Source organism: Phocoena phocoena, chromosome 1, assembly GCF_963924675.1.
Source record: "Phocoena phocoena chromosome 1, mPhoPho1.1, whole genome shotgun sequence".
Taxonomy (NCBI): domain Eukaryota; kingdom Metazoa; phylum Chordata; class Mammalia; order Artiodactyla; family Phocoenidae; genus Phocoena; species Phocoena phocoena.
The window spans coordinates 16,504,431-16,646,990 of record NC_089219.1 but is presented as its reverse complement, the minus strand read 5'-3'; the positions used below and the strand labels follow the sequence as shown (position 1 = coordinate 16,646,990).

The following is a 142,560-nucleotide window of genomic DNA, read 5'->3' as shown; positions in this document are numbered from 1 at the left end:
CAGGGCCCCCTCCTCTGTGAAATCTGTCCCCCTTAATGTCCCCCAACTCTGAGAGTGACTCTCCCTCCCAAAGTTCACAACTCTCCCAACTTGGGGCCCTCCCTGACCTCAGACTCTTTTTCTCTTCCAGGAGGAGTGATGGGCAGAACCTGCGCTTCCCTCAGGCACTAGACCTGCCACGAGTGGACTTAGCTCCCTCCCAGACTGCTTCACTCCACCCTAAGGTAAGTGCCCACCTCCCCACGGCCCCTGGTCTGGAGAGGCCCCCCCACCCCGACCCAGGGCCAAGAGATACCTAGGAATGACTGCTGTGCAGAAGTAAAATGTTTGGGTAGATGCTGCTTGGGGTTTAGCGCCCCCGCCCAAGGGTATACAACTCCTCACCCCTGGGTGGGCCTGGTACAGTCTCAGAAGTTGAACCAGGGTCTGTAGAACTGTTGGGGGCAAAACAACTGGGAATAAACTGGCCAAACAGCTATTCTTCCTTATATTCGTTATCAACATCACCATCAGTTTCCTCACCTGTAAATCAGGTGTAATGATAATACCCCACTTCCCAGGGCTGCTGTGAGAGGCAGCCCTCTGAAGTGGGGTAAAGTGTGAAAAGTGATGATAGAACACTCTGTGCACAATATCTGGCACAGAGTAAGAGCACTATACATGAGGCTATTCTTGTTGTTATCATCAAAATCAAATGTTTGCCCAGCACCTGACCTGTGTCAACTTTGTGTTGGGCACTGAGGTGCCAGAAGTCAATCTGACACAGACCCTGCCCTCAGGGAGCCATAGTCCAGTTAGGAGATAAATAACTAAACAACTTATACAGGGTGTCAAATACCAGTAATAACCACTAGCATTTATTGAGATTTCCTATGTGCCAGGTGGGTACTTAATGCTTTACGTGCAGTATCTCATTTCATTCTCAAACTCTAACTACTATGTACTTATATTAGTACTCTTATTAGTCCCATTTTGCAGATGAGAAATCGAGGCTCAGAGAGGTTAGGTTACTTGCTCAAAGACACATAGGTAGGATGTGATGGGTCTAGGACCAGAACTCATGTTATCTGACCAGAGTGCCTAGTCTGGTGGCATCTCTAATGCAGAGGGTAATAAGCTCTCACTTTCGTAGTACACTTTTCAGTTTCTAAAGCATGTCCACAGATATCATGCCTCTTGGTCCTTCCATCAAACCTTGGTGGTAGGCATTCTCCAGATGAGGATCCAGATGCTCAGAGAGGGGAAGTGGTTTTCCCAAGGTCACACAGCCAGGAAATAGCAGAGGCAGGATCTGCCAAGCTCCTTTCCCAGTGCTCTGACCTGGAACAAGGGCCATATACTTCTTCTAGGCCAGGAGGGCACATGTCCAAGGAATGGTGTACTTTTGGATCACCACCTCCAAAGGGGTCCAAGTGCAGCGGGTCCTAGGGATCGTATCAAGGGGTTCTTGAGATCCTCTCCTGTTGTCTGTGCCTGGGCGACAGCCCAAGACTGGGCCATATGGATCCTGGGACCTGGCAGGTAGGGAGCGACTCCATGGCAGCTGGGCTCAGAAGTGAGTCTCCCAGTCCCTCTCCCCATAAGCATCCAGTAGGAGGCCTGGGTTCACTTCCCCTTGCTGGGCCTCAGTGTTCCTGTTGGAAAAATGAGGGTTAGAAGAGCCCATCTCCCTGAGTCCTGCCTGCTTGGCCAGCCTGGGGCTGGCCTTCTCAGGTTAGCTCTGAGCTACCTCCCCTCTGCCCAGTTTGGCTAGAAGCCTCCATTTGTGCCAATACAGTCCAGCCGGCTGCGGGCTCCAAACTGCCCCATCCCAACAGCCCGCCCCCACCCCAGAATCAAGACACACTCTGTACATCGTACTCCTTTGACAGCAAAGGAAACCAGGGCCCAGAGAGACTGGGTCCCCAGCAAACCAGTGGTGGGGCTGAGGGGTCCCAGGTCTGTGACACATTCTCCACTCCCCCTCTCCCAGCTCTGCACACATTTATAGTGTTGATGGTGGAGCCAGTGTGAGGGGCAGTTGACCTCCCTGTGCCAGTGGGCAAATCCCTGCCCCTCTGTGGGCCTCAGTTTCTGATCTGGAATATAGAGGTGGCAGTTTCTTTTCTACCCACCTTGCCAGCTTGCAATTGGGGGATGACTGTGAAGGTAATTTTGGAAAGTTCAAATTAGGAAGCTGAACTATTATCAGGATCGTTACGTTCCCAGGGCAGGACAGACACCCAGAAAGGACATCCCCCTCTCACTGGGAAGCCGCATTTGTATAGACACTGAGTTATCCAAGACCCTCCTACCCTGCCCTGCTGTAGGATTTTTTTCTGCTTGAGGATTTAGAAATCTGCACACATGTACATACACAGCCTACCCACACCTACATACACGGGTGCATTCACATGTCTGCAGACGTATTCAGAGACTCGCACGTGTACGCATGCATGTATATACAGATACACATGTACAAACACACAAATATGCACACCCAGGATGTCCCCATCTGATCTCAGTCACACACATCTACACAGCTGCAAGCACACATGTGCACACCCTCCACTCCTGGCACGCAGATGTCTCCGGTGATGCGAGCAGCTCTTGCCTCCTCCCAGTGTGGGAATGAATGTTTCTCTGGCTGCATTTCGATGGGTGCCCGGAAGCGCTCAGGCCTGGAAGTGCCTGCGTGAATCAATATTTGCTGCTGTTAATTATTAAAAACAAAGCTACACTGTGTCTGGAATACACATCTCCAGAGTTCCCACCGGCTTCCTGGGCTCCAGCTTGACCCAGGGCCAGGTCTGGGGGAAAGGAAGGTGCGGTGCTTTCCTTCCAGGAGGCCTTGGCCCTGGAGATGGAGAGTGGTGGGTAGCTGCCAACAGCTCCTTCAGGAAGCTGAAGAGAGGTTGGGTACTGAGCTGGTGGGCAGCCCTGCCCCGCAGGGTCTAAAGCAGCTGGTGTTGACTTGGCCACAGCTCAGGAAGCAATTGCTGCTTTCCCAGCATCTGTCTGGGGAGGGGATGCTGAGGCCCTGCCCCCCACTGTACAGTGGCAGACACAGTGCAGGATCAGCTGGAAGGGCTTTCAGAGGCCTTATATTTTACAGATGGGGAACCTGAGGCCTACAGAGGTGGCAGGGACTCACTCAGGTCTACTCAGCAAGTTGTAGCAAGGCCAGAGCTAGAACCTACATATGCTTAAGTCTTCTCCATGTGTGGGTCCTTGGCAGGCCCTGTTCCCTCCCTCTCCCAGGATCGGGGGCAGTTAGGGACAGGTATGGGCATGGGGCCTGGGGAAGGGAGGGTACAGGTCAGCCACTGGCAGGCATTAGAGGGGGGTGGAGGTGAGGAGGTGGGAGGGGAGAGAGCTCCAAGCCTTTCCCTGGATTCCTAGTTCTGCCTTTTCCAAGCTGTGTGATCTTCAGCATGATATTTTCTCTCTTGGAATCAGTTTTCTCTTCTGTAAAATGGGGATGACACTCGTACCTCTTGAGTTGTGGGGCGAGGATAAGACTTGCAAAGGGTCCAACATTAAGTAGATGCTCAAGAAAAGCCCTCTGTCTCCAAGGTAACCGCCCTCAACCCCCGCCACTTCCTCCCCGACTTCAAAGCCCAGCCCAAGAAGCCCATCCCTGAGGCCCTAAGGCGTGGTACCCAGAGTTTGGGAAGGTAGAGGACGCACGCTATGGGTGCGCTGAAGAGCCTTGGGGCCCAAGGGCCCGCGCCGAAAGCTCCCAACGCGCTAGCAAGAGCGCGCAGGCGCAGTGTCCGGGGCGGGGCCTCCTGTGTCCCCGCCCCGGATCCCCGAAGCCCCGCCCCGGTCCCCGCGCTGCCCGTACCTGGCGCCCCGCCCCCTCAGGGCCCGGCAGCCTGGCGAGCCCAGCGCAGGCAGCGCGCCGCGGGAGCCCGAAGCCGGGAGCGCGGAGCTCGGCGCTGCGGGGCCCGGGCCGGGGCTCGCGCGGGCCGGAGCCGGCTGGGTCAGCTAAAGCGCTGCCGGGGTGGGGGCCGGGGCCGGGCCGAGCTCAGGATGGCGCAGCCGCGGCCCCTGGAGCCCCCGGGCCGTCCTCGGAGGGGATCACTGCCCTCTGGGGCCGGCTGGCAGGTGAGGACCAGGGCGAAGGCGGCCTGGCCGAGGGGGTCTGCGGGAGACGAATCAACCCAACTTCTCCGGAGCCCGGCAGGCTCTGCCCCAGTCAGGGCGGGTGTGCGAGGCTCCGTCATGGAGGGTGTGTTAGCTTCTGGGCTGACACACGGCCATCGAGGCCACAGGGCACACCCCTGCCCTGGGGTCCCAGGCCTTGAGCTCTTTCTGCAGCTGCCTACGGAACAGAGTGCTCGTGGTTGCACTGTGGCTCTGGGCTACGGGGGCACTCTGTGTGTGTGTGGATGTGTGTGTGCGTGTGTGTGGATGTGTGTGTGTGGGCGCTAGCCTTGGGACCACTTCATCCATCCCCTTCCCCCTTTAGGAAGGGTCTGAATGTCACAATGTAGCTTTGCTTGGTGCCCTGGGGCACTTCACTCACAGCCTTCCATGTGTCAGAGCGTCTGATGCACTAGTGAGGCTGTATCTGTGGGTATCACTTGTTGCTGTGTGTGCGCTCTGGGTGACAGTACCATGTGTCAGTGTTTATGTGGCTGTGACTTCCAGTGCGTTGTTTCTGGCCATGTAATGCCATGTTACCCTGAGTGGGGTATTCTGGGGGACATCAGTGCACCTGTATCACTGGTGCTGGGACTGTGCTGGGCTGAGGTTACGTGGCTCACCCAGGCACAGATGCTGGGGGACATCGGTGCACCTGTATCACTGGTGCTGGGACTGTGCTGGGCTGAGGTTACGTGGCTCACCCAGGCACAGATGCTGGGGGACATCGGTGCACCTGTATCACTGGTGCTGGGACTGTGCTGGGCTGAGGTTACGTGGCTCACCCAGGCACAGATGCTGGGGGACATCGGTGCACCTGTATCACTGGTGCTGGGACTGTGCTGGGCTGAGGTTACGTGACTCACCCAGGCACAGATGCTGGGGGACATCGGTGCACCTGTATCACTGGTGCTGGGACTGTGCTGGGCTGAGGTTACGTGGCTCACCCAGGCACAGATGCTGGGGGACATCGGTGCACCTGTATCACTGGTGCTGGGACTGTGCTGGGCTGAGGTTACGTGGCTCACCCAGGCACAGATGCTGGGGGACATCGGTGCACCTGTATCACTGGTGCTGGGGCTGTGCTGGGCTGAGGTTACGTGGCTCACCCAGGCACAGATGCTGGGGGACATCGGTGCACCTGTATCACTGGTGCTGGGACTGTGCTGGGCTGAGGTTACGTGGCTCACCCAGGCACAGATGCTGGGGGACATCGGTGCACCTGTATCACTGGTGCTGGGGCTGTGCTGGGCTGAGGTTACGTGGCTCACCCAGGCACAGATGCTGGGGGACATCGGTGCACCTGTATCACTGGTGCTGGGACTGTGCTGGGCTGAGGTTACGTGGCTCACCCAGGCACAGATGCTGATGTTGTGCAAGGTGTTGGCTGACAGGCGTGTTTGTCTACCTGGACTGCAGATGTGTGTCTGTGGTCTCTGCTCTAATTGCCTGTGGAATTGTCTCTTCCAAGCTCAGAAGTGTGGGGTGTGGCCACCGGGGCTGTGGGTCACCATCTCCTGTGGACTCCTGTCGTGCATTTTACAGGGTGGGTTTTGCCTCTGTGGACAGGCCTCACAGTATGCACATGGGATGTCTGTGTCTTGTGATCTTTAACAGACAGCTCCGTGTAGTGTGTGTGTGTGTGTGTGTGTGTGTGGCTCAGACCAATGCCCCTCATCCTTGGCGATTAACCACTTCCATAGTTGCTGCATGCTTTTTCTTTTTCTCAAAACTCATTTAATGTTATGGGATCAAGTCTGTCATGTCTGTTATGCAGGGAGTGTGACTGATGGGGAAGGGTGAACTTGTGCATGGCAGTGGGGCTCTGTGGCTCAGTTTCCGTGAACGTACCTGCCTGTGTCTGCGAGCGCACGTTGTTTTGTCTCTCGGCACGTGGATGTGAGAGTAGTTTTGTGGCGTTCGTGTAGCTTCGTGTGCAATTACTGGCGCAGTTGCGCAGATCTGCCTGGGGGTGGGTTTGCATTTGTGTGTGCGGCTCTTACGGGACATAGACCTGTATGTGTGTGAGGGAGTGTGCTGTTGTGTAACGTAGGACACTGACACGTGTATTTGTATGTGAGCATGTAGCTGTAAGGATTGATGTACACAGACCCGGTGGGTTTGTGCGTGTGGGTTTCTGTGTGTTTGCTTTCTTTGGTACAGTGAGACTGTGTTTAAATATTGGTGTGCAGGCCTGTGTGTGTTTGAGCAAGAGAGAAAGAGAGAGAGAGGGAGTGTGTGTTCCCTGGTGTACAACCCCATAGCACATGTGCGTGTGAGCTCAGGCAGTGCCCCCACTGGACAGCAGGAGCGACTGAATTGAGGCCTTGGAGGTGCTGGGGGAGGGGCGCTCTCCTAGAGACTCTGGGGGCTTCCCAGGCCCAGCCCCCAGCTCCGCCAGCCGGCAAGGATGCCGCCTTCCAGGAAGGCTCGTAGGGAGCTGGCGCTGGAGAGGCTGAAGCTGCCAAGCACAGCTGGCAGATGCCCGGATTAACCCTGTGTGTGCCCTGGCTAGCCTCAGGAGAGGCTGGCTGGAGTGTGAGGAGGGAGGAGGGAGGAGCGGGAATGTGTGGACTCAGACACAGGTATTGGGCCCATGGGACATCCCAGCATTCTCTCCCACAACAGACGCCCAGCCCACACTGCTTGGGGGGGAGGATGGGGCCCTCCTTCCAGAGGTGAGTGGAACCACAGACCCTCCTGAGGATCCCAGCTGGGCTCGTCTCTGGACCTGGGACCTGGGACCTGGGGCTCTTCTGAGGGGTCCGTGGGCCGATCCGGGCGCTGCCAGTCTTGCAGTGACATGGGGGAGATGTGTCTCTCCCCAAAGGTCAAGCACCCTTCTTTGTCTGAGGCAACAGCCTCCTCCTTTGGGGAAGGGGACTGAGTGGGGTGGGCTGCCTGGGGAGGGTGCTGGACTCTGGGCAGACTTCTCCGGGCAGTTGGTCAAACTCTGCCAGTCAGTGGCACAGAGCCCCATCCTATGATGTCCCTTCCACTCCCTCTTGCTGCTTGGACAGGTCCACGGTGTTTGGTCCCTTCCACTCCCTCTTGCTACTTGGACAGGTCCACGGTATTTGGTCAGAGTTGGGGCACCAGGAGGGCTGGGGCAGGTGGAGACTTCTCGGAGACTTGCAGGATCAGCTGGGTTACCCCGGTGCTGACCTGCTCTCTCCATCTCTGTTGCAGAACACAGATCTGTTTGAGATGATTGAAAAGATGCAGGTGAGGTGGGCTCTGGAGCCCGTTCTGGGGAGCCACAGAGGGGGCTGGACTGGGGGCGGGGGGCCCTTGCTGTATCTGCAGCCCTACATCTCTCTGAGGACGGGCCGGGAGCTCTTGCAGACCGTGCCAGGAGGAGATGTTGGCAGTGTGCTGTCCAGAGCCCTTTGTCTGGGGATGGGGACTGATGGTGCCCAACTGCCTGACTGACCCAGGGCGCAGGCCCCGCTTGCATCTCTCCAGCTCCCATCCCTGTGTAGGTTGCTCAACCTACCCCGCATACACATACCATCCCCCATCTCCCAAGAGGCATCACAGGCTCTGCAGGACCCTGTGTGGAATGGGGGGAGGGACAGATGCCAGGGCACAGGGCAACCAGAGGCTGGGCTGCAGGTCCGGGGAGGTGTTAAGGAACCGGGCAGCCCCCGCCCCTCTGCCTGACCCCTGCCCATACTCCACTCCCCAGCCCTGGTCTTCCAGGCCCTCGTCTGTGTTTTTCTCTTGGGTATGTGTTGGGAGGTGGCCGGGGGACTTGAACCAACCTCAGGAGCTTTCCTGATATCGGGTCACCCTCCAAACCCCGTCTCCTGCCATCTTCCTGTTTCCCTGCCTCTCTTAGTCTTTCCATCTCCACCTCTCCCCCTCCTTCTCTCTCTCCCCCTCTCTCTCCCCCTCTCCCTCTTCCTTTCTCTCTCCCTCTCCCTCTTGCTCTCAACAACACGTATCTGTGTAGATGCAGCAGCCTCCCTCCCCAGCTCACACACAAGCGTGCACACTGGCCCTGCCCCCACTCCCAGCAGTGACCAGAGCCCCGAGCCCTCCCTGCTGCTGCCAGTCTCCCGCAGCCCCCGTTCCCTCCAGGAGGGCCAGCCCTGCAGAGGCCTGAGTAACCCGGCGGCCAGCGCCCTGCCCTGGGAGCACCTCCACAGCACCATCTACCTGGAAGGGGTGCTGCTTCCAGCAGCATGGGAAGGGTGTGACGGGATGTGCTGCCTTCTCTTTGCAGGGAAGCAGGATGGATGAACAGCGATGCTCCTTCCCACCACCCCTCAAAGTAGGTCTGAATCTGGAACCACTCCACCCTTCTGGGGGCCTTTGGCTTCCTGAGCAGTGCTCTCCAAAGGGCTTGGGGATGGGAGGGGACGGGAAGGGGGAGGCAGACTCCCTCTCTAGGGGTGGGGGAAGTGCTGCCCCAGCCGAGCAGCCAGCCCAGGAGAATCTGCGCCCCCCTTTCGTGAAGTAGCCTTACTGCGGGCTGGTGCCGGGGGCCAAGGGGGAAGCAGGGTATACCCAGCCCCTCCCCTCGAGGAGGCTAAGGTGTGGAGAACCCCTCCCTGCCTGTAGGCCTTCATTCCAGCTCCTCCTCACCCCATCTGCACCACTGTAAACTCACCCCGCCTCTCCAGGCTTCCCCATTGCAAAATCGAAGCCCCATCCCTCACGATAGCCTGCGTAAAAGGTTTTCCTTGAAGCCACTTATGGTCAGCAGTTGCAGAAAGACTCATACCCAGGACCCAGGAGGCTTACGCTCCCCCTCTCCATGTAGCTCCTGCCTGGGACGGCTGAGGGGGAGGGGGAGAGACGGAGAGATGGGGAGGGGTAGCCTCGTTACCCCCCAACCTTCATGAAGAGACTAACAGGAAGCCTGGGACCAAAGGAGGCGTGAGGAGGCTCTTTAGACTCAGAATTTTCTTGGGGTGGGAGCTGCATAGCCCCTCCAGGTACGTATATGGTACCATGGTTGGTGATTTGGGACCCCAATAATCCAAGAATATCAGTGACTGGGCTTAGGGGAGTGGACCCAGGGCTACAAGGATGAGGGTTAAAGTGGGGTTCATGGGCACAAGGCTGATGCTTTGTCTGGAACAGGGCTTCTCAAAGTGTGGTCCTCAGACCAGAAGCATCGGCATCACCTGGGAGCTTGTTGGCATATAAATTCTTGGGCTCCACCCAGATGCACTGCATAAGAAACTCCGAGGGTGGGGCAAAGCAATCAGTTTAATGAGCCCTCCAGGCCATTCTGATGCATGGGAGAACCACTGGTCCAGAGGTTTCTTCTGGGGATGCAGTGAGCCTCCTTTTCCCCAGGCAGCAGACCCAGAAGAGGCTGCCAGCGCTCAGTGAGCTAAGCCTGCCTCAGTCCCTGCCTCGTGGGGTCAGCCCACATGGGGTGGGGAGATGAGGAAGCAGCCCCATCCGCAACCCCAGCCCGGGGGTGCTGCCTGAACAGCAGGTGTTCTGGGGAGGCTGGAAGTAAAGGGTAAGGACCCCACCCCAGCTGGGCCTCTGCCCTGATTTGTTTTGCAGACGGAGGAGGACTACATTCCCTACCCGAGCGTCCACGAGGTAACCCACCGGATCCCACTGAGCCCATCTCCCTCCCGAGCCCAGGAGGCACTCCCTCAGGGAGTCTGGACAGCCGGGTCCTCCTCCTTGTCAAGAGCCTGACCACAGGCCTTGCTCTGGGTGTTGGAGACTCAGTTTACAAGCCCAAGACTTCAGAGCCCATGTGAACCCTTAGGCCTCTGTGCCAAATATGCCAGCCTCTCGGCCAACATCATGCTCTCAGCTTTACCTGTCCCCACACTCCCATCCTTTGAGACTGGGACATGGGGCTCTGTGCATCTGGGTCTGTGCCTGCAGTGGGAAGAGAAGGGCTGGAGCAAGTGCCTTGAAGGAGGTGGATTTGATCCCTGGGACCCACATAGGCTCTGGGCTGTCCCCTAGTACTCCTTAGCTATGGCAGAAGTGGCTCCAGGTCTGAAATGGGGGGTGTCTTGGGGCCCCCAGTGGTGTGCAGTGTGGGTGGCTCTCAGCTGAGTCCTCCTTCAGGTCCTGGGGCGAGAAGGGCCCTTCCCCCTTATCCTGCTGCCCCAGTTTGGGGGCTACTGGATTGAAGGCACCAATCACGAAATCACCAGCATCCCGGAGACAGAGCCGCTGCAGTCACCCACGGCCAAGGTGAAGCTGGAATGCAACCCCACCGCCCGCATCTACCGCAAGCACTTTCTTGGCAAGGTGTGTGGCCCGCTGGTGTTGGGGGGCTGGGCTGGCTGGGGAGTGGGTCACAGCCCAGCCCTGGGGGACGCTGGGCCTGGGAGGGAGCGGTACCGTGGGCTGGGCTGTCTGTTTGTCGCAGAGTCCAGGGAGCATGCGTAGTGGATTCACTCATTCAGTCAACAAACATTTATTGCAAAAGGCAGTGTTACGGCATAGTGGTTAACAGAGACTCTACCAGGGCTTGAATCCTGGCTCTGTCACTACATGGGACATCAGGCAAGTCACTTACCCTCTCTGTGCCTCTGTTTCTTTCTCTCTTTCTTTTTTTTAAGATGGGGAGACTGTTTTTTTGTTTTTAATAAATTTATTTATTTTATTTACTTTTGGCTGCGTTGGGTCTTCGTTGCTGCGTGTGGGCTTTCTCTAGTTGCAGCAAACGGAGGCTGCTCTTCGTTGCAATGCACGGGCTTCTCATTGCGGTGGCTTCTCTTGTGGAGCATGGGCTCTAGGTGCATGGACTTCAGTAGCTGCAGCACATGGGCTCAGTAGTTGTGGCTTGTGAGCTCTAGAGCGCAGGCTCAGTAGTTGTGGCACACGGGCTTAGTTGCTCTGTGGCATGTGGGATCTTCCCGGACCAGGGCTCGAACCCGTGTCCCCTGCATTGGCACGCAGATTCTTAACCACTGCGCCACCAGGGAAGCCCCTGCCTCTGGTTCTTCATCTGTAAAAACGGAGATGGTGATGATACCCACCTCATGCCTTTAATGCGACGATGTTTGTGAGGCATTTAGAATGGTGTCCGGCCCAAAGTGTCCAGCACAAAGGGCTCAGTCAGGGTGAACAAATAATGAGCACCAGCTGTGTGCCTGGTCCTGTTCTGGGCACCAGGTATACAGCAGCAAACAAAACAGCCCCAGGCCCTGCCCTCAGGCAGCTTGAGGTGGGGAAGACTAATTCCGTGGTGTGACCTGGATTGGTACAACCCCTGCCCCACCACCTGCCCCAGAGCCGGGGCCCTGCCCAGTAACGACCTGTCCTCATGTCACCCGATGACGACGGCAGCGTTCCAGGCAGGAGCTGTTGGGCGAGGCTGTGGGAGCTGGAGGGGAGGTCACACGCTGGGACCTTGTAGGTGCCACGTTCCATGCCGAGTGCGGTCTCTGTGTCAGTTTACAAACGAGGTGGTGGCATGTAGCGTGGGCTCTGGAGTCTCGTGGCCTGGGGACGCCTATTGACTCTTCTGTTTATTGATGGTGTGACCTCGGGCAAATCAGTTAACCTTCCTGAGCCTGTTTCCTCGTCTGTAAAAATGAGGATGATAAAAGCATCGAGAACCATGTTTGGCACATAGTAAGTGCTCAGTAAACGTTAGCTGTTATTATTACATCTTCATAATTACTCTGTGAGATCAGGATCGTCCTAATTTTTACAGAAAAGGAAACTGAGGCTCAGAGAGATAAAACGACTTAGTTAAGTTCACACAGTTACTGAGCTAGGAACTGGACATAGCTCTGGCTGACCTTCCATTAAGACACACTAAGGGAGGGGTCATGTTTCTAGCGTGTGTGCGTGCACTCGTGGGTGCTGGGAGGAGGGGTGACTCCTTGGGGTGTTGGGAAGCTGTGTGGGCTCAGTCTGAGCCCAGGGCATTAGCCTGATGCTGGTGGGTGTTGGTGCTAAGGTAGGGGGACAGGTTGACTGAGACTAAGCCAGCAGGCCCAGATGCAGGAGCCATTGCCAGGGGACAAACTCAGAACAGGGCAGGGGATTTCACCTGTGGGTGGAGAGAGAACTGCATGCCCGGAAGCCACTGTCCAGAGGCTCTTAATTGGGTCTGGCAGGTGGTGGGGCCTGGGTGACTATGTGGGCCTAGTTTATAGCTGGTGCACAGAAAAGTTTGCTGAAGAAGTGGTGAGTGATAGAATGAAGGTGGTGCCTTGGGCACTGGAGGATTGGAAGAGGCACAGGTTGGGGGGGTCTTAGAGGAGGCATGATGGCCAGGGTCAGGCTGGCAGCACAGAGAGGAGGGGCCCCAGGGGCTGGCAGAGAGGCCGGGCCATTCCCGGCTCCAGGTGGGGTGCTGGGGAAGCAGTGGGCCGTGTTCTGGCAGAGGGAGGAAGTTAGGGTGACTTTGGCATTGACCCACTGGGCCCCTGAGCCCACTCTCCTTGGGCTTCTCTGGGCCCAGCCAGGGGGGTCTGGGGAAACTCCACACCCCGAGGACTTCGGTGCAGACCTCCTTGCCAAGAGCCTGCCACTCCCTCTGCACAGATAGTGCCAAGCCTTTGGGGGTTTCCATCACTCTGCCCCAGGTCCCCGCAGACTGCCCCTGAGCTGTGGATTTGTGGCGCACGTCCCCTGGCCCCTGCATCTTTTTCCTCCCATCCTTTGAGCACAGCTGTTTGTATTTAAACAGGGCTTCCTTCTACCATGACTCCTGGGGTGGGTGTGGCTGAGGAGCCGGGCTGGCAGGGGAACCCAGGGCCAGGTGGGGTGAAATCTTCTGGCACTTCCAGCTCTTGGCTTTGGGGCTTCCCCACCTGGAGGTGCCAGACTGCCAGCTCCTCTCTGGGGATGCCATCCCCGCTGCAGTTCCCCTGGGCCCTCGGGAGCATTTCTTCCCCACCCTGTGTCTTCCCCAGGTGAGGCGGGAGGGCAGGAACCGGCTCGGTCAGCCATCCAGTGTGTTCATGAGATGTTTCATTTCCTGATTCTCATGGGCCCTGGCTTCAGGGGCCACAGAACAGTCAGTTAAACAATCAGTCAATTGACATATTTTTATTGAGCACCTACTGTGTGCCCAGCTCTGAGAGGGGCGGGGGCTGGGAGACAGCCATGCAGGTGCAGATGTGGTCCTGACTTTGCTGAAGAGGACACCTACTCTGCGGCCGACACTCTCTCTTTCAGTGCCTGCCACCCTCCCACAAGGTAGTGGGCCTCACCCCCATCTGATAGACTAGGAAACTGAGGCACAGGAAGGTGAGGTGACCTTCTCAGGTTACCCAGCTGGCAAGTGGCAGAGCTGGGATTTGAATGCAGGTCTCTCTGAGGCAGACAGTGCTGTTAGCCCGGACACCTGCTGCTTGGTGAAGGACCCCCATCCGGGGGTGAGTTGGCTTTCTCGTCTGGTTCCTGGAAGCCTCAGGCTCAGCCTCACCCTCTCCCCTGGCTCCCGCCTCCCACCACAGGAGCATTTTAATTACTACTCACTGGACACCGCCCTGGGCCACCTTGTCTTCTCACTCAAGTATGATGTCATCGGGGACCAGGAACACCTGCGTCTGCTGCTCAGGTGAGGGTGGGGTGAGGGGACCTGTGACTCTCAAAACCTGAGAGCCCATCTTATTTTACCCACTCGAGAGGGCCAGGGATTTGCCTGAGGTTGCCCTGCAAGTTAGTGCCCAAGCCAGGCCTGACCGCCTCATCACCTCTGGACCTCCCTGGGGTCTGCCCTCTCTGGTCTTACTTGGTGTGGAGGGGCTCCCATCTCCCTTTCGCGCTGCTTCACCCCTCAGCATGGGTCTTCTCCTCCCAGGACCAAGTGCCGGACATACCATGACGTCATCCCCATCTCCTGCCTCACTGAGTTCCCCAACGTGGTCCAGATGGCAAAGGTGAGGCCTCTGATCCTTCATGCTGAGCCCCCCGTGGATATCTCAGGTGGGCACAGAGCTGGGCTGCAGCCTCGCCTTTGCACACCCTCATCTTTAGCCCCAGATCCTGGCCTGCCTGCTGTGGCCTGTCTCCAGGGTCCTGCCGCTCACGTGTTCCCATGATGCCCACGTGCTGGCTGTGTGCTTTGGGCACTCTTTAGAACACAGCACCTTTTGGAGACAGGGGCTCCAGTTCTCTGTACCCCATTCTGAGTGACAGTGAGCCTCCTTCAGCCTTGATTGTCCCCTCTTTGTCCTCCACTGTCCTCCCCCCAGACCTTGGCCAGGGAGGCCCAGAGGCCCCACCCTCAGGCCCTCCCTTATCTGCTCCCGCAGCTGGTGTGTGAAGACGTGAATGTGGATCGATTCTATCCTGTGCTCTACCCCAAGGTATGGCTGGATCTGGGCCCTGCTCACTAGGAGTGGGTGGGTAACTAGGGGGCCAAGCATTTATTGGGCACCTGCTGTGTGCAGGGCATTTTTCCTAAGTTCTCTCATTTAAACCTCACAATAACCCTGCAAAGTCCCCAGTTTGTGGAAGAGGAACCAGAGGCCCAGAAAGGGTTGGTGCCTTACCCAAGGATGCACAGCAGATAAGGAAGCCTGCATTTGAACCTAGTGCTTTCCTCCTTGGAGGCGAGCCTTCCTTACCTCTGGAAACTCTCAGTGCCATTTGGGGACCCTCCTAAGGGGTAATCTGTGCTCCTGAGCCAAGGCTCCACTGGTCTTGCCTTCTGACCCCAGAGGGGACCTGGGGAGAGAGAATAACACAGGCACCTCCATAGGTGCCACCCCACAGACGGCAGTGGCACTTCCAGCTCTGGTGCTGGGTGCTGGGTTTGAGGCACTGTGACGATGTGGGATAAAGGGGAGGGACTTCTGTCTTCAGTGAGCCAGGGGGTTTCTGGAAAGAGGTGGGCCCTGAAAGACACGTACAGCCTGTGGCTCTGACTGAATTCCAGAGTGAGGTGAGGTCGCTGAAGGGCGGGTGGTCCAGGAAAGGTCCCCTGAAGGAAGGGGCCTCAGAAATCAGGCCCTGCTTCTCAGTTACCGAAAGCCCAAGGTGAGGAGGGGAACTTGCTCAAGGCTCCACAGCACACTGGTGGGACTCGGCCTGTTCTAGAATGATGAGGTGGCTTTACAGAAGAGCCAGGGAACAAGTTGGGTGTTAGAGCAGAGTAGGGGCGGGAGCTTATGAGCAGAACTCAGGAGCAGTGCGCTTAGCCTTTGGAATCCAACAGACCTGAGTTCAAGTCCCAGCTCTGCCATTTGCCAGCTGTTGACCTTAGCTAGTCAGTTCCTTAAGGTCTCGGAATGTCAGCGTCTTCATCCGTGAGATGCAGTCCGCGGGAGTGCCTCCCTCACGGGCTTGTTCTGAGGAGGAAATGAGTGGATGCATGTGGAGTGCCTGGCACAGTGCTTGGCACATAGAGCAATAAACGGCAACTTGAAAAAGCAGTGTGTTTCACCCATCGTCCTGTCCCCGCAGGCCTCCCGCCTCATCGTCACCTTCGACGAGCATGTCATCAGCAATAACTTCAAGTTCGGAGTCATTTATCAGAAGCTTGGGCAGGTGTGCTCACCTCCTCCTCCCTGCCCCCCACACATCTGGCCATGTACCTGGGACCTCAGACCTTTGCCAGGGAGAGCACCTGCCGAGGGACTCAGTTTCCCAGGAGCTCAGAGGCTGCCAGAGGTCCCCTTTCCAGCCTTCCTGGGTGTGAATGGGGGTAGGAGGCCCAGCTCGATGACCTCTGCCCTCTGTGCATCCCTAGACCTCCGAGGAAGAACTCTTCAGCACCAACGAGGAGAGCCCTGCCTTCGTGGAGTTCCTCGAATTCCTTGGCCAGAAGGTCAAACTGCAGGACTTTAAGGGGTGAGCATTGGGGTGGGACAAGCAGAGGATAATACGACCCATGCCCTTGGGCAGGGAGGGAGGCCCCGTCCTGGCCCCGTGGAGGCCTGGCTGGGGCTGGAGACTGAGCCGTGGCCTGGGGGGCCTGGGGCAGGTTCCGAGGAGGCCTGGACGTGACCCACGGGCAGACGGGAACCGAGTCTGTGTACTGCAACTTCCGCAACAAGGAGATCATGTTTCACGTGTCCACCAAGCTGCCCTACACAGAAGGGGACGCCCAGCAGGTAGCCTGGGCACCCACCCACCTGCTTCCCACCTGCCCTCCTGTCCCCCATTTACCTACCCATTCAGTGTCCACCACACCAGACTCAGTGGGCCCTGGGATAGAGAGATGGAAATGATCTAGTCCCCCAACTTGTGGCCTCTAGTTGGGGCAGGGTGACAAGCTACTACGATGTTGTGAAAGCCTCAGTTTCCACATCTGTGAAATGGGGATCATGCACCAACCTTATAGGTGAGCATAAACGAGGGTATGCACCCAGAGTGGCTAGAACAGTATCTGGAACATAGCAGGAGCTCAGTAAATGCGAGTATTTTTACAGGAAATGAAGGGTATTGTCAGGTCACATGGGGGCACTTAGACTGGGCGAGGTGGGAGTCAGGCAAAGCTTTCAAGATAAAGTGACTTTTGGGTGGCAAAGGAGAGGGAGGAGGAGCATTCTGGGGGAAAGAATGGCTTCCATCTTCTGCAAAGGGCTGGTGATGAGGAAGTGCAAGGCACGTTCCTGGAGCTGAACTTGGAAATTTGTCACCTTGTCCTAAGCTTCCTGCAGGGCTGTCCTCCTTATTTCCCCATGCCCCCACTCCAGGGGTACAGGGGGATACAGGGGTCATGTGAGAAAAATGGAAATGTTTATTCCTTATTTTTAATGTCTTTTACTTTTCTTTTAATAGATTCTCTGTTCATTTTAACAACAAAGATATATTGAGCGGAACTTATTTGTTCAAGAGGGGCCCATGTTTGGGGTATTTAGACAGGAGGAGGGTGAGAGGTAGGGCCTGGGGACCAAGAGCCCCGGGTTCAAGTCCCCTAATTCACTGTAGGGCCTTGCAAGTCACTTCTGTCTTGGCCTCAGTTTTCTCATCTGTCACAGGATTCCAAGAAAACGAGAATAATTTTAAGACAAGCTTCTCACCACATAGTTTTGGGGGAAGCAACTCCTTAGACATGGCCTCTGCCTACCCCGAGCCCCCCGCACCTCTGCGGGCACCCTCCCCACACTCCGCGGGCCCCCGGCCAGGTGGTGAAGGCTGTGGCCCTGTGCTCAGTTACAGCGGAAGCGTCACATCGGGAACGACATCGTGGCTGTGGTCTTCCAGGACGAGAACACGCCCTTTGTGCCGGACATGATTGCGTCCAACTTTCTGCATGCCTATGTGGTGGTGCAGGCCGAGAGTGGGGGCCCCGATGGCCCCCTGTACAAGGTGGGTGATCTCGGAGCTTCCCAAGGGCATCAGCCACCATCCCAGCCCCACCCTCACTCACTGTGAGGCCTCTCTGAGCCTCAGTTTTCCTAACTGTAAGTAGGGGGACTGTCCGGAGGGCTCTGAGCCCCCCTCTTGCTCTGATGATGGAGGAGTCCCATCCCGCCCTCTCTGCCCCCTGAAATCCCTCCCCTCAGAGAGGCTGGTTACCCTCCTCCGCCCTTTAGCCTCCTCCTCCCTCTCCATCCTCATGACTCCTGAGACCCTCCACCCCTTCCCACCACTCAAATTCAGGACCAAGGATGGAGGAGCTGAAATCCTGGGGTTCATGCATCCAATCGGCAGTCACTGAACCTCCCCCGCCAAGGGGCAGCCCTGTGCCCAGCACGGGGCAGGATAGGGAGGCGAATCAGTGGTTTCTGGCTGGTGTGGGGACTCCATGGGGACAGCTGCCCTCCCTTCCAGGTCTCCGTCACTGCGAGAGACGACGTGCCCTTCTTTGGGCCACCCCTCCCGGACCCTGCTGTGTTCAGGAAGGTGAGGAGCAGCCCCCAGCCCCCCCCCCCCCCATCATGGGCAGAGCAGGACTAAATGGGTGGTGGCTGAGAGGGTGCACATTCTACTGTACGAGGACCTGAAGCCCCACTGTGTGCCAGGGCAGCCGGGCTCCCCTAACTGAGCAGCTGGGGCCTGGCTTTTCTGTTCTTGATAAAAACTGTGACTTTATTTTACAACGTCCCAGAACAGACTATATCATTGTTTTACATTTTGTATAGCAGACTCTGTGGCCTTTCCTCACTTCTGTTGTCTTCTTGACAATTTCAACCTTCTTCTAAAATGTTTGGGGAGAGGGGCACACATCTCTCTCACATCTCAGGAGCCCTCACTTTGAGCCTTGGCTTCAGCGCCCCCCAATCCCCCAGACTGAGGCAGTGGGAGACCCCAACCCAGCTCTCCCGAGGGGTGGGCAGCCATGAAGGGCATAGGGCTCACAGGTGCCTGGGCTGGGGAGCTGAGCCCAAGGAGATGCCCTTCTGGGAGTGAAGAGGGCAGCGCCCAGGCCCCAGCAGAGCATGGCTCAGGAGCCCCAGCCCCTTGTCTCTGTGTTCGCCTGACCCCCCTTTCTCTTCTCCACGCTGGGGGCTCCCAGGGGCCCGAGTTCCAGGAATTTTTGCTGACAAAACTGATCAATGCTGAATATGCTTGCTACAAGGCAGAGAAGTTTGCCAAACTGGAGGTGAGTATGGGTTCTTGGGGGTGAATCCCCCCACCCCGTAGAATTTCAGCCCCTGGGGAGAGAAGAGCTGTGTTCAGACCTTGGCCTTAGGGAAGGCTGCCTGGGGGAGGACAGATTTACAGATGAGCAGCGCCAGGGTCAGGGGAGAGGAAGTAAGTGTTCATAAGGAATGCTCAGGAGGGCCTTGGAGGTAGGCGGGCTGCCACAGAGGACGCAGTGGAGGAGGGGCGTGGGGACATGAAGTCAGATCTTTGAGGGGCCACGTCGAGCCCTGGGGGCTGCCTGTGCTGCGGAGGGGCCTGAGGGAAGCCGTCTAGGCTTCTGGAGCCCAGGCCCACTTCCCACTCAGAGAAGGTGGCCACGATTGCAAATGTGGGAAGAAGGGCTGACCCCTGGGGTCTCTCCTAACGGCCCGGCCTGGCCCTCAGGAGCGGACACGGGCCGCCCTCCTGGAGACGCTCTATGAGGAGCTGCACATCCACAGCCAGTCCATGATGGGCCTGGGTGGAGACGAGGACAAGATGGAGAACGGCGGCGGGGGCGGCGGCTTCTTCGAATCCTTCAAGGTGAAGAGCAGGGGTCTACCTGGGTGCAGAGGGGGACGGATGTGGTTGGCTTGGATGGAATCTGGGCACGTGGTTGGGCTAGAGTAGGGGGATGCCGTTAGCTACAAGGTGTGGGGGTGTGGCTAGAGGTGAGCTCACATTGGAGGGTGAGTCGGGTGGAGGCGTGGCTCGGGGTGGAGTCACGGGTGGAGTTAATAGGCGTGAGCTCGGACTAGGTGGGCACGCACCTGGGGTAGAGTCTGGGTGATGGTGAGCCTCTGGGTGGACCTGGGCTTTAGGGTGGGCTTAGACTTGTGGGGGGGTGTGGTCTTGGCCTGGGGTAGAGCTGCGGTTGGGAGTTGTAAGGTGGGCTCTGGCTGGGGGAGGAGTTGGTGGTTGGAGGCGGGGCTAAGCTTGGGGGCGGAGTCTGCCTGGGAGCTGTGCTGAAGGTTGGAGCCCTCTGGTGCCAAGGGTGGTGGCTCCCAGGTCAGCAGGCAAAGAAGAGAGGAGGAAGCCTCTGTCCTGACCGAGAGAAAGAAACAGAGGTCAGGGAAGGGAGGTGAACGAGGGGCTATAGGAGAGGGACCTGGTCTGCATGACCTTAGGCCGTGTGACCCACCCTGGCTATCTGTGGTTTAGCTTAGTGGTAAGAGCATAGACACCCTGGGTTCAAATCCCAGCTCTGCCACTTACCGCCAGCTTGAGCATTCTCTGAGCCTCAGGTTTTTTAATCTGTTGTTTAGGGTAATGGCAACTTACCTCATACAACTGTTGAGAATTGTTTGTGAAGCAGTTAGATCAGTGTAATCTAAGTTAAGAAGCACAATGCAAAGCCCTGCCCGTCTACCTCAGCAACTACCATCCCAAGTGAGAGGCAGAGGAGGAGAGAGCTCCTCTTCCCCCCACAGGGCCTGGACTCCCCCAGACTGCAGGTCCCCAGGCGGTGGCCTCTTTGCCACTGTGTCCTCCACCCACAGGAGGAGGACTGCCCATCCTCCAGGTGCCCAGCAGGCTGGCAGGGCCTCACCTTTACCCCAGGGCAGGCCACAAAGTTGGAGGTGTGGGTTTGCATAAGAGGATTAGCCCAGCTGCCCAGGCCTGCCTTGGGCTGAGGCGAACAGAACGTCTTTGAGAAAGAGGCTTGAAGAGAGCCCTGCCTCTGCTCACTGGAGACAGGGAGTGGGTGGGAGGAACACGGACCTGGGGTGTCTTCTCTGAGGGGGCCTCCAGTGATCCCACATCTGGTGAGTGCTGGATGGTGGACCGGGCTTAAGTTACAGACCTTCTTCGAGGCAGCGGAGCCCACGGTCAAGGGTTTGGGTTTGGCATCTGGGTTCCAGACCCACCTCTGCTTCAGTTTCATCACGTGTAAAATGGGCTTGGTGGCAGTGCCTGCTTCCTGGGGCGGACTGAGTGAGAGCAAATGTAAAGTACCCGGCCCTGAAGTGAGCGTTCAGTGCAGATTGACTGAAAAAAGTAAGGAACGGAGGGAGGGAGGGAGGGAAGAAAAGCAAGGAAGAAACAAGTCCTAAGAGACGCTAAAAGGAGGGAATTGGGGTTTCTGGAGGTCTCTCTGTGCACGCTTTTGCTCATGACCCAGCGTCTTCTGCGGTCTTTACAACAACTGCACGACCGGTCATGAGGCTCAGAGGCTCAGAGGTGTGGAGTGGCTTGCCCAAGGTGACCCAGCAAGTTGGTGGCAGAGTCAAGGCCCACACTACCCTTGGCACATGTGGACCTGACTCTTGTGTGGTCTCATGGGAAGGGACTTCCTGGGGTCACCGAGATTGGCATCGGTGGCTCCTGGGTTTCCCTGAGGGGGTGGGGCCTTAGGAAACCCCTACCGCCACCTTCGCAGCGGGTCATCCGGAGCCGCAGCCAGTCCATGGATGCCATGGGGCTGAGCAACAAGAAGCCCAACACCGTGTCCACCAGCCACAGCGGGAGCTTTGCGCCCAACAACCCGGACCTGGCCAAGGCGGCTGGAATAGTGAGTGCCCTCCCCCAGGGGCCCCGCCTCCCCCCGCTGCCCTGCTGTCCGAGGGCTCATCCTGGGCTCTAGGCTAGGTCTAGCCACTGCCCTCCACGGGGTCAGGTGCCCAGGTTGTGACACTGGGATGCTGAGAGCCTGCAGCCCCCTCCCCAGCTCCTCGGCCCACCCCACCTCCTGGCCCCTTATTCAGCTGTGTCTGTTCTGGGGCAGCTTCTGTGTCACATTCCTTATGAAGCACCTACTGTCTGTCATATGCTGGGGATTGGGCTGCTGTATGGACACCTCCTGTCAAGCCTTGAGTTTCTGGGAGCACCTATTGTGTGTCAGGCTGTGGGCACGCACTGTGTGTCAGGACCTGGATTTCTGTGTGAGCATCTGCTGTATGCCTGGCTCTGAGATGCTGGTGGGTACCGCTGTGTGTCCAGACTTGGGCTGCTGTGTGAGCACCTACTGTGCGTTAGGACCTGGGCTGCTGTGTGGACATGTACTTTGTGAGCACCTACTGTGGGCCTGGCCCTGAGATTCTGTGAGCACCTATTGTATGTCAGATCCTGGTCTACTGCGTGGACCTAACTCTGTAAGTGTCTGCTGTGTGCCCAGCCCTGAGCTGCTGTATGAGAATCCACCATGTGTCGGGAAATGGACTGCTGTGATAAGCCCTGGGTATCAGTGAATACCTTCTCTGTGTCAGGAGATGAGCTGCGTGAGCACCCATTATGTGCCAGGGCCTCTGTGGTTGTGCCCACCTACTGTGTGTCAGGACCTGGGCTTCTGTGTGAGCCTCTCCTGAGTGAGCACCTACTGTGTGATTACTTACTGTCTGCCAGGCTCTGTGGGATTCTGCTACTAATACTCAGGGGGTGTGCTGGGCACAAAGGCTGAATAAGGCCCTCAATTGTGGGCCAGTCTGCTTTCCACTGCCCAGTGGTCACCCCCAGCACTGCACCTACTGCTCTGCTGCCCCTTCCCCATCCATCTTTCCTTCCTTCCTTCCATCCACCCGTCCTTCCATCCATCCGTCTGTCCATCCATCCACCCACCCACCCATCATTTACTGACTGACTGCTGCATGCCAAGCAAGCCCTGTGCTCAGTGCTGTGAGGCTGTGTCATGTGGCAGGAGGGACCCCCTCCACCCCACCCCTGCCCCATGGGCTGACCTGGCCAGGGAGGCAGGGCGAGTCCTCTGTGTTCCAGCAGTCACCAAGCCCACTGTCACTGGAGAAGCAGGCCCACCCTCCTCCAACCCCAATTCACTAGCTACTCCCTTCCTTCCCCGCCAGAGTGGCCCAGCCTCCTGTGGGTGGCTGTAGAGGGGCCCCAGGGACAGGGCCAGACCAGCAGCACCCACCGTGGCAGTAACCAGACCCATTTCTGTTTTTGTTTTTGCACAACTGTCCCCTCTCTTCATGTTGCTTCCTTTTCCTTCCACTCTCTCCTCGTTCCTTGTTTTCCCTTCCCTTTTTCTCTTCCCCTCCTCCACCCCCTGCCTCCCTCCACCTTCTTGCACTTGTGTATTCTGTCCTCTTGCACCTGTCTTTTTACTCCCTCTCCTCTTTCAAACTGTTTTCGCCCTTGATTTTTCCTTTGTGCCTGCCCCTCCCTCTCCATCTCTGTCCGTCTTGCTCCCCGGGTCCATCTCTGTGTCTGTCTCTCCGTGTTTCACTCTGCACCCCTTCTCATGTGACTGTCAATCTCTCTCCTCTGTTCTCTCTGTGTCTCCTCCCACCTATTCTCTCCCTCCCTTCCCCGGCCTTGTCTCTCTCAATCCCCTGCCCCACTCTCTTCTTTGTCCCTGTCTGTCTGTGTCTGTCTGTCTTTCCCTCCTTTCCCTGTCTCATTTCTCTGTGCCTCCCCCTCCTGCCGTCTCTGTCTCTCTGACTCTCTCTATGCCTGTCTCTCTCTCTCTGCTCCCACCCTTTGCTGCTTGCCAGTCATTGCTTATTCCTGGGAAAAGTGCGAGTAGATTCGGACGCCGGGGCAGTGCCATAGGCATAGGAACCGTGGAAGAGGTTGTCGTCCGCGGGGCCGCCGTCTCTGGAGGCTGCCTGCACGCGCTGTTCTCTGCTCGCCCTCAGGACGGAGGCCATATTGGGGACGTTGCCCCCCTCCCCCCTGGACAGGCCCGAGGGCTGGCAGGATGGAGTGCCAGCAGCTCTGATGGCACTCAGCACCTGCTTTGGGGCCTGGCACCTGTGCCAGTGCCAGTGCCCCCCCCCCCCCACCAGGGGCTCTGGCCCTGCCCTGACCCCTGGGACTCTGGCCCAGTCCCTGCCTTTAGGATCTGGTACCTAAAGACCCTCTGTCCAGCTGCACGTCCCCCAATATCGCCAGTTCTGCATGGAGCGCCACCGCCCTCCTCTGCCCTAACTCCCTGTCCCAACCATGAACTGGCCTGGGGGTTTCTGCCCATCTGTGCCTCCATGGGGCCCACCTTCCCGCCTCCCCAGAGAAATGGGGGACATGCTTCTGGTGCCTGGGGCATCCCACCATTGTATATGTGTAACCTGGGCTCGGGGGCATCTTTCAACTGCTGGGCCGGAACCTCCCCCAGCCAGTTTGGAGATTCCGAGGTGTAGCAGGGGGCAGGGGCTTGGGTTGCCTCACCCACTCTCTCCCCACTGCCCATAGGCTGCAGGTCCCATGAAGTCCTAGGGGCAAAGAGGCAGCAGTCATTCTGAGGACTTGGCCTCCTCCAGTCCCAGCCCAGAGTGGCTGTCCAACTCCCTTAGGCTTCTGCTCTTCTCCTGGACTAAGATGCTGGGTCCAGACCTGCTGTGTGACCTCAGGGGGGCCTTTGCCCTCTCTGGGCCTGTTTCCTTATCTGTAAATTAGGACAGCCCTCTCTGGAGATGGACAGTTCTCTCATTTTTCTTGCTCATTGTCTCTGCTTCAGGGCCTGGGCAGCAGGGCCCCAGGGTGGCATGTGGGGGGCACAGGGGCTCCTGGAGCAGGTGGGTACTGAGTTGGGACCTCTCCCCGCAGTCCCTGATTGTCCCTGGAAAGAGCCCCACCAGGAAGAAGTCGGGCCCGTTCGGCTCACGCCGCAGCAGTGCCATCGGCATTGAGAACATACAGGAGGTGCAGGAGAAAAGGTGGGTACAGCAGAGAGGGTAGGATGGTGTCCTGCGTCTCCTCTGGCTCCCCCTGACCCCCATTCAGTGGCAAAGCACAGCAGGCAAGAGGGAGCTCCCACCCTTCTCCCCCTCTGTCCCCACCGGTGACAGCTACAAGGTCAAGTCCCTGCTCTGCGTCAGGCACCACGGCCAGCTCGTCACCTAACATGAAGCCCTATCATCCAGTCCCAGCTCTGCCGGCTCCCAGGGGGTCATATCTTGCACATCAAGGAGCCACAGGTCAAGGGGTCAGGGGCCTGCCCAGGTCACACAGCTGGTGAGGGACAGAGCTGGGATTTGAGGCCTGGTCCATAGAGGTCCGTAAGTGCATCTGTGTGGGTGGGGTGTGGACAGCACACCATAGTACCAGCAGAGAGCCTCCGGGAAGCAGAGGATAGTTCCTGGGTGTGAGTCCTGTCTCCACCACACTGGGGCTGTGTGACCTTGGGAAAGTCACTGTACCTCTCTGAGCCTCACTGTCACAATCTGAGAAATGGGGATAAGAACACAACCAACGGCATGGCGCTGCTGTGGGGGTGTGTGCAGTGCATGTGAAGCAGGGAGCAGGTGCACTGAGGCCTCAGGAGTGGAGCTGGCACTGTCCTCAAAGGCAAGAGAGCCCAGAATCCCATGAACCCAGGGTTCGAGTCTTGGCTTCTCCATGTCCTAGCTGCGCGTCCCTGAGCAGTTTCCTTCCCACCTATGGACTCCAGTTTCCTTAACCATAACAGGGTCTTCAGTAGGTGCTCCCACAGCACCTGCCCCCTCCTTGGCCAGGCCAGCCCAGGAGCTGCAGGGACTGCTCTGGGTCTGGCCCCTGAGGATGTAGGGTGTGGGTACAAGGCAGGAGGCATCCATGACCTCCTCTCACCACCTGGGCCTCCTTCTACCCTTGATGCCAGGCCTGGTGCTGAATCCCCCCGCTGCCCCCATGTGCCCCGCAGGGAGAGCCCCCCGGCTGGCCAGAAGACCCCAGACAGCGGGCACGTCTCACAGGAGCCCAAGTCGGAGAACTCATCCACTCAGAGCTCCCCAGAGATGCCCACGACCAAAAACAGGTTGGGGCTCGGGGCATGCTGAGCCGGGGGGCTTGGGTGTGGCGGGCCCATTCTTTCTACCCCCGTCTGGGCCCAGGCCTGCCAGGAGTGTTGACATAGCCATACCACGGCGGCAGGGGGCCTGATTACTCTCCTAGGTCCTCCTTTGACACACACCCGCTGAGCACTTTGTGCACGCCAAGCTCTGCAAGACAGCAGTGAGCTGGACATACACGGCCCCTGCCCCGTGGAGCTGACAGTCCAGCGTAACATAGCCTAATAAGCTACTTCCAGATAGTGATAATAGAAGAATAAAGCAGAGGATATGATGAAGAATGAGTGGGGGTGGGGCGTTAGGTGGGTGCTCAGGGAAGACATCTACCAAGGGTTGGGGTTTGAATTGGGAGCTGAGTGAGGAGTCAGCCCTGTTAGGTCTGACTTACAGTGGCATGGCAGAGGGAAGAGGGTTTCAGGTAAGAAACACGGCAAGTGCAGAGGCCCTGAGGCATGCTTGGTGCAGTTGGAGCTGAATGAGTGAGGCTGGGCCCAGGCGGACACCGGTAGTGGAGGGGATGAGGTTGGAGAGGCGGGTGGGGGCTAGGTCACGGCTTTGAAGGCCATGTGAGAACTTTGAGACTGGCAAGGAGGCTTTGGAAGATTTTAGTTAAGAGGAGTAGTGGTGCTTTAACAAGCTGACTGTGGTCACCATGTGAAGGCTCTGAGGCTGGGGGCAGGAGCAGAAGCAGGGAGGCCAGCCAGGAGGCTGCCCCTCTGTTCAGTGCTTGTTGGCTGAGCCCCTTCTGTGTTGGCTGCCGGGGGTGAGGGGGCTGTGGAGAGGACCCGGCCTGGGCTGAAGAGTCAGGCAAGTGAACAGAGAAGCAGGAAAGGGCCACAGGGAAAGGGAGAGACAAAGCTGAGCAGAGAGGGTCATTCCCACAGCAAGGAAGAATCAGTGAGGGCCTCCTTGAGTAGGCGACCCCTGGCTGGCTTTCCGAAGGTAAATTTACTTTTTTGGGATTTGAGGGAAGGAGTGAGACTCCAGGCAGGAGACACAAAGGCCCTGAGCATGGGACAAAATTGTGAGAGAGTTAAAAGAGAGTAGACTGTGGAGTTGGAAGGCCTGGGTCCTACCGGTTCTCCCACCTATGGCTGCGTGACCTCGGGCTGTGTGCCCATCCTCTCTGTGCCTCGGTGTCTGCTCCTCTATAAGGTGGGTCTAATAATGATAGCAATTAGATAACTAGGGAAAAGCACTTAGAACAGTGCCTGGCACAGAGCAAACCTGCACTAGATGGCAGTATTGTTGTTAATAGTTATGATTGAGCATCCAGCCAAGGAAGTTGGACTTTATCTGGGGCAGTGGGGATCCAGGAGAGGGAATTGAGCAGGGGAAGGGCATGATAGGATACACGTGTTAGCAAGGACAGTGGCATTGGGGAGGCTCAGAGGCCCAGGGAGCTGTAAGAGGCCAAAAAGGCACTTGGCTGGCTGCAGGCTGGGCCGCCCTGAGCCGGGAGGGCAGGGGCATGGGGTCTTGGCCCAGGAGGTGCCCAGTGTGGATACTGGCTGATAGGATGCTGTCTGTGGCAGAGCGGAGACAGCAGCTCAGAGAGCAGAAGTGCTGAAGGACTTCTCCCGCTCCTCGTCCAGTGCCAGCAGCTTCGCCAGCGTCGTGGAGGAAGCAGAGGGTGTGGACGGGGACGATACAGGCCTGGTGAGAGGCCCAGGGAGGGGAGGTGCCCCACAACGGCCTGAAAGGGGTGCTCTTTGGTCCCTGGAGATGCTCTGGGTGGAAGCACGAGGCTGGGTGTGGTTGAGTTGTGATCAAGGGACTCAGCCCAAAGGAGTAATGCAGACTGACCTTCTCTTACTCTTAAAGCCTTCCGTGGCTCCCCGGTACCCCCCACAGCCCAATCTCTGAGGCCGTTGAAGATCTAGCCCCTCCCTCCCCACCCTTGTCTCTTACCACTTCAGCCATTCCGCCCTCCTTTGCAGTCCCCCAAACCAGCCAGGCTTACTCTGCTTCTGGGCCTTTGCACATGCCATTTCCTCTGTCTGTCCTCCTTCCCACTTTGTCTGACTGACTCGCATTCATCCTTCTCAATTCAGCCTCATGTCACCTCCTCCTGAAAGCCTGCCTTCCTGGTCCCAGGGTAGGTTAGGAGCCCCCTTTACACTCTCATAGACCCTGGGCTCTGTCCTTGGAACCTGTCTGTCATGCTTCACTCAACAGTCCTTTGGCGAGTGCTGTTCCTTGCCACGCCCCGTGCCAGGTGCTGCGTGGGCAGAGGGGACAGTGCAGACCAAGGCCCTGCCCTGTGGGGCTTGTACTAGTCTGGAATTGTACTAGTCTCTTCACAGCCTGTCTCTCCTCTCCTCTTCAAGCTCTCGGAGGGCTGGGACCTTTCCTGATTTCTCTCGGTGGCTTGGCTCACGAGAACATCGATGAATGTTTGCTGAATGAATGAATGGGAGCGCACGTGTGCGTGTGCGCGCGCGCGCCTGGGTCTGTGTCTGTTCCCACTCTGTCCTCCTCTGGTCCCCCCTGGGGCAGACATTGCTGGGCCCTCATCCTCTTTGCAGAGGGGCAAGGGTGGGGGGTTGTGGATTGCAGCGGCGAGGGGCTGGTGAGGAGGGGAGAGGGCAGCCAAGCCAGTGCCATGGCCAAGGGCTGACCTCCCTCTTTCTCTCCTCCCCCATCCCCAGGAGAGTGTCTCATCCTCGGGGACGCCCCACAAGCGGGACTCCTTCATCTATAGCACGTGGCTGGAGGACAGTGTCAGCACCACAAGTGGGGGCAGCTCCCCAGGTACTGGCCAGGGCCAGCTTCCCCCACCACAAGCAGGGCCAGTCTTGTGGTGGGCAGGGGACAGGGCTGGGCACAGAGGGTCAAAAGCAGTTCTCAGGCCCCAGGTGGTGGGTGTGTGATGGGACTGCCCCTGACATGGGGACAGTGGGCTGGTCATTCTCCAGCCTCGGGTGGTTGGTGGCTTGGAGGGCTGGATGATGCAGGAAGGGAGGGGGGTAAAGAAGGGAGTTAAGGGTGGGAGTCCCAGAGGGAGGGGCTCGGTGGGGTTGGGGAGCACTGGTGCCGACCGCCCATCCATGCCCCCCGTCTCCCTGGTGCCTCCCCGCGGCCAGTGAGGTGGCTCCCTCCTGCCTCCCTCCCCAGGCCCCTCTCGGTCACCCTACCCAGACGCCGGCAAGTCGGGGGACCCTGCATGTCCCGAGATCAAGATCCAGCTGGAAGCATCTGAACAGCACACGCCCCAGCTGGTACGCACAGCCACCAGGGGCCTGGCCACGGTGGGGACAGGTGGCCTGGAGCCTGGCCCTATGGGGAGCCCTACCTGGGAGGGAGATTGGCTGTTGGGGAGAGGCATCAAAGTGACCAGGGGTCCCCAGGGATGGGTGCTGGACCAAGGGCCCCCCTTAATCCTGGAGGGCTGGGCTCGTCCAGCCTGGGCACAGCCAGTGACTTCTGCCTGCGTGTATCTTCCATGTCGTCTGTCCTGTCACCTGCATTGCCGCCATCTCTGTGCAGGGCTGTTAGCCAGGATGGCCCTCTGAAGGTGACACTGAGCAGGTCAGTACCAGCCCCCGGCTTCTGTCTGGTGGGGAGAGGGCGGGGGTGGGCCAGCTTCTCTCTCTTCCTCTGTCACCTCTCTTGGGTGAGAGCTATGTATCTAGGTTTGAGTCCTCTGCCACTCAGTTGCTAGGTGACCGCAGGCCTCAGTTTCCCTATCTGTACAATGGGGCTAATAAATGCTGCCTCACCTCTGCCCATGAGTTTCTGGGAGGATCTGATGGGAGCCTGAAAGGGACTTGGGAGTTGTTGGGAGGGAGGGGTCTAGGGGGTTCCCAGTGGGATGGAAAGACCCAGAGCCTGGAACTCCAAGGGTGGGCCCTTCCGCATCTGTCCCCCTGCTTCACGGTGCCTCCGTCTCCCTTACCCTGCAGAAGCACGAGGGGAAGATGCTGTGTCAAATCCAGGCAGACGGGACCTCTGCCCCCGAGGCCAGCACCAGCCTGTGGGCTGCCCCCGGCCTCCCCAGCCCTCCTCCTGGCCCACTGTCTGGGCTGTCTCTGCAGGGCGGAGCCATCCAGACCTGGGAGCGGGGAAGCTGCTGGCGCTATCCCCACCCCCTGGGCTGGGGGGCCAGCTGGGGCAGGGAGTGGTCACTTGAAACAGGACTCCAGGCCTGGCCATCCATCACCCCTGGGTGGCCCTCTGGACTCAGGGGGAGTGAGCTGGAAGGGGGGATTGAGACATCTCAGCGCATACAGAGCCTACTGTGGAAGCCGTGGGGTGTGAGGTGTGGTAGAATGAGCACTGGACTGGGAGTCCTAAGTCCTAGCTTTTAATTTGGGTTCTGCTCTGTGACTATGGGCAAATCACTCTCCCTCTCTGGGCGCCTCTGCTATAAATGGACAAGATTATTTCAGAGGTCACTGAAGGCTGTGAGTCCATGCACCTGCCCCAGAATGGAGGATTGTCGTCCTAGAGACCTCCCATCACCCTACCCTGCTTCTTGGGGTTCCTGGGGCCCCCGGTGGGCCGAGGCTGTGCCCATTGCCCCTCCTGGACCCTCAGTCTCTACCGCAGATCTGCCGATGCCCTGTCCACTGCCTCCACGACAGACGAGTGACCCGCTTGTGGGGGAAGTGGGAGCTGCCTGGCTCCTCAGCCAGCACCCAGCTTAACCCCTGCCTTCCCATGCTCCTGGGCACGCCGGGCCGAGGGGTCTCAGCTGGCCTAGAGTTATGGGCCGCACCTTTGCGCCACCCTCACCCACCACAGAGGGGGCAGCCAGGCACAGCTGCTGTGAGTCCACATCCTTGTGTGCGTCTGTCCACACTTTTTAGGCGCCACGCCAAAGGCCAGCCTCCTGGCCCCAACACCCATTTTGGAAGCCCCCCATGGCCGTGTGTATGTCAGTAACAGTTGTACAAAATAAATTCTATTTATCGCTATTGTACCCCGAGTCGGGTGTGGCTTCATGTGACCCCGCCCCCCACCCGGATCAACCCGACAGATCTCAGTGGCACCGTGGTGGCGAGGGAGAGCCTATTCACCCCCCGAATCAGCAGCTGGGTCTGCGAGCACCTCCAGGGCCAAGCCGCAGGCTCCGTGACCACCAGCTCTGGCTTCCCCCCCATGGCCCTGCCCTTCCACCTTGCTCCCCTCTCCACAGCGGGGAGAACGTGGCTTTGAAGGTCCAATCAGGCAGACCTAGATTGGAGTCCTGACACGGTCTCTTTAACTCTCTGGGTGACGCTGGGAAACTTACAAACGTCTCTGAGCCTCAGTTTCCACTTCTGTAAAACGGAAGCGATAGTACCTCTCCCAAGGGTTCGTCATGAGGATTCACTGAGCTGGAGCAGGTGGAACACCTAGCACAGCGTCTGGCACCCCGTGGGTGCTCAAGGATCGGCTTTCCTCTCTTTTCCTATGCCCAGTGAAGCTCAAGGGCTTCCCCTATGTGGCCACCTGGGGGCGCCAAGGGATTGCTTACCTGGAGTGATGGGGGTGGGGAGATGGCGATGAATCTGTCCAGCTGCTGGAAGGAGCTCACAGTGCAGAGCGGTTACAATAAAGGGTGACGAATGCCCTGGCGGGGGTAGGGGGCGGGGACGAGCATGGGGTCCAGCCTGGCTAAGGGAAGAATGGGGAAGACTCCGGAGCAGCGGTGCCCGAGCATCCTGGAAAGGCTTAGGATAGTGTCCCTGGGGAGCGAGCTGCAGGTGCAAAGGTAGGGGGCGAGAGAGTGCTGCTTGCAGTCGGGAAGGGAGCCAGCAGTTCTGAATGATGGGAAGGTGGTGATGGGCAGGGAGATGGGGCAGAGATGAGGCCAGAGGTCACGTGGCCTTGGGTGCCAGACCAAGGGGCTAAGGCTTTATGCTGAGGGCACTGGGGAGCCATGGAGGATGCGAAATAGCAGTAGAAAGAGAAGAGGGGGCTGCTGGTGGGGACTGGCTGGGCAATGTCCAAGGAGGGGCGGGCCCAGGAGGTCATTGCTGGGTGCGGAGGGTAACCAGGACAGTGGGCAGGGAGGACCTGAGGAACCTTGGGGCGGGGGAGGCGGGGGTTCCTGGCCTGAGTGTTGGGTGAATGGAAGGGTATCCTCTGAGGTAGGAGCACAGGAGGAAGAGCAGGTTGGGGGATTTGGGGTCTGGGGGCGCGGGCACAGAATTGGGTTCCAGCCTTGGCCTCGCCCCCTCCCCACCACAGCTCCCATGCCCTCCCCAGGATGTTGGGTGCACCCCAGGGGCTTTCCCGACAGGGCCCTGCTGTGACACTCAGATGTCTGGGGCCACCCAGGGGTGGTGACTCACATCCACTCCCCAGCCCCGCCCACCTGGGTTTGGCCCTGGGCAACCCTGGGCTCAGTGGGTCCCCTGGTAACCCCCCTCCCCTCCTCTGCCTCAGCCCTGTTCTCTAACCCCTCCCAGGCCCTGGCTCTTCTCCACTCTCTGCCCCAGTCTCTTACCTTGTCTCCTCCCAGCCCACCACCAAGGGCCAGTAGCCCCGCTTCAGCACCGAGATGAAGAGCTTAGCTCTGAGTCTGTTCACCTCCCGGCTCTGTGACTTTGGGCACGTGAATTTGGCTCTCTGGGCCTCCGGGTCTTCATCTGTGCAATGAGAATGCTAACAGTCCTGCCCTTGGTACCCTGAGGTGAGGATTCAATAAGGTGATACCTCAGAAAGTTCTTGGTGCTGCCCTAGCACACAGTGGGCTCAGAAAATTGTGTGTGTTGTGTGTGGGGACATGCAGCTAGCCATTAACGAGGGCCATCTCCGTGACCCACATCAGAGGCTGTGGAGTCTCTCTGAGTGGGAGATGAAGCAGCTGGCACGGAGCCCGGCACAGGTGTCTGCATACGAGGCGCTGGGAACGTACAGTTATGAGTTGCTTCCCTGAACCTCAGCTTCCTGGGCTTTACCGGGGTTCACGATCCTTGTAGAAAAGAAGTGGGGCACCCCTGCTTGCATCCCTTTATGATGTGCCCCACCCCACAGCTCCGGCCCGCAGCTGAGCTGGGATGGAAGCAGGGGGGTCGGCCTGATGAGCAGAACCTGCCTTTGCCCCTCGGCCTGCCCGGGTTGTGGCAGCGCCCCCCGTCAGCAGGAAGGGCCGGCCTCTGGGCTGGGTTTCAGCCTGGGCCCCCGCCCCACCCCTCCAGGCTCCAAGGTGGGGCTGGGGGAGGCGGAGGACGAATCTGGCCTCTGGGATCAAAGCGTCCAGCGCTGTTTCTCTTGTGCCCGCGCCAGCTCTGTGCTCGTCCTGGGTTCTGAGGTGGGGAGGGCGAGCCAGGACACTGACCCGAGGCTGAAATTAGGGCTTGGGCGGGGGGCGCCGGGCTCCGGGAAGCACAGGACGCTGCTTAGAAATAACTCTGGTGGTGGAAACGGCAGCCAAAGGTTTCTCTGGACGCAGGAGGCAAGAGGCCTCCATGGAGGGACTTGGGCGCCTGGCTGACCCGACAGCCACGGCTCCCCTGCCTCAGAGCTGGGACCTTTCTCTCCAGGTCTCAGTTTCCTCACCTATAAAATGGAGGCAAAGCCCTACCTGTTGCTGTCAGGCCAAGAAGCTGTCATGGTCTCTAATGGATGTGGCATAGACCCCATGCCCAATAGGAGGGGTCCTCCCCGTCCCCCAGCAGCTGGGGCATCCCTGGACATCCACGGCTAACTCTGGGGCAACGTTGCCAAAGAGCCGGCCGCAGGCCCAGGCCCGCCCAGTGCCAGGGGACTCGGACCTGGACATTCTCTGCTGCTCAGGCCACAGGGGGTACTTAACCAGGGACCCTGGAATGTGGAGGTCCCTCCCTCCTTCCCTGTATCCGCCCTGCCAAGGGGACAGTCAGGGACGGAGCCTCCTGAAATAACCAGATCTGGTTAGCAAGGCTAATTTTAAAAGCCACTCTGGCTGCCCCATAGGCCCTTCTGGGAAGCCATGAATGTCCCTGTGTTTGCCCCGGGGAGGCAGGGTGAGGGGAGAGCAGAGGGGCTGGGAGGACTCCCACCCCTGACTGCCAGTGCCGGAAACCCCAAGCTGCCTCCCAAGGCCTGCCCATCCAGGGCGCAGAGCCCTGGCCCAGTACAGGGGCTCAGGGGCCCAGCCTCTGCCCTGATCCACTCAGAATGAACCCTGGTGGGCTCTCAGGATCCTCCACCCTCTGCACTGGTCTCCCTGAAGCAGTTCTGGGCAGGGAGCCTTAAGCTCTCTGTCTCTGTCTTGGCTATCTCCCACAGTCTCCATCTGCTTACTCTTTATGTCCCTTTATCTCAGTGTCTCTGCCTCTCTCTGTCTCTGACACTCGAGGTCCCTCTCTGCAGCTGTGACTTTATCCCCCTCTCTCTGGGTCCATCATGCAGGAGGCCCCCGCAGCCTTCTGACAGTCTGTAGGCTGGACTGTGTACTCCAGGTAAGGGGTAAGTGTCCACCTGGGAGCTGGGGCTGCAGGTGGGTCCTGGTGGGGGAGGACAGTAGTCCTGGGGACCGACAGGAGCTGTAACTGGGCAGGCAGGGGCTCTGTCATGGCCTGGGCCATCCATCCAGGCCAGGTGCGAGCAGAAGAATTGAGCTCCAGGGGTAGGGTGGCCAGATTTAGCAAGCAGAAACACACAGAGCCCAGTTAAACTTGAATTTCAGATAAACAAGGGATGATTTTTAGTTTAGTATACCTCATGCAATATTTGGGACATACTTAAACTAAAAATCATCCCTTGTTTATCTGAACTTCAAGTTTGACTGGACATCCTATGTTTTATCTGGCAGCCCTATCGGGGAGGCCCTAAGAATGAGAGGAGAAATTTCTTAGGAGCAGCAGGTTCTATAGACCGAGGGAGCCCCCGCCTGGCGGGGATGTCACAGCCACGCCTGGGGGAAATCCCTGTCTGATGTGGGAGGAACAGCTCCTGCCCACAGGGAGCTTTCAGTTTTCTGGGGTGGGGCCAGTCCTCAGGAGCTTGGCTGGCGGGGTGCGGTGCATGTGATACGCAGACACCAGTTACCTCCTCAGGGGAACCATAGACATCAGAAGGGAGGGTCTCTCCTGAGCCCCGGTGCCTCACCCAGGGCCTGGCACACAGTAGGGGCTTCATAAATATTTGTTGAATGAATGAAGAATTCTCCCAACCCATGCCCACAGCAGTGGGGTGGGCCTGGCCAGCAGGGGCTCCAGCACCCTACCTGCCCCTCCCAAGCTCCTTGGATCCAACGGGGGTGTGCACTGCCCTCACCCCAGGGGCTCCCCAAAGTGAGCTGTGGAGGGGAGGAGCAGGGCAGAGGGCACAGAGAGATGATGCCAGCTTTTCTCCTACCCCACCCTCACCCCAGACCCCAGTCCCAACTCGGAGTCCAGCCTGGGCAAGCATGCAGGTCGGGGCTGGGAACTAGGGCAGGGTGACCTCTGGCTTCCGGCATTGGGGGCCTTTGGGGACTAAGGTAGGGGAGCAGGCCAAAGAGGTGCTGATCAGTGCTCCTTAGGGGGACATTTGGACAGTTGGGAGATTCCTGGGACCCAGAAACTTGAGGACACTTGTTTCTGGGGAGGTAAGATTTGGATCTTTTCCTGAAGCGCATTGATCTCAGGGGTCTTCCTGGAGGGGCCAACTAGGGAGAGGCCTGTGGTTCTCCCACACCTCCCCCAAGACAGAGTCCCTTAAACAGCCTTTTTGTTCATTCACTCATACATTCATTCATTTATTCACTGGCCGATCCCTCCCTTAATGCCTCCATTCGCTGGGATGACCCGGCTCCAGGCCAGGTGATAAAGGACTGCAGCATCTCTTCTGGTCTCAGTAGGAACATACCTGTTCCAGTGCTGGCCCTGCCATTGGCTCCCCGTGTGACCTTGGGCAAGTCACTGACCACTTTGAACCTCAGTTTCCCCATCCCTACAATGGGGATAACGGTAGCAGCTCCCTCCCTGGCTACTGTGAAGGGTATGAGATGATGCCAGCCCTCGGTGCGAGAGCTTCAGAGGGGGATCCACCGTGATTATTGTTGTTATTATTATTATCAGTATCGTTTTTTAAAATTTTATTTATTTTTGGCTGCGTTGGGTCCTCGTTGCTGTGCGCGGGCTTCCTCTAGCTGCGGCGAGCGGGGGCTACTCTTCTTTGCGGTGCGGAGGCTTCTCATTGTGGTGGCTTCTCTTGTTGCGGAGCACGGGCTCTAGATGCACAGGCTTCAGTAGTCGTGGCTCGCGGGCTCAGTAGTTGTGGCTCTTGGGCTCTAGAGTGCAGGCTCAGTAGTTGTGGAGCACGGGCTTTGTTGCTCCGTGGCATGTGAGATCTTCCCGGACCAGGGCTCGAACCCGTGTCCCCTGCACTGGCAGGTGGAGTCTTAACTACTGCGCTACCAGGAAAGCCCCATATTATCGGTATCATTTTGAGGCCCCTGTGGGTTGGGCAGGGAGTGGCTGGCCCCAAGGCCCGGGCCCCATGGCCAGTGTCACACTGAGCCATGCCGACAGACCCGCTTCCTCTCGGGGCTTCAACCATCTTGGACCCCATCCCTTTTTTTCAAGGCATGTCAGCTCCTTCAAGGTGCCTCTGGCTTCTAGATCAGCAAGAAATCCTTCAGAGAAAAGTTAGAGTTGGGGACAGAGCTTGGAGTGGCCATCCGGTGGCAGGGCTTGGACTGCAGTGTGAGCTGGAGCTAGTCCTCCTGCTCGGGCCTGGTTTCCCCAGTTGTACAGTGAGGGGGTGGGGCTGGACGTCCTGCCATGGCCTGGACGGGGCCCTCTGTGTGTCATCCTGTTAGTAACGGGTTAGCTCCGAGCCTATAATCACATCTGCCCTGGGAAGAACTAACAGCGACTCTGTAAATTGAGCTCTAATTGCGGCTTTTAGTGGAGTCAGCTGCTCCCCCATTCCTCCCCCTCCCCCCCGGCCCTGCCCACTGCTCTGAATCAGCGAGGTTGTCCCGGCCTGCCCTGCCAGACCCAGGAATCCCCCAGGATTGTTCTGGCTCCCACTGAGCCAGCGATGGGTCAGGGACTAATGTCCTTCCAGGACCTACTGTGCACGAGGCTCTGAGCCAGGTGCTTTCCATGCAGTGGACTCCAGGTCATGTGACTACAGCTCTGGGAGGCAGGGGCTACTGGGCCTGTTTTTGCGGAAGGGGAAACTGAGGCACAGGGCAGAAAACTCACTTGCCCCAGGCCACTCAGCTAGGATGTGGCAGAGTCTGGATATAAACCTAGATCCATCTGATTCCCAGGCTTTGTTCCCGGTCTGAGGCGGAGGAGACACACCCCACCCCACCCAGGGGCTCCGAGCCCCCCAGCTGATGCACCTTCCCCGCTGGCGTTTGCTGACAAGGTCAGAGGCAGCTCCCCTCCTCAGGCGGGGCGCAGGCCTGTGGTTTCCCTGTTTGTTCTGGAGGTCCCAGCCGCTACCCCAAGGAGACAGCTAGTGGTTCCCAGGCCACAGCCCCTCGGGCGGAGCCAGACCGCGACTGGCCGGCCTGGGAACACTGCCCGCCAGCCCCACTGGGCTCCACCAGGCCCTGGCGCTGGGTGGTCTGGGCAGGGGCCGGGGAGGGCCTCGATCCTGGCCACGGGGCAGGAGCCACAACTGGTGCCAGACTCGGGGCTGCCCTGCCAGAGACCTGGAAGGGTCCTGAGGCCGGGGATGGCTAAACTGGGGCAAACACTGCCCTGGTGGGGAGCCCAGGAGGGAAGGCCCCGGGCCCCAGCGCTCTGAGGACCTCAGGAGAAACATCCACCCGCTTCAGGACTGTCATTGTTGGGTGGCTGCAACTCAACCACTGAATTGGTTCAGACAGGAGCCCTCCTTAGAGGCTGGTGGAGAAGCCAGGGTTGGCAGGCAGAAGACCTAGCGTCCAGCCCTGCCCTCCTCTGGACCTCAGTTTCTCCATCTGTACAATGGGCAGGGGTCAGCGCTCCCTGCTTGACCAGGGCTCCACCAGCTGGGCAGGCTGTGGTTGTGGGGTGGGCAGCCCAGGCTGGAAGGATCTCAGTTGTTCCCAAAGTCATTTTCAGGGGCTTCTTCTTGCCCCTGCCCCCAAGTCTTACAACCCCCACCCACACCTCTGACACAGCCCCCTCTGTTCCCCTCTCCCAGGTGACTGCCTGATGGGAGTGGAAAGAGCTCTCATGGGTTTTGGAGTCTGACAGAGCCCAGTTCAAATCCTGGCCACTGGCTGTCTGTGATCTTGGGCACGTTTCATCCTCTCCCTCCCCCATAGCTTTAAATGCCATTGTGACGCTCATCCTTCTATCTCCGGCCTGGGCTCCTCGCCTGAACTCCAGACTCTTTCCCAACTACCTACCAGCATGTCCACTCCAAAGTCCAATGGGCATCTCCAAGCTAACGTGATCCAAACCAACTCTCTATTTTCTCCCCAAATCTGCTCCCCCATATGCATAAATGGCATTCCACCAAGGTGCTCAGACCCCAAACTGAAGGGGCATCCCTGCTTCTGCTGTTTCCTCTGCTCTCTGCATTCAGCCCGTCAGCAAGCCCGGCTGGCTTTAATTCCCAAACGTGTCTGGGATGAAGCCCCTTCCCAACACACTTAGCTGGTCCAAGCCATCACCACCTCCACCCACAGCAACAGAAAGGCCTCCAGACTGCCCTCCAGCATCTGTCCCTGGCGTTGCTGATCCCTGCATGGCAGCCAGAGCAATCTTTCCATAAGCTGGATTGTGTCGCTCCCTGCGCCTAACCTTCCCGTGTGACAGAAGAAGATGCAGGTGCCTATCGTGCCCCACGCGACACAGCTCCTGTCCGCCACTCCCACCTCATCCCATCCACCGTCTCCCCTTTCTCTGGGCTCCAGCCACATTGGTTATTTCTGTCCCTCAAACATATTAAGAGTATTCCTGCCCCAGGGTCTTTGCACTTGCTTTATCCTACTTGGAATAATCTTTTCTCCAGCTCTTTGAAAGGCCACCTTCTTACTGACTGGGTCTCAAACCAAGTGTCACCTCCTCAGACAAGTCCTCCCTGCCCACCAGCTACAGCAGGGCCCCCAGTCACTCTCCGGACCTTGGTTTTCTTATTTGTAAAATGGGGCCAGTGCCAGTGCCCTACCTAAGAGGGTGGAGAGAGATGGCTGGCGGGGAGGGGGTGCTGAGATGCCAGTGTGAGGCAGGCACGGGGCTCCTGTGTCCTTCTCTCTCACTGGCACCCACAGTCCCAAGGCATGGCTGACCCTGAGCTAGCTGGACCCAGGGTCGGGAGACTGGGAGAACCCTTTGCCAGAGGTGGAAGCTGGGCTCCTCTGCCCATTTTACTGTGTGACTTCAACTTGGTCTCTGACCCTCTCTGGGCTACCTTCCTCCCTGGCCTGCAGAAGCCAACTCCAGCCCTGAGCTTTGTCTGGGTGACAATGGAAAGAGGCCTGTCCCCAGGAGATCCCTCAGGAGTGGAGGGATCAGGGCAAAAGGCCCATCCAGCACTGAATCTTGCCTTGAGGTTGGATGCCAGGACAGCACCTGTTCATACCCTGAGAACAGGCAGCAGCTGCTCAGGCCTTAGCCCTGGAAGGGCTCTGGGAGAAGAGGGAATGGTCACACCTTGAGCCTGTCCATATCCTGCCCCAGAGCCCTCTTCTCATCCTGACCCAGCCCCCATCCTCAGGGCACAGCCTCTTAGCTGCCACTGTTCCCCAACCAGGTCACCTGAGTGGGCAGGAGGCTGATTAAAGGGCCCTCAGCCAGAGTGTTCAAGCCCAGGCTGACCTCAGAGACCCTGGGGCCACCCGCCCTGGCCTGGGCAGGGGGAGGGAGGAGGAGGGAGGGGAGGGAGGGGAGGGAGGGGGAGGCAGGGGGAGGCAGGGGGAGGCAGGGGGAGGCAGGGGGAGGCAGGGGCTCTGCCTGAGGCTGCTGGGCACTCCCCACCGGGACAAAGGCACAGGCCCAAGAGGTCAGGATCTCCTGGCTGACGCCGGCAGCCCTGCTCCCTCGAACCTTTGCAGAGTTACAATCCTGACTCCTGCTTTCTGCTGCTCATCCGGCCCGGTGCGCGGTCGCACTGCCTGCCTTCACGTCCTTCTCATCTCCTGTTAGTTGTGGGACTTCACAGAAGTTATCAGATTTCTCTCTGCTTCCTTTTCCTCATCTGTAAACTAGAGACAGTAACAGTCCCTGCCCTCGGAGAGTGGTTGGGCGGATAAATGAGTTAAGTGCTCTGTGAAGCACTAGGAAGGATGCTGGCACTCAGGGAGCACCGTGGAAATGTCCACGGCTGTGCCCGTAGCCAGTGTTTCCAACACCTCAGCGACTCTAAGCCTCGGTTCCAGTGGGCAGGAGGGAGAGTCAGCACTGGCCGGTGGCAGCCCCATGCCCCGCCTGCCCCTGCTGGGCTGGTGGGTCATGTGCGTGCCCCCCATCCTGAGGTTGCGGGCAGATGGCTGAGGAGCCGGAAAAGAGCCTGGAGCCATGATCAAGGCAGCCTCACAAGGAGGCCCCAGGAAGCCACACAGGAACTCGGAAGCCCAAATCCTCTTCTGAGAACTTAATCCCCCACCCCACCCCCAGATCGGCTGGTACTAGATCTTGGTGGGAGGTCTCAGGGTTAGCCACCAGGGCTAATTATAAACGCTGCTGCTTTGGGGATCTCACTACCTGATCGAAGGGCTTCTGTGGCTGTTGGGGCTGGGGTTGTTTTCCTTGGAGAGATTAGCGCCTCGGAGGGCCTTGGAGGAGGTGGACTGGGGGTCAGGCAGACCTGGGTTCAACTTGCAGCTGTCACTAACAAGCCATGGAACAGGTCCCTGTGCCCTGCCAAGCCTCAACTTTCTAATCTGTAAAATGGGGATGATATTGTCCAGCTCACAGGATGGTGGTGGGGTATGTGGATGTGTCTAGCATCTGGGGATGCTCCTAACCATCCTACAACTTCACTGCCATGTCTTGGGTGCTTAGTAGGGTGTGCGATGCCTTGTAGGTCCCCTGCTCCCTCCTGCCTTCAATCTCAGAGCAGTAAGTTTGCTGACAATCTATCCACTTACATGCTGGTCCAGTTTCCTTCTTCACAAATAGGACTGAGACTCTCAGGCACAGGTTTGGGGACTGCCTCCTCCTCCCCACCTCCATGACCCCAGCTTCCCTTGCCTGGCCTTTTGCAGCAGACTCCTTGTTGGTTTCCCAGCCTCTAATTCTTCTCAGAGCTGGCAGCCAAGATGATCTTTCAAAAATGATGCTCACGCCCCAGCTCCAGAATCTTCCATGGCTCCCCAGGGTCTTCAAAGTCAACCCCTGGCTTCTTGAAATGGCATTTGAGGCCCTCCTGCCCATCTTTCCCACAACATTTCCTCTGAATTCCCCTCTGTAGCCTCATGCCTGCCTCAGTCCTCTTCGCCTTGTCAAGCCCCAGGTCATTCTTTGCCTTCTGTCTCTGTGCCCACCCCACTTGTGCCCCCAGCTGGTTAGGTGCCCCTTCCATGCCCCCACAGTTCCTTGCCTCCCCACCGCCCTGGAATTCCCTCTGGTGGTCTCTACCATGAGACATGAACTTCCTGAGGATAGAGTCTTGGACCTGTTCGCAGTTGTCTCCCAGGCGTGGCCCAGGCTATGGCCCAGAAAAAGGCAGGGGCCACAAGCTCAGTTTCCACAACGACCAGACAAGTAACACCAGTCCAGAGGGGTTTTGCATAAGGGTACAGGGAACCCTGGGGACTGAGGCAAACAGGAGAGGTGCCCCCAAGATGGACAGCCGTCTCTCAGCTCCAGCTGACTACTGCCCTGCAGAAATGTGGGGCAGTGCCAGCACACCTTCCAATTTTTCAAAAAAAGCCAGAAATTCAAATCTTTTGTGCAAGTTCCCAATGTTCTGAAACACTGTGAGGATACTCAGTGACGTCTGGGGAGCATGTGAGTTGGAAGGTGCCCTGAGCATAAGTGAAGCTGAGACAAGACAACTCAAGCTTCCCACACCCCTTCCTTTCTGTGGAGCAAAGGTGCTCACTGTTGAGTGGGGTGGGGGGCAGTGATTGCATCCCCTAGAAATCTAGTGAGGAGGGGCTGGGCATGTTGCTAACCATCCTGCAATGCACAGGACAGTCCTCACAACAGAGAAGCACCCAGCCCCAAGTGCCGGTAGTGCCGTAGTTGAGAACCTGCTAGAGTTGTTGGTGGGAAACAGCCACTCAACTGAAGACTACATTTCCCAGCCTCCTTTGCGTTTGATGGGATCATGTGACTAGTTCTCACCAATGCACCGTGAGTAGAAGGGACATATGTTACTTCCAGGAAGAAGTGGTTAGAAAGTGGGTCCCTCCCACCCCCCTCATTGGTGAGCTGGTCAGATAGACGTTCTGGTTAGATAGAACATCTGGAACTTAGAGGACAGCAGAGCCACATAGTGGAAAGAACCTGGGTCCCAGGCACCTGACCAGAGGCACCACCAGATGTTTGAGATAGAAATAAACTCTTATTGTGTTAAGTTCTAGATTTCTCTTTAACAGAAGACAGGGTTATCTGGATGACTAGAAGAGGATTTGTCAGCTTGGCTTCAGTCTTCCTCCCTGAGAAAGCATCTTACTGTCACCCTTAGCTTCTAGTTCTGCGGGTGGATGGGTGGAGCTGGGACCTCTGCCTGGACCCCTGGCCTGGATTAGGACTCAGAGCCACCAACAGTTAGACTAAAGGGGTGATGAGTGACGTGAAGGTGTGGGGTCCAGCCTGGGTGAGGGAGGCATGGGGGAAGACTCTGGAGCAGTGGCGCCTGAGCAGCCTTGATTATCCTTGAAGCGGACATCAGCCCACAGCCTGGACTCCCAGCAGGAGGAGCTCCTTGTTTCTCATGGGATCCTAAAGGCTCAGCATGTGTTCAGCATGGTGCTGGGACCGTACATTCAGATGCAGGAATGGAACGTCAGCAAAGTTAAAGAACTCTCCTGAGCTCGTGGAAACGAGAGAGTGATGGAGCAGAGACAGGAACCCCTATCTCTCTGACTCACAGCCCATGCTTTTGAACCCCATCCCAAAGTTTAACAGATATGATGGTGCTTTGTTAGTATCCTTTGAGCATTTACTGTTCTAGCACGTGCTTGGGAGCTTTGTCTCAGCCCTTCCAGGGGCCAGTTGGAAGAGCCAGGGTGTTCATTTTCCTGGGAGCAGCCCTCAGCCAATGAGGGATTAGAGCTGGAGAATAAATACCCCAGCTCCCTCGCCCCACAGTGGTATAACTCTGAGATACATCTTCTACACAGTCTCCTGGAGGCCCACAGTGGGACTGAGCCCTAGTTGTCCAGAATGGTAACCTGCTTAATAACATATCCTTCCCTTTCCATGCTGACTTCCCCACTCTGCCTGGTGCTTTCTGGGTTCCTTTTATAAACTAGTTGTACTCAGGTCCTTGTCTCAGAGTCTGCCTCTGGAAAATCCAACCTAAGACACAAAGGATGGTTTGCATACCCCAGAGACGTGTAAATTGATTTTGGGTGGTACTGGCGAACTTTTTTAAAATTTATTTTTGGCTGCGTTGGGTCTTTGTTGCTGCACATGGGCTTTCTCTAGTTGTGGCGAGCAGGGGCTACTCTTCGTTGCGGTGCAAAGGCTTCTCATTGCAGTGGCTTCTCTTGTTGCGGAGCACAGGCTCTAGGCATGCGGGCTCCAGTAGTTGTGGCGCACAGGATTAGTTGCTCCACGACATGTGGGATCTTCCCGGACCAGGGCTCGAACCTGTGTCCCCTGCATTGACAGGCAGATTCTTAACCACTGTGCCACCAGGGAAGTCCCTGGTGAACTTTTAAAAACAGACTGCTTAAATGTGAATTTAAAGACGTGTTTAGGGGGACTCCCCTGGTGGTCCAGGGGGTAAACACTCCGTGCTCCCAGTGCAGGGGATGTGGGTTTGATCCCTGGTCAGGGAAATAGATCCTGCATGTATGCCGCAACTAAGAGTTTACACGCCCCAACTAAGAAGTCCGCATGCCGCAACTAAGGATCCTGCATGCCGCCAACTAAGACCTGGTGCAGCCAAAATAAATTTAAAAAAAGAAAAGAAGAAGTGTTTAGGAAATGATAGTACAGAGATATGACAAAAATTATGAAGATGGTATAAGAATAACAAATGAAAATGCTGTAATGTACAGTTGAGATGAGGTCTCTGTCCTGGCGAGAATGTAGGCATGTAGTTTAATTTGTTAACCCAGCATCAGCTCGGCTGTGCTTCCCTTTTTAACAGGACTGCTAGGAAACTCAAAGAGAAATCTGCTCAGCTGCATTTTCTTTCTTGTAGGATGTCTGCTTCTGACATACAATTTCTCATCTTTCCAAGTTCGTATTTAACTGGCCCGTTATGAGTCATTAGGACTGGCTGCCTCAGAGCCTGGTTGGCAGGAGGTTGGAAATGCATTATAAAGAAATAAAGCGTGTCATTAAGTATGGGAACTTTGTAATCAAATTCCAGCTCCACAACTTGAGGGACCTTGGGCACTCACATCCCCTCCTGCACCCTTGGCTTCATCATCTAGAAATGTGGATGATGGAGGCCTACTTCCTAGTGAGGATTAAATGAACTGAATGCATACAAGCATCAAGCACAGAGATTAGCAGATGGTAAATGATCAATATTAATTGTTAAGATTAGTATCATTATTGGGACTTTGATTCTAATTGAGGAGAGAGGAGCAAACTTGGGCAACTCTGTATACCCCCAATATCAGGTGTAATCTTGAGTCTGGTACCTGGGCTTGACAATCAGGAATGGAAAAATCACAATCATCTAGGCTGAAGCTCTGTGAGGGCAACCACTAAATTCTTAGGACCTAGTACGGTGCCTGGCTCATACTCAATGCTTATTGAGTGAATGAATGGAGGAACAGCTACAATGGGCCAGGGTGGGCAGCTGTTTGTGAGCGCCATGCAGCAAGGGTGTCCCAGGGCCCTTGAAGGCCTTCCTGCCATGGGTTTCAGGGCACAGAGGCAGTCTTCTTTAATCCTCATGGCAACCCCAGAGTGGACTGTCTCCCATTTTACAGATAAGGAAATGGAGAGGCAGAGACACAAAGGACTTTGTCCAAAGTCGCCCAGGTAATGAGCGGTGAAGTCCCCAGGTCAGCAGGAGACCCTTTTCTCCCCGTCCAACCCCACCTGTGCTCCAGGGCCCTGAGTCCAGTTCTTCCCAGAGAAATGATCTTATTTCAGTCTCTTCCTCACCGACCACAAAGACTCAGTCCTGTCCTCAGAAATATTTGGAAAGTTTTATTTAAATGTTTTGTGTTCCCTTTTAACCAACATCAAAAAGAGAAAAATTTTTGGCTGCTCCAAACAGGAGAGTCACTTCAGAGAGGAGCTGGCATGTGTGTTCAGAGCTGGGAAGTGTCTGCTCTGCCAGGCTGCCCTTCCCAGCCTGGGCCACCCTGGGCTGGATGGCCAGTCCCAGGAGCTGACTTCCCGGGAGCCCCAGGCGGCCTTGGAATGAGTGAGTGAGCAAACCCCCATCCTGAGGAGAAGGACTTGGTCTCCCCTGCAGTTAGGACTGGGCTTGAGGACAGGGACATGAGCCTGGTGGGGCCTGGTGGGTTCCAGAGGGAAGGAGAGGGGAGTGGGAGGATCAGATCCGGAATGTTCTGTAGAAGCTCCAAGGCCTCTGGGTCTGGAGAAATACGTCTGCTAGAAAAATAAGATGCTTTGAGAAGTTCTGCAGTCTATGCTCTCTGCCTGCCCAAGAGAAACCTACCCTGTTGGCCAAAGGGGCAGCGGGTGGGGGCAGAGGCTGGAGGTCAGCAACTGGTGGAGATTTCCAGCGGGGAGCGAGGTGGGCAGCAGGCAGACTTTGGTTTCCTGGGTCCCCTTTCTGGCAGCTGCAGAGGCTGTGGAGGCCTCTGCCTCCCGCCCCTTGAGGTGTGGGCTGCCGGGGGTGGGCAGCACTTGGAGAAGGAGGCCAGCCATCTGTCGTGGGCTGGTAGATGCCCAGGCCCTGGGCCCTCAGAACAGGATGGCCAGGGGGAGCAGGGCCAGCAGGAACAGCAGAGGGCCTGGCGAGGGGCTGCCTGACAAGCTGGCGGAGGCACAGTGGTCGTGGTTGGCACCGATGCAGGCTGCGTAAGCCATCACGTGGGGGATGTAGTTCTGCTCGTGGACGCCGTGCAGCAGGTGTGCCATGGGGCCCTTGGCGAAGACGGCTACGTCCTCCCCGCCATGGGTCTCGTGGCGCAGGGGCACGGCAGACTGTGCCTGGTAGTTGTTGTGAGCTGCGGGCCAGAAGAAACACTTGCTGAGAGCCTAGCAGGGGCCTGGCACTATGCAGTAGCTTCCCCGTGCCCCTTCCAGGTTGGCCTGAATGCCCCCATTTTATAGAAGAGGAAACTGAGGCTCACTGGAGGGAAGTCATTTCGCACCAGGCCACAGGATTTGGGCCTGAGTCTGTTCTGACACAGAAGCCTGCACTCTCAACCCCCAGACCTCATCCGGGCCGTCTGGATTAGAAGGGAAGAGTCAACCCAGGAGAGCCTCTTACCGTTGGCTGTGCCATTAGGCCCCCAGGGACCCCTGGGGACATCATGAACAAACATCCAACAATATGGAATTGGATAAGCAGACTGGGAAGACTCACACGCTGGAATATTATACAGCCAGTAAAAACGACAGTGTAACATAGCAAGTACCTACACATGCCAGGCACCACGCTAAGCTCATCAGATCTATCTAGTCCTTCAGACAAACTTAGGAGGTAGATATGGAGGAAACAGAAGCTGAGGAAGGTGAAGTTATTTGCCCAAGGTCACAGAGCTGCTAGATTTTAGGAGGGATTCAAATTAAGGTTGTTCTGACTCAAGTCCTGGCTATCCTGAGACACCCCCCCGAGCCTTAACCACAGGACTACACTGTTTCCAAGCTCATCCCTAAGAGGGTGCCCTGTCCCCTCCCAGCTCTGGGCCTTGCAGTCTTACCGTAGTCCACCATGGAGACATTCTCTCGCTCACCGCCTACCACCTTGTAGCCAGGCCCGTTGCCGTACAGGATGGCAGTGAAAGGCTTCTTGTCTGTGTCACTCACCATGGGGGCCAGACCTGCACAGGGAGGCACTGGTCCAGGGGTCATGTTGGAGTACAGTCCCCAGCCCCCAGCTTGGCAACCCCTGGGTCCCCTTTCAAGGAAGTCGCCTTCCAAACCCAATTTATTTCCAACCAGCCACCCTTCAGTTTTCACCGTGCCCACATCCTCCCATCTGTTGGTCTGTCCTTCCATCCTTCCATCCATCCTCTCCTCTCCCCTGTCCATTAATCCATCCTCCCTCTCATTTTTCTACCCATCCATCATCCAGGTGGCCACCCATACACCCACCCAGGCATCACTTCACTCCATCCCCCATCCTGTGTTCCCCCACCTGTCAGTGACTATTCCTCCCTGCCCAATTCTGAGTCTCACACATGCCAGGCCCTGGGCTTGCCAGGTCTCCCACCCCACTCCTGCTCCCAGAGGGCAGACCCTGGGAGTGCCCAGTGCCCACCCCAATGGAGGCCCACCTACCAAAAATAGAGTTGCCACGGGGTGTGTACCCGCCAAAGGTAAAGACGTGGGAGTGGTCAGCGGTGACAACGGTCAGCGTGTCTTCCACGGAGGTCATGGTGCCTGCCTGCCCGATTGCCCGGTCCATCTCCACCACCTCGTGCAGTGCCTGCTTGGCTTTGCCCTCATGGTGCCCGTGGTCAATCCTTCCCCCTTGGGACACCAAGGCAAAGGCCTCCAGTGAGGGGGCGGGGAAGGAGATCTGACCCCCAATCCCCATCCCGTGATGGCCAGGGGACTCCCCTGGGCCAGGCACCACACGAGGCACTTGACACAGCCATTCGACCTTCACAGCACCTCAGAAGGCGAGTTGTTGGACCACAGGCCCACCCGTGGAGAGTGCAAAGCCAGGGTTTAAAGCAGCTCCACCACCCCACTTGGCTCCCAACACTGCTTCTTCAGCTTCTCGGTGTCCCTGAAGACCTTGGAGAGGTAGGGAAGGGACCCAACATGCCTGAATGGCTACTAGGTGCCAGGCGTCATAAGCTGATGTCTTGTTTCCCTTTTACAACAACCATGGGCAGAGATGGGTACGATTAGCCCCGCTTACAGATGGAGCAGCTGAGGCCGGGAGTGGGAAGTGACGTGTCCAAGGTGGGATCTGCTAGGATTTGAATTCAGGTGTGACTCGCTGTAAAGCCCTGTTTTTCCATCTCCGCTTTGAATACATCCCCTCCCAGGGTAAAGCACGCTCCTAAAGGGGAAAAACCCTCCATGCCTGGGCAGTGCCTACGGCAGCCTTCCATAAAGGCCCGGGGAAGCCTGCACCTCGTGCCACCTCCCCAGATGAGCAAAGGAGGCCTGGCGTTAAGCCTGGCTTAAAGGTCATGGCTAAGGCTGTGTGACTTCAGAGAACATCTTCCATCTCTAACAGGAAGACGATGCCTGGTGGACACTCCCATCTCTGAGGCTCCTGAGCCTGGGCGCCTGGCCGCCCTCCTTCCTGCTAGCCTGGGCCTCACCACTCTGGCCCGGCAGGCTAGCAGGGTGGGTCCCTCCTTTGTTGTGGCTCTGGGAGCAGCTGGTCTGGCGGGCCCAGTCTTGGCCGCGCTCACAAAGAAAACCGCTCCCGGGGGAGCCCGTGCTCACCACCACTGGTTCCTGGCTGGTTCTTCGGCATCAGAGGCCCGTTCAGGGCCAGGCCGAGACCGCCGTGCTTCAGTGGGAACCCCAGGGCTTGGCAAGAAAGCCGCCGAGTTGGGCTGGCGGCCGCTGGCCTCTGGAGGGCGGAGGGGCCCGAGCGTGTGCGTATGTGTGGTGACAGGATGTGTGCAAATACGTCCGTGTGCGTGTGTCCATTTAGAACATGAAAGACAATAGTTGTTAGAACCTTGGAAGATTCTGGAAGCTATCATTTCCTCTCACTTCCTATTGTTATTGACTTAGCTACTGTGTAATCGTAATAATGATAGTAACAGAAGCATCAAGGATTTATTCTCTTTTGGGCCCTGTTCCAAGTACATTATGTCTCTGAACTCAATGGATGCTAATAACCCTTCTTGGAGAGGGTGACTATTTTTGGCCTCATTTTACAGAAATGTACAGGTAGAGGTCACAGAGCCAGTGGGTGGCAGCATCAGGACAATGACTCCAGGGCCTCACAACAGTGCTGGGAAACCCCAGGAATGTCGGCATACAGCACCGCTGCCTCCTGAAGGATCTGGCTCTCCCAACCCAGGGGACCCCGGGATATCCCAGGGCCCGCCCTGGGCCTTCTCCTCTCTGACCTTGTTCCTACACGGGCCCAGTAACATCAGAGGTCTGTTGTCCAGCTGCGAGGGTTCCTGCGGACCGATGGGCACCTACAGAGGAGGACCCTGGGCCGGTGTCCTTGGACCCAGCCAGGCAGCTGCTAAGAGCACATTTGTCTACCAGGGCCTGCTGATTTGTCTTTTGGGAGGAGTGAAGCTGAGGGGCCTGCACACCCCTCCAGAGCCAGGCCTTGGGGAGGTATTTCCAAAAGGAAGAAACTTGCCTCCTCTCTCAGGAAGCCTTCCTGGACTAGTAAGCCAGATGTGCCATCTCCACGCCCAGAGGAGAGCTGCTTATTGGGCTGGGAACTTCAGCACCGCCCCCTTTCCCCCCCTCCCTCCACAACCCATCTCCCTAAAGGAATCTCCCTGCTCATCCCCAAACTGGACAGTTCTGAGAGCTGGACCGCCCTACCCCCGAACCCATCTGGAAGCTCCCAGGGAAGTGGCCCTGCAGTCAGGTCCTGGACCCCTACCTTCCACCAGCAAGAAGAAGCCTTTGGGGTTCTTGCTCAGGATCCTGATGGCCATCTCCACCATCTCGGAGAGTGAAGGGTCAGTCACGTTGTTCCTGTTGAGTTCATACTGCATGTCCCCTGGCTCAAAGAGACCTGAGGAGGACCCGGGAGGATGTGGGTGTCTCAGGGAGCGCAGGCTCCCCACACACAGCTTGGGGGTAAAGTGGGGGGATGGGAGCTCATCCGGGCGGCTCTTGTGGGCCTGACTTGTGCCAGGTGCTTTGGGCGCACTTCCTCCTTTCATCTTCTTAGCCACGCCCTGGTGAGAGCGACCACCGCGTCCATTTCACAGAGGAGGAGACTGAGCTCAGGTGTTTAGTACCTTGCTATTTTCAGCTGCTAAGTGGGAGACCTGGGATTCCAATCCATCAGCCCACCCTGAGCCCATGGAGCCCTGGACATGGCAGAAGACTGTGTCCTGGCCTCAACAAGGCAGCCTGGGTGTGTATTTACATGTCATTTACAGGTCAGCCTTGAAGGCCTCAGTGCCCTGTGCAGTGAAACAGAAGAAGGGCTGGGGTCACTGTCCCTCCTGTTCACCGAGCTCGGTTTTTTCCCTTGTGAAGTAAGGAGAGTGTCACGAGATTACCCATGTCACTAGATTCCGCAAGTACTGAGCTGGTGTTTCCAGTCCTGGATGTCCTTCCAGAACACCTTGCCCTTCCATGATTGCACGCAGCCAAGCAAGGGCTCCGAGGGACAGAGTGCTTACTCTGTGCCACACGCTGTCCTCTGTGCTTTGGAAGCACTTAGGCGCCAGCCTCTGAGATGCTGCCTAATAATCCTCCCTCCTGGAATTCACGCCCGTGTGTGCCCCTCCCTCACTGACTAGGGCTAGCCGGTGTATCCGACAGAACACTGTAGAAATGATGGTGTGTGACTTCCAGGCCAGGGCATAACACACTGTGGCCTCGGCCTTGCAAGCTCTTACATTTCTGGGGGAAGCCAGCCGCCATGTTGTAAGGACACTCAAGCAACTCAATGGAGAGATTCATGTGGCAAGGAGCTGAGGCCTCCTGCCAACAGCCTGCACCGAGCTATGAGCCATATGAGTGGCCCACCTCGGAAGCCCTGGCCCCAGACAAGTCTTCAGATGACTGCAACCTCACAAGAGACCCAGCTAAATCACTTGCAAACTCTCGACCCAGAGAAACTGTGAAGGAATAAATTGTTCAACAATCATTATAAATAAAACAACTTTACAGTTGTTTTAAACTGTAAAGTTTTGGGATAATTTGTTACGCAGCAACAGGTAACTTACATATTAGCTCACTTAATCCTCATGACAACCCTGAGGAAGGCCCTGTTGTTATCCCCATTTTACGGAGGATTCATTATCCTTATTTTATAGAAGAGAAAACTGTGGCACAGAGAGGAGAAATCACTTGCCCAAGGTTGCACAGCTCATGGATGGTAGCAGCTGGATTTGAACCCAGCACTCTGGCTCTAAGAACCCAGGACCCAGGGGCTGTGCTCCTTGAGAAAGATTTGCAGGAGGTCTTGCTCCCACTTGCTTGGCCCAATAGCTAGAAGGGAAGGAGGACCCAGATGTCTGCATGGTGGCACTCAGGGTCTCATTCCACCTGGCCTGGAGCCGCCCCCAGGCCCCACACCTGTTTCCCACTCCCTGGGGAAATGGGGGCACCCCCCCCCCCCCCCCCCCAGTCAAGACCACTGGCGACAATCTAGCTGGCTTCTGCCCTGACAACGCAGCAGGGCTGGCTCTGGGTCCCCTTGCTCCTCAGTCTAGGATCTGTTTAAGTCCCAGCTCCAGCCAGGGTTCAAACTCACCTGGGCCCTAATTCTAACTGGCTGTGTGGCATGCCAGAGGTCGCTTCCTTTCTCTGAGCTTTGTTTCCCTTTGTGCTCAATGGAGCTATTCACCCTGCACAGCCAGCAGATTTCAGGTCTAATTCTATGAACCAGAACCCCTCCCTCACCCCTCCCAGGTCCTGGAGCCTGAGGGCGAAGGTCCCTAAGTAGCGGGGCAGCCTGGGACCTCGTTCCCGGGGCACCCAGCTGGATGTCCACTCCACCCCCCTCCACTTACCTAAGAGGTAGTCCACGGTGTAGGGGTCGAGGGCCAGGAGTTCGGTGCGGTTCCAGATATAGTGAGAGTGCTAGGAAGGAGGGCGGTGTCAGCCATGCGGGGCTGGGGAAGTCGGAAGGACTAACCCCAGCTGGTCTCAGAGTCTGCGGCATGCACCGGTTCTCTTCAGTCATTTAAAATCCCTCCCCGAAGACCCACCATCCCTGCCTTCAAGAAATGGCAAATAAATGGGAAATTTTAATGCAGGGAGATGAGAATTTGGAGACCAGAGACCACTGTGAGCCTTGAGGCCGGATCAGAGAGAGCTTCCTGATGTCCTAATGGGGCCTTGAAGGACAAGCAGGAATTGATCAGCCTGGGGTCAGGGAGCAGAGTTCCAAGCACGGGGAGGGATCAGGGAGCAAAGAAGAGGGAGGCGCAGATCACAGGCGGCCTTGAGTGCCCACTGAGAGGTATGGGCTATGTGTATTCTGAGAGCTGTGGAGAGCCAGGGAGGAAGCAAAGCCCTAGCTCTGCCTTGGGGACCCCACCCAAGGGGGAGATAAAGGAAGTGCTGTTTCCCCAGGGCACAGAGGCCATGGGAAGGGGCTGGCCAGCTTGCCTGGTGATGGCACCATTCAGGCCTAGACCGGGGGGTCCCGAACTACCAGGAATCAGCTGTGTGTCCATTAGAGAGCCCCTTGCCTTCTCTGGCCAATGGCATTGGGATCAGAGGTTTCTGAACCTCAGGGGCTGCTTTGGAAAGGAGGGTGGGAAGGCTAAGAAAGTGGAGCTCCCCTCCTTCACTGAGATGATTCTCCTATGTTATCTCATTTGTCCCTCACATCACCCATCCAAGGTAGGTACTGTATTCTCATTTTACGGATGACACTGAGACACACAGATTAACCCATACTAAGGCATGATTTGCAAAGAATGTGTGGCTTATCTGAAACCTCAAAGTGATACCCTGTTCGGTCCAGTGATGTAGGTGCCTCTCTCCCTCTTGGTGTCTAGACTGAGTTCCAGGGTAAGCCCCCTGCCTGGGCAAGAAGAATTATAAGCTCCGGTCCCATGTTCCAGGTAGAGAAACTGAGGCTGGGAGTGGCGGTGTCTCTCTGACTCAGGCTGGGATGGGGCTCTGGTCCAGCCTGAGCTGACTCAGGAGTGGGAAAGGTTCAAAGCAGCTCAGTCCCACCCCTACCAGCCCCGGGGGGCCGTTTCCCAGCCCCTACCCCCCACCCCGCTCTTGGCCCAGCCCCATCCCACAAGGCCTCCCCGGGGGCCAGTCCTGGAACCCTCAGAAACCCAACCCCAGAGTGACATCAAAGTGGCTGCCAGGCTGCTTCCCACTGTCTTCAGCCCTGACCGCAGTCATTTCTAGACCCCAGCTGCCCCAGGCCCAGCGGCCGGCAGACGGAATTTAAGGGCCAGAGCTGCTCCAGGGAGCCAGCGCCCAGGTCTTCCCACGCTCCGGCAGGCCAGCACGTGCCCGGCCCGGCCCCTCCCTGCCACCTCTGCCTGCAAGACCCTCCCAATATTGCCTCCTCCCCCTCCTCCCCCTCCTCCCCCTTGTCAGGGCTTCTCAGCCCCACCCTTGTGGTCTGTCCCCTCTGGGTTCCTGTAGCTCCTGGGCGTCTCGCCTTCCAAGCACACAGCATTCCACGTTTCCTTAACCATCTGACTCATCCTTTGGACCTCATGCCTAGCCAGGGGCCCTGCACACAGTAGGGGTGCAGGTGGACTGAATGTCTCTGCAGGTTATCCTTGGCCCACCTTCCTCCTTACCGCCTGAAGGTATTTCACTGTGGTCTTGAAGGAAGGAATTGATGGGCACCTACTGTGTGCCATTCATATATCTGTAAGGCCCTCTGAGCCCATTGAGGTAAGAATTATGACCCCATTCTACAGAAATGAACACGGATTCAGAGAGGACTCCCGCAGCCCTGCCCACTGCAGGCGTACCCTGCAGCCATCAGGCCCCCGGACAGGCTACCTTGTGTTTCGGTTTGAAGCTCTTCCAGATGTCGATGAGGTTCAGGCCGTCCAGCCTCGTGCCCCTGGCCTTCTCGTCCATCTCATACTCCACATCGGTTCTATTCTTGGGGAACATGTACTTCCGGCCGCCCCCCATGATCACCTAAAGGGGACACAGCCATGAGGAGCCCAGGGCGCCATGACGTCCAGAGGCTCCAGAGGCTCCGCCTGGAGAGCTGGGCTCCTGGAGGCCCGGCGGGTGGAGTGGAAGCTTCTCCAGCATGGCGAGTCCTGGCTTCAGTCCACGCTGCCCTCCCCGAGCCTCCACTTCTCCAGCTCGGGGGCAGGGATGAAATCACGAGGCTATTGGGACTGTGATTTGGGCTTCTGGGTGAAATATTGGAGCTAACCTCCCTTATTCGGCTTTCCGGAAGCCCGACGCATAACTTGGGCTTCTGTGAGAATAATACCATGTACAGAGTGTGTGTCAGGCACTAAGGACCTGAGATACATGATCTTATTCAACGTCATACCAAGGCTGTAAGGGAACCCGTGTCACCTGTTTTCCAAACAAAGAAATGGGTGTAGAAATGTGATTTCTTTCCCATAAGGCCACACGGCCAGTGAGGGGCAGAGCCAGGATTCAAACCCGAGGCTCCTCCAGCCCCGGCACCAGGGCCCTGCGGCGTCCATGGAGCTGAGGTTGGGGACTCTGAGAGCCTCCTCCCCCCACAGCCAGGGAGGTCTTGGGGCAGCCCAGCTGGATGCCTGGCAAACAGAGGACCAGTACTCACGTCTGTGTAGTCACCGCCAGGCTAATTTTACCCACTGTGCTGACCCGCTTGGGCAGACGGACGCAGGACTGTTTGTTTTCCTGGGGAGTCCGTGTTTGAAGTCCTGGCTATTTTTAGAACGGGGGCCAAGAGCATACTAGCCGCCGCCCGCAGTGACCACCACACCGGTGTCCTCCTGTCACCGTGGGCGTCAGCCCAGGCCGCTGCCCCTGGCTGACACCTTGGGAGAGCAGACCCAGTGACGGCTGGCCTCAGATCCACTGTCCTGGGACTGGCATTTCATGGGCACCCTTCTCAACCTTCCATTCCAGCTCCCTCCTCAGAACCCAGGTTCCACAGGGTGGAGGGGGAGCCAGGAGTCCAGGCCGGTGGTACAGGTGGTACAGGTGAGGGGTACATGCTGGCCCCAGGACCAGCCTGGATCCTGGGGAACCAGAAAGAGCTCTGAAGTCAGACTTGGGTTTGAATCTTGACTCTCCTGCATCTTGACCAAGGGCTTGTCACTTAAGCTCTCTGCACCTCAGTTTCCTCAACTATAACATGGAAGTAACGCCCACGCACAGGACTGTCCCAGCCACTGGACTGTCCCAGGAGGAAATGCAGTGACGCAGTGCAGTCCCGGCACCTGGGGCTGGCCTCCCGTGGAAGGTATTCTCAACGGCCAGAAGTAGTAGAGATCCAAGTAGTTCCAAGTTCCTCACTGCCAGCTCCAGCCAGGAGCTCTGGGGGCAGGGCAGACTGTTAAAAAAGGAGAAGGGGACCCCGGGTCACTGGCCCCCCGCCCCCCCAAATTGTTCCCACAGAACCTGACCCCTTGGCATTTTCAGAATGGAAAATGAAGCCCCCAATCTTCTTGCCAGGAGTCTCATCATTTCCAGCCCCAGCAGGCACTTCACACACTCATTAAACTCCCAAATAACAGACTTGCTGTTTGGCTTTGGGGTTTGGGTTTGTGTCTTTCATTTTTCTTTCTTTTTTTTTTTTTTTTTTTTAGCAGAAGATATTTATTTTCAGGGCGGACACCAGGATTTTTGTTTCATGTACAGCCTGGGGGCTGGGGGGCTTTGCGGTGGTGCTGATGCAGGGGCAGAGGGGAGAGAGAAGGACGAGGAGGCTGAGAGAGGAAAGGGAGGAGGGGCAATCCTCACAGCTGCCCCACCTCCACACTCACGCCCTAGCTCATCCCCCAGTGGCCTCTGCGGCTTACCACCCCCCTAAACCCAGTTAACACCCCTCCCCCCCCGCCCCCCCCCCCCCCCGCCCCACAGAAGCCTTCATTTAAGCTCCTGTCCCCTTCTCAGGCTGTTGCTGCCAAATCTCTCTCAAGAGCAGCCCCGTAATTACACCCTGTGCTTGTACAACAAATGTTCTCACATCCATGACCTCATCTCAGCCTCCAGCGGCCCTGGGAGGGGGCAGGTGGGGCTCTCGGCCCCTGTTGCACAGGTGGGGACACTGAGGCTTGGGGAGGGGAAGCGACTTGTCCCAGGACATGAGTTGGGTACAGGCAAAGTCAGAACGGCGGCTTTGCCTGACACAGTCGCTTGCTAGGAGCGATCAACGGGACTACGTGTCCCGAGAGGGGCAACTCAGTCCACTGCTCAGAAAAATGAGGGGTTGGAAGAGGGGCCAGGTGGCACTTAGAAATTGGGGGGATGGCATGGGGGGGCAGAGGGTGGGTCTGGGAGCCAGGAAGTTTGTCTGGTGGGGGTAGAAACAGAGGTAAGGGGTAGGAGGGACCTGGGGGCTCTCTGAGCCTCACTGAACCCCCATTCTAGGCTTGGGGGCCGAAGTCCCCTCACTCCCTCACCAGCCCCTGGCAGTAGGTAACAAGAGGCTGAAAAGGGAACAAGCCAGAGGTTCTCATTTAAGAACAGAGAGTAGGGACCCATCTGAACATCAGGTGGACAATGCTGGGGTGCACATGTGCTAAGCCTGCTCCGTATGTCAAAGCTGGTGTTTCAGGGCAGGGACATGTGGCTGCTTGTGCGTAAATGCTACCACATTCTGAGCACTCACTCGGCATTGGGCCCAGGGCTAAACTCTACAGGGGTTATTTTACTTAGATCTTGCAATGGGCTTATAAGGTAGGTACACTTCACAAAAGGGTTGTAGAAGGGAAGGCTCAGAGAGGTTAAGTAACTGACCCAAGGTCACACAGCTAGCAAACAGCAGGGCAAGGATTGGAACCCAAGTTTTAAAAGTAAGAGCTCGGGCTAACCACGGCCCACACCACCTTTTCTCTGGGCATGCTGCCTGAGTGCATGGGACGCGTGCCTGTCTGTGCATGTGGGAATGTACAGGGCAGGTACTCCCCTGAGATGGCACTGTGTCACCCCCACGCTCCAGTGCAGCGCCAGTTTCCAATTTACAGAATAATCCCTGGGCGCCTGGTTCTTGAGGTGTGGTGGCGGCCACATCAGGATTCATCCCTCAGCCCCACTGCGGAGAAATCCTACAGTGCCTCCCTGCCCCAACCGCAAATTCCCTAATGGGCTGGGAGTCCTCCCAGGTGTGTGGGGAGCCAGGCCAAACTGCTCTTCCCAGGCCAGTCGAGGCCTCAGGCCTCGGACCCACAAGCCCCTACTCTGGCTGCGCTCCCGCACTCGCCTCGATGTCCCTGACGTTGTGCATGAGCTGGTAGGCGATGTCCTTGCAGCCCTGGCTAAGGGCCTCCGGGGGCATCTCGTTGTCCGAGTACCAGTCCCGGTCAGCAGAGTGGGCGTAGGCGGCACTGGGGGTGGCGTGGTTCACTCGCGTAGTGGTCACGATGCCCACGGATTTCCCTGCGGTGTGGGAGAGGAGGGGTTGGTTTCGCCTGGAAATGGGTGTGTCCAAGCTGTCTTCCCCCTCCCTCTCCTAGCTAAAGACAGGTCAGTTCTGCTGCCTGCCTGGGCCCCAGTCACCCCATCCGTACTAAAGGTGGGGTTGGCGGCTTCCAAATATCCAGGCAGCTCAGATACTCTGCCTCTGTGACCCTCCCCCGTCCTGAGGGCCCTTGAGCTGTGAGCACCTGGGCTGGAGCCCTCCCCTCCACCAAGGACCCTGCAGAGCCCCACCCTGCAGGAAGCCCCCCCGCTGCCCTGCAGGAACACAAGGGCCCCTCCGAAGGGCTCTCAGTTGGAGTGTGGTTCTGTCACCTATGTCAGCCAGCCTCATAGCCTGACTCCAAAGTCCCTGGGGGCACGTTCCAGGGTCTCCCAATTCCCAGGAGGAAGGGAGAAGGGGTAGACATTTACTGGACTTCCACAGGAACAGTGCTGGGCTCGTTCCTGACCTCCCTCACACTAAACCTGGGAGGGGGCTATATTTTCATGCCCATTTCATAGTCAAAGGAATAGACTCAGGGAAATGAGCTGGGAGCAAACGCACACCTGAGTGATCCCCTAAACCACTAGCTTTCGCTGTCATGGAAAGGAATCCATGACTATTTCACAGAGGCCCAGAACCTCAGAGCTGGAAGGGCCCTGGAGAGCATCTTCTTCTACCCTCTCCCCATTGTACAGTTGGAAAGAGGCTCAGACAGGCCACAGAGCCGGGCCCATTCCCCACCACTCGCCCCACTCACCTGCGTCCTTGGCCCAACGCAGGATGGAGGTGACCTCGTTGCCCTGAGTGGTGTTGCACTCGGTGCGCTGGGTCGCTGCGCTCACCCCCACGGTGCCCTCATTGGCCTTCACCCCACACAAATAGGCGGTGGCGGTGCCCGCGCTGTCGGGGACCTGAGCGTTGGTGTTGTACGTCTGCAGGCGGGAAAGGAGGGTCAGGAGGTGGCCCGGCCTTGGCGGCCCTCCGACCCCCACTCACACCATGGGGCCTGGGCATGAGGGAGACAGAGGCCTCCCGCGGCCTTGGCTGAGCCCTGCTACCCACCGAGGTCCCCCCAGAGCCACAGGATCACCTAGCTGCCTGCTTCCTGCCCACGCCTGGTGCCCTGGCAGCCAGGGTTGCAGGAAGGGGCGGGAACGCAATGTTCCAATATGTGGAGACTCGGTTGGCAGAGAAATGGGGGCTGGGTCAGCTCTCTCTGGGTCTGGGGCTGCAGAAGCCAGTAAGGGGGAGGGGGAGGCAGGTGAGCCGTGGAGAAGGGAGATGGAGGGGGTTCTTGAGGGAGTGAGGGAGGCTGGGGAAGGGGAGGGAAAGTTAGGGGGAGGCAGGATCTAGGATGGGGAAATGGGGACCCCCCCACACACTATTCAGACCTCTGGTCTGAAACTATCTGCCCGTCTCCCTGCCCCACCAGCCTGAGAGCTCCTTGAAGACCAGAAAACATTACAGTCCCTGCTATTCCCCCAGAAGGGAGCCCAGGGCCTGGCCCAGAGTGTCTAAAGGACATTTATTATGTGACACCATGGCCACCAGCAACTACAACACCAGAAACAAAGCTACCACTTTCTATCTGAGCCGCCTTGGGAGAGAACGAATGTAACAGAACCCCATGCAAAGAGTACACACTGCGTGATCCCATTTACGTCAAATACAAAGGCAGGAACAGCTAATCTATGGTGTTAGAAGTCAAGGAGCAAGGGCTGGAGGGGGTTGCGGGGGGACCCCTGGCTGCTGTCATGTTCAGTTTCTCAACCTGGATATTGGTCATACAGACACGTGCAGAGTTTGTGCAAATTCACTCTGTACACCGGTGCACTTCTCTCTATGTATGTTATGCGTCAATAGATTTTGAAATCAATGAGCTGAAATCCCCAGAGTCTTGGGAAGCAGCCGCTACTGTCCTCAATTCACAGAGGGGCCACAGAGCCCCCGGAAGGGCTGACTGCATTGCCAGCAGGTTTGAGGGTTCCAGCGAATGCCATTCCCCTGCCCTTTCCTCCTGAGAGGTGGGAGGCTTGGGGCTGGAGCTCACCTTGGAGAGGGCCACGTAGGGAAACTTGTCCATCTCCAGCCTGGTCTCCTCCCCCGGGCTGTGGTGGAGCTGACCCTTGAGGATGCGGGCTGCCGTCACAGTGGAGACGCCCATCCCTGTGGCGGGGGGTGGGGAACTGGGGTCAGGGGGGCTCAGTCTCTCGGGCTCCCAGCCTCTCCAATCAGCCCTCTTGGGTACCCAGAGCTCCCTAGAGTTAGGTGCCAAGGCAGGCTGAGCAGTGGGCACCAGAGCATGACTGGGGGGTCCCTTTCCTCCTTCCCTCCCGAGACCCTTGGGGTTCACAGCCCGGCTCTCCCATCCTCTTCAACATGCCCCCAGGGCCCCAGCCTCTACAACACAGCCACCTTCACCTCTGCCTGGCTCCCTGGGCCCCCATCCAGCTCCTCCCTTGGGCCCCCAGGCCTCACCATCTCCAAGGAACATGATGACATTCTTAGCCACGTTGGTGTTGAGAGTCTGAAGCCTCAGGGCATTTTTCAGGGTCTGCTGAGCTTGGTCTCTCCAGTACTTGGGGTCTTTCTCTTTCTCTGTACCCACAGAGAGGCAGAGTTATTTGGGAGGGGGTGGGGCAGCTTCCCATCCCCAGCCACTACAGACACCAACTTCTCATTGCAGAAGGCTGCCTGACTCGGCAGAGGAAGCAGTAGTTGCCCATCTCAGACAGCGGTCGTGAGATCTGCAAAACCCATGCCAGTCCCATCCTCCAAACGAGCCTGTGGACCCTGGGTCTTCGACCCACATCTGAGACTGGAAAAACCAAGGCTCAGAGACACCAAGCGACTTGCCCAGGAAGGCCACACCGCTCTGGCAGACACTGGCAGAGCTGGGCTTCACTCCAAAGCCCACGCTCTTTCCTTCCACCCAGCAGAGAGACACTGTGCAAAGGCAGGAAATGAATTGTGCTAGCACAGTTAGGAGGGTGATGTTTAACTTACTCAAGAGAACAAACTACTTGCAACTGCAGGAGCCCCCAGATGTGTCCAGCCATCAATTATAAACTCTGCTTGGCTTATTCATTAAAGTAGGCTCCGCAGGAACCTGACTTAGCAACAGCTATTCAGCTGTGCTGGAAAGCAAGACTTGCCTGTTGTTTAACGTATCAAACTTAAAGTAGCCAAGAACAGCCTCACTCCTGTAAGGATAAATTAGCAAAGACGTTCTGTGTCCCTAATCTTGAGAAAAATTGGGAACCAGGAATGCCCTCTCCTCTCTGTCTCTCTCATGTCCATGAGTCTAGTCGTCAATTCTCCAGTGGAAAGAACACTCTAGTGCCCGACAGTCCTCAGTTAGAACCGCATCTGTGTCAAGCAGCAGCTGTGTGGACAAGTGAGTTCCCTGGACCTCAGTCTCCTCCCCATCAGATGCAGGTGTTTGTACCTTCCTCTCGGGGTCTTCACGAGGACAGGATTTAGATAAGGAAAGTGACACACCTGACCCACAGGAGAGGATCGATGCCCCCCCACCCCAGTAAGTCCTGGAATCCCCTTTTCATCCAAGCAGAGGCCCAGGATCCCTTTCCATGGGGGTCGGGGTCCCTGCCACCATCTGCTGGTTTGTCTTCTGTACTCGGGCCCCATCAAACCTGCCCATCAAAATACAGAAGCCTAGAGAGGGGAGCTCCTTGGGGATTCTCTCTTTCAGTGGCCTCCACTGCATGGAAGGAAGGCTGAGGCCAGCAGAGGTGGGAGGGTCCTGTCCAAGGCCATGTTACACATTCATAGGCTGAAGACACAGGCCTCATCCCTTGGCCCAGCTCAGGCCCATGCTGTGCGGGTGAAGAGCACAGCTCTCCTTTCTTACACACTCATGGTACCCAGGCTCGTGCCAAGTGCCCCGTACACGGCAACAGTGCCTTCCCCTCCCCACAGCCTTACAGGGTGGCTACCATAACTTCCTCCACGTTGCGGAATGAGGAAACAGGATTCTGAGACTGAGCCGCAGGGGAACAGAAAACCCACACATGTCTATGGCTGTGCTCCTGCCTGGGGCAGGTAGCGCAGGCAAGGAGATGGAAGGAAGCAGTTCTCCACCTCAAGCCTGGGACCCACCCACGCCCCACTCCTCTCCCTAGAGGTCCCATCCCCACCCTGATCCCTTAGTCCCCCACCTTCACGCTGGCAGCCCCCCAGCGCTACATCTCTCTTCTGAAGCTCCCCAATTTCAGTCCTCATGGGCGGAGGCCCCTGGCTGGAGCCCGGAGAGCCCTGGCCCTTCCATCCAGCTGTGCACCTTTAGGCAAGTTCCTGCCACTCAAGTTTCTGCCCCAGAAAAATAGGAGGACATAGCTACTCGCAGGCAGTTCTAGGATCAAGTGAGGTAAAGCCTGGGCAAGTGCCCTGAGCCAGTGTTTTTTTTTGAAACTTGGGTTTGTTTTATTTCCAAATATAAGCTTTTCTTATAAATTTATTTATTGATTTTTAATTATTTATTTTATTTATTTATTTTTGGGCTGCATTGGGTCTTCGTTGTTGCATGCCGGCTTTCTCTAGTTGCGGCGAGCGGGGGCTACTCTTCGTTGCAGCGTGCGGGCTTCTCATTGTGGTGGCTTCTCTTTGTTGCAGAGCACGGGCTCTAGGTGCGCGGGCTTCAATAGTTGTGGCACATGGGCTCGGAAGTTGTGGCTCACGGGCTCTAGAGTGCAGGCTCAGTAGTTGTGGCACACGGGCTTAGCTGCTCCGCGGCACATGGGATCTTCCCGGACCAGGGCTCGAACCCACGTCCCCTGCATTGGCAGGCGGATTCTTAACCACTGTGCCACCAGGGAAGTCCTATAAATTTATTTTTTAATTGAAGTATAGTTGACTTACAGTGTTGTGTTAATTTCTGCTGTACAGCAAAGTGACTCAGTGATACACATAGATACGTTCTTTTTCATATTCTTTTCCATTATGGTTTATCCCAGGATATTGAATATAGTTCCCTGTGCTATACAGTAGGACCTTGTTGTTTCTCCATTTTACATGTAACAGTTTGCATCTGCTAACTGCAAACTCCCTGGGCTAGTGGTTTTCATCAGGGATCCCACTAGCTCTGGGCGTGTTTCAATCTCCCTGCCGCCTTCCTCCCACATACCACGGTGCCAGGGCTTTGGTCAAGGAGCTTCTTTGGCCATTTGGGTGCCATCTGGGTGGTGATGAACTTCTACCCACCTTGCCCTCCCCCTAGCACCTGGCACAGCACCCCTGGGCTGGGCTGCCATCAGCCTCCCCATTCCCGTTGCTACTTCTCCAGGTGAGCCCTGTTACCCGTTTGCCAGTTCCCTGCTGTGCCTGCTCCCTGAAGGACTGGGACCCGGGCAGAGCCCTTGTCTTTTTCACCAGCGCCATCCCAGGGTCCGAGAAGGGTTCAGTGGGTGTCAAACTGACTTTATTGTCAGAGGACCGGTTTAAACAATGGTGGCTTTGGACAACTGAGTATCAGGAGGCCATTGTGTTTGGAGACCATTAAATGACACTCAGAAATGCTCGTGCTGTAATGAATGCTACGTGAAGAGTGCTTGTCAGTACGTACTGTATGACTCCATTTATACGAAGCTCAAAACAGGCAAAACTCGACTAAGGTGACAGGAGTTAGCCTAGTCACTTCCTCTAGCTTGGGGCAGGGCAGGGTGGGGGCAGTAGTTGGGAGGGGCACAGGAAAGCCCTTGGTGTCCCATGATCAATATTCTTTCTTGATCCGGGTGATGGTTACATGGGTACAAAAATATGTCAAAACTCATCAAGCTATACATTTAAGATTTGTGCACTTTGCTGTAAGTCACACCTAATTTTTTAAAAAAGTTAAAGACCATGATGTAACACCACTACACACCCATCAGAATGACTAAAATGAAACATGCAAAAAACTGAAGTGCTGAGTATTTGAAGATTTTTCATTTTGTCGCTTTTTCGTCTTCTCACATTTCATCCATCTGCTCACCTTTCGCTCAGGTGGGTTGTGAGTGCTGAGAAAGCAGGGACTCGGTCCCAGAGTGACCTTGGGCCCCCAAGGACACAAGCCGAAAGGCATCATGGGATCGCAGAGGGAGCAGTGGCCTGGGAATCTAGCGGCTCAGGTTCAGTTCCCAGGGCTGCTACTGACTTGCTGCGTGACCTGGGAGGGCCAGTCCCTTCTCTGAATCCCAATTCCCTCATCTGTTGAAATATATTCTTCCTACGAGCACCCACTCCCTGCCTGCACTGTGACTGTCCCTTATAATTCCCACAACAGCCCTAAGGAGGAGAGATTATTATCTCCACTGGACAGATGGAGAAATTAAGGTTCGGGGAGGGCAAGTGGGGACTTCCAGCCACATGATGGACTAAGCCAAGGAGGGCTCCCCTCCTACAACAGACACTAAAATGCTGAAAAAAAGAAAAATCAAGAACAGTCTATTACTTGAAAAAGGAAGAAAAGGGGGAAGGGAAACCCCCAGGAGGCAGAAATTCAGAGGGTATTCAAAACCAGAAAGGTAAACAGGAGCTGAGGCTGAAGGACCCTTGCAGTGTCAGACCAAATACAAGGCTAGGCTGAAACTTCTCAGGTACATGTTTTGCCTGGGAGCTATGGAAGGGATGGGGACAGAAAGCCAGTCATAAAAATGTGAACTCAACTCCAAATTTATAGTGTAAGAACCAAAAACTGAGAAATTAACATAAGTACTCTCATAGAATTAGTTGAAGAATCAAACACAATACTGCACTGTAGAAACACTTGTACGAGTTTACAACAGGAAACAAAAACAAAACAATGACAAAAGAACTGCTGAAGGTGAGTTTCCAAGCAAGAATTACAAAATATAAGGAAATGTGCTATCAAGAGGGAGAGTTAAGCAGACGACGCCAACAGGAGACTTAACACCCCGCGACTTGGAAGAGTTTATAGAATAAAGTTCTATTTCAGATTCTTCGAGTTAAGAGAGAATAGAAACCCCAATTAAAGAATAATAAAAAAGGAAAAAGAGTGACCTTTCCAACACTAGCACATGTAGAGGCTGGGATTTCCTGCTCTGAACATTTGTTTCCAGCTCTTAAATACTTTGGATGGTTCTATGACCCTGAACACAGACACTGCCCTCGTCCTATCCTACCTGCACCATGTCTCCCCCTCCCTCCACCCTTGCCCCCAATCCTACCTGGCACTAAGGAGTTGGTAAGGCAGGTGCCAATGGCCAGCACTAAGAATGGTGAAATCATGGTGCACTCCAAGACCTGCTTTTTCTCTGGAGCCCAGAGGTATGATGGATATGGGTGGGAAGGGTGGGCTGCCAGTGGTCAATAGTTAATTGATGTTCCAATCCTAGAAAAAAAAAAAAAAAGACATGAAGGACACAGCTCCAGAGTTCATTTGTTCATTCACTTATTTATTCGTTGATTCATTCATTATTCACCTATTACAAGAGACTAGGCATTTAGATGCAAAACCTAGGTGGTCCCTCCCTCAAGAAGCTTCATCACATAAACAGTTGTATAGGCATAAATGAGTTCCATGCTGCCAAGTGGTTCCTTCTCCTTTCCCAAGTGAATTCCCACTTTCAATCCACCTGAAGCCCAGAACCCACCAGAGTTCACTTTCTGTGTACTGCTTCTCAAACTGCAGCATGCCTCAGAATCTTCTAGAAGGATTGCTGAAACAGATTCCAGTACCCTCCACCCCTCACCCAGAGACTCCAACTGCATTTCTAACAAGCTCCCAGGTGCTGCAGCTACTGCTGCTGCTGGTTCGTGGACCCCACTTTGAGAAGCACTGTTCTAGAACATCAGCCTTTAGCCTTGAATTACCCATGTCCCAAGCACATCAGAGACAAAACAAAGAGTCCACCTTTTCTTAAGGGACACCTACATTCGCTCTTACAGGACAACTGTATTTGCTACGTTCTACAGCTTGTCATTGATGGCGAGAGATATAAAAACTATAGGAGGGACATACAGGAAAAGATTGTCTTATAAGTGTGGCCATTTCTGGGCAGTGACATTTTAGATGACTCATTATTTTTTCATTGTCTTTTTTGCATTTTCCAAATTTTCCTTCTGTGTTGAGATGTTACCTTTATAATTTTTTAAAAAAATGTTATTAAAAAAAAAACTGGAAGGAAATACACCAAAATGTTAACTGGTTTTCTCTGGGCAGTAGGACTGTGAATGATTATTTCTTCTTTAATTTTTTTTTTTGAAGTTTCCAAATTGCCTAAAATGAGCATGTATTAATGGCCTAAGAATGTTTTTAAACTGTGGTCATCCTGTTAGGATCACATGGGATAATCCCATTGGCAGCTGCGAAATGTAAATACTAACCATGTTGTGTATAAACGTTACTGGAAGATGAGGAATTTTAAATGGTAAGAGTTTCACTGGGAAATAATGTTACTATTTCCACCAAAATCGAGATAAAAATGATCATTTCATTTGTTGTGGGAAATGGCAGTGGTACACAACATTCTACCATTAGACAGAGTGGGCTGTTAGGTAAGAAACCACTCTAACTGGAAAAAGGGCTTTTGATTCAACCTTAAAAACGTGCATGGAGGGAATTCCCTGATGGTCCAGTGGTTAAGACTCTGCACTTCTACTGCAGGGGGGCACGGGTTCAATCCCTGGTTGGGGAACTAAGATCCCACATGCCACGAGGTACAGCCAAAAAAAAATTTTTTTAAGTGCACTCCGGTGCTTTTCTACTGCGTTCCTTGTCCACCTGGCTCCTTAAAAACCTGGCTTGGGGCAGGGACAGGTGGCGGGAAGGAAAGCACAGGAATTGAAAGGAAATACCTTTCATCTCATGTCTAACAGCATTTAACTCTGAGTGGTGGGATTTCAGATGACTTCTAATTCTTTAAGTCTACTTTAGTTTCCAAACATTCCTAGAGTAAATTCTAACATCAGAAAAAAAGTTATTAAATTGATATACAATATCAATACAATCACTGCATGTACCTCTCTGTTTTGAAAGTAATTCCTTCCTGGTCCATCTCACCTACCACACTGGGAGCTTCTAAGAGCAGAGACTTTGCCTTGTTCGTTTCCACTCCAGTGCTTGGCATGGTAAGTATTTACATCATCAGTTGAAAGTCAGTGCTCTAAGAAGTGGAGGTAGGGAGGAATCACCCCCAAATCCTCCCTTTGTGTGTGAAGAAAAGTCCAAGTGTTGGCAAGGAATTGGGACTACCAGAGTATCTGTTCACTGTTGGTAGAGTGTAGATTGGTACAACCACTTTGGAAAACTGACAGTACTACCAAGGTGGCACCATACACCATACATGCCCTCTGACCCATTTAACTTCAACAGAAATGTACATGTGTTCACCAAAAGAATACGTAAGAATGTTCATATCAGCCCTGCTCATAATGGCTTCAAAACTCTGTCCAACTTCAGCAGGATGGATAAATCCATTGTATGGGTTCACAAGAAGGTAATCCACACACAACGAGAATGAATAATTGAGAACTCTACACACCAACATGGATGAATCCTGCAAAGGTGAGGCTGAGTGAAGGGAGCTGACCCGAGAGTATATACAGTGTGATTCTAATGATATAAAGCAGGGGTCGCCAACCCCGGGCCTCGGACCGGTACTGGTCCTCAGCCTGTTAGGAACCAGGCCACACAGCAGGAGGTGAGCGGCGTGCGAGTGAGTGAAGCCTCATCTACTGCTCCCCGTCGCTCGCATTCCCACCTGAACCATTTCCCCCTCCCCGTGAAAAAACTGTCTTCCACAAAACGGGTCCCTGGTGCCAAAAAGGTTGGGGATCGTTGATATAAAGTATAAAACCCAAGCGGGGGGAGGGGCAATAGAGGGGTAGGGGATCAAGAGGTACAAACTACTATGTATAAAATAAGCTACAGGGCTTCCCTGGTGGTGCCGTGGTTGGGAGTCCGCCTGCCGATGCAGGGGACACGGGTTCGTGCCCCGGTCCGGGAGGATCCCACATGCTGCGGAGCGGCTGGGCCAGTGAGCCACGGCCGCTGGGCCTGCGCGCCCGGAGCCTGTGCTCCGCAACGGGAGAGTCCACAACAGTGAGAGGCTCACGTACCGAAAAAAAAAAAAGCTACAAGGATATATTGTACAACATAGGGAATATTGCCTGTATTTTATAATTATAAATGGAAAATAACCTTTAAAAATTGTGCATCACTATACAGTACACCTGTAACTTACATAATATTGTACATCAACTATATACTTCAATTTAAAAGAATTTTTTAAAAAGTATAAAAACCAACTAAGGGTATTACAAGACAGGATAAAGGCAGAGGGAGATTTGACACAGAAGAGAAGGCTGAGTGAGGACAGAAGATTCATAGAAGGAAGATGCTAAGCGACTGGCTTTGAAGGAAAAGGCCACAGGCCAAAAAATACAGAAGCCTCCAGAAGCTAGAAAGGCGAGGAAGTGGATTCTCTCTGGAGCCTCCCCAGAAGGGAGCGGCCCCACCAATGTGTTGATTCTCAGCCCCAAAGACTTTCTTGGAGCTCCTGACTTCCAGAACTGAGGATAACTTTGTATTGTTTTAAGTCACTGTGTTTGCGGTGTCATTTGTTATGGCAGCGACAAGTCATTTGTCATAAGTCATTTGTTATGGCAGTGACAAGAAAGTGAATATTGAACATCAAAAAAAAAAAAGGCACTCTGCCTTATATGGGTGGGTTCAATCTGAAAATCCAACAAGCTGTCAATTGAGGATATAGACATTTTGCTGTATGTATGTTATACTTCAATAAAATGAAAACACTACTCTCTGAGAGATTATATGAACAATCCCTAAAGGACACTGATAAAATGTTCACCATAATAACTTACGTGGTAGACGGACAGAGCTGTATGATCTCCTTCGTAGATAGGAAAAACAAGGCTCTGAAAGGAAAAGTGACTCACCCAAGGTTACAAACAAGCAGGTAGCAGAGCTGAACTCTAACCACTAAGCTGCCAATTACAGAATTAGCAACGAGGTTACCACGGTGATCCTCCAAGGGTGGGGATTCTGGTTCACCAACTACAGGATGAAGGTTCTGAAGTTTACACATGGATAGATTCGTGGATATGGATATCCACATGGATATCCACCACAATCAGGATAGAGAACAGTTCTGCCAGCCCAAAAAACTCTCTTGTGCTTTCGCTTTGTAGTCAGAAGCTGCCCATGCCTGTACCTGGCAGCCACAGGTCTGTTCTCCATCACTATAGCTTTTTATTTTTTTAACTAATTAATTTATTTTATTTATTTATTTTTGGCTGCGTTGGGTTCGTTGCTATGCGTGGGCTTTCTCTAGTTGCAGTGAGTGGGGGCTATTCTTTGTTGCGGTGCGTGGGCTTCTCGTTGCGGTGGCTTCTTGTTACAGAGCACAGGCTCTAGGTGCACAGGCTTCAGTAGTTGTGGCATGCAGCCTCAGTCGTTGTGGCGCACGGGCTTAGTTGTTCCACTGCATGTGGGATCTTCCCAGACCAGGGCTCGAACCCGTGTCCCCTGAATTGGCAGGAGGATTCTTAACCACTGTGCCACCAGGGAAGCCCCATCAGTATAGTTTTGATTGATATTGTATTAAATCTGTGGATCAATATGGGGAAGATTTGCATCTTGACAATGTTCAGTCTTCCAATCAGGAACGCAGTATGTCTCTCTGTGCCTTTAAATCTTATAGTCTTCATCATACAGATCCTGTTAGATTTATACTGTTGTATTGCACTTTGGGGGAAGCTATTAAAATAGCATTGCTTTTTTTTTTTTCTTTTGGCCATGCCGTGCAGCATGTGGGATCTTAGTTCCCCGACCAGGGATCGAACCCCTGCCCCCTACAGTGGAAGCGCAGAGTCTCAACCACTGGACCCCCAGGGAAGTCCCTTTTCTGTTTTGTTTCCTTTTTGGCCGTGCTGCGTAGCTTGCAGGATCTTAGTTCCCTGACTAGGAAGTGAACCTGGGTCCTTGCCATCTTCTGTGTAGTCAATCATGTCATTGACAAATAGGGACAGTTTTAGTTCTTCCTATCCAATCTTTATGCCTTTTATTTCTTTTTCTTGCTTTATTGTGCTGGCTAGGACTTCCAGCACCATGCTGAATAGGAGAGGGAAGAGTGGACATCCTCACCTTGTTCCTAATCTTAGAGGAAAAGCATTCAGCCTTTCAGCATTTGGGGCGGTGTTTTGAGGTGTGAGGTGGAGTAAATTTGGTGGGCAAAATCAGGAACGTGGTTTTGGACATGTTGAGTTTAAGATGAAGGGGAGATGTTAAGCGGACCGTTGCATATAGGCATCTGGCAACCGGGAAAGAGTTCTTGGCTAGAGGTATACACTTGGGAACCCTGGGCATAAAGGTGGCATTTAAAGCCTTAATCAAACTTACAAGATCACTTAAGAAGAGGGAATGCGGGTGTACAGAACTATATGATAAAAGCCCTCAGAAAACCAGGAATTGAAATCATTTTTTTAAATTGATAAAGACTTTATATATCAAAAAAACCCTACAGAACCATCATATTTATTGAAGAAACTTTTGGCATGTTCCCTTTAACACTGGCTTATGATTAGAAGATTTGGGGGCAACCTCTAGGTCCGTAACTAGGGGAAGGAAGCTATAAAGAGTGGTGGGGCAATAACTATGTGGCAGTAGTATTAAAACTAGAAGTAAAACAGTAGGATCGGTGGAGTTTAAAAACACAGGATTTCAGTAATTTGTATGTCAGTGTAAACCACACTCATATATACAACACAGCGTTACTTGCAAGGACACTTATAAATTCAACAACATATTAAATAAAGCATCTTAGCATGAAGACCTGTGGAGGGTGGTGGGATTGGTACTGGGGAGCAGGGACGAAGGGGAAAATGAACAAATAAAACTAAAACTGAGCTCATGGTAGTACCCCACGCACTGAGGAATATGACTTGTTCAACCCTCTGCACCGCAGGTCCAAAACAAACACATAAATAAGGTCCAAAGCAAACACATAAATAAGGAAAAATAGAAGTGAAGCGTGGCTCCGGGAGCTCTAAAGGGCTCATCCAGCCCTGCATGGTTATTCTCATTTGTCTCTCTTCTCTGCTAGCCCGACACTCTGTGCGAGTGAAGACCATCTCTTCTCCATCTCTGACTTCCAACCCCGTGCACATAGAATCAGCTCTGAAAATGCTAACTTAATGAAAAGCTCCATGATTCAGGCTGGAATGCTTTGAATTTTGGCCCCAGAGATGTGGCATTGAGAAGGGCCTGTTCTGGAGACACACAGGTGCCTTCTCCCATTGCCTCTGCCTGGAAAGGAGAATCTAGGAAACCCTTCAGGAGCCGGAGTCTCCCCTGCTGGCTCCTCTTCACGGCCCCCGCCCCTACTCAGAGGCTCCAAGTCCGCTCTCTGGCAGCCCTAGATGATGGGCTCTGTGGGGCCCAGCCTGGGGCTGCGGGGCCCCAGCTGCCCACCACCCTCTGCCAATGCTCTACCAGTTCATAATGGAGCCTCCGGGTGTGTGCCAGCCCCATCGCTCCCCATCTCCCAGCCGAACCATCTCTGCCAGGCTCCCAGCTACGTGCCCTGACTATTCATGACAAGTGTGCAGAAGCCCTGGCTGCACTCTGGCCTTGGAGGAGAAACAGCCACTTGGCAGGTCAGGGGAGGGAGCGGAGGCTGGGCCTTGCCCCTGGGGACTGACTCAGCATCCTGGGACAGAGGGCACTGGAGCCCTTTGGAGCTGGGCAGAAAGCCAGCCCTGGGCTGGGTCTCAAAAGGTCCAGGACAAATGACAGAATAATAGGACTGATAAGAATCACTACCACTTCTTGGGCATCTCACTTGATCCTCACAAGTGTTATTAACTCCTGTTTTACCGTTTAGGAAACTGAGCAAAGGATCTCAGCTTGTCCATGGCCAAGTGCAATTCGATCCCAAGCTGACTCAACCTCTCTGGGCTTCAGTTTCCCCACCACGGAGAGGGAGAGAGACCGGCGCCCACCTTTCCACTATCCCTCAAGAGCAAATAGAAGCCAAATGAATTTAGGGTGGGAGATCTGGCAGAGGAAGGAGTCGGGCCGGGGTGAGTTCTACCTGAGCGGCCTGGCCAGGCGGCAGGTGAAGAAGCAGACCAGGCTCAAGGTCAGCGCCAGGAGGAGAAGGCTGAGGACCGCTGTGAGGACCACGTCCACGGTGGGGGACAGGAGGGCCATCTTGGGTGAAGAGGGCCCCACGGAGTAGTCACCACAACCTGTAACACCTAGTCACACTAGCCTTGGATGTCTGCTCCAAAGCTCTGGGTCAGTGGCGGTGACCTGGCTTTGCTCCCTGGGGTTAATCTTAGGGGCTTAGCCCAGGAGGGGTGAAATGGGAGGGAGGAGAATCCATGGGGCTCCCCTCCCCCAGCCCAGTCCTTCCCCACCTGAGGCTTGTTCATTCCCCTTTGTCCATTCATTCTTTATTCCCAAACATTTACTGAATACCTGCTATGTACCTGGCTCTGTTCTAGGTACTAAGGACTCAGTGGGGAGGAGGACAGACACGGTCTCCCTCAGTGGGGAATGGGAGGGGAGTGGGAGGGGGTCCTGCAACGTCAAACTGGGCTGCAGCAGCTGCTCGGGGAGGGAGTGCCACTAAAGATCAGCCCAGGAACATCTCACCTGCAGGGTCAGAGAGAGGGAACATAGAACCGCCCAGCATCTCTGGCAAGCCTTGCTGGCCGGGACTCTATTCATTCACTGATGGAAGTTATTTATGGCTGCCATAAAGCAGCCTCTGGGTGAAGGGCTCTGGAAGGAATGTGTGCTGGTCAGAGTAGGCTGCAGGTCAGACCCAAGGAGGGACTTCCTCAGAGGGCGGTAGGCCAGGTGCTGGCATAGAGCAAGGCTCAGACCTCCAGCCGCTGCAGACAGCACCCCATCTCGACAAAAAAACAGAGGCGGGAGTGCCTGGGGAGGCTTGGCGTCAGCCCTGCCTGCTGCCAAGCCACTGCATCTTTAGGGCTGTGATGACAAGCCAGCTGTCCCTCTGAGCACCTCCAGCCTCAGCACCTCTGCACACTGCGTTCCCTCGTCTGGAATGTTCCCTGCTGTCCACCCGATAAAGTCCTCCCTTCACCCTTCCCCCTTGACCTCAGCTCTTCTGGGCTGTCCTGCAGCCCAGCCCCAGCCCAGGCGGTAGTTACAGTTCCTCCCCAAGCTCCCAAAACCCAGCCGCTCAAGACCTTGGTCACGTTTATCAGAGTCAGAGAACCATGGGGTGAGCTCCTAGAGAGCAGGGATCTTGCTCTGTGGATGTTGGCAGCCCCACGGCTGGCAGAGCCGGGTGCACAGCCGGCTGGCCGGGCAGGAATGTGGGTAGGTGGGTGGAAGGGTGGAGGGTCAATGGTGAGTGACCAAAGAGGCAGCTCGGCAGCAGGAAGCACGCCCTGGAGCCAGGGCTCCAGGTTCAGATCCTGCCTCTGCCCCTCGTGAGCTGAGGAGCTCAGGGCCAGTGACCCCACCCCCGGGGCCTCAGGTTTCTCATCTGCAAAGTGGGAGACGAATAAAATCCATAGGGTCCTTGTAAGGATTATATGAGTTAATGCACAGAAAGGCTTAAAACAGGGCCTGGGACACAGTAAGTGGGCAATGAATGTCACCCAGCAGCCATGATCACCGGGCAGGGGAGGATGGGGTGAGGGGTAAGTGGGCAGGTGAGGGGCTGGAGCTGAGAAGGGACAGACCCTTCTCTGCCCACTCGGCCAGCAGCCATTTACCCTTGTGCTCATCACAGACCTGCCCACCTGGAAGGCCCACAAGGTCTTTCCAGATCTAAGGCTCTAGAAACCAAAAAGCTTACCTGGCTGCTATGTACCTCCACTTGGGGGAGGGGTTAATTAGGGGGTGGAGGTTCCAGTTCCTATACTCAAGGGGCGCTGTGTTTCCTGAGAGGACCAGATTTTCTGTCTGCCTGTCTCTCTCTCTCACAGACAAACATCCCACCAGGAGGCCTGATGCCTTCTCTTCCTCTTGAAGGAGAAAGAGAAAGAGACCACCTAGGGTCAGCCGGGAAGGTTCCATGGAGTGGGTGGGAGGAGAGCCAGGCTGGAAGGATGGTAGGGTTGGGATGAACAGAGAGAGAAACAGTGCTCCCTACAGGAGAACCTGAATGTGCAAAGGCAAGGAGGTAGGAATGAAGTACTTAGAGGTCGGGGAGAAAGGCAGGAGCCGACAGCTGGTGACAGAGGACAGAGAGGCAGCCAGGACCAACCACAAAGGGCTTCGCTCCCTGAGCTCAGCCTGGTCAAGAGCAGGCGCTTGGCATCCCCGCCTGACTTACACGTCTCTTGCCAGCCCATTTCACAGGTGAGGACTTTGCAGCTCAGATGGTCTGCCCCTCGCCCAAGGCCACACAGCAGAGCTGGAATCGGAAGCCTCAGTGGTCTGGGTTCCAGAGCTAAAGATCTTTCCGTGGCTTCCTGGGGTGCCTGGCTGGTCTGGATGCCACAGACTGGCTCTGTGGGCAGAGGACTGGAGCCAGTCAAGGTTCATCTGGCGGGAGGAGAGCTGGCAGCAGGGAGGCGGGGGAGGGAGATGGCAGGGCCCAGAGGCACCGTGCCTGGGGTGGCTGGAGAGCCTGGGCAGAGGGGTGTCAGGGATGGCTGTTCCACGGGCACACAGGCTCCCACCATCCCCCGCAGAGGACATGTTCTGTCCCAAGCCACCTTGCTCTGAGCCAAGCCTCGGAGCTGAGTGGTGGGGTCGGGGGAAGGAGGATGTGCTGTGTTTGTCATCCCCCGCACTCTGGTACCTCACCCAGCACTCCTGCAGTGGGAGCCCCCCTGGTACCAGGAGACGTCACCATCACAGTGGACAACAAGAAAAGGAAGGCACAGAGAGGGTATACAACCTGCCCAGGGTCACACAGCAATCATCAGCAGGAATAAGTCTCCCCACTAACCAGCTAAGATTTGGGAGGCTATTACCAGAAGCACAAGGCAGTCTGTGAGGCATAGCATGGATACCAACGTCTTGGAATTCCGGAAATCAGTGATTTCTGTCAACTGAAAAGAACATTTCAAACTGAGGCTACTCTAGAAAAACCCTTACTTTATATACTTTGTCATTGTATTTGTAATAATAATAGCATACCTTTTACTATGTGCCAGACATTGTTCTAAACACTTTACCTATATTAACTCATTCAATCTCCACAACAACCTACTAGGTAGGCACTATTATTATACCCATTGTACAGGTAACAAAACAGAAGCACAGAGAGATCGTGCTTGCTCAAGGTCACACAGCCAGTAAGTGGCCAAGCCAGAATTCAGCGTCACCTGTAGATGTTTCTGTCTCCCAGGGCCAAGTATAAACTCCTGAAGCAGTCAGTAAGACTGAAGACAAACCACATTTGTTCTACGTGCAATATGTACATTATATGTTTGGAGATGAATGGAATCCACACATCTACCATTTGACTTATACACTCTTCCCAGATGTCATTTTACTGTATGTGCATCACAGCCCCCGGAGGGAGGGCTTCTTATCCCCACTTTATGGAAGAGAGGTGAGGTGACTTGCCCCAGGTCACATAGCATGAGAGTGGCCAAGGACTGACTGAGTCCAAGTCCTTGATCACAGGTGGTCTGCCCTGCAGAGGGGACGGCCTGGGGTGTGCAGAAGAGACGGGGGACGGGGTGGGGAAGACCTCGGCTGGAGAACTGGCTCCACCCCTGGACAGGCCAGTGACCCTGGACACAACCCTCCTCCCCCACAATCTCCTACTTCAGCTGGTCCCCATGCAGGACCCTGGACCACCGTGGCTCTTCCCCCCTCCCTGCCCCCGATGCCCCATGTGCTCTGGCAGCCTTCCCCTAGGAGATGAAACCTCCATTCCATAGACAGCCCCACACAGGCCCTGTAAGAAGAGGCTGAGGCGGCTCTGGACTTCAGGGAAATAGGCCATGAACTTGTAACCTTCTGAGTGGCCGCCAACACAAGCAGTATCCCTGGGTGGCAAGTGCCCGATTTCTCGAATGCCCAGCTTGCGTCAGAACAGGGAGTACACAGATGTTCCCAGAGACAGGTCTCACTGCCCTGGGTCCATGGTAATAGCACTCCTCGTATTCCCAGAGAACCTTCCAGCTGGTGGAGGCTCCTGGCACTATTACATTTGATATCCATGGTGACCCTGGGAGGTACAGGGCAGGGATGCACCCTAACCTCCAGGCAAGAAATATGGACCCACAGAGGTGAGGGTCTCACCCAAGGGCGCACAGCTGAGCAGAGCCCCCAGATTGCTTACTGGCTTTATGACCTTGGGCACATCACTTCCCCTTTCTGGGCCTCAGTTTTCTCACTGGTCCAATGGGGATAATCACAGAGAGTGCCTATATCACTGTGCTATTATAAGAAGGATAATTGCACAATAAACAATGAGATCAAGGCCCAGGGCTTGGCCCATATTAAACACTCAAAATAAATGTTAGCTAGTAGTAAAGGTGATAACGAGTGTGCCAGGCACTGTTCTAAGTGCTTTCCAGGCATTCCTTCATCTACTCCTCTCAACACCATGTGGTAGGTGCTATCATTGCTCCCACTGCACAGAGAAGTTAAGTAACTTGGCCAGGGTCACACAGCTATTAACAGGACACTACGAAGGGGGAAAAGGAGAAACTCAAAATGAATGAAGCACCTATTATGTACTGGGAGCTTTTTGTTCAGCCTTCTAAGAAACCAGTCATGTGGGAATTATCAGCCCGGGTCAGAAGAGAAAACTGAGGCTCAGAAGCGGGGAGGGAAGTGCGGGGTCACACAGCAACCATGTGGGAGAGCTGGGATGCAGGCCAGGCCTGACTGGCTCCGTATTCAGTGTGCTGGCTCCCCCATCTCAGTCACATGCCAGAACAGCTTCCATCACGGTCACCATTATGGGCAGCAGACCCCAATGCCTCGGCCACCCCCGGTACAGGGAGCCCCACGTCAGTGTCACGTGACCTCCCTCTGCCTGTGTGGCAATGTGCGTGTGTGAGTTTGTGTGCATGTGTATGCGCGCGCATGCCGGGGTCCTGGCAGTGAGCGAAGCAGGGCTCCCATTGTGTGTGTGCCCAGCCCCGTGACCAGTCCTCACATCAGGCTGTTCCCTCTGCCCCCAGACCAGCTCCTCCTGGGCTTTCACATGATTGCAGCTTCCTGGGGACCTCTCATATCTGGAACGGGCACTCCCTCTGTAAAGGGAGGGCCTTCAGTCACACTGGCTCCCTCCCGCCCAGGTCAGCCCCTCTGGGTTTATAATTTTACACAAAGAGGCCGAGGTGGGTGGGGGCAGCTCAGGGTTACAAGTCAGAGTCCTGGCCAGTTACTCAAGGGCTGTTTTCTCATCTGCAAAGCAGTGATAATAAGTGCCATTCTGCTTCCAATATTGGCTTCTTAGGAGGGAAGGAACTTTGCAAACTGTAAAGTGCTATGCAGATGTTTCTATGGCTTTCTGTTGTTTCCCCTTCTGATGACTGTAGTAGATACGTGCTATAACTTTTGGCCACCCAGAATCCATTCCCCTTTCCTAACAACACCACAAAGTTTCCTTGGGAAGTGGCTCTCCCTTTTCCAGCCAACTGGTTTGGGTAGGGCTGATCCTACCTCCAGTGGCTCCAGGTGGGTCCTGACTGACTGGCTTAAGCTCAAGACTCTCTCCACCTGGATGGTGTGTTGTGAGGGAGTGGGGCGATGGAGAGGGGCGCTGTGTGCAACCTGAAGATAAGGCAAGCTCTCAGAAGGTGGAGTAGAGAGATGCAGAGAATCTGAGTCTCTGATGATGCTACTTGAGCCCCTGGATGCAGCCACGCCTGAAGCCTGCTTCTGAACATTCAAGTGACATGAGCTAATTAATTCCCCATATTGCTTACCTTGGATTTTCTGTTACTTGGAACACAGAGTCTGACCTCAGAACTCCAGTTCAGCCTGTTTTTCTCAGCCCCTTACATTGTAAGCAACCACATCATGTCCCTCATCTAGTTGTTTCTACCAAAGGAAAAATCTTGCAAACAAGCTAAAGATGGGTCAATAAGTTTCGAGTGCATGGTAAAATGAGGCCAACCAATACAAGCTTGGTTTTCTTCTTGGAATCTATAAACTTGTAGAATTGTAGGAGGTCCTTGCGCAGGATTTGCCTAAAAGCCCTACTGTGTGCAGGACTTGGACGCTCCCCTTCCAAGGTTGTTGTCAGTTGAGTTTAACAACTCTTTGACCACTAGGTTCCAAGTGTCTACTGTGTGGCTGGCCCTGCACTAAGGGCCGCAGGTACAACTTCTGCCTTGTAGGCCCTTCAGTCTAGTGATGATTGGTCACAATACACATTTTTACTGTATTTTACACAAAGCCCTAGGAGGCTGGCATACAGGGGGGAAACTGCTACACCCATTTCACAAGAGGAGGAAACAGAGACTCAGAGAGGTGCAGTGATTCGCCGAACATCCCTCTGGTAAAGAGGGGCAGGGCTAGGCCATAACCCCGGATCTGCCTGCCTCCAAACCCAGTGCTTTTTCCTCTAGCCTTTGTGGTGGCAGGGATGGCACTGGGACTGACATTTCTTTGAGGTAGTCTGTTCCACTTAGGGGCCATCAGAATGGTTTAAAAAGCTAAAGAAAGCAGGGAAGCCAAGTATCATGGGCTTCCTGTTTGCCCCAAGAGTCTTGGCTCCATGAGAAGCCCCAGTACTCAGGCCCATCCAGCTTTACTCTCCTAAAGGACTCACCTCCTACAGGCTGTGGCCAGAGACGGCCCAGCCACAACCTTAAAATCCAGGCCCCAGTTGCTTTCATGGGCAGCCCTTGGCACCCCAAGTGAGCTGTCCTGGCTTCTCTCGTACCTCTGTCCTGCATCTCTAAGATCCAACTGACACGGCCTCAACATCCCCTATCCCCTAGGGTCTTCCCTATATGTTATTCAACCAACACTCATATGACCTCTGCTTATTGGGCACCTACTATATGCCAGGGGCTGTTCTAGGTGCTCAAATCCCTGCTGGTGGGGTGAGCAGACAATAAGAAAGTAAGTAAAATCAATAGGATGCCAGGTAGTGGTAAGTGAGATGGAGGAAAAGAAGTGGGGGAGGAGAGGTGGTATTTGCAGTTTTAAATAGAGAGATCAGAGAAGGTCTCACCACGAAGTCATCTCACCGGCGGCTTGCAATAATCCCACGCAGGCAAGAATGTGATTCCCAAACTGCAGATACGGAAACTGAGGCTTCAGGATTAAATCGAGCCTACACACGCCAATCTAATCAGCTGTGGAGCTGAGGTTCTGGTGCAGGGCTACTGCTGCTCCCCCACGTACCCTCTCCCCTACCAAATGGTACTAGCAGCCCTTTTGCAGGCTCTGAGAGGTAAAGCCACATATCCGGACCAGCAAGAGTACAGGGCGGGGCTGGAGTCAGCCCTAGTGCCACCCTCTGGAACTGCCTCTTAGCAAGACCTACATCTGCTTCCACAGGCCTCGCTCTTCAGCTTCAGCTCTGGGCTTGCTGAATCTCAGTCCTCCTCTTTGCTGACTCCGTGTCCTCCAAGACCACTGCTCTCTTTCCCAGAGCCCCTTTGGCTCTCTATCCCAGGTCACATGAGACGCTAATCGTCCAACCCACCCTTGTTCTGCCTCCTCAATTAACTTCTGGCCCATCATTAAATCTGCATTTGCATGAAACCTACAAAATACATCTTGTGGACGGCCTAGGCGCGCAGACAGCTGGCGTACATGTGTAACGGGGAGGAGGAGTTTCTCACCAAGCTTTTCCATCTGGATTTGTTCAGTAATCTCCCAAAACCCCAGACTAATCTTTCTGAACACTGTGGCATAGTGGAAAGACCTTGACCATGGAGGAGCCGGATATCGGGTTAAGTCCTGGCTGTGTAGCTTTGAAAGTGACTTTATGTTTGGGGCCGCAGGATCCTTATCCATAAAACAGGGTTACAGATCCTCATTCTGCAAGGTTGTTTTAAAGATAAAATGCAGGGACTTCCCTGGTGGCGCAGGGGTTAAGAATCTGCCTGCCAATGCAGGGGACACGGGTTTGATCCCAGTTCCGGGAAGATCCCACATGCCGCGGAGCAACTAAGCCCATGCGCCACAACTACTTAGCCTGTGCTCTAGAGCTCACGAGCCACAACTACTGAGCCTGAGTGCCACAACTACTGAAGCCCACACGCCTAGAGCCTGTGCTCCACAACAAAGAGAAGCCACCGCAATGAGAAACCCTCACTGCAACGAAGAGTAGCCCCAGCTCGCCACAACTAGAGAAAGACTGCGCGCAGCAACAGAGACCCAACACAGCCAAAAAAAAAAAAAAAAGATAAAAGGCAAAAGAGAGTATCTGTTAAGGAATAACATTTGGTAGAATTTAAAAAAGCATTTAGATAGAGCCTGGCAGACAAACATCAAGATTTTGTTGAATGGAATGGAGAAGTCTGTATAATGGTGAACAACCACCAACAGCACAACAGCTGCATTTATTGTGCTCCTACACTCGGAGGTAGGCACCCTTAATATCAACATTATTTTACAGAAGAGGGGAAAAAAAAGTACAGGGAGGCTCAGTAACTTGCCTATGGTCACACAGCAGGCAAGTGACAGAGATGGGATTATGAACCCAAATTGTCCAATCCCAAAGTATAAGCTGTTAACCATTATGCTAGGTTAGTAAATGAGGCTTGAAACACAGCGATTAAGTCCAGAACCTTCATTTTTTTTTTTTTTTTTTTTTTCCGTACACGGGCCTCTCACCGCTGTGGCCTCTCCCACCGCGGAGCACAGCCTCCGGATGCGCAGGCTCAGTGGCCATGGCTCATGGGCCCAGCCGCTCCGCAGCATGTGGGATCCTCCCGGACCGGGGCACGAACCCGCGTCCCCTGCACCGGCAGGCGGACTCTCAACCACTGCGCCACCAGGGAAGCCCAGAACCTTCATTCTTAACCACTGTACCAGCTTGTCAGAGCTGAAAGGGATTCTAGGACTAATCTAACCCAGCACTCTCATTTTTTTCCCAGCAGGAGCCGAAGGTCCAGAGAGGTAGTGTGACTTTCCCAAAGTCACACAGTCAGTTAGTTGAAGAATAGGACAAGCACCCTGGTTTCCTAACTCTTGAACCCCATGCCATCACTGAGTATCACAATGACCGTGAGAGGCCTTCAGGGAAGGAGTCTCGAGGATGTACCAGAATTTTTCCAGCAGAAGTGTAGGGAAGGCAGACTAATCAGAGGGAAGAGCCCATGCGAAGGTCTGGCGGCCATGAAAGTCTTTTTTTGGAGAAGAGTGAGCTGTGAGGTGCATGCAAAGGTTGGGGCTGGAACAGTTGATAAGGCTGGTTTTCATATTAAACCATATTTCATATTTCCACATGGTTCTTTTATTGTTTAACACTTTCTCATTCTGTCTTATGTTGCTAATATATTTCCTTATTTCTTTCGTATGTTTCTAATGTTAATTAAAAATTCTTGGTCTATCTGTTCTAACGTCGCTGGCTCCAGTGCTATCTCAAGTCAGTTTGCTGTTTTTCTTTTGAAGCCTCTGTGCTCCAGGTGCTGATACAGTGGGGTTGCGGGTGCTGCACATACCATCCCTAGAAACAGTGAGGGAAGACATATGGCTCCCGGCACCTCGTCCTCAAATCAACACCAGAGTAACAATAGAGCAAAAACGTCACTAAGCCTAGGAAATCCTGGAGAGAAACGGAATATCCTGGGGAGACGGAAGGGGGTTTTAACTTGGTGTGTGCAGCGCTGGAGGGTGGGAACGCAGCAGCCAGGAGAAGGGGCAGGGCCTAGTCTTTAGCAGGTGGAGAATACTGTAGAAAAGACAATCGGACTTGAGCTCTGCTCTTGCCTCTTTGCATCAAGCCTTCCCCAGCACACCTCGCCACACCCCCTGCCCCAAAACATGCCCACTTGCCCTGGAGCAATCGAGGCCAGCATTCTCACGTGCACACGCAGGGCCCAGGCAGACGGTCCAAGTATATGCCGGAGTAACATCAGGGCCGTGCAGCAGGCACCGTGGAATTGCAGAAATCAAGAGGGAACTAACGGGGTGACAGGCCTCCATGGTTACTCCACCACCCCTTCTCTTCTGGACCTGGAGGCTGGTGGATTCTGACCTAGGCAGACAGCCCTCTCCCTTGCTGCTTCTTCCTGGCATCCAGAAAGTGAGGCTCAATCCTGTAGAGTTAGTTACTTGGTGGGGGCGCTGGGGGTGAGGGTCGCGATGACAAACCCAGGGAGGAACTATGCAGTTCTGACACCTGGGGGCCTCCACTCTGGGACTGTCATCTCCTTGGGCTCATCAGTGCTGACAGAGACCAGGGTCAGGCTTGGATTCTTACCCCAACATGCAGCACCAGACAGAATAGATGAAACCCTCCCACCCCGAGGAATGAGCTCACGGGTTACAGAACAGGGAATCCGAGGAGTACACTGGCTTCAAAAGAAAAACAAACCAATTAGAGATACCACTGGAATTGGCTGTGTTCAACAGGTGGACCGAGAATTTTAAAATAAGCATTAGAAACACGCCAAAGAAATAAGGAAAGATATTAGTGAAACAAAACAGAATAAGAGAGGGTTAAAGGACACAAGTGGAAATATTCTATATGAAAAAACAGTTGAAATAACAAACACAATAGGTAGAATTAACTGCAGAATGGATACTGCAGCTGAGGAATGAAATAGGGAACTGGGATATCAGATGGAGGAATATTTCCAGGAAGAAGCCAGGAAGGATTAAGAAATCGGAAATATGAAAGAAATGGTAAAAGATCTGTTAAAAGTTAAAACAGCAGCCCCAATCTTACTCCATTAATTTGAAATGTATCATAAACCTAATTGTACAAATCTTCTTGTTTGTTTTTTTTTTTTTGGCCGCACCACACGGCATGTGGGATCTTAGTTCCCCAGTAGTGGAAGCGCCGCGGCTTAACCCCTGGACAACCACGGAAGTCCCCATAATCCTAACTATAAAAGCCAGAACCATAAAGCCTCTAGAAGATAACATAAGCAGATATCTTTGTGACTTTGGGGTAAGGCAAGGAGTCCTAACTTCATTGAAAAAAAATGATAATTTGGACTTCATCAAAATTTTACATTTCTGCTCATCAAAAGATACCATTAAGAGACTGAATAGACAAGACACGTAATGGGAAAGAATACGCACAATACACATAGCTCCCAAAGGACTTGTATCCAGTAAATAAAGAATTCCTGGGCTTCCCTGGTGGCGCAGTGGTTGAGAGTCCGCCTGCCGATGCGGGGGACGCGGGTTTGTGCCCCGGTCCGGGAGGGTCCCACATGCCGCAGAGCGGCTGCGCCCGTGGGCCGTGGCCGCTGAGCCTGCGCGTCCGGAGCCTGTTGCTCTGCGGTGGGAGAGGCCACGGCGGTGAGAGGCCCGTGTACCGCAAAAAAACAAACAAACAAAAAAAAAACGGAAAAAAAAAAAAAGAATTCCTAAAGTTGACAATAAAATGATTAACAACCCCCACACACACAATGGGCAAGAGATGTAGCCACTTCAAAATGAAAACATACGAATGACCAATAGTTCATGGTGCTCCACATAATTATCATCAGGTAAACGAAAATTAAACCCGTTTCACACCCACCAGAATGACTAAAACCAAATCAAAATGACTTGCAAAATCAAACATTGGCAAGAATGTAGAACAACTCATGGTTATGTAATAAAGTACACCGACTTTGGAAAAGAGTCTGACAGTTAAACCAACATACACTTATCACATTATCCAGCAATTCCACTCCTAAGTATTTGCTCAAAAGAAATGAAAATACACCCAAAGGGCTTCCCTGGTGGCGCAGCGGTTGAGAATCCGCCTGCCAATGCAGGGGACACGGGTTCGAGCCCTCATCCGGGAAGATCCCATATGCCGTGGAGCAACTAAGCCCATGCACCACAACTGCTGAGCCGGTGTGCCACAACTACTGAAGCTCGGGCACCTAGAGCCCGCGCTCTGCAACAAGAGAAGCCACCACAATGAGAAGCCCGCACACCACAACAAAGAGTAGCCCCGCTCGCTGCAACTAGAAAAAGCCCCTGTGCGGCAATGAAGACTCAACACAGCCAAAAATAAAGAAAAAAAGAAAGAAAATACACCCAAAGAGTCATACATTAAGTGTTCATAGGAACTTTATTTATAATACCCCCAAACTGGAAACACTCTATTTATTTAATTTTTGGCAGCATGGCGTGTGAGATCTTAGTTCCCTGACCAGGGCTTGAAGCCACGCCCCCTGCATTGGAAGCGCGCAGTCTTAACCACTGGACCACCAGGGAAGTCCCTGGAAACAGTTTAAATATTCACTAAGAGATCAATGAATAAACAATGGTGGTATATTAATTCAACGGAAAGCCACTTGACTGAAAAAGGAGAGAACTATTGAGGCAACAAACATAGATGAATCTCAAAAACATTATGCTAAGTGAAAGAAGCTAGACATAGAAGAGTATCTGCTGTATGATTCCACTTACACGAAACTCTAGAAAAGACCAATCTAATCTATGGTAAAAGAAATCAGAATAATGATTGCAATTTGGGAGGAAAAATAAACTGGAAAGTGTTGTGAGGGAACTTGCTAGAGAGAGAGAAAAATTTTTTAAATCTTATTTTGGGGTTATGGTTACAAGGTAATGTAATTGGTCAAAATACCACATTGAATTGAACACTTAAGATCTGTGCATTTTATTGAATGAAATTATACATCAACCAAAAAAAGAGAAAGAGATGGAAATATAAGCACCAACATCTAGATATTAGGAGTCCCATGAGAGGAAAATAAATCAAAAGAAGAGATATTTGAAGAAATAATGAAGACAACCTTGGAACTGAAGAAAAATGATAGATCTCAGTTTGAAAGCATCCCAAATACATCAGACAGGATAGATAATGAAAAACCCACACTCAGAAATATTAGAGTGAATATCCGAAGACACATTCTCAAAGTCTAGAGAAAAACAGATCACTTACAAAGGAATAAGTAAAAAATTGAATTGACCAAAGTACCAAAGGAAAAGAATTTGAACTGAGAATTTTATATCCAGCTAAACTGCCATTCAAATGTTAAAGGCTAAAAAAAAAACATTCAATGGCTCAGGTTCATACAAAAAGACACCCCCCCCAAAAAAAATTTTGAAGTAACTATTTCAGTAATAGAAACAAATTCCACATATGATACTAAAGATATGTGAAAGCTGAGCAAATAACTTAGTAAAGTTTAGTGTTTAAAAAAAATCCCCAGATCAAAGAGAAGAACAAGACAAATATATAATATCTAAACAACTGAGAACTGTAAAACCTAGACAGTGTTAATGTGCTGTCATGGGGGCTCAAAGGCATGTCACTGAAGAGTATAAGGGTTGAAAGGGAAGAGAGAGACCAAAGGGTTTAAGAAAGTGCTAATCTTGTCTTTGCAGGGAAGAGCTACAGCTAACAATTCTTTTAAAGTAATAAAATATTAAAATGAAACAGAAAAAGCAAGATAAATTGAAATTAAAAAGTAGGATACACACATACTTTTCAGGAACACTCAAACATTTTAAAAATTAATCACATACCAGACCACAAAACAAGTCCCACATTTTAAATAACAGGTCTTCACAGAGTCCACATTCTCTGACCATTAACTTTGAAGTTAGTTTTTAAAAGGACAAACAATTTTCCATACACTCAGAGATTTAAAAATCCCTAAATAGCTCATAGATCAAAGAAATGTCATAGTAGAAATTAAACACCACTTAGAACTGAACGATAATAAAACACTATATATCAAAAACTGCAACGCAGCAAAGAAAGTCTAAAAATTAATGAGCTAAGTTTCCAATTTAGGAAATTAGAAAAAACAGAAACTCGAAGAAAATAAAAGGAGATTACAAAGAGCAGAAATCAACAAAACAGAAAACAAAGATTAAACTGAGAAGATCAAAGCCACAAGTTGGTCCTTTAAAAAAGTCAATAAACTTGAGGCAAGATTAATTTTAAAAAATAAACAGAGGGAGAAAGAGATAATACACAATTATTACGGAAAAGAGGAATACAATAAGAAAATGCTATAAGCAACCTTACACCAATAAATATGAAAATGCAGATTAAATGCATACATTTCTAAAAACACATATATAACATACCAAAACTGACTCAAGAAGAAATAAGGAAACTAGATTTAAAAATTGAAACAGTAGTTAAAATCTTTCCACAAAGAAAACAGGCCAAGGTGATTTTACAGGTGAGTTCTATCAGACTTCAAGAAGCAAATTATCTCAATTTTACTCAGACTTTTCCAGAAAACAGTAAAAGAGAAAATATTACCATCTACTTCTGTGAGGCCATTGTTATTGCAATACCAAAGCCAGAAAAGCACAACATAAAAAATGAAATTTACAGACCCATTTTATTCATGAAAACTGAGAAAACTCTAAACAAGATATAAGAGAATAACCAATATACAAGTTAGACTTATCTTAGGACTGCAAGGATGGTTTAATATTAGAAGATCAAATATGTAATTAACTACATTAACAGATTAAAGGAGAAAAACCATATAATCATCTCAAGATACTTTTTGAAAGCATTTAATGCAAATTAATTCAACACAAATTATTATTTTTAAAAAGCTCTCGGTAAGTTATGAATAGAAGAAAGCTTCCTTAACCTAAAAAAACCAATTTATAAAAAGTCTGCAATACATATATATTAAATGGGGAAACATTAGAACATTATCTCTAAAATAAAAAACAAGACAAAGATACCTAATACCACCTTTAAAATTTTTAAGATTGTACTGGTAGTCCTAGACAGTGTAATAAGATGAGAAAAAAAGTTAAAAGCATAAAGATCTAAAAATACAAAAGAAAACTATCATTACTTGTAACTGATTGTCTGCATAGGATCTACAGACAAATAATTGGAAATAGAGTTTAGCAAATTAGCTTGATAAGATCAAATGCAAAGAAGCCTATTGCATTTTCATACATCAGCTACAAAGAGAACTGGAAAACATATGAAAAAATGGGTACCCAGATGGGAAAAAAGTTGAATTGGATCCTTATCCTACACTATACACAAAATCAACTGAACATGGATCAAGGTCTTAAATGTGAAAAACAAAACTTTGAAACATTTAGTAGAAACTGTAGGTGACAGCTTTCTGATCTTGGAGTTAAGGCACACTTTCTTAAATAAGATCCAAAAAGCACTAAATATTAAATAAAACAGTGCTAGATTCGACTCTATTAAACTTTAGAATTTCAGTTTCCAAAACATCAGTAGACTCAGAAATATAAAGAACTATTACTAGGGAGTTCCCTGGTGGCCTTGTGGTTAGGATTCCGGGCTTTCACAGCCGTGGTCTGGGTCCAATCCTTGGTCAGGGAACTGAGATCCTGCAAACCACACAGTGGGGGAAGGAAGGAAGGAAGGGAGGGAAGGAGGAGAGAGAGGGAGGGAGGGAGGGAGGAAGGAAGGACTATTACAGATCAATAAGAAAAGAACAAAAAAAGGACAAATAGAAAAGTGGGCAAGGGACTTCCCTGGTGGTCCAGTGGTTGGGAATCTGCCTTCCAGTGCAGGGGACGCGGGTTCAATCCCTGGTCAGGGAACTAAGATCCCACATGCCTCGGAGCAACTAAGCCTGCATGCCTCAACTATAGAGGAGTCTGCACGCCTCAAGGAGGAGCTGGCACACTGCAGCTGGGACCCGACACAGCCAAAAATAAATAAATAAATATTTTTTAAAAAGGAAAGAAGAAAATGGGCAAAAGACATCTCACACACACACATTCATATACACTTCTTCAACCTCATTGGCAATCAGGGATATGTAAATCAAATCTACAGTGAGAAATCGTTATGCTTGTTGGGTTGGAAAAAATAAGTCTGACAACACTTATGGAAGATGTAGAACAACAGGATCTCTTACATGTTACTGGTGGGAGTATAAACCGATACAATCACTTTGGAAAACAGTTTGCTCTTATCTTGTGATACTGAACAAATATTCATATACCCTATGATCCCACAATTCCACTCCTAGTTATATATCAAGAGAAAATTTCTCTATATACGCATTAGAAAGCATATCCATGAATACTCATAGTGCTTTTTCTACACTAGCAAAAACCTGAAAACAACCCAAATGCCATCAACAAGAAGTTGACTAAATAAAAACTGTGGTGGGAATTCCCTCGAGGTCCAGTGGTTAGGACTTGGCGCTTTCACTGCCAAGGCCCCAGGTTCAATCCCTAGTCGGGGAACTAAGATCCCACAAACAGGGCAGCACGGCCAAAAAAAAAAAAAAATTACGGAATACTCAGTGGAATATTATACTGTAGTTAAAAAAAAAGAATTACAGCTACATGCAACCACTGGATCAATCTCGGCAATGTAAGATTGAGTGAAAAAAGCAAGTCCCAGGAGATTATGTAAAGCATGATACACTTTCATAAAGTAAAAAAATATATATTTTACATAATGTATATAACACATACATATATATGATTTTAAATACTAATCAAAAAAAGGCAAAGGGAATGAGAAACTTCATATGTATAACACGTATATCTGTGTGTGATAATAATACTAATAAAGTATTAATCAAAATTTTAAAATAATAATTTTAAAAGGCAAGGGAATGAGAAAGCCCAGACTCAGGAGAGTGGTTACCCCACATGAAGAATGGTGGGTAGGAGACAGATGGAGGAACCCAGAGGAAGATGTAAGGTATTGGATGATGGCTCATAGGCATTTAAAATTTATTTTTAATAATAAAATAGGGACTTCCCTGGCAGTCCAGTGGTTAAGACTCCACGCTCCCACTGCAGGGGACATGGGTTCGATCCCTGGTAGAGGAACTAAGATCCCACATGCCATGTGGTGCGGCCAAAAAATAAAAATAATAAAATATACAAGAGGGCCATTATGAACCAGTGATAAATGTGCTTGAACAAGGATCATGATTAATCCACTGAAAGATCCCAGGGTCCATAAAACAACTTAAATGAAAACAAAAATGCTCAGTAAATATTCACATTTTGTCAAGCACTACAGAAACTGTTCAACACGCTTCATATCTCATTGAATCCTCAACAGTTTTACGAGCTGGAAACCATTACTTGTCCCCATTTTATGAGTAAACTGAGGTTCAGTCACTCGGCCAGGGTCAATCATCTGGAACCCAGGTCACCTCCTCCTGTCAAAGTAGGCAAGATATGTAACTTTCTTGGCAAACAGTAAGTGCTTAATAAGTGTTTGCCTTAATTCAGAGGGGCTGTGTGGGCATATTGGAGAGAAACTGATTGGTGGCTAGGGGACCCAGATACAGTCCTACCACCGCCCTTCACGACCTGGGAGGGTCACTTTCCCTCTCTGTGCCTGGAGAGGGCTGGAATGGCAAACCCCAAAGTCCATTCCTGCTTAAACAACCATTTAAGGGGCCACCCAACAAACAGGTCACCCTTACCTTACTTCTCCTGGCAGGCCCTGCTGATTCTCCCAGAGTCGGTCTGAGGTCTGCAAGCTTTGGGTCCAGCCCACCTTCTGACATCACCTCCTGGCCCCCTCCGCTCACCACTCAGACTTTCTGTGCCCTGTTTTCTTCCCTCAGGGTTTCTGCACGGCCTGTTCCCCAGCCTGGAACACTCATCCCCAAGGTCTTTGCTTGGAACACTCCTCATTCTTCAGGTCAAAGGCCACCTCCTCTGAGCCCCTACCGCACCCCAGTCCCTCACTATTTCACAACCCTGCTCATCACTGGTTGAAATTAACCCAGTTTTATTGTATGGTCTGTCTTTTGCATTACAGAGGAGCTCCTGTATCCCCAGCACCCAGAGCCACACCTGCCTGCAGAAAATGCTCAGTATTTGTTGGAAAGAGAGAGGAAAATAAAAAGAATGATGCTGCCTCCCGCAGAAATTCTTTGTGGTTGTTCTGCCTGAGGCTTGGTTAGGTGGCTCCTCTGGTCCCATAGCTCTTGAACTTTCCTTCACCCTACACCACCTGGTGAGTGTGTCTGAATGTGTCTGTTTACATGACCATCTCCTGCACACACTGGTTATCTTTGAAGGAAAAGCTAGATCAGATTCGTCTGCGAATTCCAGCAGCCAGCCTTGGGCCTAGAAGGCAGTTGGGCTAAGGAAACGTTTGTTGAATGAATGTTCTGCACCCATCCTTCGCCCTTCCTGACTCTGCTCCCTCTGTTTTCCAGCCTGACAGGTGCCAAGAGGTGACACCCAGGTGAGCTGACAAGAAAGGCCACTCCAGCGTGAATTTTCTGAAGTGGGGACAGCCCCTCCTTCCACCAACAGTAGTCACTCCAGACAGTGAGGGAACAAAGCCCAAGGTCAGCCCTGCCTCTGCCACAGGAACCATCTGGGGCCTGCCCAGCAAAGCCAATGGGACAGGGTTTTCTGTGCCTCTCAGCCTCGCTGCTTAGAGCGTGCTACAGGATGGGGAGGCTGGAAGGCCTGCCTCAGAGCCCCAGTGAGAGGCCTTGCCAAATGAGCTCAGCCTGGCCAGGGGCCAGTGGGGGAATACTTGATTATTCCAATCAAGTAGCCACGCAAGAGGAAAGGATCTGCTTCCTCCAAAAGGACGAAGTGAGGCAGGCAGGCCAGTCCAGGGACTTGGGTGTCGAAGGGGGAAATTGCAGAGCACGGTTCTCACACAAACCAGTGCTCTGAGATTTGCCACCCCAGGAAGACTCTGGAAGCCTGAGATGGAACTCCAGGAGGGTCAGGTCCAAGGCCAGAGCCCTGGACTGAAGCTGGGGCCAGTCCCCCACTGAGGATTCTCAGTTAGCAGTAGCTTCAGCCAGGCTAATTACTCTGGCCTCCTTCTGACCCTGGTTCTGGAGACACCGGGACTGCCCCGCTGTGCTCCCCACCCCTGTCCATTCCTCCCTTTGACCAGGATCACACAAGGGGTAGATAAACTCTGCATCCTCGGCTCAGGGGGCCAGGGAGTGTCCCACAGTCTATTCCTGCCACTTGCTCAACTCCTGCCTTGCACCCCCTCTCTGAGTCAGGCTCTGGAAGAACCATCAGGTGCAAGAAGAGTTTATACATCTGGCCTGCAGAGATTTATCTAATATTTATTAAGTGACTCCGGGCCCACACTCTGGAGCCAGGCTGCCCAGGTTCCAATTCTGGCTTAACCACTTATGAGCTGCATGACCTTGGGCAAGTCCCTTCTCTTTTCCGTGCTTCTCCTTTTCACCTGTAAAAGCTGGGATTGGAGTACCTACTCTGTGGGAAGTTTAAGAGGACCAAATGAAAAAGGGTGTGTAAAACACTTACTTAGCAGGCCATACATGGGGATTCAGCAAATGACAACTCTTAGTATTATTAAACAAATTAAGATTGCTTGGAGGCAAGCCTAAGTCTCTGGACCAGGCATCCCCAAGACAGACAATTTTTCCCTCACCAGAGGCAAAACCAGTCAGCTCAGAGCAGACTGAATAGCAGAGGGGAAAGCCCCCAGACTCTGGGTTCAAATCCCAGCTCCTCCACCCATCAGCTCTGCAACCCTGGGCAAGTTACTTAACCACACTGAGTCTTGTTTCTGCCTCTGTGTATTACAGACCACAGTAGTACCTCCCTCAGAACTGTCACAAATCTTCCCCATCGGGGGGGATGTTAGTCCCTGTTGCTGTCGGCTCTGAGCAGTGCCAGGGAATTAGGGAGCTGACACGTGCAGGGGCTGCCCCAGGCAGGGGTAAGGTGATGGGCTGGTTTCCTTTCCTGAAAACTTCCGTCTGGGCCCAGCCTCAGGGTGTGATGTGGGGAAGTCTCCCCAGGAGGTGGGGAAACTCTCCTCCACTGCAAGGATCATGTAATATCAGTGTGTACACTCACCCAGGCCTGCCTGCCAACAGCCAGCCCTGAGCAGAGGCGAGAGGAACTGACCAGCAGGAAACTTAGATGAACCTTTCCTTACAAAAGGAGGCAGTACGGCCAGACTCCATAGCCTGATGGCTGGGATTTACGTGCCGGCCTGCCAGCTGCTAACCACTTCCCCGAGCAAGTGAGTTCGTTTCTCTGTTTCCTCATCCATGGGGTGGGGATGATTAATTATGGTGCTACCTCCCACGGCTGAAGAGTTCCTACACCTAACATACTTGGGGCAGTGTCTGCTCCTAGGAGGTATGAGCTGATGCTATTATAGTCATTCAGGACTGCTTTAATTTCTTCTGTGAAGGATCTCCTGGCTTTGTCCAGCAGACTCAGGTCTCCCTCCTGTGGGCTTCTATACAGGGCAGGATCCACGCCTGTTACATGGATGATGATCACAGGATCTACTATGTGCTCGGCACTGTGTCTTAACACAGTGTCTTAACACATTTTAGCATATTTTATATCCATGGAGATGTTTCCTAGTCAGGGGGCAAAACCACCACTGGACTCACCTACTACTTATGACCACAGGCTCTGGGGCAGGGGCTTCTGTGCTATGGAGAGAGGTTGGGGGAAAATGGTCATCACATTATAGTACTTGGAATACATGTGCCCTGGAAGGTATGAAAATATTTGCACTTGGTACCGACTGTGTGACTTAGGAGACATTACTTAGACTCTCTGGGGCTCAGTTGTGAGGAAAAATGAATAAATGTAAGTGAAACACTTAAAACAGAGCCTGGTCCATGACATATTTAAAACAAATATCTATTGATATATATGTATCAATCACTCCTCCGAGTACCTCTCAGGGACAGAGGAGGAAACAGGCACGGAGGTCATACAAGGTCTTAGTTCCTAAGAGATGTTACTTCCTGCAAGTATTCACTCACCCATTCACCATATAGGTATTAAGTGCACACGATGCACCAGGATGCATGTTATATAGATTCGGCAAATGATGGCTGTTACTATTTTTAAAGAAATTAAGGTTATTGGGCACTGAGGGTCCATCTGTGAACAAGAAGATTGGTCAGAGGTATGACGCTGGGGAAACTCATACCTGACTAAGGGTCTGAGCCACCAATAGGGAGACTGGATTGTCCTGCTGCCAATCATTAACCAATCATTCATGAGCTGATGTCACTGATGGAGAGAAGAAGACACCAATGCAGATGCGGGAAGGGCAGCCAGGCTCAGCCTGGAGTGGCTCAGGTGTTAAACCCAGCGGGACAGCCTTTTCAGATTTCCCCATGGGAACCAAGCCCAGCAGGGCTGTGGAAACCCCTGCCAGGCGGGGCAGCCTTTCATTACGTTAACGTCATTGGACGCTTGCTGAATGAGGGTAGCTTGCTAGACACTGGGATTCACGAATGGCTCAGCTGGGGTTCCTGCCCTCCAGAAACTCACACAGAGCCAGACACTACCTGGATGATCAGATTACAAAGGGCTGAAGATTTCCAAGCAAGATCTAGAAAAGCAGCCATGATGCCAACTGGCAACACAGGCAGGGAGGACACTGCAGGGGAGGGGACAGCAGGTGCAAAGGCAGAGATGGGACAGGTTGGGGGACACATTTGGGGAAAGATCTTTAGCCTGTGATCCTGACCTGAGTTTGAGGGCTGGTTCTGCCATCCACTTGACCTGAGCCTGTTTCCATTCTGCAAAATGAAGATAATACTTTATTGGGCTGTTTCAAGGATTCAGCGAGTTCATGAATAAGAAAGAGCTTTAAAAATGGAAAAGTGTAAGAGTCTGGATACTGAGGCTGGCAGTACCCAGTATTAAAGTGACTATTAAATGAGTGTTAAAGTGACTCATCTACCGTCCCATGGCTGATTAAAACAGGAACTAGTTTTGGTTCATCAGGATGAGGGGTCAGCAACTCAACCCCACCTCAGCTGCAACACTCCCATGTTCCCATCCCCCAACACAGGCTCCCCTGGCCAATCCAGGGCCCAGGGATAACCATTTCCTCACCGTGTGATCCCAGGCCCAATTTTCTAACCTGCAACACGGAGATACCATTTGCTGTGCTACTCCCATGTGTACATGGAAGGCTCTGCATGTGGAAGAGCGCTTTCCACAGGTGAAGGAATGTCAGGGTTACAAATGAGAGGTGATGATGGTGAGTGAGGAAGAGCCAGTGTGGAAACTGAGCCAGGGAGGGGAGCCAGCTTCAGGGCTGGACGGATGTGAAAATTCCAATCTCAGCAACTCCGCTGGTTCACCAGCTGAGGAAACTTGGGCAAATTATTTCACCTTCGAGTCATTTCCCTCACTTGAAAAATGGGCTGTTATAAGGATTAAAAGCATGAATGTACATAAAGCATTTAGTAGAGTGGCTTGGTACATAACAAATACTCAGTAGATGTTAATAACTCTTATTACTACTATCACCACTATTATGGATGTTATTATGGAGGGTGGGGGAAGGGGTTAGTGGAACTCTTTCCAGGACGATCTGAAACCAGCCTCTTCCTTCTCCTTTTTATTTTAAGCCTGAGTTGTGGCCAGCCCCAGAAACCATTCCCCACCCTTCCTTGAGGAGTGAACCAGGGACACAGCTCCATGGAAGGTCTGCACCCTACATCAGAGGTGAGTTCTGGCACAGTCTAGCTCAGGAGTCCTCCTGCTTTCCCAGACCAGGAAAAGAAGACTGAGGAGCACAGTGACACCGACCTGGGCACCACCCTGGGCCTGTCCCTTCTCTGCCCCTGTTCACACAATGCCTAAGTCCAATTTGGTTCCGGGATGTCTTTCCATCTTGTGTGCCAATTCTAATGAGTGGATAATGGCTGCCTGTAGGACTGCATTTAGAAGGAACTTAAGGTTTAGAAGGAAAGAGAGCAGTGGTTGATTAGTCATGTCTGACATGTACAGGACAAGAGGGTGACAGCATGCATGCCAACTATTTGCCACACGTGAACTAGAAAAGTCCTAACCTTGCCTCCCTCAAACAAGCCATAGTTGTCAGGCAGGGTAACTGAAAGCCAAGAGGGAAAGGGATGTGTCCAAGGTCACACAGCTTGAAATGGCAGGGCTGGGATTCAAACCCAGGCTCCTCTGGTTTTCTGAGGATGCTTCCTGCTAGGATTGTCATTTCCTTCCTCTTGACTAGAAGAGGAGGTGTCCAGGCCAAAACCCATTGTCTGGGAGAACAGAAGCGGCTGTCCAACCAGGAGTGTGCCTGTGCTTGGTCCCCTCCCTCTGAGACCTCCCACATGACTTTGCAAACCCTAGAGACAGATGGTTCCACTGAAAACAAATATCTACAGCAAGGTCCCCTGAGGGCTTGTATCCAGACAAAAAAATTGAATCCAGATGCTAATCTGATTGGGCAGGAAGGTATGAGACCTAAATTTGGGTCTCACTGCCTCTTTCTGGCTGTGTGACCTTGAGAAAGTTACTCAGTTTCTCTGAGCTTTAGTTTTCATCTCTATAAAATGGAGAGGATAACAAGTTAAATATAATAAGGTCCTTAAAAGTGATTTTCTCAGTTCCTGACACAGAGTAAGACCTTAAACGTTAGTTGGAAGGATGAGGTCAAGGGGAAAAATGAAAACTCACAGCATTTTCACAAAAACTACTCAGGTGATTAAGGCAAGGCTCAAATGAGCTTTTGAGAGGAACTTGTTTATCTTTGATATCCTGATAGGCTAACTGAAGCTGAAATATGAATTATGACATTTGATCATTTCAAAATAAGCAACCAGACTCTTTTAGAGAAATAGGGTATGTCATTCATGTCACAAAGAAGGAAGCATCCTTGAGTGGGTGGATTGGCAATGGTAGGGGATGAGTGTGTATATTTCGCACTTTGCAGGCTGAGTGATTTTGTGCCTCAGTCTCCTTATCTGTAATGCGATAATTGCACTTGCCACATAGGGCAGCCATTAGACTAACGGAACAGTTCCAGGACAGGTGCTGAGTACCACCTGGCATGACAACGTTAGCGGTGGTGTGTGGAGGTGGGAGGCGGGTGCTCGGCTTAATGAGGCAGAGGAAACAGAGCAGCTATACAGGTGCTAAGAAGGAGTGAAGGAGGGGAGGGGGTCTCAGAGTCGCTGACACACTTTCCACCCAGAATGGTGGCAGATGAGTACGTTATTAACTCCTGTATGTTAAGAGGCCAGTAAGTCAAAGTGGGAACAGGTGGAGTAGAAAGAGACAAATGATACTCGGAGAGGCCAAGCCTGACACAGCCAGCTTAGAGGATTATAGGACATCGAACTGACAACCTCAACCTGAGGTCTGGGAGAGTGCCCACCCTGCTGTTCTGTAGACAAAGTAAAAGGTGAATCAGAGAAGGCAAGAGCTCGACTTCACAAAAAGTCACATGGCAGATCCTTTTAAAAGTGAGATTTACGGGGACTCCCCTGGTGTCGCAGTGGTTAAGAAACCACCTGCCAATGGAGGTGACATGGGTTCAAGCCCTGGTCCGGGAAGATCCCACATGCTGCAGAGCAACTAAGCCCGTGCACCACAACTACTCAGCCTGTGCTCTAGAGCCCGCAAGCCACAACTACTGAGCCCGTGCGCCTAGAGCCCACGCTCCGCAACAAGAGAAGCCACCACAATGAGAGGCCCGTGCATGCAGCGAAGAGTAGCCCCCGCTCACCACAACTAGAGAAAGCCCGTGTGCAACAACGAAGACCCAACGTGGCCAAAAAATAAAAATTTTTTAAATTAAAAAAAAATTTTTTTAAGTGGGATTTATGGTTTTTCAAGTAAAAGCCACCTAAACACTTTTTTAAAGAACATAAAATGTTAGCTGGGCCTGTCCGGCAGCTTGCAGACCTGGCCAGCGGAAGTTCATCACCTGAATCACAAACTGAGATCTGGGAAGATGAAGACGCTTCTCTCAAACAAGCCCTGGGTCAGTGCCTCACTACAGGGTCTCAGAGGAAATAGCCTCCCAGCCGCCATTCCCCTCTCTCCCTTCCCCGGGTCAGGGCAGGGTGACTGAGGCACCTCGGGAAGGGGTTTGGACCCAAGGTGTCCATCCCTTGGGCCTCAACTGCAAAATGGCAGGGGGTGAGGGGTAGGTGAGGTTCAAAGATGATGTGGAAAGTGCCTGGTACCCAGCGGGTGCTCACAAAATGCTACTTCCCACACAAGGTCATTCCTAGCACTCCTCTGCAGCTGCAGGGACCAGGGGCCCTGTGGCTCTGTCAGGAATCAGGGCTCCCCCTTGTTCATCTTGTACCCCGCAGAACAGTTTGCTTGTGGAGACCTTCTAGGATCTCATGCTAGGCAGCTGCCTCCAGAGCCTTCACCGTGAGCTTTAACCATGAGGTTTCATGGCCTCCTACACTGCCCTTGAGCTCAGACACGGCGATTTGGAGATCTGTGCTACAGCTGGGCTATGGCCTGTCATCAATCACCAGGCCTTGGCCCCCAGCAAAGGGGGCAGAACAGAGAGCTGTGGGTTCAGAGTGCAAGACGGCGTTTCCTGTCTGCGAAGTGACACCAATGCACAGGGCTACTGGGAGCATTAGGTGAGGTGGCAGATGTCAAGGGGGTCCCTCCCCTCAGGGGGCTGCATAATCTCTAGTCTGAAGCACCCCAGGTTGCCTGTCCCCTAGGGGGTGGGCCCCGGGCCCAGCTTCCTAAGCACTGACAGGCTGATGCTCTGTTAGCCCCCAAACTCTAGAGCCCTTAGCCACTTCCTGGGACCAGAAAAGCAGAAAGGAAGCTCCCTCCTCCTGGCTGACATGTTTCAGAGATGCTGCCGGGCCCCGGAAGAGGGATTGGTGTCTATGTGTCCCACATTCCTAACCTGAGCCTCCTGAGGGCTGGCCCAAGGCTCATGCACCTAGCCCAGAAACTGCAAACTCAGAAGGCAGGCAGGGAATGGCAATGAAGCAAATGGGCTGGGTGCGAGAGCAGGGCACAGTGGGGACTGCGGTCAAGTGGGTGGAGCAGCTGCTAATGAGCTCCAGTCACGGTGGCCAGGCAGGGATGCAGCCCAGAGAGGCCACATCTTTTGATCTTTTGAGAGAAGCCAGAAACCCTTATTTTTATGTAAAATGCAATCACCAGCAATGAAGTCAATGTTTTAAAATCACTGCAGAAGACTTATAGACATCGAAAACAAGCTTATGGTTACCAAAGGGGAAACGTGGCGGGGAGGGATAAACCAGGAGCTTGGGATTAACACATGCACGTTACTATATATAAGATAGATGACCGACAGGGACCTACTGCACAGCACAGGGAACTCTACCCAATATTCTGTGATAACCTATATGAGAAAAGAATCTAAAAAAGAATGAATATATGTATATGTATAACTGAATCATTTTGCTGTACACCTGAAACTAACACAACATTGTAAAGCAATTCTATTTCAATGAAATTTTAAAAAAATCACTGCGGGAGTCAACAATGCCCCCACCCCCACCCTTTTCTGCCTCAGGAGGGCAGTTTGTGACTGACCTGCCATAACCTAAGTCACAAATGTATGAGGACCAACTCAAATTAAATCAGACCCATTCCAAGTCTTAGGGATGTCCCACCCCCCAACTCCTGCTCTTTAGGCAACTTGGTTTACAGATGAGGACACTGAGGCTCAGAAAGGGGAAGGGACTTGCCCAAGGTCACACAGGTAGTATATCAAGAGTTCAAGGGCTTAAACTCTGCTCTGAGTTGCGGATCTTTCTCTACCAACTCACGTCATCTGTATTCTTCCTTCAACAATTCTTTCTTTTTAAAAAATAGATATATTGGGCTTCCCTGGTGGCGCAGTGGTTGAGAGCCCGCCTGGCAATGCAGGGGACACGGGTTCGTGCCCCGGTCCGGGAGGGTCCCGCATGCCGCGGAGCGGCTGGGCCCGTGAGCCATGGCCGCTGAGCCTACGCGTCCGGAGCCTGTGCTCCGCAATGGGAGAGGCCACAACAGTGAGAGGCCCGCGTACAGCAAAAAAAAAAAAAAAAAAAAAAAAAAAAAAGATATATTAAGGATATGCTATGGAAATGATACACACCAAAATCAAGATAGTGGTTACTTTTAGGACAGTCATGGGTGACCCTGAGCAAGCCGTTCCCCTCTCTGGACCTCAGCCTCCCTGGTCAGCAAAGCAGCCGGTTGACAGAGGCAGCCTTTAAATGCCTTCCAGCTCTGAGGAATCTATGAGGTCTCTTCTCTGGCCAGTACTTTGTGGCCTCAGATGAATATAAAATAGTAATAATAATAATAATGGGGAGGGCTAGTCCACGGTAGCCAGGAAGGAACACTACAATTTTAAGTGAAACTTGACTCCTGGTTACTGGAATTCAGAAAGAATGATCTTAATACCCAGGCAGTTTAACCACCATCCGACAGTTAAACAAAAACACATCTGGTTTAACTTCATTTTCCTCATCTCCTCCCCCCCCACCCCCTATCCTCATCTCAAACTTTACCTCTTAATTTGAGAAGTCAAATTAAATGCAAACAATTGATTTCATGCCACAGTGAGGTTGAGAATTTCAGCATGGAAAACTTTAAGCATGAAGTTTTTCTGGGTGTAATTAGTAAATGTTGGGGGGTGGTATGAGGGGGTTGGAAAAATATGGAGACTATTCTTGAATGTTCTTTGGACACTGAGCATCAGAGAAGAGTTGCTGGGGGCCTACTATGAACCCAGCACTCAGAGAGGCCAAATGACTTGCCTCAGGTCACACAGCTAGGGATTGGAACCCAAGATGCTGATCCCAAAGCCAGCACTTTCCCTCCTGTCTAGGCCTTTATAACCTACATAGGGCTTTCCCTCTGGCCATTATGGATCACCTGGTAGTGGCAAAGAAACTGTCCCATAGGAAATATTAACTTCTCAACAACAATCTCCAACAGTGGGTCAGCCCCAGCTGAGCCATTCAATGGTGAAAAGCCATTTATGATTTTGCTGGCCCCACACATCAACTCTGCAAAGTACATATTATTAACCCATATTACAGATGATTTCCTTACCTGAGGCTCAGAGAGGGAAATAAACTTGTCTAGGGTCACACAGCAGTGCTGGGAATGAACCTCCAATCTACTGCCTACAACTGCCCTCTAAAAGTGAGGACATCTCTAAAAACAAAACAAAAAAACACACGGCACAGCTTAGCTCCAGCCTGCTGAGGATGAGGACGACGACGTAGCACTGGAAAGCTGAGTGTGCATTCCTGTGGTCATGCGGAGGTTGCTGGGTGCTGGTTCTCAGCTCAGCTTGCTTACTCTGCCCGTAATGTTCTCTTCAAGCTCTGAGTTTTGTATTAATAACTCAAGGTGAGAACTCCGAGCTATGTCACGGGATCCTACCCCTGGATTAAGAGGCCTCATCCCCAAAGATGGGTACTCGTGAAGATCGCTGGAGTTATCACCAGGGCTCCAGCCCCAGCTCCCCAGGTAGCATCTGTGTGTCCTTGAACAAGTCACTTCCCTTCCCCAGGAATGATTCCTAGTTTGCAGGGAATGTTGGGTATGTAAGCCATGGGACAGGCAGGGCTTGAGTTTGGTTTCACCTCATTTCAAAGCTGGCACACATAGAGGCAGAAGGCACTGTGGAGATAACAGCCCCAGGCCTGTTCCCAGCAAGGACCTCCAGGCTCCTGGCCAAGGCTGAGTTTAGGATGACAGGAGGTGGCATCTGAGTGTGGGCAAGGAAGATGCCATGCCACTCCACAGCACAACCCATCAGGGAAAGGACAGGGCCTAGGCAGGGTGGTAACAGGTTTCCAGGGTTCAGGGGCAGCGATATAACCCTATGCCGAGTCTCAGGGTTGCATTTTCTGCTGAGATTAGAGCTGATTATAGACAATATTTTCTTAGGCACAGACACCAGCTAAACACTTTGCATACATTAATCATACTATTTATTGATCTCCTCAACTTAAAGGAGGAGACTGGGGCATGACAGAGAACAGAATTTGTCCCAGGTCACACAGCTAGGTTGCCTTTTCTATTAGTGAAAACCAAAGGTTGGCTGATCAGTTTTACCCATGTTATTGCATTTTAATCTCCTTCCTTGTGAACTGCTTAATTCCAATTCTAAAGTGTCAATTTCAGAGCCTGAAAACATTTTGTTACACAAGCGTCCAGATGGCTGTTTAATTTGCCCGCTGCATTCTCAGCACCTAGAACAGGGCTTGGTGCGTTCCTAAGTATTTGTTAAATGAAGACAGCATTTTGTTTCTGGCCTCAGTTCAGTTTTGTTCCTCACAATAGTCTCATGAGAGAGGCATACTCCCTATTTTCCAGGTGGGGCCACAAATACAGACAGGGGCCATCACTCAAGTCTGTCTTACTCCAGGGGCCGGGGAAGTTAGGAAGCCATGTCCAGGAGCCTCTTCTGCTTAGGGAGTTCAGAGGCATGAAGTTCAGGAAGAAAAAAGGAGGCAAAGGGACAAGAAGAGCAGGGGCAGGGAGTGGAGTAGGTGGGGAGCGGGGGAACAACACAGTGGGGAGGACTAAAGATTTGAAGAAGGCAGGTCTAGAGCATGGGCGGAGGCAAGCCTGAGCACCAGCAGGGCCAGAAGAGGAAAGGTCAGCCCCTCACCTCTTGGGTCACATAAAGGAAGCAGGGAGCTAAGGTTGTAGGGTTTAGTCTGGGTTCACATCCTGGTCTCATATTTACGTAACTTCTCCAGGCCTCAGTCTTCCTATTTGGAAACAAGATGACGCAGGTGAAGTGTTGGAGTCTGGCACACAGTAGGCATTCAATAAACAGTTGCTGTCATCTTTGCTGGTGTGGGAGCCAACCCCTTGCTTACCAGGGAAGCCCGGCCCACCGGGGGAGTCTTTCTTTCCCAGGGCCCAGAGGCCCTTTCTGGCCTGAGAATCGCGCCCTTTTGATCTCCACGGTTTTCCCCCTCCATCCTCAGGCCTTTGTAAAGCTCCCCCTCCCCCAATCCCATTACGCTTGGAAAAAGGGTCAAAAGGGACAATGTAAGGGAAGGACAGGACTTTCCTTAGCTTCCAGCCCCACCACTGTTACCATGCATTTAACCCTTTTTTATCAAGACTAGGCATGGGAACCAACCCTGAGCTATCCGCTCACCTGCACATGCCCAGAGATGGACCGCAAACTCCCTCAGCTTCCGGGGCTCCGGAGCTTTGCCCTAAGGCTGCTGTGGCCACCCCGAACTCCCAAACAGACTCCAACACGCCGGATGTCCGTTCCCCCACTCCCACCCCCCTGCGGCTCCCGGACCCAAGTGCCTCCCTCCCTCTACTGTTCCCAGCTCTGGCCCAAACTACTTTGGAGCCCACCCAGGCAGACCAGCCCCCTCCCCGACTACTGTGGCAAGATCTAGAGATTACTAGGTGGTTGGCAGTTCTGGGTGGGCAACCTGACTCGCTTGATCTCGGACCAAGGGGGTTCCGTAGAAGCCGCTCAGTCACGGAGCACCGGGAGGAGGTGCCTAGACTGAAGGTGGGGGTCTCGGGCAGCGGCCTCGGAGGTAGGAGACCCCAGGGCTGCAGCAGCGGTCGCGAGAGCAGTCCCCTTGACTCGCCGGCTCCGCGAGCGCCAAGTCCGATTTCCAGCCCGGCCCAGCGCGCCCGCCGGGAGCCTCGGATGCACGCGAGCACGGGAGCGGGACAGGTGGCTGGGGGGTTCCGAATGGGCTGCCTTGGGAGGTGTCGGGGCGCAGAGGTCCCTGCCCCGCCACTGATATCCGACCTCGCCACCGTCCCCAGGCGAGGGAAGGATGTGGGAGGGGCCGGGGAATAGACCACATCCCTGGGGCCGCGGGGAGCCTGGAGCCAGCGTCGAGTCTTTACCTGCGCAGAGTTCGTGGGCGAAGGTCTGTCCTGGCACAAGTGACGAGAGGTCGGTGCGTTGGGACGGAAGGCGCGGAGTGGCGGGAGCGCGACGCTACCGGGGCCAACTCCCCCGCAGGCTTATAAAGGCGACCACGGGGCCCGAGCGCGGCCGGGGCAGCCCTCCCCTGCTCCCGACCCCGCCCCCGGCCGGGGCCCCGGCCCTCCCCGCCCCCGCCCCGCCCCCGGCCCCGGCTGGAGCGATGCCCGCCGGTCCGCAGCGTGGCCAGGGCGCCCCCTGCCGGGGAGTGGGGCACCCTCCCCCTTCCCGCGCCCCGGCTCGGCTCGGGTCCCGCGTGGGGTTGGGGAGGGCTGGGGTGCCACTGTCTCCGTGTTCTCCTGCTCTTTCCGCCTCCGCGCTTCTCTCTCTGTCTCTCTCTCTGTCTCTCTCTGTCTCTCTCTCTCTGTCTCTCTCTCTCTGTCTCTCTCTGTCTCTGTCTCTCTCTGTCTGTCTCTCTGTCTCTGTCTCTCTCTGTGTCTCTCTTTGTGTCTCTCTCTGTCTCTCTCTCTCTCTCTGTCTCTGTCTGTCTCTCTGTCTCTGTCTCTCTCTGTGTCTCTCTCTGTGTCTCTCTCTGTCTCTGTCTCTGTCTCTCTCTCTCTGTGTCTCTCTGTCTCTGTCTCTCTGTCTCTGTCTCTCTGTCTCTCTCTGTCTCTCTCTGTCTCTCTCTCTCTCTCTCTCTCTCTCTCTCTCTTCTCTCTACTTTCTCTCCACGAGCTCCAGCTCTGATTCCGTCTCTGTGCACGACTCTTTGGGGTTGTCTTTAGCTTTGGATCCAACTTCCTTCTGTGTCTCTTTGTGGCTGTCTTTCTCGCGCCCTCTGTCTTGTCTGCCCCTTTCTGTGTGTCTGCCTCTGTGTCTGACAACCTGTCTCTATTTGGATCTCTGTCTCTACCCACCTCTGTCCACGAGTCTGTCTCTCCGTCTCTGTGCACCTGTGTCTCTGACTCTCCTCACTGTCCCCTCTCGCCTTCCCACTCCAACCAGACCACTAGCCTGTCTCTCTCTCCCCTGCCCTTGGGCTGAGTCTTTTGCTAGGGGCTGAGGAAGCAGAGGGAGACCTAGAAGGGGGTGGCTTCGGGGAGGGGAGCCTCCCCTAGACAGGGCCAACTCTCCTAGACAGGGACTGTTCCCTCTTTCTCCTTAGAGCCAGCTAGGGTTCCTGCAGACTGCATCCCAGCCAGAGCCTGAGAACCTGTCTCCTGGGTGACCAGAGGAGGAAGCCAACACGCCCCATGCAGTAGAAACAGACAGCCCAGGTTCAAGGCTCCACCCTGGTGACCTTGGGCAAATCATTTGAGCCCTGTGGCATGGCCGGCCCCTTAATAGGCAGACATGATCTCCCCTGGCTTCCCTTATCACATGCTGAGAGGCAGATTAATATGAGACAGGGTTGAAAAGTGCACAGGAAACTCTAAAGTTCTAGATAAAGGGGGTTGGAGCTGGAACTGGAGGGGATTGAGGCCAGAGCAGAGCAGAGAAGGTGTCAGCACCAGCAGAACCGATACCAGCCCAGAATTCTCTCTCTTACCTACGCCATGCCAGCTCAGAATAAGGCATCTTGCATACTTTATCTCCCAACAACCCCATTTTAGGGAGGAGAAAACAGAGGTCCAGAGAGAACATGCAGGCGGCTTGTCAGTATAATTGGAACAAGAGCTGGGGCCTGGCACCAGAAACCAAGAATGCATTTCTTTTTCTTTTTTCTTGTATTTTTAGCAACTGATGCTGCTTCTTTATTTACAGGAGTGATATGAAGTTTCCTTTTTGACATAAATTTATGTTTTTAGAAAGTGAAGCAAAACATTGATTAAATATTATTTATTTATGTATTCAGTGGGTTAGATTATTATGGCAAAAATCATGGAGGTGGTAAATGAATCAAGTTTGGGAAACAACACTCTTGCATAAGAAATTGTGGGTGAAAGCATCCAGAACGTGGGAGGGGTTCTGTAATTGCTCACAAACTCCAAGGAAGGATTTAGGGATACGAAGAGGCTTGAGATGGTATCATCATCAGTGAGCCAGGGGTAAATCCCCAGGTATGGGAGGTCTGCCTGTCCCAGCCTGAACAGAGGCTGGGGGGCTGAGGCAACAGGGAGTTGGAAGGACCCCATTTCACCAATCATGGGCCCCCATGCCTGTCCCTGACTTCTGAGCTCCCCAAGGCTGGGGGGGATGGACACTTCTGGTTGCACCACATGGCCAGCATTGGGCCTCCTGTGTGTCGATGGTTTTTCCCCAGGTACCACCTTGGGAGTCCAGGGATTGGTTATGAGCAAGACGGATCACTACCTTGCCAGTCCTGCTACCTTCCTCCCTCACTCTCCCTACCCTGCTCCTGGGCTCTGTGCCCCAAGAATTCAACTGAGGTGGAGTCACCCAGCAGCCATTGCCTCCCCTGTTCCCTGGATGCCACCCCTCCTGGTGCTGTCAACACAGCAGGAAGGAGGCCTGAACTGGAAACCAGGAGCCCCATCTTCCAGCTCTGCTTCCTGGGTGAGCTGAGCAATCGCTTTCCCTGTCCAGGCCTAGATTTCCTCTGGCTGGCTGGACTGGGCAATCTCTAGAATTCCAGGATTCCTGGACCACTCAGCTGTGAGAAAACAGTTCATTATATTAGGTTTCTCTGCATCTACACATATCGTGTCTCTGGGGATTTGTTTCCTTCTTGAAAAAATAAGCAAATTGGACTGCGTGACCTCCAAGCTCCCTTTATTCTAAGAGCTGATGATCTCATTTGATTCTTACAACAGTTTTTTAAGGTGGACAGGGAAGGCATTTATAACCCTCATTAGAGATGAGGAAACCGAAGGCCAGAGATGTTAGTTACCTAATGGTCAGGGTCAGAGCTGGGGCTTTTCCTACTCATTCATTCACTCCATGTTTATTAAATGCATGCCATGAGCCCCCTGCCTTGAGCAAGGTCTGAAGCTCACCAGGCATCAGAAACTGAGTTAGAGGTGAAAAGACCCAGGAGCTCAGAGTTTTCTCATTTCCACTAATCCTGGGGAGGTTCCTACAGGGATAAAGGCTGAGATGGAGATCACAGGGATGTCAGGTCCTCAGGGTGAAGGATGAAGGAGAAAGGATGGAGAGAGAAGAACAAAAATCCAAGGCCTATTTATGGGTGGCATCGAGGAGTCAGCTGTGACCCAGTGCTGGAGGATGGAGCACCTGAAATCTAGGGAGATATTTAAAGAGGAGGGAGTCTGGAAACCCTTTGTTTTAAGCCTTGGATTTGAGGGATCATTTTATCTTAAGCTTAAGCATAACCAAAGGTTCAACGATTTGACTCCCAGAGTCACCTCCAGCCTCTCCTTCAACTCAATAAAACAAGGACCCAAAAGCCTGAGATGGAAGGAACTAAGGGTGGTACTGCTCAGCGTTACTGAACGCTGACCTCATGTGAGGCTCTGACCTAATATGAGGCTTTGCACATATTAATCCAGCTAACCCTCACAACAACTTTTATTCCTACTTTACAGATGAGGAAACTGAGGCATATACGAGCTGTCATTTGCAGAAATGCCCGCCAGCCTGGTGCAAAGCTCTTCACAGGCGAGATCTCATTGGCTCCTCCCTGCAACACCGAGGCAGCATCATTAATGTCATCCTTGCTTTTCTTTTCTTTTTTTTTATTAATTTATTTTATTAATTTCATTTTTGGCTGCCTTGGGTCTTTGTTGCTGTATGCAGGCTTTCTCTAGTTGTGGCGAGCAGGGGCTACTCTTCTTGTGGTGCACGGGCTTCTCATTGCAGTGGTTTCTCTTCTTGCGGAGCACAGGCTCTGGGCACGCAGGCTTCCATAGTTGTGGCGCGTGGGCTCAATAGTTGTGGCTCACGGGCTCTAGAGCGCACGTTCCGTAGTTGTGGCGCACGGGCTTAGTTGCTCCTCGGCATGTGGGATCTTCCTGGACCAGGGCTCGAACCCCTGTCCCCTGCATTGGCAGGCGGATCCTTAACCACTGTGCCGCCGGGGAAGCCCTCATCCTCGCTTTTCAAATGAGAAAGCTCTCGGCTCAGAGAGACTTAACAACTTTATTCACTCAACAAATATCTATTGGATGCCTGCTCAGTGGCAGGCACCGTGCTAGGATCCGGGGACACAAGTGAACAAGATAAAGATTTCTGTCCTCATGGAACTGACATTCTAGTTAAGGAAGACAGATAAACAATAAACATTATAATTAAGTAAATTATATAGTAAATGAGAAGATGTTAAGGGAATGAGTAAAGACCGAGCACAGATATAGGGGGAGGAGGAGTGCCAAGGGGGCCAGATGGTGGCATTAAATAGAGTGTTCAGGGGAGAGAAGATGGGATCAGAGTGAAGATGGAAGCCGAGAGAGGGCCTGCCTGAGACCACCCAGACAGTCAGGGAAGAACCCAGGCCACCCATGGCTAAAGCCTGTGCTTTGAGCAGTATACAACATGCTCTCCCAGGACCACCTCTAACCCCCAAGCCTCTTCCCAGCTTCCCAGCCCTGGCTGCAGCCCCAGGCCTAGACTTACCCACCCGCCCCAGTCCTGCCCTGGTCCCTGTGCTGTCCCGTCTTGAGGCTTGCCCTCGCTCAGCCCTCGTCTTCTCTCTCTTAGGCCAATCTCTCAGGCAGTATTAACTCAAGCACACTTCCAGCCCCATCTGTAGTCCCAGGCCCCACCCTCCACCCCCCCGCAGTCAGCTCAGTGCTCAGGCCGAGACCGGAGGGTGTCCTCCAGCCCCGGCTGCACTTAAAGGAAGTTTTCCTCACAAAGGCCTGTGAGAAAACCCCATTGTCCGAGGAACAGTGTCCCCATTTTGCCCTTTATTTCTAAAGGGACTTGTGAGCAGGCTCCAAGCTCCAAGAGGGAGTATGTTGCTTCCTCTTCTCAGTCCTGGAGAAGGCTGCAGGCCAAAAGGAAGGGTCAAGGCTGTCTGCTGGGGGCTGGATTCCAGAGGTCAGAGCAGATTCAGGCAGGCCCAGCCATAGCAGTCCCATGGCATTTCCAGAATGAAGGCAGGAAGGAAGCCATTCTGAATAAGCAGAAAGAGAGTTTGGCTGTACGCAGGAGGCGGAGAGATCTCCTCCACCCTGGCCCCCCTCTCCCCCATGCATATAATGGCTTTTATCATCACTGATAAAACCTTCCTGAAGATTCACCCATCCTTCCGGCTGTGCATCAGTCTGTCCATCCATTTCCCTGTCTTCAATGGACACTCCTGAGATGGGCCTTGGAGATGCTCTCCCTGGGGGCTGTACCACTTTAGCATCCCACTTCCTGTTAGATGCAAATTTGGGGACCCAAGAATACTTTAGGCCTTGGGCAATGGCAGGCTGATAATGGGCAGATTGGGGATTACTTTAGCAATGTTCTAAAAGGCTCAGTAGGTGTCTGACCTATTTGCTTTTAGCCAAATACATGGAGACTTTGCCACTTATCTGTGTCTAGGACATGACCTGGGGATATTCATCTCCTGACAACTAACCTTGGGCTCAGTGCATGCCCCTGCCCTTGGTTTAATGGATGGCTTCTTCCTTGACGTGGCAAAGCCATAGCAGGTGTGGAGAGATATTGCTAATTGACCTCTTGTCCAGAGTCTGCATCCCAGCAGAAGCGTGAGAGGAGGAGTTGGGTCTCCTTGTCAAACAAAGAATGCTTGGGAATTCCCTGGTGGTCCAGTGGCTAGGACTCAGCACTTTCACTGCTGCGCCCCAAGTTCAATCCCTGGCTGGGGAACGAAGATCCCGCAAGTCGCATGTCACAGCCAAAATAAATAAATAAATAAATAATCTCAGACAAAGAATGCTTAATGGGATGAGTTTGGGAAGGACCTGAGGGGCCTTCAGCTTTATCTCCTGCTAAGTCCCCCACCTCCTGGCCTCTGCTTATACTAAATATAGCTGGGCATGGAGAATTCAGCTTTTTGGCTGTGATCCCGGACTCAATGTTAACTTGGATCACAGGCCTCAGGTCTAAAGTGTCTAGTTCTTCTTTATCTTCTTTCAAACAGGCCAATTTCAAAGGAACCACGCACGTCTCTTGTAGGAATTTACTAAAGACTACAAGACATTAACAACCTCCAAAATCCTGAAATTTTCCCACAAGTCTCACAAAAGAGCAGCCTTGGAGGTACCTTGGTTTGAATTCCAAGATTCAGACTACAGCCTAACTGACTTCTTCACCACCAGCTCTTTGAGAATTGCCAACCTCCCAGGCAGAAGCCCTGGCTCCGCCTGCACCATACCTCCCTACTCAGCCCCACAAGTTCTGCACCACAGGGTCTATTATTTGCCATATCCCACTTCAGGTCCCTGTTTCCTTATCAGTTAGGAAGTTGTAAATAACAAAATCTAACTTCGCAAACTGGTTTTGAAAATAAAGGAAATTTACTGGCTCGTGAAACAGAAAAGTCTGCATTCAGGAGAGGCTTTTTCCCCCAGTGGTTCAGTGATGCAATCAGGACCTGGTTTCCCTCTCTTTCCATTTCTCAGCTCCTTTTCTTCTCTTTTGGCCCCAATTTCACCCAGGTGGAGGTTCCCAGGTGACATATGGATATGTGTCACCTATAATATATCAAAAACGTGGAAATCTGTTTCCCCAGACAAACACAAGCCTTGGAATTAAGTCTCGTGCACCAAACCTCCATCACGGACTCCCTAATCCAGTCACCACAACGATTGATTTAAGCCGATCCAGGCCCACCTGTGGAGATAGGATAAGGTTTCCACCTACCCAATCTGCTCCAAAAGGAGAAGAGGGAAGTGGATGTGGGAGAGGCAACTCACAAATGTCCCCCACACATGACTCTAGGACCTGGACAAGTACTCACACTCTACATTTATGGGCTCTATACTTGCCAAAGCACTTTGAAGTGAATAATAATAAAAATATTTTATATGTATAAAGTAAGATATATATATATATATATATATATATATATATATATATATATATATATATATATTTTTTAGCGGTACGCGGGCCTCTCACTGTTGTGGCCTCTCCCACTGCGGAGCACAGGCTCCGGACGCGCAGGCTCAGCGGCTATGGCTCACGGGCCCAGCCGCTCCGCGGCATGTGGGATCTTCCCGGACCAGGGCACGAACCCGTGTCCCCTGCATCGGCAGGTGGACTCTCAACCACCGCTCCACCAGGGAAGCCCGTAAGATATATTTTTAAATACATAAATCATCTATGTTCATGTCAGAAAGTTTGAATCCAAAAAATAAAAAGTAAATTAAAATACCCTGTAGTCTCATCACACAGGGATATCCAATTTAACACCTTGGTATTTATCTTTCCCAATTTAAAAGCAAAACAAAACAAAAACTCTAAGAATGCGATCGTAGGATACATATGAAACAAAAATGTCTACATTTAGGTGAGGCTTTTCCCAGTGGCTCAGTGATGTAATCAGGACAGGGTTTCTCTCACTTATTGAGGAAAGCACAAAGGCCCCCACTTTTCTCACTTAATACATAAACATTTTTCCATTATCCTATTTTCTCCTCTGGGTAGGGGTTATTATAACCCCCATTTTACAGATAACAAATCCAAGGCTTGGAGATCAAGTTAGGAGCAGGCAGCCAGGGTGCAATTCCCAGCCCAGGCCCCTCACCATGGTGGCTTCAGGTGGGAGAGAGGATGCGCTGCTGGGCATTCGGGAAGTGCCCGGAAGCAATTCTGGAAGGTGAGAGTGACCACGTGCTGCACCTCCCGAACAGTCTTGTCCCCTTTCCAGCCTCCTTCGAGGTGGTTCCAGAGGTCTCTGGGCACTCAGAGGAAGGAAGACCAATGGGTTTAATGTTTACCACCCCAAAGTGCAGTGTCATGGAAACCCAGGGACTCTGGACTCTCCCTCTACTTCTGGGGGTGGGGTAGGCAGGGCAGGGGGCAGGGGGCAGAGGGCAAGCACTCCCCCTCAGAGGCCAACTCCTCCAGCTTGATTTTTCTGTGTGGGTGCAGGGCTGGAATAAGCATGTGATGTGGGGAGAGCTCAGAAGGCCTGAGTCCCCACCCCCCAGCAGTCTCAAATGAAAAGGCTGTCATAATGGACAGTGGCCCAGACTCTGAAGCCAGATGACCTGCAGTCAAATCTGGCTCCACTAGCTGTGTGACCTTGAGCAAGTGAACCTATCTGTGCTCAGTCTCTTCAGCTGTGAAATGGGAATAATAATACATACCCCTACAGAGTTGCTGAGGGGTTTAAATAAGATAATCTATATTAAACCCCTTGGGAGAATGTATGGCATATAATAAGCATTCAATAAATATCAGCTATTATTATTATTATTTTATTAAATATATGTGTTAATGAGTATTCTAGTTGCAGGCAATAGAAAACCACTCCTGCTGGACTAACAGAAAAGATGAATTTATTTATTTTTTTGCGGTATACGGGCCTCTCACTGTTGTGGCCTCTCCCGTTGCGGAGCACAGGCTCCGGACGCACAGGCTCAGCGGCCATGGCTTATAGGCCCAGCCCAGCTCTGCGGCATGTGAGATCTTCCCGGACCGGGGCACGAACCCGTGTCACCTGCATCGGCAGGCGGACTCTCAACCACTGCGCCACCAGGGAAGCCCCAAAGAGGAATTTATTAAAGGGAAGATTGTCATGAAGGTAGGCAGCCAGGGTTCCAGAAGCGACTGGAAGCAGGGATTTTTTTTTGGCTGGGGGAAACATTCAAAAGCCTTTGTATTCAATTCTTGTTTTAATTGAGATATAGATGATGTACAATATTATATAAGTTTTAGGTGTACAGCATAGTGGTTCACAATTTTTAATGTTTTACTACATTTATATTATTGTAAAATATTGGCTAAATTCTGTGTGCTGTACAATATAACCTTGTAGCTTATTTATTTTAAACATAGTAGTTTGTACCTTTTAATCCACTACTCCTATCTTGCCCCTCCCTGTTTCCCTCTCCCCACTGGTAACCACGTTTGTTCTTTATATGTGTGAGTCTGTTTCTTTTTTTGTTATATGCATTAGTTTGTTTTATCTTTTAGATTCCACATGTAAGAGATATCAAACAGTATTTGTCTTCTCTGTCTGACTTGTTTCACCTGGCATAATACCTTCCAAGTCCATCCATGTTGTTGCAAATGGCAAATTTTCATTCTTTTTTACGGCTGAGTAGTATTCCATTGTATATATATATGTACCACATCTTTATCCATTCGTCTGTCGATGGACACTTAGGTTGCTTCCATATCTTGGCTATCATAAATAGTGCTGCTATAAACATTGGGTGCATGTATCTTTTTGAATTAGTGTTTTCATTTTTTTTCAGCTATACACTCAGGAGTGGAATTGCTGGGTCATATGGTAGTTCTGTTTTTAGTTTTTTGAGAAACCTCCATATGTTTTCCACAGTGACTAGAAGCAGGGATTTGATCAGTCACCAATTCAGACCATTTTCAAAATTAGTTTCTTCTCTCTGTACCTGCTTCACTCTGACCTCCCTGCAGACCCACTTTCTCTTCTTGCCAGTCGTTGCAGCAGGACCTGGCCCCCCAGGGCTATCTGGCAAGTGCACTGAGGCATTGCAGTGCCAGTGCCCAGGAGAGAAAATTGGATTGTCCCGTCTGGGTCACATGTCTACTCCCGCTCCAATCAACTATGGATGGGGTTGGGGTCATGCAGTGCCAACATGGCAGCTCTTAAAGAATTGGGGACTGGCCTGTGAAGGGGTCTGGACACTCAGATGATGAGAGGCTATCATCCCACTTCCTTCTGTTACAAACCACATTTGCTCCTTGGTTCTCAAACTGAGAGAACAAACTCTCATTCCCACTCTACCACACTTACTTAGAGGGCCTGCTTGCAGCATCCCTCATCCCAGGGGAAACCCTACCACAGCATCTGTTACTCTAGGTAGCCACCACAACACACCCCTTTACACACACCACACACACACACACACACACACACACACCCCTCTGGACGTAGCTGATCAGCTCAGGTTCAGCCAATCCCTAGACTTGTCCCCTGACTCCTCAATCAATCAGAATCTGAACCAAGAAGCACTAATGGGAGGGCAGTTGTTGACTACGAGAAAGGGAAGGCCAGGTTCTCCTGGGTGCCAGGGGCCATGTGGAGCTATGTGGAATCTGAGCAAGTGGAGTGTGTCCGCTGGATGAGAGGAGAAGGGAGCAGTTGCTCAGAAAGAAACTGAGGTAAGAGAGACCTGCAGCCCAAGGCACTGGGCAGGTAGCTTCAGTCTCCAACTCTCCAGTTCACATGTCCAGTTCACATGTCCAGCACTGGCTGCATTTAGCTTTTCTGGGCCCATGGAGCTCCCTGGAAATTCCAATATGGCCTCACAATGCCCTCCACCCAAGGTTTTGTTTCATGTCACCAAACATGCCCAGCCCAGAAAAAATTCACTTCCTTATTTCTCCCTAAAACAAATAATCCAACTTCCTTATTCCTCCGAGGAGAGAAGACTCCACAAACAACCCACCCCCTTATTTCTCCTACTTAAAGCCCCATGGACATGTGTGCATAGAGCGTGTACCAGAAACACCCATTTAAGGACACTTAGAACAATGGTTGGCGCCACAATACTCTCCTTGTCCCAACGCCACCTGACCTCCCCCAGTAGAGAGGGGACAGAAAGCAACTTTGGCAAAATGACCAGTAGAAACAATCGTTATGACTGCCAACTCCAGATTGTGGGCACGGCATCCCTGGGGGCAGAAGGGGAAGATCCCCAGTGTGCACGGCCCCTCTCCATGCCTCAGAGCTGGGCTGGTCATGGCGCGTCAAAGTGGGGCCAGAGTAGGACTTTGAGGAAAATATCTCCCCCGAAGCACCACTCTCGGTGCTTCTGCACTTAATTAGATGCGGAAGTTGTCTGTAGACTAAGCAACCATTCACTGGGAGGGAGGTGGGTTAGAATCTGCCACGGAGGCCACCTCTCTCTCTCTCTCTTTAATATATATTTTATTTATTTATTTATTTTTGGCTGCGTTGGGTCTTCGTTGCTGCGCGTGGGCTTTATCTAGGTGCGGCGAGTGGGGGCTACTCTTCGTTGCGGTGCGTAGGCTTCTCATTGCAGTGGCTTCTCTTGTTGTGGAACACGGGGTCTAGGCATGCGGGCTTCAGTAGTTGTGGCTTGCAGGCTCTAGAGCGCAGGCTCAGTAGTTGTGGCCCACGGGCTTAGTTGCTCTGCGGCATGTGGGATCTTGCCGGACCAGGGATCGAACCCGTGGTTAAGAATCCGCCCGTGGCAGGCGGATTCTTAACCACTGCAATACTGGAAGTCCCTAGAGGCCACCTCTCTTCCCACCACGTTCCCACCACGGGTAAGTAGCTCAACCAAGACCTGGTTCCAACTTCCTCTCTCCTGCAGCAAATCAGAAGATTTATTTGAATTCAGTGATGATTTTTTTTTTTTTTTTGAGCCCATGGTGTGCTAGGACCTGCCCATGATTAAATTACACACATGCTAATTCCTCCTTGGCAGGAGACACTGTTAACACCGAAATCTTATTTCCTTATTTATAAGATGACAAGGTTGGACAAGGTATGATCTCAGGCCCCGACTTGCTCTGATGGTCCAGAAATGAGGTATCTCATTGCTACCGTGTGTTATGACAGTGGATAGTAGACTGTTTTACTCTTTATTCTTGGGCCATTTTCTACACCTGTTTCCTGATTTCTTGGTGTCCCCAACACAGAGAGTCTGTGTGGAGTAAACTGATAATTGCTTGCTGAGAATCCAGCTAGTGCCTGTGAGATGAGACAGGTTCCTGTCTGGCCGACTAAAAGCCTGATGTCAGACTGATAGCACAGAGTGGTCCTGACAGGTGACATGTCAACATCCCGAGCCTAGGTGCAGCGGCAGTCCCTGGGCTGGGCCGGGTCACTCTCCCACCTCATCTTGCTCCACACCCACCCTCCCTTGGCAGCTAGTGGTTAGGCGAAAAAAATGTGGCCAGGGTACCAGAAAAGTGAAAGAAACACCCCCAGTCCAAACAATACCCGAGAACAGAAGTTCATTTCAACAATCCTATTCAAATTCTGCCATCAGTAAGTTTAAAATATGGAAATATAAGCTAATTTTAACTTTGGCATATGTGTTAGGTGTTTGTGGTTTAATGTTATTTATATTTCAAATTACACGGGAAGAAGGTAGTAAGGGGCACCACAGTGCTCAGACAACTAAAGGTCTAAAGCGGGCCCTGGTGCTGGAATTCGGGTCCGCAACCTTGGAACTGGTGGCCCCAAATCATCACTTTTCTCTTTCTCTGGGTGGATGGCCCTGTCTGTTTTCTTATCACCATCTCTTAAAATATCTTAAGATCTTAGTTGCAAAACAACGCTCAACTCACCCAAACAACACTTAACTAGTTAAATCCAAGTGGCTTTGTTTATATTAACTTTTTTTCCCAGGAGGAGGGGTTGGAGGGAGGAAAACAGTCCCTGCAGAAATTAATACCAAGGTTGTTAATTGCTCTTTATCCCAAGCAGGTTGAGTTGATCCCAGACCAAAAGGAAAATCCTCCATTCTCTGGAGTATTTTGGAAATAGGTGGGACAGGGATTCCACGGGATAGTCAAGAGTCTGTGGGGCTGGGTGGAGACAGTTTGTTTCCTTTTGCTTACCTTCAGGTGGTTGTTGGCCTGTGTGAGTCACCACCTGTGCTATTACTGGTTGATACGCTTCTTCAAGTGGGTGCACGTTTACATTCTTCTAAATTCCAATAGATTCATTTTAGAATTAAATCACTATTTAAAATGGGAAACCAATTTCATTTGCCATAATTAGAAGCTAACCATGACCATAGATTCAATGAATTCTAGCTTGAATCTGTTGCCTGCCAAGAGCTTTTAACAAGTGGTGGGGAGGTGTTGATGATGTATTGGCCCAGGGAGAGTGAAATAAAATTGAAAAAGGAAAGCTTTCTCAATATGTGATTTGAGGTTATCTAAGATCACATCTGGATACCACCCCAGATGTGATTATGGGTCATTTTTTTTTAACATCTTTATTGGAGTATAATTGCTTTACAACGGTGTGTTCGTTTCTGCTTTATAACAAAGTGAATCAGTTATACATATACATATATCCCCATATCTCTTCCCTCTTGCATCTCCCTCCCTCCCTGGGTCATTTTTATGAGGCTGTGAGCTCCCTGGGAGAGAGAGGTGGGTTGATGTCCTTGTTAGCAGAATGTCTTACCTACATTGAGTGCACGGTAAATATGTCTACGTGTTGGGTGCCCTAAGCACAAGGGCAGCCTGCCAGGGCTGTGACAGCCCAGGGGCCAGGTCCTCCCTCAGACTTCTAACTTGGTGAGAGGTGGAAGAGCCTATGGATAGGAGTGGGAGATGGAGCTTCACGATCTTGAACTGCCACTAGGTCCCAGGGTCTTACAAGCAGGGCAGGGCTGGGGTGAAAGTTCCCCACTTGCCTCACCCTGGTGTGACCCAAAAGGGTCTGGAGAGCTGGGTGAGGCCGACCTCTTTTCTGGGAGAACAACGCCCCAACACAATCCATGAATTGGCCTTTTGGTATTTGTAATTCTTAAAAGAACAATAATTTGTTGCCACTTTTCCTGTGGCCTCCAGCCAATGTTTGCTTTCTGCCTATTTTCAGCTTTTGCTGCTAATTTGAGGCAAATTGCCAAGTGTTTGAATAGGATGGAATTACATTCCCAGCTTGGGAATTTTATCTCTTCCCCCACCACCCAGGAGCGGGGAGGTGTTTTGGAACTTGAAATTCAACTTTGGCAATTATATTTCATCTTTTCAAATTTCCGAGCCCTGGGGGCTTCAGAACCAACCTTGACCTCTTTGTTCTGATACCTAGTTCCTGCCTTGGGTAGAGTATCAGCCCCGAGGCCCCCAGCCTGGAGGCTCTGGGCCCACCTCAGCAGAGGGCCGCTGGTTACTGAACACCTACTGTGTACCAGGCACTGCACTGTCAGCCGGGTGGCTACTGCCAGGATATTCTTGTGCTCTTAGGAAACAGTTTCTTGGCTTCGTTCTCGCTGGCTCTGTCGTCCATCTGAGGTGTGAAGTTGATTCCAGAATGTCCAGACAAGAATGCTTTCAGATCTTAAGCAATGGAGCATTTCTAACTACCACCTCCACTCCCCACCCCACCCCTACACGCCAGCTGGAAAGTTCCTCAGGCGCAGCAGGTGTTCAGAATAGCATTACCACCCATCCCCACCTCATCCTGCCATCTGGCCATAACCAGTCCCTTTACCTCGCAGAACCTTGGCTTCTTCAGCTCAGAATGGTCTCCCGACCCCTCATGTCTGGTCCCCACTAGGAGTTCCTACCTCACTGGCTTTGCCTTTTATCCATGGCTCACACCAGTGTCCTCCCTGGCTCTCCCTCCTTATGTCCAGACCATCTCCAAATCCTGTTTGTTTTACCTGATAAACCCCTAAATATTTCTGGCCACTCCCCTTCATGCCCACCACCACCATCCTGCTCCAGGAAACCAGTTCCTCACCAAGATGAGTGCAGGTCCTCCCCCATGGTCTCAGGATGTGACACTGCTCTCTCTTCTCAGGGCAGATCTGATCATATCATGCTCCTGTGCTAAAGACCTGATTTCTAACTATGGCTGCCTGAGCCTTGTGAGGTCTGGCCCTCACCACCTTCAGCCACATCTGGTCCTTGCTGTAGCTACCTGGGCCTTCCTTTGGTTCCTTGAATGCACCATGCTCTTGCCTGCCACAGGGCATTTGCACATCCTGTTTCTTCTTCCTGGAAAGCCATCCTTTACTCCCCCAAAGCCTTGCTTCATTCTCTCCTATTTACTAAGTTCTTAGCTAAAGGGTCACCTCCTCCTCGATGCCCTCTCTGATCAGCAGCCCTGAGAGAGTCAGGGCCTCATTATACCCTCTCAGAGCACTGGGTACTTCTTCACCTTACTCTAATGTGGTTATTTGATTAACCATCTTCTTGACTGTAACCTTCATGAAGGGAGGGACAGTGGCTATTTAAAGTCACATTGTTGTCCCAGAGCTTAGCACCTGACACACAGTAGTTGAGTGAATAAACGATTGTATGAAGGCTGTTCTGAGAATCAAATAAAGAAGAGGGAGTGGGAAATGGAGAGGGAATTAATGTTTGGAAGGTGCCCACATGGTGCCAGGTGTTTCAGATACATTGTTCTAACTAATTTTCACGAACCACCAATTTTACATTTGAGAAAACTGAGACTTAAAGATATTAGGTAACCCACCCATAGTACACAGCCAATAAATGGTAGAGTTAGGATAAGAGCATATTCTATTTAACTCCAATGCTCATGATCTCCCCTGTTCCCCAGTCTGCCTCCAAGTTAAAAACATGAAAGAATGTGTTTTGCAAATTCTTGAGATAAATATTAGTCTTTTATGACCATCCCCAGAGCTATCATTACCATATTCATAATAGATGTGGAGGGAGGTGGGGAGTTGTTGGAAAGAAAAACATTCAGGGGTAATGGAAAGGTCTGTATTCTGTTTGGGGTGGTGGTAGCACAGGTATGTATATATTTATTGTAATTCATTGAAATGTGCACCTAAGAGCTGTAAATTTTACCGTATATGAATTTTACCTCCATGCCACAGCTATGAATAGTTGGTACTACTGAGGAAATTTGACTATGTCTCCATTAGCTAATATTATTGTATCAATGCTAAATTCTGTCAAAGTTTAACCACAGAGTTACCATGTAACCCAGCAATTCACTCCTAGTACCTAAGAGAATTGAAAACACGTATACACCCACACACAAAAATTGTACATAAATGTTCATAGCAGCATATTCAGAATAGCCCCAAGGTGGAGATAACACAAATGTCCATCAGCTGACAAATAGATGAATAAAATATGTTTTTTTAAAGTAGAAAGAGCATGAACAAATAATTTTCAAAGAAAAAATCTCAACCTGAAAAAAATAAAAATAAAACAAAATGTCAGCTACATATAAAAGAATGAAATTAGAACACTTCCTAACACCATACACAAAAATAAACTCAAAATGGATTAAAAACCTAAACGTAAGGCCAGACACTATAAAACTCTTAGAGGAAAACATAGGAAGAACACTCTTTGACATAAATCACAGCAAGATCCTTTTTGACCCACCTCTTAGAGGAATGGAAATAAAAACAAAAATAAACAAATGGGACCTAATGAAACTTAATTTGCACAGCAAAGGAAACCATAAACGAGATGAAAAGACAACTCTCGGAGAAAGTATTTGCAAATGAAGCAACTGACAAAGGATTAATCTCCAAAATATACAAACAGCTCAATATCAGAAAAACAAACAACCCAATCCAAAAATGGGCAGAAGACCTAAATAGATATTTCTTCAAAGAAGACATACAGATTGCCAAGATGCACATGAAAAGCTGCTCAGCATCACTAATCATTAGAGAAATGCAAATCAAAACTACAATGAGGTATCACCTCACACTTGTCAGAATGGCCATCATCAGAAAATCTACAAACAGTAAAGGCTGGAGAGGGTGCGGAGAAAACGGAACCCTCTTGCACTGTTGGTGGGAATGTAAATTGATACAGCCACTATGGAGAACAGTATGGAGCTTCCTTAAAAAACTAAAAATAGAACTACCATATGACCCAGCCATCTCCCTACTGGGCATATACCCAGAGAAAACCATAATTCAAAAAGAGTCATGTACCACCATGTTCATTGAAGCACTATTTACAATAGTCCGGACATGCAAGCAATCTAAGTGTCCACTGACAGATGAATGGATAAAGAAGATGTGGCACAGAGAAGCAAGAAGAACTACAATCCTACAGCCTGTGGAACAAAAACCACATTCACAGAAAGAGAGACAAGATGAAAAGGCAGAGGGCTATGTACCAGATGAAGGAACAAGATAAAACCCCAGAAAAACAACTCAATGAAGTGGAGATAGGCAACCTTCCAGAAAAAAATTCAGAATAATGATAGTGCAGATGATCCAGGACCTCGGAAAAAGAATGGAGTCAAAGATGGAGAAGATGCAAGAAATATTTTTAAAAGACCTTGAAGAATTAAAGAACAAACAAACAGAGATGAACAATACAATAACTGAAGTGAAAAATACACTAGAAGGAATAAATAGCAGAATAACTGAGGCAGAAGAACGGATAAGTGACCTGGAAGACAGAATGGTGGAATTCACTGCTGCAGAACAGAATAAAGAAAAAAGTATGAAAAGAAATGAAAACAGCCTAAGAGACCTCTGGGACAACATTAAACACAACAACATTCACATTATAGGAGTCCCAGAAGAAGAAGAGAGAGAGAAAAGACCTGAGAAAATATTTGAAGAGATTATAGTGGAAAACTTCCCTAACATGGGAAAGGAAATAGCCACCCAAGTCCAGGAAGCACACAGGGTCCCAGGCAGGAAAAACCCAAGGAGAAACATGCCGAGACACAGAGTATCAAATTGGCAAAAATTAAAGACAAAGAAAAATTATTGAAAGCAGCAAGGGGTAAAGAGACAAATAACATACAAGGGAACTCCCATAAGGTTAACAGCTGATTTCTCAGCAGAAACGCTACAAGCCGGAAGGGAGTGGCATGACATATTTAAAGTGATGAAAGGGAAGAACCTACAACCAAGATTACTCTACCCGGCAAGGATCTCTTTCAGATTCCATGGAGAAATCAAAAGCTTTACAGACAAGCAAAAGCTAAGAGAATTCAGCACCACCAAACCAGCTCTACACAAATGCTAAAGGAACTTCTCTAAGTGGGAAACACAAGAGAAGAAAGGGACCTACAAAAACAAACCCAAAACAATTAAGAAAATGGTCATAGGAACATACATATCAATAATTACCTTAAACGTGAATGGATTAAATGCTCCAACCAAAAGACACAGGCTTGCTGAATGGATACAAAAACAAGACCCATCTATATATAGGCTGTCTACAAGAGACCCACTTCAGACCTAGGGACACATACAGACTGAAAGTGAGGGGATGGAAAAAGATATTCCATGCAAATGGAAATCAAAAGAAAGATGGGGTAGCAATACTCGTATCAGATAAAAGAGATTTTAAAATAAAGAATGTTACAAGAGACAAGGAAGGACACTACATAATGATCAAGGGATCAATCCAAGAAAAAGATACAACTACTGTAAATATTTATGCACCCAACATAGGAGCACCTCAATACATAAGGCAACTGCTAACAGCTATAAAAGAGGAAATCAACAGTAACACAATAATAGTGGGGGACTTTAACACCTCACTTACACCAATAGACAGATCATCCAAAAAGAAAATAAATAAAGAAACAGAAGCTTTAAATGACACAAGAGACCAGATAGATTTAATTGATATTTATAGGACATTCCACCCAAAAACAGCAGATTACACTTTATTCTCAAGTGCACATGGCACATTCTCCAGGATAGATCACATCTGGGGTCACAAATCAAGCCTCAGTAAATTTAAGAAAATTGAAATCATATCAAGCATCTTTTCTGACCACAATGCTATGAGCTTAGAAATCAGTTACAGGGAAAAAAACATAAAAAACACAAACACATGGAGGCTAAACAATACGTTACTAAATAACCAAGAGATCACTGAAGAAATCAAAGAGGAAATCAAAAAATACCTAGAGACAAATGACAATGAAAACACGATGATCCAAAACCTATGGGATGCAGCAAAAGCAGTTTTAAGAGGGACGTTTATAGCAATACAGTCCTACCTCAAGAAACAAGAAAAATTTCAAATAAACAATCTAACCTTACACCTAAAGGAACTAGAGAAAGAAGAATAAACAAAACCCAAAGTTAGCAGAAGGGAAGAAATCATAAAGACCAGAGCAGAAACTAATGAAATAGAAATAAAGAAAACAAGAGCAAAGATCAATAAAACTAAAACCTGGTTCTTTGAGAAGATAAACAAAATTGATAAACCATTAGCCAGACTCATCAAGAAAAAGAGGGAGAGGGCTCAAATCAATGAAATTAGAAATGAAAAAGGAGAAGTTTTTCATAGGAGAGAAAAACAAATACCATATGCTAACACAGGTATATGGAATCTAAAATAATAAAAAATGGTTCTAATGAATCTAGGGGCAGGACGGGAATAAAGACACAGACGTAGAGAATGGACTTGAGGACATTAGGAGGGGGAACGGTAAGCTGGGATGAAGTGAGAGTGTAGCATTGACATATATACACTACCAAATGTAAAATAGATAGCTAGTGGGAAGCAGCTGCATAGCACAGAGAGATCACCTTGGTGCTTTGTGACCACCTAGAGGGGTGGGTTAGGGAGGATGGGAGGGAGACGCAAGAGGGAGGGGATATGGGGACATATATGTATAGCTGATTCACTTTGTTATACAGCAGAAACTAACACAACATCGTAAAGCAATTGTACTCCAATAAAGATGTTTAAAAAAATGTGGCATATCTGTCTAGTGGAACATTAATTGGGAATAAAAAGAAACAAAGAAATGCAGTGAAAGCAGTGCTCAGAGGGAAATTTATACCTATATATCCCTACACTATAAAAGAAGAAAGATCTCAAATCAATGACCTAACCTTCCACCTTAAAGAACTAGAAACAAAGGAGCAAACTAACCCCAAAGCAAGCATAAGGAAGGAAATAAAAAAGATCACAGTGGAGATAAATGAAATTAAAAAGAGAATCAATGAAACCAGAAGTTGGTTCTTTGAAAAGATCAAATTTTTGTCAAGAGGCTGGCAAAGCTTTAGCTAGACCAGGAAAAAAAAAGACAGAAGACTCAAATGACTAAAAATCAGAAATGAAACTGGGGACATTACTACCAAACTTATAGAAATAAAAAGGATCATAGGTGAATACTATCAACAATTGTATGACAATAAATTAGATAATGTAAATGAAATGGAAAAATCCTAGAAAGACACAAACTGCCAAAAAAACTAAAGAGAGCACCACTATATGACCCAGCAACTCCACTCCTGGTTAGGTATCCGAAGAAAATGAAGCAACTCCACTCCTGGTTAGGTATCCGAAGAAAATGAAGCAACTCCACTCCTGGTTAGGTATCCGAAGAAAATGAAGCAACTCCACTCCTGGTCATGTATCCGAAGAAAATGAAAACACTAATTTGAAAAGATAGATGCACCCCAATATTCATAGCAACATTACTTACAATAGCCAAGATAGGAAGCAACCTAAGTGTCCATCAACAATTTAATAGATAAAGATGTGGTATATATATACAATGGAATATGACTCAGCCATAAAAAGAATGAAATTCTGCTCTTTGCAATATGGATGGACCTAGAGAGTATTATGCTTAGTGAAATAAGTCAGACAGAAAAAGACAAATACTGTATGTTGCCACTGGTATGTGGAATCTAAAAAATAAAACAAACAAATGAATATAACAAAACAGAAACAGACTCACAGATACAGAGAAAAAACTAGTGGTTACCGGTGGGGAGAGAGGAGGGGGAGGGGGAGGGGCAATTATAGGGGTGGTAGATCAAGAGGTACAAACTGCTATGTATAAAATAAGTTACAAGAATATATTGTACAGCACAGGGAAATATAGCCATTATTTTATAATAATTTTAAATGGAGTATAATCTATAGAAATATTGTATTCCTATGTTATATGCCTGAAACTAATATATCAATAATATTGTAAATTAAAAAAAAATCTGAATAGATACATAGTAAGTAAGGAGATTGAGTCAGTAGTCAAAAAATTTCCGGCAAAGAAAATTTCAGGACTAGATGGTTTTACTGTTAAATTATATCAACATTTCAAGGAAGAATTAGCCAAAATCCTTCCAAAACTCTTCCCAAAAAATAGAGGAAGAGGGAACACTTCCCAGCTCATTCTACGAGCCCAGTATTACACTGATACCAAAGCCAAAGACATTACAAGAAAAGAAAACTACAGACCAATATCCCTTATGAATATACATGCAGAAATTCTCAACCAAATACTAGTAAACCAAATACAAACCAAACATACCGTGACCAAGTGGGACTTTTCCCAGGAATGCAAGATTGGTTTAATACGCAAAAATCAATCGATGTAGGGCTTCCCTGGTGGCGCAGTGGTTGAGAGTCCGCCTGCCGATGCAGGGGACGCGGGTTCGTGCCCTGGTCCAGGAGGATCCCACATGCCGCGGAGCGGCTGGGCCCGTGAGCCATGGCCGCTGAGCCTGCGCGTCCGGAGCCTGTGCTCCGCGGCGGGAGAGGCCACAACAGTGAGAGGCCCGCGTACCGAAAAAAAAAAAAAAATCAATCAATGTAATATACCATATTAATACAATAAAGGGAGAAAACCACACGATCATCCCAATTGATGCCAAAAAAAAAGCATTTGAAAAGCTCCAATATCCTTTCATGATAAAAACACTCAACAAACTAGGAAGGGAAAGAAATTTTCCTCAACCTGATAAAGGGCATCTGTGAAAAACCCACAGCTAAAATCAGACTGGTGATGCTTTCCCCCTAAGATAAAGAACAAGACAAGGATGTCTGCTCTCACCACTTCTATTCAACATTGTACTGGGGGTCCTAGCCAGAGCAAATAGGCAAGAAAAAGAAATAAAAAGCATACAGATCAGAAAGAAAGAAGTAGAATTATCTCTATTCTCAAATGACATGATGTTATATATGGAAAATCTTAAGGAATCCATTAAAAAAACTATTAGAACCAACAAACAAGTTTACAAGGTTGGAGAATACAAAATCAATATACAAAAATAAATTGTATTTCTATGTACTAAGCAATACAAAAATGAATAAGAAAATTCCATTTACATTTCATTGAAAAAGAAAATATTTAGGAATAAACTTAACAAAGGAGATATAATATATGTACACTAAAAGTTACAAAACATTGTTAATAGAAATTTAATAACCCTTAAGTAAATAGAAAAATATCTCATGTTCATGGATTGGAAGACAATATTTATATGATGGCAATACCAGATTGATCTACAGATTCAATGCATTTCCTATCAAAATTCCACTGGATATTTTTGCAGAAATGGACAAGATAATCATAAAATTCATGTGGAAACTCAAGAGACCCAGAATAGCCAAAACAATCTCGAAAGAAAAAAAGAACAAAATTGGAGAATTCACAATTCCCGATTTCAAAACTTACTACAAAGCTACAATATTCAAGACAGTGTCGAACTGGCATAATGGCACAGATCTGAGAGCCCAGAAATAAACCCATAAATCTATGGCCAATTGATTTTCTACGAGAGTGCCAAGACCTTCAATAGGGAAAAATGGTCTTATCAATAAATGGTGCTGGGACAACTGGATATCCACATGCAAAAGAATGAAAATGAAGTAGAACCCTTATCTCACACCATATGCAAAAATTAAGTAAAAATTGATCAAAGACCTACACATAAGAGCTGTAACCATAAATTCCCAGAAGAAAGCATAGAGTTAAATCTTCATGACCGTGGGTTTGGAAATGGATTCTTACATATGACACCAAAAATACAAGCAACAAAAGAAAAACTAGGTAAATTGGATTTCATCAACATTAAAAAGCTTTGTGCATCAAAGGGCACCATCAAGAAAGTGAAAAGACTTAACATTTCTATCATCACAGAAATTTTTATTGGCCAGTGTTGATATACATAGAGATAAAGCAAGTGTGGTAAAATGTTAGCAAATGGGAAATCTTGATGAAGCATATATAGGTGTTTCTTATATTTCTGTCAACAGAAGATAATAAAATGGCAAAGAATTTCCAAAATTCATTGCATGGGCCCAAGCACCACGTGAATCCAAGTTCTTTGGAAATTCCGAGATCCTTGTCCCGACAGTCTGTTTTGCTTATTAATGCATTGTTCCCAGGATCCTCTCCCTAAAGCGAGGTATGTACACAGTATACAATGCTCTTTGTGCCCCTGTTCATCTACTTCCTTAGAGAGGAATTACAGGGTAGTGCTTTTGGAGCTAGTCAGACTCAGGTTTAAATTTCTGCTCTGTCACTTAATTAACTGTGTGACCTTGGTCACATTACTTAACCTCTTAGTCATAGGTCTCTCACCTGTAAAAAGAGGCTGAGGATAGAGATTGACTCTTGCATTATGGAGGACACTTAGCTTTGGTCCTAGCACAAAGCAAGTGTTTATTATAAGCAGCTAGGCTTGCTCTAGGGTGATGGAGATATGGATTGGCTGAGACTGCGGGTTGAACTGTCATGGCTTCTTTGGTTTTTTGTTTGTTTTGTTGTTGTTTGGGCATTTTGTTGGGGATTTTTTTGGCATTTCTTTTGATTTTTATTGGCGTATAGTTGATTTACAATGTTGTGTTAGTTTCTGATGTGTAGCAAAGTAAATCAGTTATACTAATATATATCCACTCTTTCTTAGATTCTTTTCCCATATAGGTCATTACAGAGTATTGAGTAGAGTTCCCTGTGCTATACAGTAGGTCCTTATTAGTTATCTATTTTATATATAGTGGTGTGTATATGTCAGTCCCAACCTTCCAATTTATCCCTCCCTCCCTTCCCACCCGGGTAACCATGAGATTGTTTTCTACATCTGTGACTCTATTTTTGTTTTGTAGATAAGTTCATTTGTACCTTTTTTTTTAGATCCCACATATAAGCCATATCATACAATATCTGTCCTTCTCTGACTTACTTTACTCAGTATGAGAAACTCTAGGTCCATCCAGGTTTCTACAAGTAGCATTATTTCATTCTTTTTTAACAGCTGAATAATATTCCACTGTATACATGCACCACATCTTCTTTACCCATTCTTCCGTTGATGGATATTTAGGTTGCTTCCATGTCCTGGCTATTGTAACGAGTGCTGCAGTGAACATTGGGGTACATGTATCTTTTCAAATTATGGTTTTCTCTGGGTATATGCCCAGGAATGGGATTGCTGGATCATATGGTAGCTCTATTTTTAGTTTTTTAAGGAACTTCTGTACTGTTCTCCATAGTGGCTATATCAATTTACATTCCCACCAACAATGTAGAAGGGTTCCCTTTTCTCCACACCCTCTCCAGCATTTATTTTTTTATTTTTTATATCTTTATTGGAGTATAATTGCTTTACAATGTTGTATTCATTTCTGCTGTACAACAAAATGAATCAGCTATATGTATACCTATATCCCCATATCCCCTCCTTCTTGAGCCTCCCTCCCATCCTCTCTATCCCATCCCTCTAGGTGGTCACAAAGCATCGAGCTGATCTCCCTGTGCTATGCAGCAGCTTCCCACTAGCCATCCATTTTACATTTGGTAGTGTATATATGTCAATGCTACTCTCTCACTTCATCCCAGCTTCCCCTTCCCCCTCTGTGTCCTCAAGTCCATTCTCTATGTCTGCATCTTTATTCCTGCCCAGCCACTAGGCTCATCAGTACTGTTTTTTTAGATTCCATATATGTGCGTTAGCCTATGGTATTTGTTTTTCTCTATCTGACTTGCTTTACTCTGTATGACAGACTGTAGGTCCATCCACCTCAACACAAATAACTCAATTCCATTCCTTTTTATGGCTATTCCATTGTATGTATGTGCCGCATCTTCTTTACCCATTCTGTCGATGGACATTTAAGTTGTTTCCTTGTCCTGGCTATTGTAAATAGTGCTGCAGTGAACACGGTGGTACGTGTCTCTTTTTGAATTATGGTTTTCTTGGGGTATATGCCCAGTAGTGGGATTGCTGGGTCATATGGTAGTTCTATTTTTAGATTTTTAAGGAACCTCCATACTCTTCTCCACAGTGGCTGTATCAATTTACATTCCCACCAACAGTGCAAGAGGGTTCGCTTTCTCCACACCCTCTCCAGCATTTATTGTTTGTAGATTTTCTGGTGATGCCCATTCTAACCAATGTGAGGTGATACCTCATTGTAGTTTTATTTATTTATTTATTTATTTATTTTTGCGGTACGCGGGCCTCTCACTGTTGTGACCTCTCCCGTTGCGGAGCACAGGCTCCAGACGCGCAGGCTCAGCGGCCCTGGCTCACGGGCCCAGCCGCTCCGCGGCATGTGGGATCTTCCGGGACCGGGGCACGAACCCGCGTCCCCTGTATCGGCAGGCAGACTCTCAACCACTGCGCCACCAGGGAAGCCCTCTCATTGTAGTTTTGATTTGCATTTTTCCAATGATTAGTGATGTTGAGCATCTTTTCATGTGCATTTTGTCCATCTGTATGTCTTCTTTGGAGAAATGTCTATTTAGGTCTTTTGCCCATTTTTGGATTGGGTTGTTTGGTTTTTTTTGATATTGAGCTGCATAAGCTGTTTGTATATTCTGGAGATTAATCCTTTGTCAGTTGCTTCATTTGTAAATGTTTTCTCCTATTCTGAGGGTTGTCTTTTCATCTTGTTTATGGTGTCCTTTGCTGTGCAAAAGCTTTTAAGTTTAATTAGGTCCCATTTGTTTATTTCTGTTTTTATTCTCATTACTCTAGGAGGTGGGTCAAAAAAGATCTTGCTTCGATTTATGTCAGAGAGTGTCCTGCCTGTTTTCCTCTAAGAGTTTTATAGTATCTGGTCTTACATTTAAGTCTTTAATCCATTTGCCATGGCTTCTTACCTCAAGGAGTTTCTAGTCTAAAACAGAGGTTAGCCATCTGTCAGGGGACCAGGGTAGCTGTGCTGACAATTGAGCACATAATTTTGTCAGCAATAAAAGAACAAGTGTTATGACTATTCAATAAAATTAAGTATGCCCCTATGCTTGCATTAAAATGACCTTAATTTCTGGACAGATGGAGCTAGGTTGCCAGGAGTTGTGGTTTTTAATGACCTTATATGGCAATTCTACGTCAGTCCCTGTGTCTTTTGACACTGTACAGTCTTGTGAAATCCCAAGTCTGGGAACCACTAACTCAAAGGACACCTGAAGGGGGCTCAGTGGACAGGGAGAGCCAAATTTCGGAGTAATAAATTGAATTCACTCAAGTATTTGCATGTTTATAACCAGTCAGCGAAGTAGTAGACATTTGCCTGTGGGAACAAGTTCCTAGGAAGGTTTTTTTCTATTATCTTTTGCTTGAGCAATTGTTTCTCTGGGGCTGGCATTTCCTTCCTGTGTCTGCCTGCTCCCTGTTACCCAGATTTGGGACAGAGAAGGGCAAGGGTGAGGTGAGGCTCTGCAGAGCAGGAAAGAGGCAAGGTCAGGAGAGAAGGCTGAGCTGGACCCCAAGGTGTCAGAATCGTATCCTGTCACTCTCCTGCTTTGTGATCCAGGGAACTCACTTCACCTCTCTGAGCCTCCATTTTCTCATCCATTAAAATAACATCTCTTCCCAGTGTTGGACAGTTTCTGCTTGTATGCTCAATTTTAAGGCTCAATTTCCTCAGCTGTAAAATGAGCATAAAAATCTTACCCACCTTATAGCATGGAGGTGAGGATTCACACTTTAGCACAGTTCCTGACACATAGTAAGTGCTCAGGAAATGCTTGCTAATGCTGGCCATTAGTTTTTACTACAGATCTACAATCCCTTATCTGCAATTTGAAATTCATAAAGCTCTGAAAACGCAAGTGTTTTTGTAACTTGGCCACCAAAACTCATTTGATGGCAGAACCTGATCTGAATTGATGCCAAGCTATTTATAGTCTTAATGGAATAACCACCAGGTGTGGTCCCAGAATATGCACCAAATCACCTTTTTACAGTCTGAAAAATTTTGAATTCTGAGTTACCTCAGGCCCCTAGAGTTTAGATAGAGGACACTGAGCTTATAGTATGGGAGATATGATAGAGACATAAAATAATGACTGGTTATAGCCAGGACTTGCTGGCTGCAGGGAGGGGGAGATCCTTTGTGCTGCAGGAGCCTTAGAAGTGAGAGAGAAGGACAACCAAGAAGGACCTAGCAGAGGGGGGTCTTGGTTACAACAGAAACTGACTCTGGCTAATTTAAGGAGCAAGGAGACTTGTTGGAAGAGTATCGGATTCATTCCAGGGTATTGGTAGGAGGGAGAACCAGGCTCAGAGACCTCAAGGCCAAGAAACTACTGAAATCACCCACAGAACTGGTCAGGTGAATAACAGCCAAGCCCCAGAGCCACAGCCTGCAGTGCCAATCCTGACCCACAACTGGCACCAGATGAGGTCAGCCACTTCCAGCCTAGCTGCGGCTGCCCCACTGGGCACAGTCTCTCTGTCCCTGCTTTGAATTCAAAGTTTAGAGTGGGAACGCCTGATTGACAGAACCAGGTGACGTGACCATGCCCAGACTGCAAGGGAAGCCGGGAAAACAAACATCTAGAAATTTTTGCTTTTAAAATGGGAGGCAGTTCTGCCTCCTCCCACGACTCCTAAGGAAGAGACTCCTCTAGAATAGGAAAGAAGGTTCAGATGTCAGGCCGTCAAAACAAACAAGAACAGGCAAAGGCTCAAGCAACAGTTTCTCAGAGGAGGCATTGATTCTACCAGCACCTTGAAGAGTGATCAGAATTAGTCTGGAAGGGGTATGAAGGGTGGAGGGGTTCAGACCAGGGCAGGGGCTTACGTGTCTGGCTGGAGAGTGCTTACTAGATGACAGCCACTGAGCTCGGCACTTTATTCATACCTAATTCTCACAAATGTAGGCAGCAGGGGAACTATTATTAGCAACATTTTTCAAAGAACCTGAGGGTCAAAGTGGTTAGGTCAACTTGCCCAAGATCATACAGCTAGAAGGTGGCAGAGCTGAGATCTGAATGCAGGCAATCTGACACCTGGCCCATAACCCCTACACTCTACAGGAAATAGGTTCCCTATTGAGGTCATACTCCTATCAATTGATAGTGGCTGCCTGGAGCCCTATGTTGAGAAGGATTCTGAGGTTGCCTCTGATATATAATGTAAGAAGGGCTGTGATCAATTAGTGATATTTTCTTAACAAATTTGACCTGAGAACTCAAAATTCACATTTTCAAGTGAACATGCAATATTTATCAAAATTGACCATATCCTGGCCCATAAAAAAAGACTCAACATATTTCAAAAGATTGAAACTATTCAGACTATATTCTCTAACCACAAAAGAACTAAACTATAAATCAATAACAAAAAAGAAAAATTAAAAACCCCAAGTGCCTGGAAATTAAACATTAAACTCATCAAAGGAGAAATCAAAAAACTTTTTGGACTGAATGATAATAAAGATACCTCATATTAAAACTTGAATGATGCAGCTAATGCAGTTCTTAAAGGAAAATTTGTAGCCTCAAAATGGGTATATTAGAAAAGGAGAAAGATTTGGAAATTAGTGATTAAAACATCCATCTCAAGAAGCTGAAAAGTAACAGCAAAGGGAAAAAAAAAGAAAAAAGGAAAGAAGAAAACAACAAAGATAAAAGCATAAATCAACAATGCTAATAGTTGGTTCTTTGAAAGTATCAATATTAACAAAAAATTGAGTAAGTCGTATCTACCATAGACAGGGTATTGAGGTAATGACAGAATATGTGCCAGAAAGTACCTATCCTTGGAACCCTCTACCTTTTATATGGTATATGCTTACAACAGTATTAGTTAAACTGAATTTGAACAAGAGCAGAGAGACACAATATTTAAGGGATGGTGAGTAATTCAGTTAAGTTGGAGTTGAAATGCTGTGAGGGAGACGAATTAGACTGGATTCTGTTGTAGGTGACAGAAGCCCATATCAAATTGACTTAAGCAAATAAGAGAATTTATTTGTTTGCATAATTGAAAAGTCCAGGGGGAAGTCTGGCTCTACGCACAGTTAGCTCTAGGTGTTTAAGTGCTGCTGCAGGAGTGGCTCTTTGTACTTTTTATCCTCATCTTTCTGTATTCATTTAGTTCTCAGGCAGACTCTCCAGCCTAGGCTGGAAGGGCAGTGAGCTACTTGGGTGTTTTCATGGTGATGGCAGAAGTGCAAGAGAACAAGGGCGGAAGCGTATTTCAGGCAGCTACATGTGACTCATTTGCCAATACACTATTGGTCAAAGCAAGTCACATGACTAACCCCAAAGTCTAGGGCTTGGGAAATTCTCTCTGCCCATCCTGAGGTTGTGGCAAGGATATAAAATAAATAATTAGGAGCACTATTCCGTCTACATAGATTCTAAACCAGCATTGGGCTTTCTGAGTCATAGGGTACATACATGTTTAATATCACTTACAAACTGCCCGACTTTTCTCCAGAATGGCTGCACCAGTCTACATTCCCACCAGCAATTCACAAGGGTGTCTCCCTGAATCCTTACCAATGCTCAGCATTATCCACTTCTCTCATTTTTTGCCAGCCTGATGGATGTGAAATGGCATCTCACTGATGGATTACTTTGTGTTTCTCTGATTATGGATGCATCTAAGTATCTCTGCACCTTGTTAGTCATTTGGATTCCCTTTCTGTGAGTCGCCTATTCACATCCTTCACTCATTTTCCCTCATGTTTTGGTTCCTTTTCTTACTGATTTGCAGGAGTTCCATGTATAGTCTAGATATGAATCCCTTGTCAGCTTTTGACATTGAAAACATCTTTTACAAATCAGTTTTCCATCTGTTAATTTTGTTTACAGGGTCCTTCACTGAACAAAAATCTTTGATATAATCAAATTCAACATTTCTTCTCATGGCTTTTGCTTTTTGAGTCTAGTTTAGGAGGTGCTTTCCCCCTTTCTAGATCACAAAATATTCTACATTTTTTTTCTTTCATGTCTAGGTCTTTCATACAGCTGGAATCCACGTTTGTGGTGGCCAAGGGCAAGGAGTCAGTTTTGTTCTAAAAAGTCTGTTCCTTCCTTCTTTGATTCATGGTGCCACCTTTGTTACATATCAGATCTATCTATCATTTATTTTTATCTATCTATCATCACCATCATCATCATCATTGTCATCATCTGTATCTATATTTGTATCTATGTCTATCTATCTATCTGTGTATATGATAAGACAAGTTCTCCCATTTAGTTTTTCTTTTACAAAGTTGACTTAACTCTTTGTGGACCTTATTCTTACATATAGAATTTAGAACAAGCCTGATGAGTTTCTCCAAAATGAAATCCATCTAGAATTTTGCTTGGGATTGTACTGATTCTGTAGCTCAATTTGAGAAGAACCAGCAAATTTATGATGTTAAGTTACTCAAACCATGAGTATGTATCCATTTATATCTTTTTTTATATTCTTTAATAGAATTTTAAAAATTTCACCTTAGGGATCTTTTGCATTCCTTAAGTTAATTTCTAGAGACTTTTTTTTTTTTTTTTTTTTTTTTTGAGGTACACGGGCCTCTCACTGTTGTGGCCTCTCCCGTTGCGGAGCACAGGCTCCGGACGCGCAGGCTCAGCGGCCATGGCTCACAGGCCCAGCCACTGCACGGCATGTGAGATCTTCCCGGACCGGGGAATGAACCCGTGTCCCCTGCATCGGGAGGCGGATTCTCAACCACTGAGCCACCAGGGAAGCCCCCCAGTAATGTTCTTAATGGCAAAAGGAATCACATGTTCAGACCACGTCTTGCATTTGCTTTTCATGTCTCTTTAATTAATCTCCTTTGGTTTGGAACTGTTCCTCAGTCTTTCTTTGACTCACATGACCTTGATACTTTTGAAGATCACAGGCAAGTTATTTTACAGAATGTTCCTCAATTTAGATTTGTCTAATATTTCCTCATGATTAGATCCAGATTATGCATCTTTGGCAGGAACATCACAGAAGTGATGCTGCATTCTTCCTGTGGCATCCTACCAGATGGCACACAGTTTCAGTTTGTCCTGTTGCTAATGGTGTTTACTTTGATTGCTTGATTAAGGTGGCATCTGCCAGGTTTTGCCATTGTAAAGTTACTCTTTTTCCCTTTGTAATTAAAAGTATTTTGCGGAGTGGTACTTTAAAATTATGTAAATAATCTATTTTCATGAAACTTTCAATTTATTCATGGCTTTCATTTTATTCAGTCCTTTATTATCATTATTTTGCTCTCAGTTTGTCCTATTTTTGTCTAGTGGAAGCCCTTCCAAGTTGGACATGTCCTTTTGGCATGTCCTCATCATTCTTTGAGCCCTTCCTTGCTTTCTCTTATAACAAGATGATCTAGGCTCCTTTTCTACTTTCTCTGCCTGAAACCTGGAATCAGCGATTCAGCCAAAGACACCTGGTTCCTTTTAGTGGAGAGTAGTATTTAGAAACTAAGAGCTGAGAACAGGTGTGCTTATTGCTGCTGGAGTATCACTGCTCCCAGGCCCTTTCAAAGCTAGAGAATATATGCTGCTCTCTTCACCTGTCTCAGGCCCCAGTTTCTCATGCCAGGCTTGCCCCATGCTGGATGCCTTCCTCACCCCACTTGGGCCCCAACACCCCACACAGGCTGCCCCTCTGCACAGATGTCACTTTTCTGTGGGCCGCCTAATGGCTTTAGGGCTGAATTTCTGGGGGAAGGGCAGGAAAACGAATAAAAAGGAAGAGGAAGCTAATTTCCCTGTTACTTTAGTATTTTATTTTCCTTTATATTTTTCAGTTGGCTATTGCTGATATGGAAAAATGCTTTCACTTTTTATAAGTAGGTCTTTTATGTGGTGATTATTGCATTGGTTTTTCTGTGTAGGTGATTAGTAAATAGTCTGCACGTAATGACAGGTTTACCTGTTATCTTCTAATCCTTACATTTCTTTTGCTTTTCTTTGTAATGTGGGCTAGAATCTCGGGGCTAAGTTATATAGTAGCTGTGATAGCAGGCACCTTTGAGTTGTTTCTGATCTTAGAGGCATCTAAAGTTTGTCCATTAAGAATATATTTGTTGGACTTCCCTGGTGGCGCAGTGGTTAAGAATCCGCCTGCCAATGCTGGGGACACGGGTTCAAGCCCTGATCTGGGAAGATCCCACATGCCGTGGAGCAACTAAGCCCATGCGCCACAACTGCTGAGCCTGCGCTCTAAGAGAGCCCATGAGCCACAACTACTGAATCCTGTGCTCCTAGAGCCCGTGCTTCGCAACAAGAGAAGCCACCACAGTGAGAAGCCCACACACCACAACGAAGAGTAGCCCCTGCTCGCCGCAACTAGAGAGAGCCCGCATGCAGCAACAAAGACCCAATGCAGCCAAAAATAAATAAATAAGTTTATTTTTAAAAAAAGAAAGAATATATTTGTTCTAAATTTTGGGCATATAATTTTTTGTTTGTTTGTTTTGTTTTGTTTTTGTGGTACGCGGGCCTCTCACTGCTGTGGCCTCTCCCGTTGCGGAGCACAGGCTCTGGATGCGCAGGCTCAGCGGCCATGGCTCACGGGCCCAGCCGCTCCGTGGCATGTGGGATCTTCCCGAACCGGGGCATGAACCCGTATCCCCTGCATCGGTAGGCGGACTCTCAACCACTGCACCACCAGGGAAGCCCCTGGCATATAATTTTTATCAAAATTTGCAGGTTATTTTCTATTTCTAGTTTGTAAAGAAGAATTTTTTAAATCATAAATTATTGCTAAATTTATCAAAACCTTTTTTTGTGTATATGTGCCTATAATGAAACAAATACAATTTTTCTCCTTCAGTCTATTAATTAACATGGAAAATTTAAAGAAATAATTTTCTGATGGTTAATTCTCGTTTCTTTTTTTTTTTTTGTGGTATGCGGGCCTCTCACTGTTGTGGCCTCTCCCGCTGCAGAGCACAGGCTTCAGACGCACAGGCTCAGCGGCCATGGCTTACGGGCCCAGCCGCTCCGCAGCATGTGGGATCTTCCTAGACCGGGGCACAAACCCATGTCCCCTGCATCGGCAGGCAGACTCTCAACCACTGCGCCACCAGGGAAGCCCAATTCTCATTTCTTATATGTGATAAACCCCATTTGGCTGTGATTTTATAACATCAACAACAACATAGGATCCAGTTAGCCAATATTTTGTTTAGGATTTTCATCTTCATGTTCATAGGTGAAAGAACCTATAATTCTTGTCTTGTTTATTTTTCCAATTTTGAAAGTAAGATTATACCACCTCATCGAATGTCTTAAACAATTTCTTCTCCCCCTTTTCTCTGATGCCTCTGCTTGAGAATTGAAACTTTGATACCCAGAAAGAGGGATGGATTTAACAAAGATCACAGAGAGAGGAGAGAGTTTGTGACGTTTTCTACCCTGAAAAGAATCCCTCTTGGACATGTCACCCACCTGGGCTCCTTTGTCAGGCAGAAGTGCCCCCACCACTGCGTGATTATCTATACTTTGTGTGACCAATCGGGTAGAACACTGTGGTCTCAGGTTCAAGTGCTTGCTTTGCCACAGGACTTTGCCTCTACGACCTTGTGTGTTGGTTTCCTCCCCCTTAAAATGGGAACATGGGATCAGGCAACCCTGAGCCTGTTCTATCCCTGACAGTTGAGGCCTTTGTCATTCTCAGACACCCTCCTGGGGTTTTAGGCCAAGCTTCAGGGCACAAATAGAATCTGGTGAAAAGGGAAGTACTTGATGGGAGCATCATCTACACGGGCAGCCAGGGCCTTGTTTGTGATTCCAGTCTTGGCCTTGACTGCAGCCTTGTGTGGATCTCCACATCTGAGAGAATGGGCTCTGGGTGATGTGTCCGCTGAGGCCATGGGCAGGGGAGTGAAGGAACCTGGGAGAAGCAGCAGGAAGAACAGACTGCCTTACTACTGACTAGCAGCAGAGTCAAGTCTGCTGGAGCACCGGCCCCGCCCCAGGACCTCCCTAACCCTTCAAAGGCCTCGTCTGGGTAGAGGAGTGCTTGAGGCCAGGGGAGGCCAGCTCAGCGGAGCTCCGGCTGCTGGGTCTGGGACTCCAGCAGAAAGCTGCCTCTGGGGCCTGACCCTCCTGGAGGCCTGATTGGTTCTCCCTGGCCCTCCTCCTTTGGCACCTCCACCATGACTCCCTGCCCCAGCTCCTGGATGCCAACTCAGCTTTCCAACTCCCAACTGCAAAGCCCATTTCACACCCCAAGCCCCAACCCCCAAGTCCCAGCCTAAACTCTGCCCTTTCAATCCCAGTACAATTCCTTCCCCTAGACTTACTTAAACAAGCCTCATTCTTAACTGAGTTCTTCATCTCATTCTCCCCAAGGTGTCCTTGGTCACCCACACAGGTCTGCTTTGGGCCCAGGGAAATATCTAGGATTGATCTATTTCGCTCTTGACTCAACCAGGCTGCCCATGAAGCTGTCCTAGCTATTCCCAGGGACACTCCGTGAGTCTACCCGCTGGCTCCCACCCCACCAGAGCTGGGGCTCCCCCTCCTCTGCCACTCCTAACCTTATTACCTACCAGACTGGGGCTCCATGCTGGCCTGGGCCCCCTCCAGCCTGCATCATTGCCGCCTTGGGTACTACAACCTGCAAGTTTGCACCAAGTCCTTCCCTCCATGGACATGCTGCCCCCTGCTGGTCAGTTGGTTATAAAACATGAACGGTTTTCCAGGCCCAGGGAGGCTTGCAGAGCTGCCCTGCTGCGCTCTTACCACAAGTTGTAAACACTTAATGTGCTTTATCTAATTGAATCTTCACAGCAGCTTCATGAGGAAGGTTCCGTTATTACCCCTATTTTACACATTGGGATGAATGGAGCTGGTTTTGAACCCAGTACAACTAGGAATAAGAACGAGAGCAGCTCATCAACCCAGCTCTTCCTTAGGATTCAGAACTGCATCGGGCCTTTCCAACATGTTGTCTCCTTAAACGTTCTCTCCCACTTTCCACAACCTGGTATCAAAGGTTCTCCATGGGCCCCACACGGCAACCACCCCGTCCACAAACACAGCCTGCATGGTCTCCCCTGCTCTCAGCTAGGGACCCTCAAACTGCCCACAACACGTGCGAAACTCCCCACACCTGCATCCCTCCTCAACTTCCTTCCCACTACCCACCGCAGGCCAGTCTGCCTCGGTCCTCTGGGTCCTATTCCTTCCTGTCGCCAACTAATTATCCCTCTTTCTCCAGCTCCTTCCACCCCCCATCTCAACCAAAACTTTCCCGGAGACATTTAAAATGCTGAAGTCCTTCTCCTCTTAAAAATATAAGCAAATATCCCTGGTGGCACAGTGGTTGAGAGTCCGCCTGCCGATGCAGGGGACACGGGTTTGTGCCCCGGTCTGGGAGGATCCCACGTGCCGCGGAGCGGCTGGGCCCGTGGGCCATGGCCGCTGAGCCTGTGCGTCCGGATCCTGTGCTCTGCAGCGGGAGAGGCCACAACAGTGAGAGGCCCGCATACCGAAAAAAAAAAAAAAAAAAGCAAACAACCCCTCCACCCCTCGCTCTTGAACTCTAGCTACCCTCCTATTTCTCCTCACAGCAAAGGTTCTGGAAGGGCTGTCTACATTCACTGTGCTCATTTCCTCACTTCCTCCTCATTTTTCAGCCCAGGCCATTTTGGCTTTTGGCCCACAGCTTCAGCAAAGCATCCTAAGGTCACCACTCAGGGGACATTGTTCAGGCTCTGGGCACTTGATTTCTCTCTCAGCTGCTCTTAACGCTGTTGGCCACACCCTCCTCTGGCAAGAGTCCCTCACCTGTGTTTCTGGCTTCTGGTTCTCCTCTCACCTCTCAAGCCTCTCCGCCCCAGCCTCCTCTGATGGCCTGTTATAATTATCTGGCCATTAGATGTTGGCACTCCTCTACACTCGGTCCTGGACCCTCTCCTCTTTTCATCCCATTCTCTCACCCTGGGTAATGTCATCCGCACCCATATAGATGCTGATGACTCCCAAGTGTATATACCTCTAGCCCAGGGTCCCAACTGGGAGCAGTTTGGCCCTCCAAGGGACATTCAGCAATGTCTGAAGACATCTGTGGTTGTCACAACTATGGAGGGATGCTACTGACATCTAGTGGGCAGAGGCCAGGGATGCTGTTAAACATCCTACAATGCACAGGACGGCCCCCACAGCAAAGAATTATCTAAGATGCCAGTGTCAGCAATACCCAGGCTGAGGACCCCATTCTAGCCTAGCCCTTCCTCTGAACCCCAGAGGTTGGACTGTGGTACAAATCCAACCACTTGTACCACATCTCCACTTGGATGTCTCAAACATACCTCAAACTCAACTTGTGCAAGTTGAACTCATGATCTACCCCAACCTGATTCTCTAACAATCTTCCCCACCTCAGTTGCACCCTGTTATGTGAGCTACAAACCTGGGAGTCATCCTGGAAACCTCCCTCTCCCTCACCTCAGTATCCAGTCCATCACCAGCTACTGCCCATGTTCTCTTACAATCTCTCCAACACCCTACTCCGGATACCATCATCTCCTGCCTAGGCTTTTATAAAAGCATTCTGTCTGGTCTCCTGGCAATGTCTCAGGGGATTCCCTCCAATCTTTTCACCACACAGCAGCCAGAGTGGTCCACATCAAACTGCGGATCTGATTGTGATACCTCCTTGTTTGAAACACTGAAGGCTTCCCATTGCTCTTTGGATTAAGACCCAAAACCTTAACACAGCCTGCAAGGCCACATGTTCCGGACCCTGGCAATTCTCCAGCCTCTTGTAAAGCCCTTGCCCAGCCCCCTCTCGGCACTCTAGTCACCATTGCTCTATTTTTCAGTTCTTCAAATCCACTGAGCTCCCTCCCACCCCAGGGCCTTTGCATATGCTGTTCCTCTGCCTGGACTCTTCTTCTGCTTCCACTCCCTTCACCTAGTTCACTCCTACTCATCCTTTAGGTATATCAATAACTTCAGAGGTCACCACTTCAGGGAGATGTTACATGACCCCAGCATCTAGGTCAAGTTCTATGGTAAACCCTATCAAAGAGCCATGTTTCTTTCCTCATGAAACTTAGTTCAGCACGTAATTTCCCTGCTTACCCATGCAATGACCTGGTTAATGTCTGTCTCTCTGAGTTGATTCTGTGCCCACCAGGTGGGACCACATCTGTGCTTGTTCACCAGCCCCTAGCATAGGCCAAGCACTTAGAGGGGGTCAGTACACTCTCTGAAGGACAGAGTGAGTGAAATTTGATCTTTCCTTCTGGCAACACAGTGAATCACGCCAAGAAGAAGCATCTGAGTCACCTTTTCTTTTCCCCTGAAAGGCATTGCTTCTATTCCTTCCTTATCACAAAAGCGATCCATGCTTGTGATGGTAAAATCAGAAATACAAACAAACAGAAGGAAGAAAATATAACCCTGCTGCATGCACTATTTCGCAAACTACTTTTTAACCTGAGCAATAAAACATGAACAACAGGTATAGAGGTGTGTCAGGAGTTAATTTCTTTATTATTGTTTTTCCTGCATAATATCCCATTATGTACAGTGTATAGATTCTTTCTCAATGACCCGATGCATTAGAATACTAGAAAGCTCTTTAAAATACAGATTTCAAGCTCCACACCCAGGAGACTGATTTGGGAGGACTTGGGCGGGTCCCAGGTATTGCTACTTTAAAATTTCCCCTGGAGATTCTACTGGGCTTGCCGGGGTTGGGAACCACAAATTGAACGAATCCTATATTTGGGGCCACGAAGGGAGCACCCAACATTTTGTTATTCCTAGTTGTGCAGCAATGGGAATCCTTATGTCTGCACTAGCAAATGACCTCAGTTCTTTCAGAAAGCTGGTTCTCGGGGTGGCCTTGCACAGTGGTAAGCCTGGCTGGGCCATGCTGCTAAACCACTTTGAGTTTTCAATCCCCTTTCTCTTGATCAGGTCTCTTCTCCAATGTCAAGTCAAGACTGACTTGATCTGGGAAGGGTAAAGCAGTGGTGGGAGAAGCATGATTTTTCATTTCTTTACTTTATGCCCTTCTGAATAGTTTGATTTTGTGATGACTGGCATGTATTTTTTAAATTACTTTTACACTAAGACTTGGGATTTACTTTATTTAATTTTAAATGTTTTATTTATTTATTTTTGGCTACGTTGGGTTTTTGTTGCTGCCCGTGGACTTTCTTCTAGTTGTGGTGAGTGGGGGGCTGCTCTTTGTTGCGGTGCATGGGCTTCTCATTGCGGTGGCTTCTCCTGTTGCAGAGCGTGGGCTCTAGGCACACAGGCTTCAGTAGTTGTGGCACACGGACTCTAGAGCGCAGGCTCAGTAGTTGTGGCTCGCGGGCTGTAGAGCACAGGCTCAGCAGCTGTGGCGCACGGGCTTGGTTGCTCCACGGCATGTGGGATCTTCCCGGACCAGGGCTCGAACCCGTGTCCCCTGCATTGGCAGGCGGGTTCTTAACCACTGCACCACCAGGGAAGCCCGGCATGTATTCTTTTTGCAATTAAAAAAAAAAAAACAAATAGGATTTTCTGAAATGTCAAATGAGCTTCCAGCCTGGATGGATCTCTTTTGCTGAGCTCTGACCTTGCTCCCCAGCTGCTTCCTTGCGACCCTCAGTTGTTGAACAGATATCTCAAAATTGACACACATGTGAAAATTAACAGAGCCAAACTCATTCTCCCCTCTCAAACCTGCTTCGCCACAGTAGATGGCACCTCCGCTCACCTAGCTGCTTGGACAGAAGCAGGGAGCCCTCAGCACCCTCTCCCTCACCCCCAATATCCATCCTTCCCAAGCCCTGGGGATTCTGTCTACGGATCTCATCTCACACTGGTCCAGTTCTCTCCATCCCCACCACCATCATCTTGGTCTAAGCTGTCTTCACCACTTGCTGGACTTCTGCATCTCACCCCCAAACAAGCCATTTTACCCATGGTAACTAGAGTGTTCTTTCAAAACCTAAGTTATATCAAGACAACCTGACTCAGGATTTTCTGATAACTTCCTGTTGTACTTAGGATGAAATCCAAGTCTTGAAGGTGGCCTACCAGCCCCACGTGGTCTGGCCCTTGCCCACGTCTTCTTACTTTACCTCTCTCTCGGCTGCAACAGCCCTGGCCTCCAGTGACTCCTCCTGACGGGAGGTGAAGCTCCTTCCCACCTGAATGTCTTCATACATCTCTGGAACATTCTTCTCACCAAGCCTCACCTTCCCTTGGCTCTCAACTTGAGTGCCCTTCTCCAGGGGTTTCTCTGACCTGATCTAGGGTGGAGTCCCCCTCCACCCTCTTTCTAGGTGCTTGTGCTTCTTCATAACCCTCAGCCTCCATTGCAGTGATATGTTTAGGTGTCTGATAATTGGCTATTGTTGGCTTCACGTACTGGAATGTAAGCTCCCTGAGAGAGTAGAGACATGGCTGTTTGTTCACCGTGAATCCAGCACTAGCGCAGTACCTGACACATGTAAGTTCTAAGTACATGTTCATTAAAGACGTTGAAGGACAAGGGGTAAGAGTATCATTCTTCCTGTTTTAAAGGGGAGACAATACGGGCCTGAAATGTAAAGGGACTTACCTGATGTCATACAGCAAGTCAGTGGAGCTCAGGGATCTCACCCTGTGGACCCTGGATAAAGTGCTCCCCTACCACTTTAGGCTGCCCATCATTTAAACTCACCATAACTCTGAGAGGAAAGGGATGGTCTCCTCATGTCACAGGTAACTGTGCAAATTCAGGCCCACTGAGGTCATGTGACTTACTGAAAGTCACCGGGTTAAGAGAGTGGACACTGTGCTCATACCCAGTCTGTTCTCTCTCTGTTCTTTCTCCTACAACAAACTCCAGTCCACACATTTTTACTGAGTACCTACTAAGTGCCTGGCACTACGCTGGGAGCTGGGGAAGTGGAGTGAACCAGAAGACACATCCCTGCTCTCCTGGCACTCACATCACTGTGGAAGGAGGCAGGATAGCACCGCAGAGAAAAGCCCACTAATAATTATGAGTTGTGATATCAGGCTTAGAAACCCAGCCAAGTGCTTTAGGCATCATCCCTGCCACCACCTCTGTCTCTGGACATCTGGAAGTTCTTCTGCTCCCAGCCCTTCCCCAGGGCCTCCCTAGCTTGCCAAAGCTGGCCTCTTACCAGAAATAATAAAGGTCAGAGTGGAAATAAATGAAATAGCAACTGAAAAGAATTTAGAAAAGATCAATGAACAGAGATGGTTCTTTGAAAAGGTAAACAAAATCAACAAACCTTTAGCCAGACTAACCAAGAAAAAAGAGAGAGGACTCAAATAAATAAGATAAGAAATGAAAGAGGAGAAGGTACAGCTGATAACTCAGAAATACAAAGAATCATAAGAGACTACTATGGGGCTTCCCTGGTGGCGCAGTGGTTGAGAGCCCGCCTGCCGATGCAGGGGACACGGGTTCGTGCCCTGGTCCGGGAAGATACCACATGCCGCGGAGCGGCTGGGTCCGTGAGCCATGGCCGCTGAGCCTGCACGTCCAGAGCCTGTGCTCCACAACGGGAGAAGTCACAACAGTGAGAGGCCCGCGTACCGCAAAAAAAAAAGAGACGACTATGAACAATTATACACCAATAAATTGGACAAACTAGAAGAAACGGATATTTTCCTAGAAACATACAATCTTTCAAGACTGAAACATGAAGAAAGAGAAAATCTGAATAGACTGATTACTAGTAAGGGGATTGAAATAGTAATCAAAACTCTCCCAACAGCAACAACAACAAAACCCCGGACCATATGGCTTCACTGGTGAATTCTACCAAACACTCAAAGAAAAATTAATACCAATCCTTTTCAAACTCTTCCAAAGTAGAAGATGGGGGAATTCTTCCAAACACATTTTATGAGGTCAGCATTATCCTGATACCCAAAGCAGACAAAGATACTACAAAAAAAGAAAACTACAGGCCAATACCCTTGTTGAACATAGATGCAAAAATCCCCAAGAAAATATTAGCAAACTGAATTCAACAATACATTAAAAGGATCATACACTATGATCAAGTGGGATTTATTCTAGGGGTGCAATGATGGTTCAGTATCCACAAATCAATTAATTTGATACATCACATTCACAAAATGAAGGAAAAAATTATGATCATCTCAATAGATACAGAAAGAGCATTTGACAATATTCAATATCCATTTATGATAAAACTCAACAAAGTGACTATGGAGGAATGTATCTCACCATAATAAAAGGCACATGTAACAAACCCATAGTTAACATCATACTCAGTGGTGAAAAGCTGAGACTTTCCCTCTAAGATCAGGAACAAGACAAGGATATTCACTCTTGCCACTTGTATTCAACATAGTATTGGAAGTCCTAGCCACAGCAATTAGGCAAGAAAAAGAAATAAAAGGCATCCAAATTGGAAAGGAAGAAGTAAAACTCACAATTTGCAGATGACAGGACTCTATGTACAGAAAACCCTAATGACCACCAAAAAATATTTAGAGCTAGTAAATGAATTCAGTAAAGTTGCAGAATAAAAAATCAATATACAGAAATACATGACATTTCTATACACTAATAATGAAATATTAGAAATTAAGAAAA

The 142,560-nt window shown here is 50.9% G+C and overlaps 2 protein-coding genes and 1 non-coding gene across 3 annotated transcripts; 2 read left to right on the top strand and 1 right to left on the bottom strand.

Annotated features, from left to right (window-relative positions):
• The first annotated feature begins 4,014 nt into the window (after positions 1–4,014).
• On the top strand, positions 4,015–28,029 carry RAP1GAP (RAP1 GTPase activating protein). The gene is given in 22 exon segments (XM_065877452.1): positions 4,015–4,089; positions 7,318–7,353; positions 8,357–8,404; positions 9,658–9,696; positions 10,183–10,368; positions 13,539–13,642; positions 13,886–13,964; positions 14,340–14,393; positions 15,493–15,576; positions 15,779–15,879; positions 16,013–16,142; positions 17,188–17,343; positions 17,809–17,880; positions 18,494–18,580; positions 19,009–19,146; positions 20,984–21,115; positions 23,052–23,306; positions 24,103–24,212; positions 25,178–25,291; positions 26,861–26,900; positions 26,903–26,984; positions 27,977–28,029. Coding segments are annotated over 22 exon segments (2,175 nt in total).
• A 16,412-nt stretch (positions 28,030–44,441) lies between these two features.
• ALPL (alkaline phosphatase, biomineralization associated) lies at positions 44,442–101,397 on the bottom strand. Its single transcript, XM_065893319.1, has 12 exons — positions 101,299–101,397; positions 63,836–63,999; positions 59,130–59,249; positions 58,702–58,817; positions 57,409–57,583; positions 56,451–56,626; positions 53,066–53,209; positions 51,091–51,160; positions 48,999–49,133; positions 46,733–46,924; positions 46,153–46,272; positions 44,442–45,453 (listed from the first exon to the last, which is right to left on the bottom strand). Exons 2-12 carry the CDS (start codon positions 63,894–63,896, stop codon positions 45,188–45,190), a joined length of 1,575 nt encoding a protein of 524 aa, XP_065749391.1. The 5' UTR covers positions 63,897–63,999; positions 101,299–101,397; the 3' UTR covers positions 44,442–45,187.
• TRNAR-UCU (transfer RNA arginine (anticodon UCU)) lies at positions 65,232–65,305 on the top strand. Its single transcript has one exon. It is a non-coding gene; the product is annotated as a tRNA-Arg (tRNA).
• Positions 101,398–142,560: the final 41,163 nt, after the last annotated feature.

Coding starts and splice junctions, on each gene's coding strand:
- ALPL (XM_065893319.1), bottom strand. CDS start 63,896: ATGATTTCACCATTCTTAGTGCTGGCCATTGGCACCTGCCTTACCAAC. Junction 57,584..58,701: donor CCTACGTGGCCCTCTCCAAG/GTGAGCTCCAGC, acceptor TCCCGCCTGCAG/ACGTACAACACCAACGCTCA. Junction 49,134..51,090: donor CACCGTGGACTACCTCTTAG/GTAAGTGGAGGG, acceptor GGTCCTCCTCAG/GTCTCTTTGAGCCAGGGGAC.